Raw genomic sequence first — 144,179 nt, 5'->3', positions numbered from 1 at the left:
CTTCCGTGCTTCACGGACATACCGATGGCGCCCCCACTCCAGGAATCGCTCTTTCTTCGCCTTCAGTCTCCCCATAGGTGCCCGGTAAAAAGCGCACAGGCTCATGGGTACGTCGTCTGCTACCGTCACTTCCGGTTCGAGATCTCTCCTGCCCTCTCGTACGCCCAAGCGCGCGGGCGGCTGTCAGGTGCGTGTGTGCGTGTTGTTTATTTGTCACAGGGTGTTTACCTGTCAGATAAACCCCTAGGAGGGTCAATAGTTGTTATTTATGGAATTCCCAATGCATGAGCGTTTTTTTTTAAGGTGGAAACAGAAAAACAACAAGCACACACGCGCGTGAAAGCCGACGGCGTACGGGAGGCCAGGACAGCTCCCGAACCGGAAGTGGCGGCTCTCCGCGGGAGAAAACAATGCACCCATGAGCCTTTGCGCTTTCTACCGGTTACCTATTGGGAATTAACTCTTCAAGTCGCGCACATAATGGACTCCCCAGTCATACACTGGTTCCTTCCATTATAAGGAGCAAAAAAATTGAATAGTCTAGTGTGACGAGAGCGGCACCAGCCATTTTCAAGTTTTCGAATTCGAGTTGACGCAATGGTGAACCACAAGTGACACCCCTCTCTGTCTACCAAGGGGGCTGGTAGCCGCGGCGGGGTCAGCCTTACCCTCCCCTAAGTAACGCTACCGTAAGTGCGACCATTGGTTGGTTAGTTTTAAGTAGAACCGACACCGAATGCAACAAATACGAGATTGATTGATAAAATAATTAAAACGGAATGAAAACGCGCTTAATCTACCTCGTTTTTCGGTTGTTTTTTTTTCAAGGATGTTTTGCTCTGGGGTCCTCGGGGAGGATGGACTAAAAGCAGCAGCGTCTTGCACCGTTGGGTGAAGTGAAAACAAAGCGCTTTGGCAAAGCTTAAAGTAGTAGGGTAGTTCACATGAATGTTAAAATGAATAAAAAAGGTTGAACGGATGCAAATTAACAACGTTACTTTTTCCCATCTACTACAGAAATTGGGCTTTACGTGGCCATGCTCCGCCAGAGTTTAGCGTTCGTTTCCACACACGGCGGCGCAAGCACAAGTCTAGAACGCAATGTTTTTTTTTTATTTATTTCAAAAAAACCCTAAAGGCCCTCTCGGGAGGGTATTACCAAAGTCCTTCAATGCTTTTCATTGAAGGACTCTGGTATTACATAGGGTAGGGGGGTTACACAGGTGTCATAAACTAGAACAAGAACAAAATAAACACAAGAACTAAAAAATGGAAAAATAATTAACATTGCTAGAGTGCATTAACATTGCTAGAGTGCTATCAATCGAGTCACAAAATTACAATATTAAAGCTAAAATGTTCGAAGAATGTCTGGGACATCCCGTGACTCAAAATGTCTGGGCCAAGACGTCGTGTACCAAAATGTCCGTGCACGGAAATATCCGCACCGAAGCGTCCTGCACCTAAATATCCTACACAGAAATCTCCGGATCCCGTATTAGACAATCTTTCACCGCCAGGGATCAATTCTATCGGCCAGACGCGCGTCCTGGCCTACCCAGGCAAACGATGAAAGGTGAAAAGCATTCTCGCGGCTACGCTATTCACCCGTCGAACGCAGCGTAAGTTCAACCAGCATGAAAGCAAGCACAAGCTGCGGCCTGCTGCGTGGTTATTCCTCTGGCTTTGACCTTCGAGGAAGCACTTAGGACTGAAGGTCGGGCAAATTGACCAGCTTATAGGAGGAGAAACGCAGTAGCGACTTGTGGATTTTTGTACTCGAGCCTTGGCATCAAAAACAGCCAAATGCTAGCGATGTTCCTGCCGTTCCTTCAAAAACGTAACAAGTTACCGTTACAGTTCCACCGACCCTTAATGGAATGGTGGCGTTCCTCCGTTCCTCCAAAAAGGAACTAGTTCCAGGAACGCCGTTCCTCGTAACGCCGTTCCGTACAACACTGATCTATATCGAGGCTAAGCAAGTAGTAACACAATATATAACATGTGTTCTGTTCTCTCGAAAAGCGGGTTTTTTTGTTGCACTACCTACCTAGACCGAAAATTGAAAGCGAAAATGTTCACAATTTTGTTGGAAAAATTTTGATGACACAAGAGTTGCAGCCTTTACAGGGAAACATTCTCTTACATTTACAACTTTATTTAGAACCAATGAAGACAAGTGAGTAAAACTGGTAATAGTATAGTCGTTTTGCCTGCCAGTGGTCATATGTTTTGGGTATGGTTTTAATCAAGCAAGAGATGCAGCTGTTTTCTGTTGGTGATGATGATGATGATGATTTCTATTGGTTTTCCCTTTGTATCGGGGTGATGACAGGTCATCTTACCAAAAAGGACTAATATACATATGTTTTACACTTTTGGTTCAATACTAGCGCTGCTTAGGGCAGGCACAAAAAGCTTATTAGGCACAAAACACTTTTTTTTTCTGTTACAGGTGGTAACTGTCCTAGGCAATATTCCCCTCTCTGCTTTTCGTCCACCAGCATTCTAATCTTCTTTACGTCCCCTCGACAGCCTTGAAGGTAACTTCCTCTGTGATACCCTTAAATCCTAGGGCTTCTGAAAGCCCAATATTCCCTTCATGTAGATTTGGATGGATACCCTCACATTCTAACACGATGTGCCGCATAGTTTGTTTCTTTTCCGCAGACCACGCATACCCCATCATTTTGTGAATACTTCCTCACAAAACTCTTAGTTCACAGGCAACCTGCTCTAGCCTCAAAAAGCAAAGCACTGCCCTGGGAATTATCGTAGAAATTTTCCTTTCTGATGTTCATCTTCTCAGCCCTGTACATCTCTAACGACGTTTTAGCTTCCATTTTTCCCTCCATTTATTCGTTTCAATCTGCCTTGCCTCTTTTTTGGTTACCTTGGCTGTTTTGGATTCCCCACTGTTCTTTCCGTATTTCATCGTTAGCCTTCTAGTCTTCCTTAACCACTGCGTGTCCACACTTTTCAAGTATAGGTGCCTAAAAACCTTAGCTGCCCACCTTCGTTGATCCATTGCCCTCAACCTCATCTCAAAGCATATTTTACTCTGAGCTTCTCTAACTTCAAACGACGCCCAGCCCATATATCCCTGAACTGCTTCGTTAGTTGTTTTTCCATGCGCGCCTAAGGCCAAACGTCCTACCGCTCTCTGGTTTACTTCAAGGCCTGATAGAACGTCTGATTTTAAGCAGAGTACAGCATTCGCAAACGTGAGACCCGGAACCATTACTCCTTTCCACATTCCTCTTACTACTTCATATTTGTTATACCCCCACAGAGCTCTATGCTTCATTATAGCTGCGTTTCGCTTTCCCTTAACCTTAAGTTGCTTCTCGTGAGTACTTAAGTAGTAATCCCCTTCGTTTATCCACACTCCCAAATATTTATATTCCTTCACTCTATGTAATTCGCCTTGCTGGATAGACAGTACGTCGGTGGTAGCGTCATTGAAAACCATTATTCCTGATTTTTCTGCACTGAAATTTAATCCGAGGTCAGTGGCTTCCTGGCCGCAAATATTTATTAGCCGCTGCATATCGGTTTGGTTATCAGCTAAAAGAACAATGTCGTCTGCGTATAATATTCCCGGAATATGCTGTTGTACCACTTCGCCTTGCAGCATACGGGTTAGGCTAAACCCTACTTGACTTTCTTCCAGTTTCTTTTCTAACCCTGCCATGTAAAGCATGAACAGTATTGGGCTCAAAGGGCATCCCTGTTTCAGTCCCCGATGGAAGTTGACCTGGTGGGCGCATTTCTGTCCTTCCCAAGTAAGGTGCACTCTATTGTCTTTATAAATTGCTATAAGGAACTGTACTAACTCGTCATCTAATCCCTGGAGTCTCAGCATCCTCCACAGCCGTTCTCTATTTACGTTGTCATATGCCCCTTTAATGTCCAAGAACGTAATCCATAGTGGTCTATTCTGTGCTTTCGCAATTTCAATGCATTGCGTTATCACGAACAGATTGTCATCCAGTCGCCTGTCTTGTCTAAATCTATTCTGCAGTTCCCCAAGTATTTCATTTTCTTCCATCCATGCTTGAATTTCTGATTTTATCGCCTGCATTACGAATCTATACACCACTGACGTTACTACTGGTCACTGGCGATAAAGTTGGCTTTGCCGCACGCTTTTTGACTCGCATGACAAGTGCACGGAACCCTGGCGGCATAAAGCTTGGCTGTAAAAGCTCACCCGAGCAGAGAGCCCCGAAAGCAGCAGCGAGTAGCACGATGTCGGCAGGAAAGTGATTTCCGGGCGCAGTCTTCGCCAAGTTGTACCAGGGCTCTTTCTCGATGGAAGGCATGGCGGCGGACGCATAACCAAGCGTGGTGCCCGCCACGCACGAGCCCAGCGAGGCGACCAGCATGGCGTGCACGTGCTGTCCCTCGGCTGGTGGCCCCTCCACGTCGTTGACCGGCGATCCGCCTTTGACCCGTGGGCGCCACAGACGCAGCATGGTCATGGCGGCGTTGTTTGCGGGCGACGGAGTCACCGGGGCGGGGCTCACCTCGAAGTGTAACTTTCCGATCCCTTCAACACCTTCAGGCGTCGTACGAGCTTCCATGTTTAAGGCTGCTCTGAAGACTGGTTGCGGATTTGGGCGGGTTCAGGTGTTGTGCTTCCGTCCTACGAAACCGCGAGAGTAAAAAAAAGTGGCTCCAATCCACGCAGTGAAGGTGGTTGGAAAGCAAAGCTTTAAACGACACCAACAATAATTTCCCACGCGACATCACTTGAACTCGCACACGTGGCTCTGCAAAGAGTAAAACCAGAGATTTTGCCAGCCGTTACCCGGCATTCGCGGGGGCGGTCTCCCGAACGCAGCAGCAGCGTCGGCCACGGCCGGGCTAGATAGACGGCCTTCACCGCTGGTGCCCGGCCGGAAGTCGGGAGAGAGAAAACGGAAAGGAGCGTCTTTCGAAGGGTGAGACAGAGGAACCTAGCCATCCTGATGTGCTAGCTTGGGGCTATACCCCCGTGTGACACAAGTGCAGACACCGAAACTATTCGGCATGTTAGCTTAGTGATTCCCATTTATACCGTCTTAAACTAGTTACTTTATTAAGTTTGAGAAAGAAGATGGGGGAACTTTTATACTCGTTTTTATCAGAACAAGTTGCTACTTTCGCCTTTCGTAATGTCTGTTAAAACACAACCATACTGGTTTTCACCAATTTAGAAAACGGAGTCCCATTCGTGGCAAGCAGTGCGCAAAAGGTAGCGTTTTTAGCGGCTAGATGTCTGTATGTGGTGTGTACATTTTGTTCTCCCGTTCTGCAAACCAAACCTTAACGTATGTTTGTTGTACGACCACCTACTTCCATCGGGTGCTGGTTACCCTGAAGGTGCTGTCGAAGAAGTTAATCAAGCCGGGCGAAAACAGTGCGCAATGGACCCGAAGCTGCGCCAAAACAGGCTCAAAACAACCGTCGCTAAAGCAGACGACAAAGCCGTACCACCAACGCCACCCCTAAGGAGCAGACAATTCCGCGCGGGCAAAGCTGGGTAAATGCGCTGCGCCATCTACACTGTGCCCTGTAAGTGAAACTCTCCGACTTCCCCTCCCCCTTCCCGCAGCGTCCGCCGCGTTGGGAATATTGTTGTCCCGCACGCCACGAAAGAACGGTTGGCTGCTAGAGACAGAAAGTTTCGCTTTAAAATACGCACTAAAACGGCAAACCCTGCCATGGTAAGGTTTCGCAGGATCTGAAAGGGAAGAATGAAGTCGCACAGAATATACAGAACTGAATGCGTCCAGTGAAGTTGGCGCAGGCAACTTTGTTCTTTGAATCCAGCAAAACATTATTTAATTTTATGAAAGCGAATTCATTCATTTTTTGTTCCCGATAGAATGTGGGCATTGCGTAACCCAGTGCACCACAAAAGACGCGGGTGATACGCATCCCTTGTCTTTTGCAATTCTCGCTTGATTGGTTTACGCGTACCTAAATTTCTTCCTGATACACTGTGGAAATTGATGGAGACATTACGAGCTTACGCAGCTCACTCGTTTGGCGCTAAGCCCACGAGACTTCCAAGTCACTGAAGCGCAGCTGCAGACGCGTTTATCTACTGCTGAAAAAGTTACAGCTGCAACCTCAAAAGCTTACAACCATCGGCGTTCTCTCAACAAGAGTGAGAAGGCTTACTGGGTACTGATTTTCGAAGCCAGCTGAGAGAGGGGCGTCACGGCACCAGGAACCGTTGTCTTCTTCTTCTTTGGGCTTTCAGTTCGGCATGGCACGAGCGACGACGGTGGTCTTTTTTTACCGAATTCAGTCAGCGCATCTAGAAAATCGCTTCTACCAAAGCGGACGTACGAGCGCTAAAAAGTTCGATGCCGATGAATCACTAGTATTTTTAACATAAATGAGTGGCTATATGTCTTTCTTCTTCAAACGAAATATTTTGAACGGGCCCACATACGAGCACTTGAGCAGTGAAATGAGCCGGAAATGGAATTGCCGCTCTGTCATGTCAGCTCTCACAGACCTTGAATTCATAGTCTCCAAAGAACAACCAGACATTATTGTACTGCACGAAACTCGGCTGACTCCGCGTCGGCCATTTTATTTCCAGAATTATCGGATATTCCTCTTAGATTGACTAACTACAGGAGGTGGTTTTCATCGCAATTTTGCCATAAATCCCATAAGTCATTTGAATTCATGTCTGTAGATTGTGAAATTCTAGCAGTTACATTTAGCTTGCCTGGATGTTTTCTATTTTCTCTGATTAACTCCTATTTTCCGGAAGGCGTCATTTCCGCCTCGCCTCTCGATGGTGTTTTGTCATCGTGCGAGAAGCACGTTATTATTTGCGGTGATTTTAATTCACGCCATGTCTCTTTGGGGCTCCGCACAGATTCATGTGGTAGGCGGCTAAGTGGTTGGATGAATGATAACAATAGGCATTGTTATAGCTCTGTTTTACCAACATTTTTTCGCTGGATGAATACTCCAGTCTTAGACTTGACTTTTTCAAACTTCGGCAATATCTCTTCGTGGTCTACTTTGGATCACGCTACAAGTAGTGACCACGTTCCTATTGTATTTGAGAAAGTGTGCCTTTCTAGGTCCCCACGTGCTCGTATGATTCCGCATACCAATTTGCACAGCATGCAAAACAAAGTAAAGATAGCACTTCAATCACTTCCATCCGGAAACGAGGAGCGCAGGGCAGTTCAAGTTACGTCCATCGTTTCGGATGCTGTTAAGTCTTCTCAATTCATTATCTCTTCCCAAAAAATTGGCAATAGCCCGTGGTGGAATGAAGATTGCGCTCTGACGTATAATCAAAGGCAGGCGGCTTGGAAGGTACTTCTTAGAAACCAATGCCTGTCTAATCGGACCAATTACAAATCTGCGGCCGCCATATTCAAACGGACAGTGTCTAAAGCGAAAGAGGTTCATAACGACCAGAAGTTTGCCGCTCTCTCAAAGCCAAAAAATAGGCCATTGCTATACCAGTTTCTACGTTCGGTAAAGGGGCTACAAGAGCTCTACAATGAAAATTCAGTCGTTCAGACAACACAGGAGTCTATCGAAGCTCTCGAACAAATTGCACAAGAACTTAAATCCCGGTTTTCTTCTGTTTTAAATGCAGAGCATTTCAGTAACTCACGATGTCACCCGCGTTGGCGTCCGTAGTCCGCATCGCTCCCCGTCGGTCTGGCATTGGGTTGGATTCGGCTGGATTGGATTGGCTTGGATTGGATTGGATTGGCTTGGCTTGGCTTGGATTGGTTTGGATTGGATTGGATTAAAGTGGATTGTGTTGGATTGTGTTGCGTCATAGCCGCGCCACGTTGCGTCATAGCCGCGGCAGGGGGTTCACGGCACGTTTCACGTTTCACCATCGACTTCATCGACAATGTCTACGCGGGAAGAGAAGGCGGCGCGGCGGCGTGCTGCGGATGCTGAGCGCAAGCGCCGCAAGCGAGCCGCCGACGCCGAACTTCGCCAGCGAGAAGCCGCAGCCATTCGTGAACGTCGGGCGGCGATGCGGGAGGGAAAAGAAGCACAAAAAGAACAGAACTCCTGCTGGCGCAGTTTCAGGCAGGGGGCGCGCGAGCACTGCGAAGGCGGGAAATTTGAAATGCGTCGGGTGGTAGCAGTGAGCGGATAACGGCGCTACAGCCCATTATGGCGAATCAGTGCTCTGCATTTCCAACAGTTTTCACGTACAGTGGAACGGCTGTAACTTTTTTTCCGCTCCTTTTATCAGTCAAATTTCTAATGTTGGTTTCAACCCAGTGACAATGTCGGAATTGGCTGAAGCTATTTCGCAGCTGTCTGTGGCTGATCCGGGGCCAGTTGGCATTACTGTGCCAATGTTGCAGTTTTTATTTGAGGAATCCCCTAAAGATTTACTTAACATAGTAAACACATCGCTGAAAAGTAGCTGTATACCTCCCCAATGGAAACTCTCTAAGATAGTGCGATTGCTAAAAAACGAATGTTTAGGTTATGTCCAAGATAACATCAGGCCGATTTCCTTAACTATCAACTTGGTAAAGCTCGTCGAGAGGATACTGCATGGTCGCCTTATGCGGTTTTTCGAAAACAATAGAATGTTAAGCCTCACCCAAATTGGATTTAGACCCGGAAATTCTATTTGAAAGGCTCATGTGGACATTGAGAGCCGCGTTAAACTAGCCCGTAGGTGCACTTGTTACTCTGGATATAACAAAGGCCTATGACAGCGTAGAGTATACTACCTTAATGTCACATATAGAGAGTAGAGAAATTCCACTATACATTCAGTCCTGGATTGGGGCGTTTTTAACTGTAAGGACATTCTTCTGTTTGAAAGATGGCATATCACCTGCGCAATGTCAGCAGTTTCGTGGTGTTCCTCAGGGGTTAGCCCTTTCTCCGGTTCTTTTTAATATTCTTCTCAAATCAATTCCTACTATGGAGGGTATAACAACTTACGTTTATGCCGATCATATTGCTTTTTACTCATTGGGCAGAGACATTCATGACTTGTGTCAACGCTTACAAAGCTATCTGGTCTCCCCAGATAATTGGCTTAGCGGGTTACATTTATCGCTTAATGTGGGAAAATGTGCTGCTTTAGTATTTCCTGTACCATACCCATATCATTATGCCTATTGTACCGACAGCAATCCATCACCCAAGTAACAAAAATAAATGTCTTGGTATAACCTATGATGACAAGCTTACATGACCCCCAAGTTACAGAAATTAAATATCTTGGTATAATCTGATGACAAGCTTACATGGCGTCCTCATATTAAACATGTTGCTGCTAAAGGAGAAAGACCTGTAGGCGTGCTCCGCAGGCTATCTAACCACAAATTCAGGTTGCGTAGAGCCACGCTGTTCATGATATATCGGAGTTACATTAGCCCGGTATTAGAGTTTGGCTCCATCCTATGTTCTGGTTGTGCGGCGTACAAATTACATCCCCTATTTATCGTTGAGAGAATGACCTTGCGACTATGCTTGGGATTACCAAAATATGTCGCTAACCCTATTTTACACCTTGAGGCACGATTTCATCCACTGAAGTTGAGATTTCAATTATTGACCGTATTATCCTTTATCAAATTGTTTGACTCCCCACTGTTCATTTTCCGGTCTGATCTTTTTCAAGGCATTCAGTGGCCGCCGTTCCAGAGCCTCCAGATGGATCTAGTTCAGACGTGGCTTCAGCCACTTCACGAAGACCTTTTCCGCTCCCCCCTCCTTGTATTAGTGTGTCATCTGTGGAAATAACCTTTGATAATATCTTCCCCCCGAATGCAAAGATGTTGCCGGCCCGAATCCTCAATGGACTGTTTGAGGATCATCTGTCAACCCTTATCCCATGTTGTCATTGCTACCGATGCCTCGCAAAGTGATGAGAAGGATGGAGTCAGGATTTTCTCCCAGGCCCTCGATTGGTCCTTTTCAATTACGTTACCTAATTACACATCTATTTTCCAGGCGGAATTATTGGTAACGATTTTGGCTCTTCAAAAACTTCAGCATAGATTTTCGCATGTAGTTATTCTTTCTGACTCCCTCTGTGTGTGTTCCGCATTAACATCCGAAAAAGATTTCATCCGCAAACTCCGGTCATTTGTTCCTCATCAGCTTTCTCAGGTTAGATTAGTGTGGGTTCCAGGACATGCAGGAGTCTCGTACAATGAAGTGGCTGATCAATTAGCCAGTATGTCTCTTGGTGGCCCTGTGGTCATGCAATGTCCAAACGATAGCTTTCTATTGGGGGCGAGATTTAGACGTTTACAACTACGCCAGACCAGAGTCCTTCAAAGGACTCTGGCCAGACTTATCGGCAAGAAGCCCTTCTCTCTTCTAGAGATTATAGCCACCATCGTCATGCATGGAAGACGATGCTTTGCGAATCAAGGCTATGCGAGGTAACAATCACTAAACTTCGGTGCGAAATTCCCCCATTAAATTTTTTTGCTTCTAAAGCTGGTCTGGCCCCATCCCCGCATTGCCCTTTCTGTGACGAGCTTGAAAATATCGAACATTTCCTGTTTAATTACCGCAGCTTCTCCCCAATGTGACGCACGCATCTGGAGTCAACCTTTAGGCGCCTCCACCTTCCGCTAATTACTTCCGAAGTTTTGTCACTAGGCGCTTCCGCTCTTGGAGTCTGCCACAGGGATGCTGTGTCCGCCCTGCACTCCTATGTTGCGGCGACAGGCCGGTTTTCCTGCTAGGCAGCTAAGCGTTCCCATTTATTTCATTTTTCTTCCTTATCTCTACCTTTATATTATACATATTAAAATTTCTTTTCTGTATTTACTTTTCTAAATTTTGAGATGTAAAACTGTAATCACATCCTGTAACGTAATCACATCCTGATTAGGTACAAAGCTTCTTGGTCAATCCCCCGCGTGGGTATGTGCCATAATCTGAGGCAACCAACCAACCAACGTGAACACCTATAACCCAAAATGACATTTTGGCAAGAGGAATAGTTTCACAGGAGGCCAGTTCGGTGTCATACGCAACGCTGTATATTGAATTGAATTTCATTGAAGTTCAGTCGACATTTACACAATGTTTTTGCGCTTGCAAAAAGCCTGACTCTGGAGGATATAGTTTCGAAAGGCTATAACCCATAAAGGTGATAGCCCATAAAGCTTACAGCCATAGGCGTGCGCAGAGTTCTCGATTAGGGGGAGCAAAGTCTTACCGCTGCCCCCCCCCCACAGCAACTCCAGACCTCTTCCCACTGAAGGGCTAGCGGTCCGAACGCAGTGCAAAGAGGGATGGTTATAAAATTTTTATTTCAATGCGATGGAATTGCAACACATACAAAATATTTCTGAGCAGAAATTTTTACTTTAATGTGTTACATTGGCAAAATATGGGCCAATTTGGCGCCCACCTCCAGATGATTAGGGGCCGCTGCCCCCCCTCTGCACACGCCTATGCCTACAGCCTATAAATGCTATAAACACACGTGTTTAGTCTTTCTCCTTATTGGGCATCGCCATGCTTACGGTGAACAAAATATGGGGGTGGCGGGGGGGGGGGGGGGAGTGCTGCAAAGTCTTAAGGGAATCACTTCCCGAGAAACCCTTTCTAGCGCGAGAATGGGGAGGGAAGCCGTGATGTCTGGGCGACATGCTTTGCGGAAACTGCGGAGCATCGCCTCCAGCTGGCCACGGCAGGCGCAGGTAGCCAAAAGTCCGGGCGACATTCGACAAGTGGGTGACCGTTCTATCGCAGCTTGTCTCATATTACCGGAACTCAAGGGAGTCCGCGAACACATCGCCAAATGGTACTACTGTAACAAAACCGTTCTCAGCGGCTATCTCGGTGCAGGGCGGACTGAGAACGAAAAAAAGGGTCCATCTCCCCGCGAGGGGGACTCGAGTAAATGCGTCGCATAGGGGGTGGGTGTATTGCGTTAACGTTAAGTGTTTCGGGAGTTGGTGGTAGTGAATGCGTTGTATCAGCAGCTTCTTGACGTAGTTTGAATGAGTCAAGGATATAAGGCGCGTTCGTAGCCTTTCATTCTGTGTCGGTTTTGTGGCGCAGTGGGAAGAGCACCATGTACCTCGCGTTCCACCCACAGGTAGTGAATGCGTTGTATCAGCAGCTTCTTGACGTAGTTTGAATGAGTCAAGGATTAAGGCGCGTTCGTAGCCTTCCATTCTGTGTCGGCTTTGTGGCGCAGTGGGTAGAGCACCATGTACCTTGCGTTCCTCCCGCAGGGTCGTGGGATCGAAACCAGGCGCCCGTATTATTTTTTTATATAGTGTAGGGGGAGGGTTCAGACCTGTTGTTGAGAGCGAGGAGGGTAGCGTGATGCTGGAGAGGAGGAGTGAGGGAGAGGGAGCACCTGGAACGGCTGTTGCGGACGCCGAGGCACGCCAACGCCGACAACGCCGGGTGACATCGTGAGTTAAAGAAATGCTCTGCATTTAAAACGCAGTCTACTGATTGGTCAGCTTTGTTTCTGGCCACGTCTTCGGTGGAAGTTTACTACCAGCGCCTCGGCCCATTGTTTTGCACCCACCATAAGCACAAAGAACGGCCGCGTTGTGGCCGCACTTGCTGAGCAGGCATTGTGCCCTGTGCGTTGCAACAGGAAATTGCTTAGGTGACTGCGTGACAGCCGTCTGAGCAAAACTTTGGCTCAAATCCTATATGCAAGTAGACCAGATTGAAAGGTGTCCCCGAGGGAAAGAGACATCGAGGTTTCAAATCGCTGTTCAGCATTTAGGAAAAGGGTTCTGCTCGGAGCTTGGGGAACGTACCCGCAACCACACAGGCTACGGGGATCAAAGAGAGGGAGTGGCTTACCGATCACGTGATGGGGTACACGTTGCACCTCCGGGCGCCAAGTTTAAGTGTGCGCGTTTCGTTCGTTCGTTCAGCGTCTACTTGCTTCTTCTTCTTCGCTGCTGTGGCCGTAAAGATGGAGTAAAGGTCGTTGCCTAACCGAAGACCTGCTGCTTTTCGTTGTTTTTCTTCCTTTTCTGTTCTTTTTTGGTTACCACTGTATAATGATGTACCGCTGTCCCCGCTACTGCATTGTCAACTTTGGTTGACTTTATGTTTCCTGAAGGGGTGCGGACCCTGTCAAGCCGACCCTCTGAAGGCTTTTTGTCCGTGTTCCCAACATCACTGAGAACGATATTGAATAAACATGATTTGATTTGATTTGACAAAGCAAGTCGGCTGCATGCAATGGTGGACTTATACCGTCGTGATGGTAGTGAAGCTTGCGTACAGTTTCCTTACGTACCTTCAAGTATTACGCCAAGTGTCAGCTTGCATCATTTTTGTAACTACAAAAACAGAAAAGGAAAGCATGTTTTCGCTAAAAATAACTGTGGGAGTCTTCGTGCTCAAAATTACGTTAAGGTAAATGCGGATATAATATAGACCTTTCTCAGCTTCTGAATATGCGACATTTGTCGAACTTCTGTCCAAAACGTAAGCCAAATCGTGTCTTATGAGTCATTCTCGTTATTCGCGCTGGCGTTCTTGAGGCAAAACTACATGAAAAGATACGAATTATTGAAGGAAGTTGGATGCGTCAGATATGCACTTTATACTTTTCTATTTAAAAAAACTATACAATTCGAAAGACGAGATAAACCAGCAATCGTACCAAGTACGGCCTACATTTATACACGTCTACGAAGAAGGACGATGCGCCTATTTTTTTCTTTTATTGGATGTTTTTTTTAGATTTATTCACTGAAGTATATCTTCGTAAGTTTAAATTGTTGGGTATTTCTTAGCTAAGCTGCAGTGTTTCGAATGAAATTGCATTCACTGCAATCAATGCAGACGCCTTCAGTCGATTCCTTCTTTACGTGACAGTGCACGTATGATGAAGACCTAAAATTAAGATACGCGAAGAAACTCGTATTAAACCACAAAGCTCTCAAGCGGTAACACAACTCAGCCTGGCTTGGGTCTACACATTGTTAAGCTTATTGCCATGTAACGCAAATCGGCCGACCAATCCCTGGTGAACCTGTGCGCGACCTCTGATTTTAAGCACAGTGTAGCATTAATTACTGCGAGCACCATACCCGTCACCACTTTGAAAATATCTTCTTCTACTCCGTATTTGTGTCCCCATCTTAAAAGTTGTTCTGACACGAAATTTCTCGCTTTCAGTTTTTATGCTGTAAAGAATACCTATTGGCCCAGTAATTATGAAAATCGAACCGAAAGCCGTCAGCCGCCAACACAGAATTAATTATAGCACGTTTATTGCAACCAATTTCAAATTTGGTCGCCGCGCGGGAAAATGGCCGTTCGAAGGCCAGCCTGCAAGCGGGCAGCCTTACGTCACGGTCTCACCCGTGACGTCAGGGACGTTTTTCTTTCCTCCATGCGTTCGCCGCATCGTCTGCTTGTACATGGTCAGCGACTCGCCCGCGCAGTCGACATGTCGTCTGAATCTTCAGACTCGGATGAGTCACTGCCACCCGACAGACAGAACAACTTTATTTGGCCAGGCGATTAGGCCGGCGATGTCTTTGCCGTCGTCCGTTTTTTAATATCACTGCGGCTCGAACCGGCGCAGACCGTGATAGCAACAGCTTGTCGCCACTCTTCTAATCAATCTGATCACGAAAAAGAAGCTCTACATGCGAGAAACTAGATGTTAGTGTGTTGAAAATTGTGCTAGGAGTTGTTATCAGAGCTGAATTTAAAAGTGGCGTTCAGATATTTGCCGCGATGGGAAGCCTACGCTGACCGGAAGCGGAGGTTCGGCGCTCCGACCCAGCACTGTCGGCACCACGGTGCGGCGAGCGGCCGAAAGATGGCGCCACCTGCGCGCTAGAATCAAAACAGGCCGCGGCAGATGTCTTGGTCACCGACCGCAGAAACGGAAATTATTGCCAAAATAAAGCTTCATATGCGAAAAAGGGGATGATAGTGTGGTGAAAAGTTGTGTACGGGATGGTCATTCGCAGTTGTACAGATACCAGCGATCAAATAGTCGCCACGATACTAAGTTTCCAACACCCAAGGTGACCCGTGCAACCCCGAGCCCGCTGGCTTGGGCGACAGTTCTTGCGGCCGCCGGCGTGCACGAACTCCACGAAGTCCACATTTAGCGCTGCATGTCGTCGCGTGGAAAATAATGCATCTTGGCGTCGTCGTCGATTTGCTCGGGCAGGCTTCCACGAGCAGTACTTCGCATACCGCGAGCTTGCCATAGCACAACTTGGGCGAGCTCGGCGACGCGCACCGCCGCGTCGCCGCGGTGCCCGTCGATATCGCGCACCACGCCGTTTTCGGCACCAGTGTCGAACACCATGCGCTGGCAACGAACTGAAGAGCAAAGACCTCGAACACGCAACGTTTACAAGCACTGCTTACACAGCTACGCCCACGTCTCCTGCCCAAACGAATACCACCGACAACAGCAGCGCAGGATATCGTTTCCGGTTCTGAAAACGACTATATGACGTCACCCTGAACCGGCCAGACACGTAGGCCAATGTTTCGTCACACCGAAAGCGATTGCGCTAGTGCTGCCGATTTGTGGAAGCTCGCGGCCTGGACAATCACAATCGATTTTTGATGTGATTCCGGCCTCGGATCGCTGCAAAAATTTCTGTGATGCATCTGTACAAACTACTGAAGCCAATTCTATCATTTTTTAGGTATCAAAATTTGGTGTCAGTACTCCTTTAAAGGAGTACTGACACGAAATTTCAAAGCTGAGATAACTATGTAAAACGCTTCCTTTTTATCAGGAGATATCTCCCAGCAAGTTTCAACAGCAACCGTTCAGCTAAACATATTTAAAATCCATTTTAATCTTCGCCCGCACGAGAAAGGCCAGAGCGGCTCGACGTGACATCATCTGCTACGTGCCCCAAACTGTCGACGTCGGGGCTCCCGTGACGAAGCCGACGCGCTGGCTGTGGTTGGCGCGCGCTGCTCGGGCGTGTGTACACGTCATGGTTTTGGGACTGGCGTCATGCTGCCCGGGCCTGTGGGGACGGCGAAGACATCGGCCGGTCTGGGCGGGCGCGTGCGCTCGCTCGCGCGCGCTTCCAGAGAGGCAGCGATACGGCAAGAATGGTGACGCCATGTGATACATGCTGTCATGGCGGCCGCTCGGCGTTTTTTTGTCGAAACCGAAACTGGCACGAATAAACGACGCCGTAAATGAATGTTTACGCTCCGCTCGACCGTATAATCTGTCATTCTATTATTAGTGGGCTGGTAGGCACGCATAGCAGCGAAAAAAACGTAACATAAAAATTTCGTGTCAGTACTCCTTTAAGGGGGAATGTGGGTCTTACTATTAGAATTTTTATTTACAAGCGAATTTTAATGAAACTTGGTGTGGATGTGTATTGTTATATGCTAATAACAAGTCTTCAAACAGGTTTCAGAAATCTTGCCTAGAAAAAAGATATGGCATAATGAAAATGTTTAAATATGCAATTACTTACGGGGGTTTAATTGAACCTTTCGTGAACAACGTTAATTTTTAAAGTGTGTCATGCTTCCTAAAGATGCACTGCACAGGCTAAAGCTGAGAAAATCCTTATGTACACCCGGCGTCAAAATAAGCCGGGGCACGCGAGCGCGTGGCGATGATGATGATGATGTAGTGGCTTGACCCTTTGTAACGGGTGGACACCAAAGAGGTGTCCCAGCCGCTATTACAAAAAAAAACCGTACACACACACAGGGGGGCATGAAAACACAAGAAAGTTATCGGAAAGTTGTTTCACGGAGAGCGCACGGTGCTCCACGCGATTGCACACGCCATGGAGGAAAGAAAAGGTTAGGAGAGGCCCTGACGTCACATTTGTGAAGCCGAGTCCCGCCATGACTTGAGCCCACGGAGCGCAGCACTCTATCCCATCATCCTTTGCTGTGAAGGGGGCGCCACCTGCTGCCGCAGCGAGCAGTTGCACCTCGTATGGGCTCCGCAGTTTTCTATCTAAGTGAGCGAAATAACGGACTCCGGTTGAACTTCGGTGTTTCTATCAGATTCACCTCGATGTAGTGCACCTGTGGACACCGCTTTGGACCGTGTGGGTGTATTTTTGACAGAACTTCAACCACTTTCATCGGGCGAGCGCGCTAGGCCTAACCTCAGCAAGTAGGCCTAGTACGAGAACGACCATATGCAGACCTCGTCCGCCGCCGACGGGGAGCGTGCCCCAGCCTCCCCTAGCCTCAACGCCAGCGCGACCGAAGATACTGCGATGCAGCAAGACTCCAGAGAAGGTGAATATTCAGAATCTTCATCAGACTGTAAAGCAAGTTGGATCGACGTCGTCACCAAAGCCCAGCGGCGCCGGCAGCGCAAGGTAGACAGTGGGTCTGGTTCAGCGGCTGTTTCGCCCGCAACTCAGGCTCTCCCGCTCATGCGTAAAACCACTCCTCGACCCAACCCACTTCCTAGAGATGACTTTAAGCTAGTGCTTCGCCCACAAGATGGCCTCAAGCTCGGGAGCGTGGAAAATGCAGAAATTTCGCTATCTCTGCTCAACGCAATTAACTTCACGTGGCGCCAGGCCTACATTAGGGTGCGCCTCGACACCACGCAGAACATCGCAACGATAAGCACGCCATCGGCAGAAGCAGCCAAAGCCTTGAGCCATATCACCCAAATCAAGATTGGGAATTCCACTCATGTTGTCACTCTCTACGGACTGGCGCCAGATGATTCCGCCAAGGGTATAATTCGAGGGGTGCCGGTGCGTTTCACCGAAGCAGAGGTTCTAGCCAACATTGACCAAACTCAGTTCGAAGTCTACGCTTGTCGCCGACTTGGCCAATCTTCTATCATCGTTCTCACCTTCGCCGGAACCAGGGTCCCGTACTACGTCACACTGTACGGGGCAGAATACCCCTGCACCTTGTACAAGAAGACTTTCCCCGTTTGCACCCAATGCCACGAGTCCGGTCATCGAGCCACGGCCTGCCCACAGCCAAGTGTGAGTGTCTGCCACCAGTGCGGCCTCCGGGATCCCCAGCTGGGTCACACCTGCGAGCCCAAGTGCAACCTGTGTGGTGGCTCCCACCTCACAGCGGCCAAGGGTTGCCCCAAGCGGTTCAAGGAGCCCTACCTGCTTCGGAAGAGGGAGTTGGAGAAACGTCGAGCGGAGGAGCGGACTTCTAGGAAGGACCTGCACGAGCAGCGGGGACGGCCACGCGACCGGTCTACCACCCCGGAAAGGAGGAGGCGCGGCAGCAGCTCGGGCTCCCAGTCCAGATCCACGTCAAGGAACAGGGCAACCGGCCCGAGCGCGACGAACAAACAGGTGAGCTGGGCAGATGTAGCGTCTCCTACTTCTCTCCCTTCCCCAGAATCATTCCGTCTCGACCAAAACAAAGCTTCTCACACAGGGTGCCAGGAATGCGCACAACTTCGATCGCAACTCGAGCAGCAACGCGCACAGATTGCAGAACAGCACACACTCATAGCCACTCTCCAAGCCCGCCTAGAAGCAATCGAACAAGCTCAATCCGCCAACGCAATTGAAAAGCGCAAGAGGCCGAACAGACAGGACAAACAGCATGACGCGTCGATGGACACAAGCCTCCCACCACCTCCAAACACTGAGACATCAAGGCCGACGTCCACCCCCACAGCACCCGAAACCAGCCGGACACAGTGCGATGAACAAACGACACAACCTCCGTGGTTCCAAACAGCTATGATCAACTTTGCCAAATCACTGACCGATGGCATGGACGCCCAATTTAATGCTCTCGGACAGGACATACAAGCTATCAAACAAGGCCTCAACAATGTCGGGCAGGAAGTGCAGAACCACGTAGCTCGCATCGAATGGCTGGAAGCTGGCTTTGCACGCGCTGAACGAGTTGACAGCACTAACACCCGCGCAAATAAACGTCCCACCCCATACACAAGGGATCCGAGGCCGGAATACAAGGATATCACTGGATCTCACGATGCCACCACGAAACAATAGGCCCGACGCTACGGCAATTCTGCAATGGAATTGTCGCGGCATAAAAGACAAGACGGGTGCACTTCTACAATACGTGTTATCCTTGGACCCACAACCAGATATAATAGCCCTCCAAGAAACGAATGGAAACACCAGATTGCCTGGATATATAACATACGCCGACCCGTCCGGAAAAGCAACAGCAACCCTCGTGCGGAGCAGTATTTCGGCGACACAGCATCTTACCCCACAGAGGGACTGTGAGCATACGCTTGTGGAGATCCACTCATGCTCGACCAAGAAAAGGACGAACCTATTTATTCTCAACATTTACTGCCGTCCCTCGCGCAAGCAACCCAGGGTACAGGAAACAGTTCAGGAAGCCCTAGCGTTAGCAAGGAACCATCCCACACTTATACTGGGTGATTTTAATGCCCCACACCAGATGTGGGGGTACAAGAACAACACCAAGAAAGGACAGGCGATAGTGAATGCACTCAATCAAAACAACCTTGTCCTACTAAATGAGCCTGAGACACCAACCAGACTTGGCACAAGTACGTCAAGAGACACGAGCCCAGACCTCTCGTTGCTCGCAGGTTCACTCGACGTCTCGTGGATGACTACTGAAACTAACCTCGGATCAGACCACTATATTATCCGTCTTGTAGTTAAAGGCAGAAATTATAAAGCCCAAATCGGTACAGCCCGCATTACCGACTGGGACCGATTTCGGAAGACCAGAGAATCTCGGGAGGAATGCACAGAACTCTCGTACCAGGATTGGGTGCGGCAGATCGTCTCAGACGTGAAGGCGCATAGCCAAGTCATCGCCACCACATACAAGAATCCCTGTGTAGACCCGAAACTTAACCACCTCTGGGAGGCCCGTCACAGTCTCACCAGAAGATGGAAAAGGCAGAGGCACAACCGCAAGCTCCGCAAGAAAATAGCTGAGATAAACAAGCAAGCAGCAGAGTACGCAGCAGCCCTGTGCAAGGAAAATTGGCTGAAGTTGTGTGATGGCCTCCAGGGCACTCTATCCACGAGGAAGACCTGGCAGCTGCTGCGCCACTTAATCGACCCGCTGAAGAGCAAAGGCGAATCACAACGTAGCATGACCCGCACACTCAGCGCATACCAGGGAACTACGGACCAACTTCTGCAAGATCTGGAACGGAAATACCTTAAGACGGAACGTAACTTCACCCCTCCTTCATACACTGGGAACCCGAACGCCGAACTCGATAAAAAGATACAGCTCTACGAAGTTAAGGCAGCCATCGCAGAAAGCAGAAAAAGCAGCGCCCCAGGACTAGACCAGGTCACCTACAAAGTTCTGGCAAACTTAGACGACCAAGCCCTTGAAACTCTCACGGACCACTTCAACAATTTTTGGACTGAGGGGAAAGTTCCAGAACAATGGAAGACGGCGGAAATCCGCTTTATACCAAAACCGGGGAAGTCACCACACATCGAAAACTTGCGACCAATTTCTCTTACGTCCTGCGTAGGAAAAATTATGGAAAAGATAGTACTAAAGCGCCTCCAGAAACACCTGGACGAGACCACGCAGATGCCGGACACAATGTTCGGATTCAGAAGACACCTCGGGACCCAGGATGTGCTACTTCAGCTGAAGGAAGAGATCCTCGTCCCCGCCACTCGTCACTCCCCGCGGGCCATCCTCGCACTTGACCTGAAGGGAGCCTTCGACAACGTGGCACACGAGGCAATCCTCCGGAACCTGAACAACACAGGCTGCGGAAAGAAGACATACGACTATATTGTCGACTTCCTGTCCAACCGAAAAGCCATAATCAAGATCGGGGACGTCACCTCGAACCCCATCACCCTTGGCTGTCGGGGGACCCCTCAAGGCTCAGTCCTGTCTCCGCTATTGTTCAACATCGCGCTCTTGGGCCTCCCGGGGCGGCTGGAGACTATTCCTAACCTAAGACACGCTCTCTATGCAGACGATGTAACCCTGTGGACGGGGACCGATTCATTAGGGGGTCTGCAGCACACTCTGCAACTCGCCGCCGATACGGTCAACCAGTATGCGAAGGAATGCGGATTGGCTTGCTCACCCCAAAAGTCAGAACTTCTTGTGGTTCGACGCCGCCGCAGGAAACGAGAAGAAGATGACATCCAGGTGACCCTTGAGAAACAGATCATCAAACCCTGCAGATCACTAAAAATTCTAGGCCTTGTGATGCAATCGGACGCGAAGAACGACCAAATGATACAGCGGCTTACAAAAACATCTGAACAGGTTCTACACATGATCAGAAGAATCACCAACCGGCACAGAGGCATGAAAGAGAAAGACACACTTCGTCTCGTCCAGGCCTTCATCCTCTCCAGAATAACTTACTCAGTGCCGTATGCACTTCTAAACAAGAGAGAAACCGACAAACTTAACACCGTTATCAGGAAAGCAACAAAACAAGCTCTGGGCCTTCCAATGAGCGTGTCCACCGACAGGCTATTTAGCATTGGGCTACACAATACAGTCGATGAGCTAATTGAAGGTCACCTGTCTAACCAAAAAGCTCGCCTCGCACAAACCCAAACGGGCCGGAAGGTACTTGCCCAATTAAAATTGATGCCAGTGGCGGACGCTGCCTCAACAAAGGAAATGCCGGAGAAATGGCGGAAGCAAATCATAATCCGTCCTCTACCGAAGAATATGCATCCCGTTCACCATCAGGGTAGGCGAGAAGCAAGAGCCAAAGCTCTGGACAAAAAGTATGGATCTCTGCCCACAGTGGTCTACACAGATGCAGCCGCATACCCCAAAAGACAAGCCAAAGTAGCGGTGGTGACAACGAAGACAGACCTCATCGTCGGAGCAACCCTGCCACGAGCCTCAACAAAAGAAGCGGAAGAACTAGCTGTAGCCTTAGCTATTTCACAAACGAAGGCAACAGTCATAATTACTGACTCCCAAGAAGTATGCAGGAGTCTCACGTCGGGATGGGTAGCTCCAATGACATACCGAATATTGTCAAGCAAGCCACCAGACAGGGTAGTCGAAGTGGTGTGGGCGCCGGCCCATTCCTCCATGGAGGGCAATGATCAAGCCCACCTCAAGGCCCGAGGTTTCGTCGACCAGGCCGCGGAGGACTCAAATGAACCTATGCCACTCACGACGTACCAGGAAATTACAGAGCACTACAGACTCGGTCGCAGAACACTTCCACTGCCCCACCCACAACTAACAAAGACACAAGAAACTACGCTCAGACTTGTGCAAACAAACACGTATCCCCACCCAACACTGATGCACCTTATGTTTCCAAATCAGCACGAAGCCCAATGCAAATTCTGTACGCAACCAGGAACACTTAGGCACATTATCCTTGAATGCACCCAGAACCCTGATTTGCCACCTCCACCCCTTCCCCGTTCCCCCGAGCAGTGGGAGACGCTGCTGTCCAGCTCCCTCTTTTGCGATCAGCTCCTGCTGGTTGAGAGAGCGGTAGCATCAAGGACAGCACATGGCTACCTGTAAGAAGGCTCCACTTCCACTAAGCTCTATCTGCCAAATAAAAAATGTTTTCTCTCTCTCTCTCTCCTTTGCTGTCTCCGGTTTGATTTCACTAACATGGCGTCGCCCTGCCCTCCCGCTTCGAAGCGAAAACAGCTTCGTCGCTAATTCCTAGGTGTGATGTCATCTTCTAAGCTGTTGATTTCGCCTTCAATTTGCCCATTCTAACCCTCACCCAAAGTTTCAATCAAAAAACGGCCTTCGTTTTTGAGATAGAAGGACGATTTTTCAGCTCTTAAGCCTGGCAAAGTAGCATTTGTCGTCGTCATAGCAACAGGCTCGCGCGATGGCGAACGCAGACGCCTCCGACGGCAGAGTTTTCAAACTGGCCTAATCTAAAAACGTTTGTCGTAGCGACTGCGCTGGTTTGCAAGCGTAGCGAAGCAGCCACATACCAAGCGCCTTAAAAATTTGTCCGTTCTATTCGCCCAAATTTGGCCGCCGCAGTTGTAAACAAGTACGCAACATTGTCCATGGGCTCAAGAAAAATCACGTGACTTCCTCCACACTTGGGGTGCTAGGGGCCTCTCCTGAGTATAGGCTCCGGACAGCGAAGTTTGCCGCGCGAGCGCAGCGCCAGCCGCGACAACACGCGCAACTCTGGGTAGGTTCCACCGCGCCGACCGCCTTCAGCGCCAGTGAACGCAACTTAGCAAAAAACGTTTGTTATAACGTTATTTGCGCGTATATGTACTACATAGTGCAACAAAGTCATGCAAAGTGTTATGCAGTCGGGGGAAGCCTCCAAATAAAACGGGGCACTGATAAAATGCTGTCGCCTCCCTTTCGAGCCGTAGGCTAGCACAACTTGGAAGCATGTGCTCAAGGCTTTGCATTCTCCCGCGGATTCTTCTTCTCTATTTTTTTTTCGCAGTTACCGAGCATGGTTACTGAATCTTGAAAGGCCCACATTAAGCAAGCGGATTACATGCTGCCGTGGTGTACGATCAGCTTGTTAGTAGGCTGTTTATAGGCGGTCAATACACATAATTGCGCTCTGAATTTGGTAACAAAGAGGGCCCCCAAGCACAGCTATAGCATTGTAGCTTTATCACCGAGCGGTTCTACTCTGCTTCATATATTCCACGTGCTTATACCGCCGAATTAAATACATATAACTACATATGGGGCGCGGACACTTATAGGCGTTAAAGTTCCCAAATGTTTCGCGAGCATTTGGATAGCATAAAATCACCGCCTCTTCTTGCAAAAGAATCAATGAAATTGTTGCCTAAGCCACTGAAAAGCAAAGAAAAATAGAGCTAAGACGTGCCGCAATCAAAGTTGGAACAATATGTACACAGGAAAAAAATTTTTGCGTCCGGGGAGGAGCAGGAGGAGGACAAACTTTATTTATCATATCCGTTGTGATTGCGGTCACTCCGGACCAGTGAGGGGTGTACTCAGGGAACTAAATTTTTTCTCCCGTGACTTTTGTTGCAAAAGTGTTGATGGTAATAAAAGCGCTACTATTCCTTCCTAACGGAGTTCTCCTGCCAAACCCGTTGGCGTGGAGAGAAAAAAAAAATACCCGAATATGAATATTCCGTAATTTATTCCGATACGCCTATTAGATTTTCTGCTTACCCCTCCCCATACCATCCCTGCCCAAAGGAATTTCTTGTGATAGCCTTCTCGTGATGAGTTTCTTTTTGGGGGGCGTGTTTACTTAAATGCAACTAACGTACTGGGCTACAACTGGAAGCCCAAAAGTTTCTCGGCGAAGCGGGCACTTATTAACATCCGCACTTTCGCTATACCCCAACAAACGTGAATTTCATACTGTTATATGTATGGAGCATCACATTCGGATCAAAGACCTATATGTAACTCCCGTGTGGTCCAGTTCGTAGTTCTGCAGTCGCATTCAAGTGCACTCACATGGATGGAATACGCCCGCGCGGAAACATCGCGCAACGTCTGATATATTTGCGACCCGCCACGGTGGCTCAGTGGCTAAAGCGTTGCGCTGCTGAGCACGAGGTCGCGGGTTCGATTCCCGGCCGCGGCGGCTGCTTTTCTGATGGAGGCGAAAAGCAAAAACGCCCGTGTGTGCGAGATTTCGGCGCACGATAAAGATCCCCAGGTGGTCAAAATTAATCCGGAGCCCTCCACTACGGCGCGCCTCATCGCCTGCGTTGCGTCGGCGCGTTAAATCCCTACAATCAATCAATCTGATATATTTGCAGACAACGCCTCCTCTTTTGTGGAGTCAACAATATAAATTACGTTTTCTTTTGAAGCGAAACATGCTGATCTTGAGAAAGGTTTGGCCTGCAGGCAAGCTGTACAAGCGTTTCTCTTCTGAGAATCACGCCTATGCGGCCTTTATATGCCTTCTCATACGCGAGTTCAACCGAATAAATCCTTCTCCATTCACATGCACTATGTGGCAGGATTACTTTACAATCTCTTATTTTGTTTTAAGCGCAAAAGGGGTGACTAATATGCTTAATCCGCGCTGCAAAAAGAAGAGCGCCCCCGAGACAGCAGTGTACCGGCTTGCGGGGACCGACCCAGTGTTGCGCATACTGCCGAAGGGGGCGCTGGGTGTCGCGGGCTCCGTGTCGCCCTCTGGGCGCTGTCCGGAGCCTATTCTTTCCTCCATGGCACACGCACACATCAGTTGGCGGGGGGAGCACAGAAACAGAAGAAAGTCATCGAGAGAAGAGGTTCCACGGTGAACACACGGTGATCCACACTCGAATACACTCTCACACACACACACTGTTGTCGAAGAGTTTTTTCACGGTGAACGCATAGTGATGCGAATGCGAACTAGCACACGCACTCAGGTGACGGTCCTATGTGAGCATGTCGAGCCAACTGCCCAACACAGACTGCTGGCCTAAATCAGGCCTGGCGCACAATGGTCCACCACTGAGTCAGTCGCTGTTTGGTGGCCGTAGCCGCTGGGTTCTGTGTCGGGATGTGTCCGGCCTTCCCACCTCTCACTCGCGTCCAGCTCGTCACCACTTCAATCGGGCGTTTGGGGGAAACCGAGTGCCCGTGGTAGTGTGGCGCCATCCACCGGGGCGGGCCGTAGAGTCGCGCACTGGAGGACAAGGTGTTCTCCAGTCTCCTCTTCCGCTCCGCAGAGCCGGCACATGGTGCCCCCCATGGTGTTGTCGAAGCGGCTGGGGTAGACGAGGGTGCGAAGAGCTCCTGCCCTCGCTTCGAACAGGAGGCTGCTGCCCACGCTGTTGTCATAGAGGTCGACAGTGGAGATTTCTCGTTTGTGGCGACGGTAGAAGTCGAGGGTGGACTTATGCTCCATACCCCTGCACCACAGAGTGTTCTCCACCTCCATGACTCGCCGGTGGACCTCACGCGACCACTTGGCTGCATTGTCAGCGGTGATGGGCTCTGTGAGAAAGCCGTACTTCCCCTCCAACTTATGCACTCGTCGCGTCCAATCGGTCCTCATGCAGGTTGCCAAGAGGTACTCGAAGACTCTGCGTGCCCAGCGCGTGCGGGGTAGGAACAGGAGACGGCTACGGTATGCGATCTTGCTGGAGGCTTCCCGCGGGCTTCAAAATGCATTGCCGCGACATCTGACGTTGCACTTCTGGTGTCGAGACATCGATGTGCGCGTGCACGTCCAACCACGCTCGCTAGCCTGTCTTTTACTTCGCTTCAAACGGTAGCGCTGATCACATTCAGAGCTTGGCACCAGGGGCCAGTCTTTGCTCAAGATGTCTTGCTCGTACACGCTTCAGCGGCCGAGAGTGAGAGTTAAGATGCGTTGCTCGCCCTGCCCTACTATGACAGATAAATAATCGTGCCCGTCTCGCGGTGACAAAATTGTGTCCCACATATGCTCTCCCACTTCGGTATTTCTAACAGCGACGCTGCTCTTGGGCTGGGCTTGACTACAGCCTGTCCTTGTATCATTTTACGCTCCCTCCGGAGTTCCCAGCAAAGCGTTTGTGTTTACAAGTAAAGCCGACTTTGTGAAGATCGGCGGAAGCTTGGTCTTTGTAAGCTGGCCTTCCGACACTGCCTGTTGCGCAGCGAAGCATGGAAATCTACGGAGGGAGTATGAATAAAGAAAACGGCTTTAACTCATCTCTTATTAAATGTATCCGAGAACAAGTTCTATGAAACTATGCTGATAGAACGATTATACCACTATGCCGAGTTTCGTTTACTTGTCGCAATTAGGTAGTGAAGTTGTAAACGTTGGAGAATTAGTTTGGTGTCATTATAACGCAATCTACGGAGCGAGATTGGAGAAAACGGTAGTAACTGCGGCTCCGCGCTGTTTCAGTAGATATCAATCACAATCGGTGGAACGAGTTTTAATATATCATGCAATTGGTTGTTAACTAAGAATGAGCACACAAACAAAATACGAAATGAAGCGAGAAATAATCGATTTTATGAAGGTGTGATGAGACTTCACTTTGCACACGTTCTGAAACAATTAAAAAAGGGGAAATGGGAGAAGAGTTCGGCGTGGTCCTGGGTTTGACAAAAAATTAACAAAAAAAGCGGAAGTAAACGAATCGTGCCCCTCGCGAGGGGCACGATCAAATGCAGAGCATTTCCGCGGGGGGCGTGCCTGCAAGTCTTATGGATTACGTATTGGTTTTTGTTGTTGTAATTGTTGTCTTCCAGCGTAGACATTGTCGATGAAGTCGATGGTGAAACGTGCCGTGAACCCCCTGCCGCGGCTATTACGCAACGTGGAGAGGCTACGACGCAACGTGGCGCGGCTATGACGCAACACAATCCAACACAATCCACTTCAATCCAACCCAATCCAAATCCAATCCAAGCCAATCCAATCCAATCCAATCCAATCCAATGCCCTTCGCGAGAGAGTGTTATAGCGCCGAAATCGCGCCACCACGTGAACGCGAACCGAACGCGGTGAGAGAGGGTGTTGCGAGCGGAGAGAAGGCGAGGAGGACGCGGGGGAAAGGGCGCACCTGTGGCCGACGGTTGAATGAGTCAAGGATATAAGGTGCGTGCGTAAACTTCCATTCTGTGTCGGCTCCGTGGAGCAGTCGGTAAAGTGCCGTGTACCTTGCATTCCGCCCGCAGAGTCGTGGGATCGAAACCTGGCGCCGGAAGGTATTATTAAATGCAGAGCATTTTAGTAACTCACGATGTCACCCGCGTTGGCGTCCGTAGTCCGCATCACTACGTAGGCCGCACCCTACACTATATAAAGAAATAATACCTTCCGGCGCCAGGTTTCGATCCCACGACTCTGCGGGCGGAATGCAAGGTACACGGCACTTTACCGACTGCTCCACGGAGCCGACACAGAATGGAAGTTTACGCACGCACCTTATATCCTTGACTCATTCAACCGTCGGCCACAGGTGCGCCCTCTCCCCCGCGTCCTCCTCGCCTTCTCTCCGCTCGCAACACCCTCTCTCACCGCGTTCGGTTCGCGTTCACGTGGTGGCGCGATTTCGGCGCTATAACACTCTCTCGCGAAGGGCATTGGATTGGATTGGCTTAGCTTGGATTGGATTTGGATTGGGTTGGATTGAAGTGGATTGTGTTGGATTGTGTTGCGTCATAGCCGCGCCACGTTGCGTCGTAGCCTCTCCACGTTGCGTAATAGCCGCGGCAGGGGGTTCACGGCACGTTTCACCATCGACTTCATCGACAATGTCTACGCTGGAAGACAACAATTACAACAACAAAAACCAATACGTAATCCATAAGACTTGCAGGCACGCCCCCCGCGGAAATGCTCTGCATTTGATCGTGCCCCTCGCGAGGGGGATGTTTTTTATTCGTTTACTTCCGCTTTTTTTGTTAATTTTTTGTCAAACCCAGGACCACGCCGAACTCTTCTCCCATTTCCCCTTTTTTAATTGTTTCAGAACGTGTGCAAAGTGAAGTCTCATCACACCTTCATAAAATCGATTATTTCTCGCTTCATTTCGTATTTTGTTTGTGTGCTCATTCTTAGTTAACAACCAATTGCATGATATATTTCTTTATATAGTGTAGGGTGCGGCCTACGTAGTGATGCGGACTACGGACGCCAACGCGGGTGACATCGTGAGTTACTAAAATGCTCTGCATTTAAAATTCAGTGCCCTTCTACTCTGTGAAGAAGGATGACCATCAAAGCTGCGGTGCCGAGCCTCAACGTGAGCTTTGACTGTGTCCAAGGGGTGCACGAAGCAAAACACGTTTGTTTGTAATTTGCGATTCAGCATAGTTCCTGGCTAATTGACTGAAAGAACTTTTGATTAACTGGAGTTTTCTTCCGGTGGACAAATATGGGGCTGTTCGTATCGCTCCCGTAGAATCCCATATGTACTGACAGCGGAGACAGTATTGACAATTTCACTGTGAACCATGCAATTTTGAAAAATATAAAACCCGGCTGTGTTAGATTCGTCTCACCGGCTAATTGTCATATAATTTCTTTCGGTATAGTTTCAATGAAACAAGCGTTAGAGCCACTTTATGTGATGGCATTCACTCCGAAGATTGACTTGATTCACTGTTCAACAGTCGATGTGGGAAAGCCATCTTACAAAGATCAAGCTTACAACGATCCCCTTAAAGGGACACTGAAGTGATATGTAAACATTGCGGGATTACTAGCGCAAATTGTAGTCCGGAGTCCCCAGGCCATGTTTCGACCACTCTAGGCGCGTTTACGCGATTTTATTTAGTAGAAAAACTAATTCGAAAACGCTGGCCTCCTCTCTTTACGCTCGCCCATTTCTTATCACTGAATGAGGGCTGGCACAGAAATCTCGGACAGATCCGTGTGCCGTCCGAGTAGCAGAGCGAGCAGTACTTGGAGTCGTCTGGCATGAAGTGCGATCGCCAGCTCAACAAAGGCCGGCATTTCGCTGGACACATGTACGATTGGTACACGCGATTCGCATGCGACTGATCGTTACGACTGTCGCCACGACTAGTCGTACGCGTGAATTTGAGACGGCCCGATGCGCGCATGAGATGCGTCGTCGGCGTCGCTCCGCCCACTGTTTTTGCTCCATGGTCAACTACGATGATCGCTGAGCTGAATTTGTAGATTCTGCGCGTTTGTTCGCAAGAAATGGATAAAGCAAGCAATCGTGAAGCGTTTTCTGCCTTCGGAAACAGTCCGCGCACACGCCGGCCGCGCCTGCCAGCTCGGCACACCCAGCGGCTCGAACCGGCGCAGACCACGGTAGCAACGGTAGCAACCGCGCTTGTCGCTGCTCTTCTGAATCAATCTGATCGCTAAAAAGTTCTGCATGCGAGAAAGTAGGTGTTAGTGTGGTGAAAAATTGTGCTAGGGATTGTTGTCAGGGCTTATTTTAAAAGCGGCGATCAGATATATCTGCCGCGATGCAAGCCTATACGCTGACCGGTCGCCGCGGCGCGCGGTGCGCCGAGCGGCCGAGAGATGGCGATACCTGCGCGGAAGCATCGAAACAGGCTACGCAGATGTTTCGGTCACCGATCACTCAAACGGCAGTTATAACTTAAATAGACTTCCACATGCGAGAAAGGGGATGATAGTGTAGTGAAAAGTTGTGTTGCGGATTGTCATTCGCAGTTGCACAGATAGCAGCGATCAAATATCCGCCAGGATGCCGAGCCGACGCGAGCGACGCAAGCCGCCGTAGCCGATCGCGTGCGGCCGACGGGAAGCGATAGAAGCCGACACCGTTCCCTTTTCGGCACTCCGAGTTACAGCGGAACGCAGCACAAGTTGTGGGCATTGTTCCGCGCACAACGAGCACACACAAAAAATCAAACGATGTAAATACAACCACGACCCCTTCCCGCTTGTGCGGGAGCTGTGGGGAATGTCGTCTGCTGCCCCTACTGGACTGCTTAGGGACTTGGCCGCTAGGGGATTGCGCATGCGCAGTGGGGTTGTGAAAGAGGCGGATTGGCTCCGCCACGGCTGCGCTACTGCACGGCTCCCCGGCCGACAGAGTCAGTCGGCCCAGCGTTTCGTCAGCCGGCCGCCGGCGGGTCGTCGCAATCAAGGAGGTTAAAAAAAAATTTCTTGGTCGCAATTCGTTCGCTTAGTTGAAACGAAGCCAGGACACGTTTGTGAATGGAAGAATGTGCCTTTCTTTACTTGGTTTGTTTGTACACTGTATCTAGCTCCAAGTCAAGGTCGCTTCACACAAGCGCTGCACATGCGACGCTTCGCTGACTGGTACGCCAGTAGGAAAATATAAGGCCTCTTGAAGGCGGGAGAAGAGTCAGCGAAGTCAATATAGGTACTAAGTAAATAAAATCAACTGATATTTTTACCGTAAAGCGTAAAACTAGGGCGCGGGAAGCACTTTTTTGCGCTGGGCGAACAAGCACAGCGGTCAGCAGCACGACTACGCATCTGCGAACGCTTTTCCGTCTACGAAATTCAATTGCTAGACGTGAGCTACTGTGGAAACTCGGGCGACGCTTACTGCACGATCGCAGTACAACAAATAGTCACCTAAGCGGCTTGAAATGCCAAAACTAAATAAAAGTGTAAACCGGTTGTACAATATATACCCTATATTAGCAAGACCTTCGCGTTTCGCTCCGTGGCCTAGTAATAAAAAAAAAAAAAAAAAAAGAAAAAGCTCCGTGGCCTAGCGGTCTGGGGCGCTAGGATTTCACCGCAAATGTTTTGCGAGTCACGAGTTCGAATCCCCGCGGGTACGTGCGTTTTTTTTTTTTTTTGTAAGTTAACTTTTTTGTTTTCCGCCGATGTTTTCTATAATGAGTTCACCTTTTTTTGGGGCCGCAACGTTCATGGCTACACGAACTAGTTCACAAAACGCGCGCAGGCTGGCACTGGCGCGCTAGCGAGTTCTCGTTGGCGTGCTGTTGCCATAAGCACCGACTGCTTGCAGGCAGTGGGCACAGGCCAGAATGAACAGACCCTTGGCCTGGTGCGAACACGCTTTTTACGATACAGGCATGAGAGAGGCAAGCTCCAAATATGGGGGAAAAGCGCATGACATTTGAACGTCTGCGGGTACGCGGAGAGCGTTCATGCACTGCGTAGGTCTCGGCTAGTGAATGCTACGACTACAAGCCGTCCTGGGAGGCTTATCTTGTGCATTTTACAGCCGACATGGCAGAAGCGCGGTACGATGATTACTGAGATATTGAGAATGCCCATCCAACAAAGCCATTGGTTATGTTTTACAGAACCGAAACCGAAACCGAAACTTGTGTGATTGCTAACCTTGGGCATCGTCCAATCACGGCGCCCCTCCTCCCAACGCCACAGCCTTAGTTGGTGCGGCCGCCGCAAACCGCGCATGGTAGTTTTTTCTTCTTTCGCGCTTTGTAAAATAATTACCGATTTGTCAACCGGATAAACGATGAAAAGTGTGCTAATTTGAGCCAGTCTACGCAGTGCAAGCAAAAACGGGAGCTTGACAAATTCACTTCAGTGTCCCTTTAATGTCTGCTTCACCTCCTAGCACAAATTATTTGCTGGGAAGACATTTTAGGGAACAGCCCTTTGGCGCCTTTCTCTGGGCTCAGCCGCGTCGACGTCGTCGTAACCGAGCGAATGATGAGAAGACCGACGAGTGAAGGAAAGAAAAGGAGGAGAATGTCGCGAAATGGGGAGGGAAGTAAGTTCGCCGTGGTGGCGCGAAAGTTTGCGGTGGGGGAAGGGAAGGGGCAGTAAGCTGTGCCCGCACCACTGCCGGTGTGGACGCGCGCGTTCCCAGACCGGCCGTGGTCACCACCATCTCCATGCGCTGGGTAGCATGACGTCAGTCGCAAAACCACGACGTGTGCACACATGAGCCAACCGCAGCCAGCGCGTTGGCCACGTCACGGGAGCCCTCTATGACGTCGGCACTTTGGGGCCAGGAGTAGCTGGCGTCATGTTGATGGCGATTGCGAAAGGGTGTCCGTTCTGGCATTTCTCGCGTGCGCAAAGATTAAAATGGATTTACAATATGTTCTGCTGAACGGTTACTGCTGAAACTTGCTGGGACTCAAATATCTCCACATACAAAGGAAGCCTTTTACATAGCTATCACAACTTTAAAATTTCGTGTCAGTTAACAAGATACAACGCATAGGATTGAGTTTAGAAAAAAAATTAGAAACTAGACGCGTAGGGGCTCGAACTCAGGTTGTTAGTGCCAGTACCCAGAACTGTACCTCAAGGCCAGAGCCAGAACGGCAAGCTCTGTTTAAAGCGAAACTTTCGCGTTCTCACTGATGGCGAGTGTAACGCGAATACGCTCTGCAGGAAAGCCAACTTCCGCTATGATGATGATGGTCGTGGGTGAAGGCGCTACAAAACTTGTGTGTGGCTATAGGGTTGAGTCGGCAAAGAATTAAATGCGCTCGCTCCAGAGCTAGTGTAAAATTCTCTGTAGCTCTCAATCCAATGCAGTTGTCTTTAAAAATTATACAGAAATTGGCCACTAAGATGGCTCTATCATTATGCCAGGCTTCGTTTACGTCATAATTAATTCACACTGAAGTTGTGAACGCTACAGAATTACGGTGTGATGTAAATGTACATAACTGTCTACGGACAGACTATAGTTATGCAGACGGCTGTCATTCTTGTTTTGTCGAAACTATCCAAAAACAAATTATAAGAGAATTTAGAACTAATTCTATGGAAGTTATGCGTATGCGTCGTTATTCGATCAATATAGTGAGTCATCGTACATAACTCAATATAGTTGTCCACCAATACAACTCTGGTTTTCCATATTCACAGCAGTGGAAGGGCTCTAAATTTTTGTGAAACCCTTTATATATTGATGGTAATGCTATCCTGACAAGCCCGTAAAAGCACCACGCTGTTGTTTATCTCTTTAATTGTTTTGCACCTCTAGTAAATTTGGTTCAGTTTCGATTTGCAACACACTGTAATCACTCTCGGCCGACTTCTGCGAGGAGCGATGGGAACCAGAGGATCATAGTTCGAATTCGGCGTTCTGGATGCTGACGTGTTCGAATTATCGGGAGTTTTCCCCCATTGAAATATAGAGGGCTGTGCCGGGACCAGGGCACGAGTTCGAATTAACCGGATGTTCGAATTAACTGAGTTTGAATTTACGAGCCTTTACTGTACGACAATTATGCACTCGTGGAAACATCACGAAGTGAACATAAAGTAATAAAATTAGAGAAAATTAGAGACTGGCCAACTTCGGCACATTGCAAGCCTACTCCATCGCTGCAAGACCGCAAGACATGAGTGATCATGAAAAGGTAGATCAGTTGAAGAAAATGACTGACAGTTTGAGGCGTCATTTATGCAGACGCTTTGAAGATGAGCACTTCCAGAACTCGGAGAAGTCCTTCTGTCTTTAGATACACTGCCGTTGTTGCGTCTGGCGAGCACCAGCACACCCTTCTTGTAGGCACGCCGTTCCCTAGACTCCTAGGTTAGGGATAAACACAGCAGAACAAAACTGCCCAATCGAAGAAGTGAAGATGCCTCTCTGCAACATTGTCCTCAGAAGGAGACATGCCATACGAGGACTGTCTGATGCTATCAATGTGGGAACAGCACCCTTCCTGGTTTGAGAGAAATGAGAAAAAGAGGGCGGCACAGGGAATAGTGGCCTCCCTTGCTGCATGCTTCATTCACCAAACTTTGATGCCTTTTGCGCGCGTCCAACTGTCTTCCAGAAAAACCACACACAAGACTGGGTACGGAGGTAGACCCATCGCTTTTTTCTATCGCCTTGAATTAATTTGATTGCTGCGTTTCGTTATTTGTAATCCCAGGTGTCGGATAGGCATTGAGACGCGAATTGTTAGCCACATGTTTGAAACAATGACGCTTGTTAAAACGATATGCGGCCTTTCTTCACAGGCGATGTGCCGGGCATAACACGCCACCAATCGAAAAAAAACAACTGACACGTAATAGTGCGTTTTATAAATACAAAAAGACAGTTCAAACACAAACAATGCGAGGATAGCTTATTTATTTAGTAATGAGCGGCAGCACTTAATGCAATGACTACTCAATAACTATAACACACATTTGCAATCACAGATGCTTCAAGGACTTTTGGAATAACTAGAGATTGTCACTGCACTCACAACTAAACACATATACTGTATAACACTCAAGGAATACACACATGCACTAAAACTTCTCTTGCAGGCCTGGCCACTCTCACAACTGTCTACAGAGAGAGGAAGCAAGGATGCTTAACACTTTTCACATGCTGATACAGCCTCTTCTGGTGGCCACCTTCCCCCATTAATGACGCTAGTGAGGAATGTCCTGCATAACATACTTAAAGACACACATAGGCAGCAGCTACTTAGAATACCAATGCCTTTGTACTACACCTTCAAAAAATTTCAAAAATAAGAAATAAAACCCTCAAGTACATGCAGCTACACCTGGTGCATAAAATCGCTCGGTGTGACATCAGGTTACATTGTGTGCAATAATTAAGAGGTACTGTTTGAAGAGAAATGGGAAGCAGGGTTTTTCACATATCTAAAATCTAAAGAGAAATCTATAAGCTACAATTTCATGCATAGCAATGCTAAATGCGTCCAGCAGGTCAAGAAAAAAAAAAGTTTTCTGGAAGCACTCAAAATCGGCCCTTTTTCCGTGGTCACGAAAGAGTTAAGGACACTAAAGAACAAACAAACAAAGAGTTAAGAACAAACTGCACACGGAATCCACTTCTTGATTCACATACCTAAAATCTAAATCTAAAATCTAAAATCTAAAGAGAAATCTATAAGCTACAATTTCATGCATAGCAATGCTAAATGTGTCCAGCAGGTCAAGAGAAAAGAAAAGGTTTCTGGAAGCACTAAAAATCGGTCATTTTTCCGTGGTCACGAAAGAGTTAAGGACACTTAAGAACAAACAAACAAAGAGTTAAGAACAAACTGTACACGGAATCCACTTCTTGACTATTACAACACTTCACAGGTGAGCTTGAAACACATTGTGACGGGGCACGTGCATCGTAGAGAAGCTAACTGCCCAAGAGTGCTCTGTAGCCAACACAATGTCCAGCTAGGCTCTTAGGGTCCCAGTCCGGAGTGTACTCAGCACACTTGGAGATGAAAATCATCGTGACATTGTCGGCGTAAGGAAGGTCTGCCAGGAGCTGTGCAAAAGAAATAGGAGCATTTTTTTAGACTGTGAGCTCAGTTGTAATTGGCACTAGACTGGAAAGTACAATCGCAATCCCCATAAGATAATTTTTGTAATAACAGATCATCGCAATTTACACAGAAAGGCATCATGGAGTCCAAACACATTAAAAACCCCTCATCTAGCTTGTGTAAGATGCATGTACAGTAGGACATGCTTTTAACAATACTACGCTCAACAGCACGCTGGTCGCAACAGTTTTCCCCTAACAACTGTCTTCATGTTGATGATTGTAGGGTTTAACGCGCCGATGCAACACAGGCGATGAGGCGCGCCGTAGTGGAGGGCTTCGGGTTAATTTTGACCACCTGGAGATCTTTAACGTGCGTTAAAATCTCGTACACACGGGCGTTTTTGCTTTTCCCCTCCATCAGTGAAAGCGGCCGCCGCGGCCGGGAATCGAATCCGCTTACTCATGCTCAGCAGCACAACACCTTAGCCACTGAGCCACCGCAGCAGGTAACTGTCTTCACGTTAACGCCAATGCAAATATAACTTCCAGGTTTTGCCAGTATCATTGCAAGTAAGCAGCACTATAGATTGCCTGATTTATCGTGATTCCAAGTTGAAACACAATTCATAAGGAACAACAATGGAATTTGCTTTTTTTTCTGTTTCTTTATTTGACCGGGATAATTGGAGATTGATGGGAGAGGCCTTTGCCCTGCAGTGGGCATAGATAGGCTGGTGATGATGATGATGAATTGAGCAAGGGCTTTTCCACACACTCCCAATTAATTGTTTCCTTGCCTTTTTCAGCCCCAAAGCGCCTGGCTTGGTGCACAATCCACAACCAAATGCGCTCTCAAGTCATGTTTCTTGGCTATCAAAGTTCAGTTAGTCTGCAAAGATGTCAATAAGGTATCTGATGTAATTCTTAACAGATTAAATGTGAACAGCTACAAATTAAGTGGGAACTGAAAGACAGCACTATTTCCAGGTGAGAAAAACATGAGTTGGTACTCTGCCTCCTGGTCGGTCATCAAAAAGTTTATTTTTGCAGTTATGACGATAAAAACTGGGAGCATATGTAGTTTTTCAGTCTTATTGTAGACGTCAAATTTGTTTTTCTGTAAAACGACTACCGTAATTACTCGATTCTAACGCGCACCTTTTTTCCGGAAAAATAGGCCTAAAAATCGCATGCGCGTTAGAATCGGATACGAAACCGAAACTGCTGAAACAGTGGAAATTTCGTCCCACCCATCGCCATCGCCATCTCAAGATGGCGCCAAAGCCTTTAGCAACATGGAGGAAAACTTTCTCCATGTTTAGCAACAATTTTTCGAACGGAGGAAGCATAAGCGCCTATGGTTTTCTATCCGCGTTCACACAAATCGTCAAATCGTTCCCCTTGCGCACTTGATAACAGCAATGGCAGCAGCGGCTTTCACGAGTTCAAAACGATCGGTCCGCTGAAGCGTGCGCCACTGAAGAAGCTCGCGGGATGGGCGTGCGAGGCGTGGGCCACGATCCCATCGACCATGGTTGAACGTTCGTTCAGAAGTGTGGCATCGCGAACGCTCTTGGCGGCACCGAGGACGAGATGTTGTGGTCAGCGGAAAGCGACGAGGAGTTATATGAGTGAGATTACTTCGGGAAATAAATCGCCCATTTCTCCCGCATTCGTTTGTCTTCGTTATAAAGTTACGTGCGCGTTACAATCGGAGGGGCAAGTTTTTTTGTTTTTTTTTGCCAGGAAAATCGGGTGCGCGTTAGAATCGGGTAAGTACGGTACGTTCAAACTTATTTTGACTTTTATATTTGATTTTTAAACAGCTTTTGTAAAAAAAAACGGCTGGAGAGATGCACCTGAACAGGGTACCAGTGAACTGTGCACAAATCAAGGACTGCAATAAGACCAACATCACCATTCTATCTGGTCTATAGCAGAAGTTACAACCGTTTGAAGTCTGGGTTTGAAAGGTGGGAACCAGAAAAACCGAATTTTTGGGTGATACAAATATTTCTGACGCCCCTTGAGATTCACATCACCGACATTCCACTGTATATAAATTAAGGGGGGAGGTGGGTCTTTAGACAATTTTTTTTATTATTAGTGCCAGCTAGATGAAAATTGGCAGTCTTAAGCAGTTTTTTACACTGATTTCAAATATGTAATTAATTTTAACATAGCTTCATTTGTTCAAGAGATACAACACTTTGAAATTTATTTTTTGAGGCATTTCTTACGGGGGTTTAGAGCAATTTCGCTTTAGCAAACTCAATGATGATTTATACGGACTTAATGCCAAAGGTCTACTCTGGGGGGCTATGCTATTTTTATTCATTTCGAAGACTTTTGCAAAGCATGAAAGAGGTGAACATTTGATATCAACAAAATAAAATTGCCTCATTTTTATTAATTTTTGCAAATTGGTAAACACTGACAGAGCAATAAAAATAGCATCACCCCCTAGATCAATTCAGTACGAATACAATGGTACCAGTCTTGTCATCCTAGCCCAAGAGCAACATTACAAAAACCCCCGTAAGGCAGAGCTTGGTCTTGCAAAAAAAGAAACTGAGAAAAATGCATTTGAAGTTTTAGATCACGGTAACTTTTGCTACAGCATAGCTACAACAATATAAATAGCATCATTTTGTAGCTCTATTCTCCACGAAGAAAAGCATACCAACTATGTGACTGTAACACAAAAATACCTCTGGAAAGATTGACATAAATTTGCACGAATACCATACAAATTGCGAAGGAAAATTAAATTTTCTACTGTTACACTTCAGAAACTGTATATCCTCATTCACCTTTTCTTTCAGTATCTTTACAGAATACAGAAAGGCACAAATACCATGTGCTGCTGTTATTTTTGTGCTACCACTGAGACTAAAGCACAGCAGCCACCCAGAACTAGAGATTGTCCTGCTATGCATCTCAAACCTACAGCAAGGCTGTAGGTGAAATGCACTTTGGTGACCAATGCTTCAGTGATACAAATAGCATCAGCTGCTAGACCAATTCAATACAAATTAAATTATACCAGTCTTGTTATCCTGGCTAAAGAGTAAGATAAAGAAACACCACGCAAGGAAGAGCGTGACCTCACAAAATAAACTGTAGAGCTGCAGGTGGACATCGATTTGGCGATGGATACCAGAGTGATACAAACAGCATCATACAAACAGCATCACCTGCTAGATCTATTTATTACAAATTAAATGGTACCAGTCTTATCATCCTAGGTTAAAAGCCTGATAGTGAAACACTCAGTAAGGTAGATCATGACGTTGCAAACTAAGAAAGGAAGATCTAGTTTCTAACTCTTGCTACTGCATGGCCCAATATAAAAATCGCCATGTCACTCTGTTCCTAAAGAAAAAAAAAAAAACAAAGTATGCGACCGTACCCCAAAAATAACCAGGAAGGCTCTATGCAAGTAATGAAAAGCTTTTGTAAACAGCGCTGGAAAACTCCACTTTTTGCTGAACCTTCACGTACGGTAGTTCCTTCTTTGCACTTCCTTCAACGTCGATGCAAACTACAGAAAAGCACAAACATATTGTGCTGCGGACTTTTTTTTTCCCACAAATATAACCAAAGCACAACAGCTAACTAAATCTGGACGTTTCCACACGGCGCTTCTCGGACCAGGTTCGTACGTGACAGGCGATCTCGGCACCGCCGTCTACGGCGTCTTCCATCGTGTTTTCGTACGCTTGCAGCGCGTAGTTCTTTGAGGTAAAGGTCTCCAGGCATTGCGGCACGAGACATAAAGACGTTGTGACAGAATCGCAGTCACTAACGGCAGAGAAAACGCACCCGAATTGAAAATACTGCGGAAGCAAACGCGCGCCTGCAAAAACAAAACAAAAAAAAAATGGCGGCTCGACGGCGCCGGCCAATCAGAGACGCGGAACGGGGGGCTCGACTCGAGCGCGCGTACTCCTGCCAATCAGCGGCTCCGAAACGACCTTCAGGAAATCGGCGGTAACGCTCGTTCTCCCCATGCGACGCCATTTTAAGATGGCGCAAAATACGCACAAAGAAATCAGCTACAAAGCGAACCCAAGATGGCCGCCGCCGGCAGTCTGCTTCGAGTGTGGCGCGCGCGCGAAGTTCAAGCTTTTTTAGCCCGGTTTTCGGCGTTTTGCGGCTCCCGCTGCGTTTTCAAAGTCGTTTTTGAGATTATTCCCGATCAAATTCAGCGGTGAAACTTTTAGAGTAGGTGCTTGAAGGTATAAAGACTTCAAAAATGTGTTTTTCCCAAAATGCGTATTTTCGCGATTTTGGACCATTCTAAGACCCGCGTCCCCCCTTAAAGGAAAGAGTAGTAAGAAGGTGAACTGACACGGTTCCCATTTGCCGCCAACAGTTTTGGAGCTAGAAGCTCCTTCCTCAGGGTGTCAAACTGAAACCGAGTCAGTCAACGTATTTACTACTTTTTTTACTTCTCTATATAACAGGCTCATCAGATTTCTTCACTCCCTCTCTCTCTCTCTCTCTCTCTGCATGTGCGTGCATGCGCGTATGCGTGTTATTGGCAGGGCTTGTGAAAGGCAGCTGCGAGGTCCAGTCATCTCTGGGTCCGAAGGAGCTCTGGAGTCCACATGTAGATATCATGCATGAGCCCTGTCTATGAAGTTTCCGTGCGTACAACACTCAGAAGGTCAGCCTCTGTCTTTCATACCCATTTGGGGAGACTGGTGCTTTTACGGATGGTCATTATCTTTGTTGCAAAATGTGCGCGCCTGCACGCACGCACACGCACGCACACACACACACACACACACATGCACTGGGCATCAGCACAGCCTGCCTGCCTAACAGAGTCCCCGTGGCTGTCGACACGGCACAGTACTCACCTTGGGAGTGAGCAGAAAGTACTGGGCAGAGTTTTTCCGCGCTGTGTTCATGATCATCTCGAAGACCCTGCGCTCGTTCTGCGAGTCCATGCCCTGTGAAGCAACCACGAGGGGAAACGGGGAGGTGTTAGCAAGAGGAAACACAAATAAAAACCGGTCTTTCATCACGTGGCAACAGCTAACGGTGAGAATGATCTCTAGTGGAATGAAAAGTCATGCACAGGGGTGAGACAGCTGAATCAGATTTGGGAGCAGTTTTTGGAGCAGCGAAATCTTGATTTTGGAGCAGAAGAACCTTGATTTGGAACACACATTTATTACGTCACCTTAGGAGCCTGAAAATCAAATTTTTGGCAACTCGAGGGGGGGGAGAAGGGGGGGGGGCACTTTTTAATGGGTTTTGAACGTACATAACACTGAAACAGCCTTTCAATGAAGTTTTTTCTACTAGAGTATCACAAGGCACGAACTGCACTACCTTTTTACAAGCCATTAATAAATTCTTAGGCTCTATGCATAGATAGCATGGAGTGCCGTTGAAAACATCGAATCGAAAAACTAAGCAATCGTAAGGCATTTTCATTATCATGTGAACACTGAAATTATTATTTTTGTAATCCCAGACTCGGCTTTACACACAATTGTAGAGGCATGGCAAAAGTTGCGCAAAGCGATGTGACAATCTTCGCACCACATCAGCCCTCCCATTTCAATCCCCAAGGTGCGCATTCACTACGATCGCAATTTGAATAACGTTGGTATGTTTAGCCACCTCCCTCTTGGCATTAAATTTCACTTCAGATAGATAAACCATTATTACTAGCGTGCAATAATAGCCCATCCCGCTATCGGCCACTGCTTGAACATTTCGCGGCGATGTAGCCTGCGCCGCCACTTCTGCAGTGTCGATCGTCCCATTTCCGCCACTCGCAAGCTCGCTGTCAAAGGCAGCAATAACTCAGCGTTTTATTATAACACCGCAATGAGTCCGAAATTTCACTTCAAGCATGCACCGCGGCTCTCACTCGAGGCCGAAACACGGCGAATTCACGTTGCTGAACTCCCGTTATTCGAGTCACGCAACTTCCCTCAACCGATCGAACGACTAAATGAAAAGCCAGCCACCCCTATAACCAAAACCACAGTAGAAATCGGCGAAGAGCACTCTGTCTGAACCACGAGCAACTGCTTCGGCCGACGGCCATGTTTTCCAATATTCACCACACCAAGATGGCGGCGCCCAGTAATGTCGTTCTGGAGATATGCGGCGCTCCAAAAATTGCCGTCTTTTCATCAATGTTCACCAGCAGTTTGTCGCCTGAGTACACATACGTATTTTTTCTACAGGACTTTGCAATTGTTTTCCATGGGAAAACTTTAAAAAACTCACAGAATATAACATGTGCAACCTGACATGGTGACCTTCGAAAAAACTATCTTGGGGACAATTTTATGCAGGTGTTTTATTGTATGACCAATCAATTCAACCTTTACAAACAGGATCCCCTTGGGGGTGCCGGAAAATTATGCCGTCAGTAAGCATTTTCCCCCACTGAAACTGGCGGTAGCGTTAAAATTCTGGGCTCTCAGACTGTTTTGGAGCAGTTTGGCGCAATTTTTGCAATTTCCAAGCTTTTCGAGCAGCCCGACGCAGGATAGCAGATTTGTATCAAAAGTGCGCAATATGCGCAGCTGTCTCACCCCTGCATGCAGGATGTAAAAAACTTGGCCGCACATCTGCTCCCTTCGCTGCAGCTGTAGTTCAAAGACGATAACATTCTGCCGCCCCCTGCCGCATGAACGCCTCTATTATCTGCCCTGTCTTGCTCTCCCTCCTGTCTCACTACCCCCATGATAAACAGAGTGGAGGTACGCTCAAGTCAATTCAATGATCCCACGCTCTAGCGCTCACGCACCAGCTACGGGGAACCATTTGTTACTGTTGGACTTGGAGTGCCGCCATGAGGTCTAGGCTTAGGCGTGAGCGCTTCTTGCATTTTTGGGTCAAAACAAAGGTTTAAATGCCTATTCATTAATCTGCAATTGTAAAATTCAACCGGCCGTGTATTTTCAATTAACTCTTTCACGACGGCGCCATAGGCAATCGGAAGCCGGCGTCCGATGATTTTAAATCTCCCGCAAAATCTGAAACCCTCGCTCCACAGACAACTATCCCCATCTGGTGTGTTCATTGCCAACTTCTCTTTCAATTTCGGTTTCGTTTGTTTATGTGTCTCGTGTGGTGGCAGCGTAGCAAGAGAAATTTGAACCGAGGGGGGAGGGGAGGAGGAGAAAAAATGGTGTCGGGTTCACGCCGCGCTCCGCACAGTCGGACTGCTGTAGCAAGCACTTCGGCAGCTCCTGCTGTCGATTTTTCTCATTTCAGCAGCAGTGAGGGGTCAAGCAATGATGTGGGATCTTCAGATTTCAGTTAGGACGACAAAGCTCCGGTTCAGGTGCCTCGCACTTCAACAAGCGCTGGCAGGTAATTTCGTTGTGACTCCACGCTGTATTTATAAACAAAACGTGCTTCTTATCTGACGACTGCGGTTTTGATTTTGTGTTTAGGGTCTCGAGAAGGTACGGCCGGGATATTTTGCGAAATGCACAGCGCTATATCACGCTATCACCTTCAAGATAACCTGGCGCTCGTGTCAGATTAGCGCTGCAGGGTTCAGGTGCGGCGCTTGTCGAGAGCGCTCGATTTTTTTTTCTTGTTTTTTACCACCGAACTGATAAGAATTTTGTGCGAGGACACAAAAGAGTATACCGTAATTACCCGATTCTAACGCGCACCCGATTTTCCTGACAAAAAAAAAAAAAAAAAAACTTGCACCTCCAATTGTAACGCGAATGAAACTGTGTGAGCAAGAAAATAGAATGCGAGAGAAACGGGTGATTTATTTCCCGAAGTAATCTCACTCATCTCACTCCTCGTAGCTCTCCACTGACCACAACATCTCGTGCTCGGTGCCGCCAAGCACGTTCGCGATGCCACACTTCTGAACGAACGTTCAACCATGGTCGATGGGATCGTGGCCCACGCCTCGCACGCCCATCCCGCGAGCTTCTTCAGTGGCGCACGCTTCAGCGGACCGATCGTTTTGAACTCGTGAAAGCCGCTGCTGCCATTGCTGTTATCAAGTGCGCAAGTGGAACGATTTGACGATTTGTGTGAACGCCGATCGAAAAGCCTAGGCGCCTATGCTTTCTGCGTCCGAAAAATCGTTGCTAAAAGCTTTGGTGCCGTCTTGACATGGCGATGGCGATGGGTGGGACGAAATTTCCGCTGTTTCGGTTTCGGTTTCGTATCCGATGCATGCGATTTTTCGATCTATTTTTCCAGAAAAAAAGTGCGCGTTAGAATCGGGTAAGTACGGTACTTGGATGCACGTTTTACAGAGACTCACTCACCCTTGAGTGCCCTCGCGGCGTGGCACAGCCGTCAGTTGCGCTAGGTTGACGGGCCCTCAAAAAGCAAAAACTTGGTGTACACTGTTGAGTTATATATTGAATCATAGCCAAGGAACGTAGGAACAATTTGTATATCTTAAAATACCTGAAATAATTTTTAGTCTCAGTAAAAGTGCCGATTTGTGTTTTTTGTATACTTTTCTTGGGGGCTTTTTTCTGATTACCTGACGAATAAACTGTAAGTTATTGTACCTTTAACAAAACTGCTGCTTTGTGTTTGGAAGAGCAATCTATAAGCTACAATTTCATGCATAGCAAGGCTACGTGTGTTCAGTAGCTCAAGAGAAAAAAAATGTTTTGTCGAAGCACTTAAAATCGGCCGTTTTTCTGCCGTAACGAAAGAGTTAAAAGAACACTGCGAGTACCAGTTGTGTATTAATGTGCCTAGTTATACAGTTAAACCTCGATATAACGAAGTCGTACTTGGGGCCGCAAATTTCATTAAATCGAGAATTTCGTAAAATCGAGGTTTCGATTTTACAGTTCATTTAACCAGTTATTGGGGTTTTAACACTTTGGCCCTCGCCAGGCAACAACTGCAATGTAGTTACCTCTCCAATTAAAGCGAAATCCGTACTAAAACTGGCCGCGAAAATTGTGTGAATTAAGAGTTTCAACACTTGGGCAATGGAATTCGGATAGCCGACGGTAGTTCGTGTGTCATCGTAAAACCGGTGCTTTTTTCGCAACGCCTCATTAAATATGATAGCAGACTAGGTTTCCACTTTTTCTTTTTTCATTTCGGTCACTACTAAATGCCGCTGTTAGTCAATTGAACCCGCATCCATGTCCCGTGAACTCCACCCCGCCGAGGTGCTCGTTCGAAGTTACGCCTCTTTTCGTCCATTCAGTGGTAGGCTTAGGCGCGGCGGGCCAACAGCGGAAGGCTGCTATGAAACTTTCGAAAGACTTTTTTCATGTACAAAGGCTCTGCAGTATGGACGCGTGATGCAACCACAACACTCGAGATAAAGCCATGATTGCGAGTTGAGCGGAGTACACGCGGACCGCTTCACTGTGTGGAGCAGCGCTTACGTGCTCCGGAAAGCGGAAAGCTTACATTAAAAATCTTCCGGCCAAATTCGATTAAGCAATTACTTTTATGCCCACTGAGCCCTTACGAAACTGATTTCTCCGCACCGCAGCTGTCTAATGAACGCGGGTGAAACGAAGATGACCACGTTCAAAGAGAGCAATTTATTGCCACAAGCACTCGATGTTCAAGCCGTAGTGAAGAAGTCCGTAAGCAGTGCTTGGCGTTTCTTGACCAGGGCGGGCTTTACGTGACGCTCGTATGCTGACAGCGCTAACAAGGTCTTAAACATTCGTGTGCACCTGCGTGCCTCCGCAGAACATCGATGGCATCCATCACACTTCGGTGGCTGTCAGTTTCACCGAACTTCCTCAGGCTCCTGTTTGGAACACTTTTCTTTCTCTTGGAGTGTGTGGAAAGGGTAGTGGCGGGAACCCGCTCTCACCGGCGCGGGTCAGGTAGGGGCGATCGCTCCTCGCCCGGAGGCGACGTCGTCTCCGCCACGTCACGCACCACGTGAGTCCAGCCGGCCCAATGGGGCGCGGGGAGAACGCGGTGACGTCATGAGCCGTACGGCCGGGCGGGAAGAAGGACGGCGCGCGCACCGGAGACAGGCTAGCCCGGGACAGCGACACGATCGCCGGCCAGGTAATTTCCTGTTCCCTTTTCGCAGGCGAAGCAGCAAGCGGGCGCGGCCATCTCGAGCCGAACGGCTCCGGCCGCCGCCATCGGAGCAAGAAGCAGGGCGACCGGGGGTTCGAGGAATAAACCCCGCCATTGCTTGTGTTGGACGGTTGCATTTGTGTTGTCTGCCCCTCACGCCGGCCCGTATACACGGTCGCCGCGTGCGGTGGACCGTCCAAGTCACACCCACGCCACAAGTGCTCATGCTGCTTACAAGACTCACCTAACGAGGCACGAACAAAATATTAATTTGGTTATCAGCGAGCACAACCTAGGGCAGCAGCACCGTGAGCAATGACGCGTGCGTAGAAAAAACAAGCTTGAAGGCTTGAAGTAGGCTTCGGGGCTTCGGCAGGCTTCGGTAGCCTAAGCATAGAGGGCGCTGGCGTAGGCAACGATGGAGACGTCAAAATAGTGGCCGCACTATTAAACCGTCTATGACCGCTAGCGGTTTTTGCAGCTTCGTTCTCGCTTTTAATTGTTGTTAACCGTAGATTTCACCGCTTTTCTTTCATTTTAGCCTTAAGGGGGGACGTGGCTTTCGACGCAAACTTTTTTAATTCTTGAAGGATTTTGATAAAACTTTGTGGACATGTTGCCAATATACATCACATTATGCCATGAAAATATCAGCCAGCTACATTCAAAACTACTTTATTAATAATTTTTTTCTTTTGTAAAACTCGTGGAGAGCATGCAGAATTTATAAATTATGATAGAACGCTGGTTTAATTTTCTATGCACTCTCAGATGTCTACCACAGGTGAAGACATTCTTCAATTATTTTTTTTTAGCATATACAGTGATGCTACCGGCTTAGGCCGCTTTGGAGCAGCTTTTGGAGCAGGCAAAAATGCGTTTCGGAGCAGCAAAGCCAGCTTTCGGAGCAGGTGTTGATAGAAGCAATTTTAAGACACGTATTGCATTCATGAGATAAATAATCGCTAAAAGCACGCCCTTCAAGGATAATAAAAAATTAAAAGAACCCAGAACATAGACATTTTGTCCCCATTTTCATCAGTCTCCTGAAGAATGTCTGCATTGAACTTTGTGCAGCGGACTGCACAACAAAAATTTAAAAAAAAAACAAGCTCTCATTTTTACACAATAGAAGATTTACTATGAACAAACTAAAAATTGCTCGTCACAACGAACATGCTGTGTAAAATCGAGCACTATTGGAAGGCTATCGTGGGAGCACTGACCAATAACAACAGTAGCGCCACGGCTTTGACTGCATACTTGAACATCACGCTCCTCCCCGTGTTGCACATGAATCACTATTTAGCAGCGTCAGCGCTGCCACCGTAAGGGTCTAAGACGACAAGCCACCGATAGCAGCGCTACTGTTAACAAAGGCAGCGGGCAGCCATTTCTGGCAACCAACATGCAGCACCAGGCTGAATCTTACCCCTTCATGGCAAGTTTGCCGCAAGCAACAAAACGCCTCCGTTAATGACAAGGTAGCCCATTAGTCCCCCCCCCCCCCCCCCATAACCCCGGGATTATGTTAATTCCCTGCGAGGCCACATGCGCGCATTTCACCTTCAATTTCCACGTATATGAATTCTATGCCTCTATGAACTCTACGTGAAATCTAAGACTGGCGTCGTCATATGCGTGCCGTACTCGTTAAGCTCGGAAACAACGTCAAGCGTCGTGAAATTGCCATACTCGCTCGCCGGTGCGCGACCCGAACCATGTCACCGTTTCCTGCCCTTGCATACTATTTTCTCCCCCCTGCACTTTGTAAATTCTCATCTGTTTACAGTAAAATCTCGATGATATGAATTTCGCGGCACCGAGAAAAATATTCGTATCATCCGAAATTCGTGTGAACAACACAGACCAAAAAATTAAGCATTAAAACAAGTTTTCGATTATTTCTTTTCTTACTTTCGCGTGACAAAATCCGTGACGTTTTTCTGCTTTTTTTTTTTTACCTCCATGTCGCCGAACGGTCCATTCTGGACTTACATCGCACTCGCGCTGCCCAAGCTCACTCACTACAGGAGCGTTTTTGCGCGCGATTCGTGCGCGTCGGCGCGCCCGCATCGGCAACTCGGCGCCCGCGGTCAGAAAATTGCGCGCGACGCGCGTGGCAGTGGGAGGAGCCTGACGAATTGCGCCAATGGGAAGGCGTGCGCCTCATGGCGGCAGTTACGAAGCGCTGGAAAGAGCTGGCTGGCTCCGCCGGAGATGTTTAGGCTTAGCAGCCCGACAGATATTTCATAGGCGCTTTCACTAGCGGCGCGGATGATGTTTTATAGCACCGTTTTCGCTCACATTATTAGCTCATTTAGCGCACAAGAAACTTCGCATGTGCTTTGAGCGGCATTTTAAAGAGCGGTTAGAAGCGGTCTCTTGAGCGTCCCCCACCACTTCGCGAGCGAAACCGCCGCCATGTTGCCGCGGCCGGCCGCACCCCGCGCAGCTTGCCTGTGGAGTGCGCGGCGTGTTTTCGCGAGCAGAAAACAGCTTGACCGTTCCTGGAGAAAGAGCGACAAAGAGGGCAGAGAGCCCGTACGTCGCCGTAGCTTGCTCGATCGGCAGTCGGGCGCCTCGCCGACTCGTTCTTATCATCCGCCGGGCACTGCAGGTTCGTTCGTAAGAGCCGAAATTTTCCCCATTTCAAACAGTGCAATTTCGCCGGGACTAATCAAAAATTCGTATCATCCCAAAATTCGTATCATCCAGATTCCACTGTAACTACAACTCCTGCGTCCTCATCTCTTGCCTACTTTTCTACCAGCACAACTCCGCAGGCACCCGGTCGACGCGTACGCTGTCGGGGCGCGTTGGCGAGCGAGTACGGCAATTTCACAAAGCCTGATGTTGTTGCCGAGCTTCACGGGTGCGGCACGCACATCACGACGCATATCGCGGCCCGAAGACCGCGAGGCGGACGGTCGCGACGGCGGCAGCCGGTCTCGCGAGCCCAATAGGTGCGAAGCGCACTGCACGGAATTAACAGTCTAAGGTAGAGGGGCAGGTTTCACAACGTCTACGAGGCGCCAGCCGCAAAACGCATCATCGTCGTTATCGCAACAACGGCCAGTTTGCCTTGGCTTGGCTCGGATTGCGTCCTGAAAACAGGTGCACCGCGATGTCGCTTTCAATGGGGAACCGCAAGTAGTTATTTTCGTTTCTGGACGTCGGCGTACACCCTTTTGCGCAGGTTGGGCGCAGAATCGCCAAATTTAGAGGAAATGTAGCAGGATGTAGCATCCAGAGCACTTGGGCGCAGTTTGGCGCAATTGGCGCAGCGGTAGCATCACTGCATATATCTTCTTGGTTTTTCATTTTTTCACAAGTCTGCCAAATAGACGTTGAGTATAGAGATGATTAACACTCAAATCACATATTCAGAAATGAGAAACTTGAAAAAATAAGAATGTCATCACCTGCGCTATAGTACAAGGTTTATTACAAAACAAACAGAACGAAAATATACATAGCGGTTGCCGAGCAATCAGCTCCACGAGATGGACAGGACGCTTGAAAAACTGTGCTGAGAAAAATGAGTTCAAAGTTTCACGTCGTTTTGAGTGCACTAAAAGGCGCCTGGGCTGTAGCTCTTGGTGTCCTTTTGGATGTGGCGTCGCTTGGCCATCTGGCCTTGTGTTTGGAGAGCCTTTGTCGCTTTTTTTTTGCGGATTATATCCTTTTCCTCGGCCCTCTGAAGCGCGTGCTGTCCAGGCTTCACACCGAGGGATGTGCACAACTCTGTGTATGCCCGAAGGGTGCCCGCGTTGTACTTCAGTACTGCCTCGTTGACAGCCGTCTCTGCTGCTATCAAGGAAGCATTTTCGTCCTTGGGAAGAATCGACCATATCACAGAATGAAGACTTTCTGCAGCATTTTGCGTTTTCTTCCCCCTGCACCGTTCAAGCAGCTGAGGCTCGGACAGTCGTCTGTACAAGGGCAGAAGCGCCTCCGCAACATGCCTTGCCAGGTTGTATTTGTGAGGTGGCTGAGGCTCACCTTTGGCTTCTGCCACTCTGTGCTTGCACCAGCTTGTGGGTCCTGGCGGACAGAGCTCATGATGGGGTTCTGTGTCGGTTGACGTCACATGATAGAACGTCGCCATCACAGCCTTCTGCATGCCTTCAACGTCTGGGTGGGCTCGCAGGGCCATACCATAGTAATTGGTAAGCTTTTTAATCAAGCCCTGCGTCAGACCCCCTCTGCCGCCAAGGGGTTGGCCCTTTTTGCCCTTCGTTATGGCGCCACGAAGTCCTGAATCCATCCTTTTCTTTACATGGTTTATGCAGTCCTCTTTTGTAAGAGGTATGAAACCATACGTCCTGTCCTCGCAAAGAGTCAGATATGTGCGGCAGTCACCGTCACACACGATGTTGGTGTAGCGCAAGTCATTTTTTGCGAGTGAGCGTCTGAAGAGCACCAAAGCCGCTTCAACTTCCATCCTACCCGAGGGAGCATCAGTGTTCTTCTGACACACGTGGGATTTTTCCCAGTCGTCGTAGCCAGGGTCACCTTGCTTGGGACCTAGGGCACACCCATGGCAACGGTTAGACAGCACAACGGCGTCTAGAACTAAACCAGTGTAAAATTCTATCACCGTTCCCACACCAATGTGGGATGTATGGCCCCGAGTCATCCAGGTGCCGTCGTACACAACCGTCACATTTTTGGTGAATGACACCTCCATCTCCGTGTACACATCGCGTACTGCCGTAACAGCATCAGAAAACACGTTTGCTGCGGCTGCATCACCAGCGGGCCTAAACACTCTCTTCAGATGCTTTTGAAAAGTTTTCTGGTCTAAGCCTCGGTGAGATACGTTCATCACCGACCAGAAATCATTCAGTGCAGTTGCACCTTTTCCAATGCTCTTCACAGCTTGCATTGATCTCAAATTGACATCAAAAATCTTGCTGCCTTCTTGCCGCGGCGACGTCCACTCGTTAGCGACAGCCCCGCAAGTCGCGCAAGTCAGAAACATCCTGACCGCTAACCCGTGCCTCGTTCCCGGCACGACTGTAAGTCCCGGCTGCAAGCACTGCTGACATAGTGCTTTACTCAGCAATGCATTTATTGCCGCAACCTGAATCACTAAAAACTCGTCAGTGTCTTCCGCGGCGGTCGAGTTCTCACCTTCATCGCCAAGCAGCTTCATTTTGCGCTCCGTCGCCGACATCGAACTTAGCGACGCTTGCACTGACGCGGCACGCTCACGGCACTCGTTCGTCGACACGAATTGTGGTTCCAGATGTACCTGAACTGTACGGGCCGTACTTGAAGACGGCATCTCTTCATCGCTCTGAACGGTCCCCGAAGTGCTGGGCAGCGCGTCGATGTCGCCCGGACCGCGCTCGCGGCACTCGTTAGTCGGCACAAACTGCGGTTCAAAATGCACCTGACCTGTATGGCCCGTGCTCTCAGACGGCATCTCTTCAGCGCTGCGAACGGCCCCCAAAATGCTGGGCACTGCGTCGATGTCGTCCGTACCGCGCTCACTTCCAACAAAGAGCTCACATTCCGATGCGGCCGGTGGGGTCTTCTTTCTTTTTTTGTGCATCGGAGACTTCCGCTTGCGGCTGCCGAAGCTGTGGACGGTGTTGTGCTTTTTCTTGAATGTCCTCCGATTCATGATTGCCGAAAAAAAAAAAACGCAAACGACAAGTTGCCGATATCACGAGCGCGAAAACAACGAATATAGCGAGCGGGTGAACCGCGAAGATGCCGCGGAGACCGGGCACGCCGGGCGCGGAGCTACGGAGCGGACCAATAGCGAAGCGCGCTCGGATCACGGGGCCCGGGAAACCAATCGGAGGCGCTCATTCTTGTTGCTGCGGCCTTTGCGCTTTTGCTTTTTGTGCAGTTATTTTGCGTCGGAGGCTTCGGCCGACGCGGTAATTTTGAACGCGAGGAAAGGAGCGTTTCGCCACTACCAAGATGGCGGCGCTCGGTCCAGCCGTTCGGGAGCTACGGCGCTTCAAAAAATGCCGTTTTTTTTGTGAACTCGCGCAGATATTTAGCCACCTCATCTCATAAAAGTATTTTTTTTGGGCACTTCGCGATGGTTTTCGGTAGAATAACTTTACACACAAATAGAATATGAAATGAAGAAGCCGAATTTCTCACTTTCAAAAAAACGATTTTTTGGTCATTTTTAGCGAGTTGAAAGCCGCGTCCCCCCTTAAAGAGTCAATTTGAGTACTGAATTTTTTCAATGTAGGGCCTGAGAGGCAAAATAAAACGTGCATCGACCGGAATTTCGTTCTTCCTTTCTTGCCGTGACTTCGTTAAATCGAAAGCGCCGCACAAAATTACTTCGTAAAATCGAGACAAAAATACATGCATTTAGCAAAATTTTGTTGGAAACTTGAAAACATTCGTTATATCGCGAATTTCGTTAAATCGAGGTTCGTTATATCGAGGTTCAACTGTAGTTATTTCTTTTTGCGGAGAAATGTTGACAAGTATGAACACTGCTACCAGATTTAATAGTCTGAAAGGTTTTTGCCTACTTAAACTTCTCGTTGAATGAAGTCTTCATCTTAACTTTCGGCCAAGTAACTAAATTGAAGGACAGGCAGACAGACAGGCTAAAATTTTCAGGTTTAAGTAGCCCAAGAAAAACCATCGTGCTACAAACAGATCTTTCACGATGCGGTGAGGGCTGAACGTGTCAGTGATGTGTGGCGGAATGTAAAAGTTGCACACGATGTAAAAAAGGGCCTCCTTCCTCGTCCTACCTGGTTGATCTCGTCGACGCAGCGGAAGGGCACGCTGGTGAGCTCCTGCAGGGCCATCATGTAGAGCACGGTGGCCACCGAGCGCTCCCCTCCGCTCTGGTGGGCCGCCGACAGCTCGGCCAGGGGCTCGTCGTCCCGGAACCGGACCCGGATGTTCACCCCGTACTTGTCGTATTCGTGCTTCCGCTCGCCCACGTACAGGCTCACCTGCAGCAGGGACAGGTCGTTCAGCTCTCACCCCGTCCATACGCGATTCCTCGCCTCTGGGTGAAGCAGCATGGCCCCCTCCTGCTGCTCCTGAAGGGGCCACACCAAGTCCAGGGTGCGCATTTGTAATTTGTGGCTGAGCATACTTCCTAGCCAATTAACTGAATTAAGGGGGCAGTTGGGTCTTTGGGGCCAAAAAACGGTCAAAAAAAGCGTTTTCTGAAAAATGGCATTTTCGGCCTTCACGGCCATTTTTCTATCAGTCTGTAAATTTCCTCATCAAAAGGAACCATATTTTGTTGTTATTATATTATAATAGCATTTTGAAGTGCACTCTACAGCTCAGTTAGCGCAGAATTCGATGGTGAAACGGCACTTCTCTTGCAATGCAAAGCTAGCATTTTGTCCTCAGATATCTCGGCACCCAGAGCAGGTACAACTGTAATTCTTTTTGCTTCTGATACATAAATGTGCGGAGAATACAATGTTGGAAACCAATTTTTCAAATGGAGGCTTTGGAAAATTATTATTGTGTTCAATTGGAACCACCTGCGAGCCATTTCTGGCAGAGCGTGGGAGAAGCGAAGTTCACTGTGTTGTGACACGACCAAAAATAGCTGAATCAAAAAAGGTCTTCCAATGTTGTATTCTTTAGTAATTTGTCTGCCTAGCCACGCGGTAATTGCCATTCTGTATGGAGTGGTTATTTTGTAACTGTGACCCAAAATAATGGCAATCAATCATTAATTAACTTAAAATATAATCAACTTACAAAAAATCTAATGGCAGATTTGAAATCAGCACAAAAAACTCTATAATGCAGTGCAGTTTTATTAAAATTGGTTGGTAAATAAAAAAAAATAGCTCTAAGACCAGTCTGCCCCCTTAAACTTGGAATGACCCAAGCTTTATTCTAGCGGATAAACACGGAGCTTTCTGTTTCCCTTCCGCGTCAATTGTGCGCTCGACGACTGGGGAACAGGTAGTATTCCCACGCATGGTGACACACATGCAGCTCTCTCTCACCTCCCACCCCTCCACACATTACAGAGCAGCAGACAACTAAGGAAAAGGATGCCGCCACCATGGAGGGGGAAACCTCACGTCGTCACACGTTTGCTGGCACGTCACCCGCCCCTTTCTCCTCATGCAACACTTGGGGCACCATCCCTTGTGCGCAGCAGGATCGCGCTCACCACAATGTGAACAGATTTGATTGACTGATTGATTGATTGCGGGGTTTAACGCGCCGAGGCTGCACCTGGGCTACGGAGGCATGCCGCAGTGGAGGGCTCTGCATTAATCCACCACATAGGATCTTTAAAATGTTCTGTTGGGCTGGTTGGTGCATAGCTGCCCGCAAAACATAGTGCTCACATGGAACACACACAGGAAGGAAGACACACAAAGGCTCTTCGCTTGCCTCCCTTACTGCGTGTGTGCAGTCTAAGTGCTATTTTTTGCAGGGATGTTTAACGTCTGCCAAAAATCTCCACCAAAACAGCGGCCTCCACAGCTTAGATCGAATTCACGTCCTTGGGCTCAGCAGCGCAACGCCTCACCCACTGCGCCACTTCGGCAGGTAGGAGGAGGGGGGACAAGCGCGAAAGTTACCACACTGTTCGCTCTCTCGCTCTTCTGCTTGTTTCGTGGGCCAGTACGTTTCAGCATGGCTGGGACACTGCCCCGGTGCTAACTGCGCAGCAGAGAGAGAGAAAGGGAGGAGAGGGGGATGAAAGCGATCACAAGGCGGCACTCACGTCGCCGGCGCATCCCAGGGAGGAGAAGAAGCGGCCGAAGCCCTGGTTGATGCGCTGCAGCAGGTGCTCGATCTGGGGCAGCCAGCGGCCCCGCGTCTCCTCGATCTCCGTCTCAGTCTCGGCCATCTGCACCTCGCTTCCCTTCACCTCCTTTTCCAGCTGGCCTGCATCCCGTTTGTGCTGCTGGTACTCTTGCTCCACCTGGGGTCAAAGAAAAGGACAGGGGTAAAGAAAGAACAACAGGGGATACCTCGTTCAAACACATGCTTAGCATCTGGGGACCAGGAACTTGCACACCCAACACTAAACCTCAAATTTTCAGCAATGAAGCTACCCTCCCCTTTGTGAAACTGCCCAACACTGAAAATAAAGGCTTAAAAAAGGGAAGGAGGATGTTAATAAGAACCTTCACAGAACGTGAAGGCGAAAGCCCAGTTGGGCCTTCTGTTGATCTGCTGTTGAAGTTTGTGGCTGTGCCCGTCACCACTGGACCAGCCCTCTAGTCCGCCCCCTCCAAAGTTCGTTTCCCTCACTCACCAGCACCGGAAGCCTGCAGTTCACCCCAGACAGGCGGCTTGTGCTGCACGTGCAACAGCCGCCCGCCCTTTTCCGGCACCATCGTTTCCCATTTTCAGCGCACGCTCTATTTTTTGCACCTCACAATGACTTCCTGTACTTCGCAATGCGTTCAACAAAACGAAGCCTTTCAACTTGAAAAAAAAATTGCACTCAGATGTCCAATTTTTAGCAGTGACTGCAAGCATTTATCTTCTGTACGGTCACCATGTGTTGATTTGAAACAGCTCTCAGCTAATTTCCCGGCTGAGAAAATTTTGAATCTTTTCTGTCTTGCTTGCGCCGCACTACTTTTTGCAATCAGGTCAATTCCTGGCTGCCAGCACAACCTGACAGCAGCGAATATGCCTATCCTCACAGATCTCTGCATTCCTCATATCACCTTTGTTACTCAGTCGGTTAATACTTCTTTAAAATGCCCATTTACCTCACCCTAAAGCCCCTCCTGGCTTTTGAAACAGCTCACACAAAACAAGAATCCAAGGTGACATCATGATAGGGAGCACCTAAATAGAAAGCGAGATTGGGCTCTCAGTCCTTCCTTATAATTATGACAAAAAATGGTCACCATTGTTGCCAACAACATATGTACGCAAGCCATAGCCAGCTTTTTGAACAAAAACATTCAAACTTTCACATGCTATTCTGCTAGAATAACGCAAAATGTCTCATGGTCTCCCACACGAAAACTCAGAGTGCTCAAATCCTGCACTCCACTAGAACAATTACTACGCTGATTAACGAGTTAACTTCTCTGCGCGATTTCTTGCTCCACGTTCCCCGAGTGAAATAAGGCAGCGACCAAGCTTTATCCCGCTACGGACAACAACACAGCTGCCACCACATTCTGCAATAAAGTGGTGAACTTTGACAGGTTGCAAGACTGCGGTTGCCTCAGGCAGGAAGCTGCAAAACTGTACGTCACACAAGCGCTGTATGCTGACTTTTAAAGTGACAGCCACATGAGTTACAGTTACACTCGCAAGCTGTTGAAGGCATAATTGCTGACTAAAACTTCAAGCAGACGACAGGTTAAAGATGAGACTTTATAAAAGTATTCAGACATACATCCATACACACATAAGCACAAATATATCTACAGTAAAACTTCGTAAGAGACAGTCAAGGAACCTGGAAAACACACCTCTTGAAACCAAGGTACCATCTTTCAACCAAATTTCTAAAACATTGTGGAGTTGGCCTAGACCACTGCGTCAAGGCATATTCACAACAAGCATGCTCACTACGGCTTAAAACGAGGTTAATAGTATTTTTAGGGACGGCAGGTTGTATTAGCGTCGTTGCAGACTTTTGTAGGCAAAAACGCATTTTCTGTCCAGCAATATCCCTGTCGTTGTCTTCCTCTGGCTCATCCTTGTGCGAGGATCACAAGATCTGCAAGCTCCTCGATGCACCCGAGGCTCACATTTGCAGGCACAAACCCCTCAAAACGTTCTGGAACACCTGCAGTCTCTCGGATGAAGGCCCAACCTTCATCTTCAAGACAGTTTTCACCAAGCTCTTCCATATCAGGCCCCTCCTTCATCATGTAGCTCAATAGTGATCCAAAAAAGCAGCCCTTTGTTCAGAGCGTCTCTCTTGTGACCATGTTCCTTGTATGAGAAGTTGCCAACATGGGGGGAACATAGGAAAACCAACCAAACCATTTTGAAGTGCCTCTTATAACCACACGTCTCCTGCCTCCTGTAACGAGGCTTTACTGTAGACATGTACGCACAGAGGAAAGAAAAGCATGCCCATGTACCCACCGTGGCATCCACCGGGTGCATGCACTTCAACCGGACTTCTTCCATGTGAATCTTCTGGACAATTTCGTCGGCAGTTGCGGGAAGTCCGTCAAACTCCTGCACAGTGTAAGCGTAGCAATGATTAGTTTTACCAGAGTCTTTCAATGTTTTTGTGGTCACAAGAATTCTGCGCAATGCTATGGAAGTGCTTCAAATGTGGACCAAAGCTCTCATGCAGCGGCGCTGCGAGTCCGGTGACGGCCGCTTGGCCGGCTGTGGCCGCATTGTCAGTGCGTCGAGTCGTGATCTTGCTGTGGTAAAGTACGATGCCTCAGATGTGCTGTGTGCCTGGTTGTCGCTCTGGCTATCGAAGTACATAAAGAAAAGTTCTGCTTCCCTAGCAACCCTGAACAGCACGACAGGTGGAAGAGAGCCATTCCACGACACGGACGCTTTCAGTTTCGGGTTGAAGCACGTGTGCGAGAAGCACTGCAACTCCACAGACGTTATTCAACCCGATGGGTTCGTGATAAGCAACCAACCTCTGTCTCTACAGCGTGAGAAGCCTAAGCTTCGCATCGGCACCATTTCCCGGATACTGGACTGGACAAAAAAATGTAGAGGTAAGTGCACTATCAAGTTTTTTTTCAAATTAAGTTGTATTTTTGTCTTCACGACAACTTTAACAATATTACACCACTGGCATATAACATGCCTTTTGAAGTTGTCAGGGAAGCCCGCAGACCATTAGCATACAATATAAAGAGAAGTAGGCCAGGCATATGCAACATTCTGCCATAAAAAATAAAAAAGAAAGAGTGGGGGTGAGAGGGGCGTGGAGGTGGCCACAATCAATCACCTTGGCGATCTCGGGCGGTATGGTGTACACGGAGGAGGGGCACTTGGTGGCCTCCTGTGCTTCGCGCAGCTTCTTCTGCGCCTCCCGCTTGGACTCCAGCAAGCGCGCCCGCTTCTCCTGCACCGCAACCTGCAGGGGGGAAGGTGAAGACGAAGATGAATGGGGACTCTTTACAGAGGTGTGCGAGAGAACGTGACGACATCCATGGCACAACGGGGGTTGTTGCTATGGGCAGTGGATCATAGTCGCGATCAGAGCAGCAGCATAAACAAGTGAACACCAAAGCTGCAGGCTACCCCAAAAAATTGCTCACTGCAGACGAAAAGGCAGCCTGCACACCTGCTGTGAATGATCTCATGATGCCATGTCACAAGCGCAGATACGTGCGCACAGAATATTAAGAGTAATACGAGAACAAAGCAGCAGACATGAAGAAAGAATCGGGAGCCTTATTTCGGAAAGTCTGGGCTATGCCGCCGGCAACTGCCTGGTACACCACAGCATAGAAAAACACAGCCTGCTCTTATGCAAGGAAAACGCAGCCCATGAGACGCACTGGCATGAAGGAGAGGTTCTCCAGGCGGCACCAGAACAACACGTCTGGAGACTACAGCCCTGGACAGCTGTGAGGGACCCATCCGGAGACTCACAAACTAAAGGCCCTTCTTAGGGCCATAAAAATTCTGCTTGCGGAGCTGGCGCATGCATCTCCCGTTCAGTTGCAGGGCCAGTTTCATCAAGGCAGCGATGTTGTAGCTTTATCTGATCTGATTTGTACCTTGCGAGCCCGCTCTTTGCCGACATGTTGAGCAGACGAGGGGGAACTGTGATTGGCCGCTTAGCAAGATGTCACTTCACGATTCATGAGTTGCGGAGGAAAGCCTCGGTGAAACCATAACTGCATTTTTTTTCCTATCTGCCGATATCGGGCAACGAAATGGGTATGCATTGTTTGATTATCAAGGTTCCACAGTTATAAGTACCCACATAACACAATTTTTTGAAAATCTCTTCATGACCCCTTTAAAGGTACCCTGCAACACTTTTTTAAACATTTTTTAAAATGCTCTTAGAATGTAGCCAACCAATACATTCAATACTTTGAACGAAATAGGGGGTCACAAAGTACTTCAGCCAAAACTTACCACTCTATGTCCCACTGGTAACTTCGAAACTTTCTCCAAAGATTTTTCTTTTTCCCCTTTTTGGTGTTCTTTGAGCGCTCAAATTACATCATTACAGCGATGCAGTGGCTATTGGCAGGCTTCCTTTAGAGTCACAGAAATAAACAGATTTGCTAGCCACTTTATAAAAAAAAGCCACAAAAGCAAATTAGAAGAAACGGAAGGCATGTCTACGACAAGCAAATCACGCAGCACCGGTCTGTGCTGGCGATAACAACCGATTTTACAATGCTTCCAGGCATGAAGGCAAGAGTGGAAGCGTTTATCGGACGTGTTGCAGGCTTCCTTTAACTCCCTCGTCACTACCCAGCCGAAACTGCTGGGACTAGAGACCTGGAGAGTCGATTCCTCCAAACATTACCGCCTCACTAAGGCAGACCATTCTGACAGAGACTGATCGTGCAAGAGTTGCTAGAAAGAGGCCCAGGGCTGAGCTCACCTCCAGTGCCTTGAACGTGGTGTGGAACTTGTTGAAGTCTTCCTCAACAACCTTCTCCTCTGACAAAATTTCAAGGATGTCCAAGCTGTGATCAACACACCGTTCGTGCTTTTCATAGGCGGCCTGCAATGAGAAGACGTCGGTTACGCGCGCTATCGGGTTGCCTTACGAGAAGACAAAAAACTGAGGCATGACAGAGATGCGCTGTGAATTCCAGCATCAGCTGAGTTTTTTAGTAATAGAAATTATTGCTCGAATGAAATGTCTCAAAATCTACAAGAGTTAGCTACTATTCCCCAGTTGCAAAACTCCTGATAGGCCCCATGTATGCAAAACCAATCCACCGTTGGCCCCCCCTGCACTGGGGGAAAACAGGGGCAAGCATGGTGGGCAAGTAGACTAGACTGCCACCTGTCAGCACAAAGTTGAATAGTACTCGAGTGCTTGCGACAGCTGTCACAACTTATTTTTAAAAAAAGAATATGAAAACATAAGTAAACATTACCGAATTTATTATTTCCTAATTGGAAAAGCCAGTCTTATTTTATCACGTTGCATTATTAAGTAAATATTTAGTAAAGTTCAGCTTTAACAAAGCAGGGGTACTTGTGCGGCCCGAATTCTCAAGCGGAGTTTCCCAACTGGAATACATTGAAGAACTCTGATAATCTACTGATTCATTGTAATTGCTGGCTCGCTATAATTTACATGACAAGCTGTTTCATTAAGCCATGGGCAAACTTCCTTTTCAAGCACGTGCTCTTTATGCAGACATCGAGGTGTACACTTATGACGTTCTGCGAAACACCAAGCCTCACAAATGTAGTGGTTTTAGAGTTGACAGTTAAGGGGGCCGACGGGTCTTTGGGCTGAAAAAATGCCAAAAAATCACTTTTTTGAAAATGGCATTTTTCGTATCTACAACTATCATTTTCTGCGTGTGCAAAGTTTCGCGTGCCGAAAATGAGTAAATATACGGTAATTTCACATTTTATAACGCGTGCAGGGTGAATTTGCGCAGGAAAATATGCAAAAATTGGGTGTTTTCTGCAGCGTGCAGCTGCCGTTCCTCTGCTCTGATTGCAGCCATCTTGGGCTCATTTCAAAGAGCACTTTTCCGGCTTCAAATTGCCGCCACTGCCATTTGCGTTTGCTCATTGGTCACGAAAAAAACAACCCCCGAACAGAACCCGAAATACACGATGATATTGGCCGCAGCACGCACGTGACTAGAAGGAGCCACCCCATTGGCGGAACTGGCCTCGCGTCGTCTGCTTGGCACGGCGGCGGCCGGGGAGACGCGCCCGAAACGACGAGGTCGCCATTGTGGTCAAATGCGCGACAATGCCAGGCTCGGCCAAAAAGTTTCATTCACGCCACAAATTCGGCCAAAAGAAGAAGAATTGGCGGCATAACAACCTCAAGAGGAAGCCGGCACCAAATGAATGCACCAACGACGAGCGGGAGCCAGCGGCAAGCGACAAAGCCGACGGCGGCAGAATAGGCCTAACCAGCTTGGCGACGGAGTCGACGGCGTCGTGCAGTGGATGCATCCGCTGTGACATGAGGATGCTGCAGCCCTCGGAGTTGCTCACGAACAAAAAACGTGCAGAAGAAAAGATCCGGGAGCTCGAGACTACTGCAGCAACGAAAAGAAAGAGTGACTTTTTAGGCGGAAGTGAGGATGCAGCTCGCCCGCCTGCTGACACTACCTTCACTGTTGTGAGTTTGGAGTCCGTGAACGAACTACAGTTGAACCTCGATATAACGAACCTCGATTTAACGAAATTCACGATATAACAAATTTTTTCCAGTTTTCTACCAAAATTTTGCTAAATCCATGTATTTTTATCTCGATTTTACGAAGTAATTTTGTGCGGCGCTTTCGATTTAACGAAGTCACGGTGAGAAAGGAAGTCACGGTGAGAAAGGAAGAACGAAATTCCGGTCGAGGCACGTTTTATTTTGCCTCTCAGAGCCTACATTGAAAACATTAAGTACTCACATTTACTGATAAAAGGCTAAAATGAAAGAAAAGCGGTGAATTATGCGGTTGACAACAATTAAAAGCGATAAAAGCTGCTGCTCAAAAACCGCTAGCGTCATGGACGGTTTAATAGTGCCGCCACCATTTTGACGTCTCCATCGTTGCCTACGCCAGCGCCCTCTATGCTTAGGCTGCCGAAGCCTAGTTCAAGTGGTTTTTTTTTTTTTTTTTCTACGCGTCTTTGCTCACGGTGCTGCTGCTCTAGGTTGTGCTCGCTGATAACCACATTAATATTTTGTTCGTCCATCATTAGATGAGTCTTATAAGCAGCATGAGCACTCCAAGGGAAAGAAAAGTGTTCCGAACAAGAGCCTGTAGAAGTGTCAGTGAAACCGACGGTAGACCGACGGCCACCGAAGTGATGGATGCCATCGACGTTCTGCGGAGGCACGCAGGCGCACGCGAATGTTTAAGAGCAAGCCTTGTTAGCGCTGTCAGCATACGAGCGTCACGTAAAGCCCACCCTGGTCAAGAAATGCCAAGCACTGCTTACGGACTTCTTCACTACGGCTTGAACATCGAGTGCCGGTGGCAATAAATTGCTCTCCGAACGTGTTCATTAGACAGCTGCGATGCGGAGAAATCGGTTTCTTTAGGGCTCAGCGGGCATACAAGTAATTGGTTAATCAAATTTGGCCAGAAGATATTTAATGTAAGCTTTCCACTTTAGCGGGAGCACGTAAGCGCTGCTCCACAAAGTGAAGCGGTCCGTGTGTACTCCGCTCAATTCTCAATCATGGCTTTATCTCGAGTGTCGTGGTTGCATCACGCGCCCATACTGCAGAGCCTTTGTGCATGAAAAAAGTCTTTAGAAAGCTTTATAGCACCCTTCCGCTGTTGGCCCGCCGCACCCCTCAACGCCGCGGCTAAGCCTACTACTGAACGGACGAAAAGAGGCGTAACTTTGAACCAGCACCTCGCCGGGGTGAAGTTCACGGGGCACGGACGCGGGTTCAATGGACTAACAGCGGCGTTTAGTAGTGACCGAAATGAAAAAAAGAAAAAGTGAAAACCTAGTCTGCTATCATATTTAATGAGGCGTTGCGGAAAAAGCGCCGGTTTTACGACGACACGAACTACGGTCGGCTATCCGAATTCCATTGCCTAAGTGTTGAGGCTCTTAATTCACACAATTTTCGCGGCCAGTTTTAGTACAAATTTCGCTTTAAGTGGAGAGGTAACTACATAGCAGTTGTTTCTGAGCGATGGGCAAGGTTTTGAAACCTCAATAACTGGTTAAATTAACTGTAAAATCGAAACCTCGATTTTACGAAATTCTCGATTTAACGAAATTTTCGCCCGCAAGTACGACTTCGTTATATCGAGGTTTAACTGTATTGCTTAAAACGTGCGGAGGCAACGTTCAGATTGCCAAAGGCGATCGAGAATATGGCCTTGCCGTCAAACTGATGATCGAGTGCGCGAACTGCGGTGACATCGCGTCAACGTGGAGCTCGCCGTGCGCGAGCGGCTGCCAGAAGATCAACCCTTTCGCCGTGAACGTCCTTGCCGCGCGCACGATGCAGAGCACAGGGAACCGTCAAGCCGCGTTGAACGACATCTTCGCGGCGATGAATATATCTTATCGAGGTATGCACAAGAAAACGTGGCAGTGCTACGTGAAAGAAAAGCTGACGCCCGCGGCGACTCGCGCAGCCGAAAAAGTGTTGAAACGGAGTGCGGATTCGGTTCGGCAGTTGTACCGCGAACTGAACATCGATAACCCCAACAACATTGCTGTTTCTTTCGACGGATCGTCGATGACAAGCGGTCATCGTTCGCACTTCGGCGTGGGCGCCGTAACTGAGCTTTTTTTCGGGGCTCATCCTTGATTATGTTGTGTACAGCAACTTCTGCGCTGGATGCGAGAGAGGGCGAAAGGATGACGATCCGTCGTATCCGTCATGGAAAGAGAGCCACCGCTGCCAGAAGAACACGGACAAGAAGGCTGGCGAGATGGAAGTGCTGGCTGGACTAACTTTCTTCCAAAGGTCCCTCGAGAAGCACAGCCTTCGGTACACAACCGTGCTTTCGGATGGCGACAGCCGCATGTACCTTGCACTGCTGGAGTCCAATGTGTATGGCTACATAAAGATTCAAAAGGAGGACTGTGTAAACCATGTTGAGAAACGCATGGGCACATCTTTGCGCATTGCGATTGGGAATCACAGAGGCAGCAGATCAGAGAGCCTTGGCGGCAAAGGTAAACTCTAGGGGTGTGCGAATATCAATTTTTTAATTTCGAAGCGAATTCGAATAATAAAAACGAAGTTCGAATCGAATCGAATATTTTTCGAATATTTTTCGAATACAAATACTTATTTTTTTTTTTGTAAAATTAATGTTTTCACCATCGAGAGACACAAAAACTGCAACTTTATTGCACAACAAATCACACAAAGTAAAATTAGGAATTACGTATACACAATACCATTGCACTCAACAGGTTAAGGTCTGCACTCACTTAAATGTTAACATGGAGAAAGGTTAACTGCTTGACATGTTCGGGGAGCAGTGACAACCTCCTGCTCGTCACCACTTTACCAGATACCGAAAACAGCCGCTCACTTGAGACAGTAGTAGCTGGCATGCCCGAGCCCGTGCACATTGCCGCGCGCTGATACAGTAAAATCTTGATGATACTAATCTCGCGGGACTGCGAAAAATATTCGTATCATCCGAAATTCGTATGAACCAACGCAGACCAAAAAATTTAGCGCTGAAAAAAGTTTTCGTTTATTTCTTTTCCTACTTTCGCGTGAAGAAATTCGTGATTTTTTCTGCTTTTTTTTTTATTTTTTAACCCCCGTGTCGCAAAGCAGTCCTTTCTTGAGCACGTAAAGCTTCGCGCTCGTCTCCTCACTCGCTGTACCAAGCTCGCTACACGCCGCAACAGCCAAGCGTGAACCGCATGGTGCGTTTTTGCACGCGGTTCGCTCGCCTCGGCTCTGCGAGCGCTGTATTTTCACGCCCACATCGACGATTTCGCTCCCGCGGTAGCGCCTACCTCGGTCAGAAAATGACGCACGACACGCGCGGCAGAATGGAGGAGCCCGACTATTTGCGATGAGATCGAGACAGCCGGCTTGGCTCCGCCGGAGATGGTTAGGCTTAGCACCCCGACAAATATTTTATGGGCGCTTTCACTAGCGGCGCGGATGATGTTTTATAGTACCGTTTTCGCAAGCATTATCAGCTCCTTTACCGCACAAGCCACTTCGTGTCTCCCTTGAGCCGCATTTGAAAGAGTGGTTAGAAGCGGTCGCTCGAGCGCCCGCGCCACTTCGCGGCTGGAGCCGACGCCATGTTGACGCCGCCGGCCGCGTCGCGCGCAGCGTGGGGGTGGTTTCGCGGCAGTGTCAGCGCGTTGGGCGTGCGCAGAGCGTTTTCGCGAGCAGAAAACAACAGCCCGGCCGTTTCTGGAGAAAGAGTGACAAACAGGGGAGTGAGAGCCGTCACTTGCTCGTTCGGCAGTCGGGTGCCTCGCCGGCTCGTTCGTATCTTCCGCCGGCCCCGGGCCGCGCAGGTCCGTTCGTAACAGCCAAAACTTTTCCCATTGCAAACGATGCAATTTCGCCGGGACTTCTCGGAAATTCGTATCATCCCGAAATTCGCACCCCCAGAATCGTGTCATCAAGAGTCCACTGTAAATAAACACCGATACAGACACGCTCTGAATTTTTTTTTTTTTTAGTTTTGGGTGGTTCGAATATTTCGAACAATAAAAGTGTCGTTCGAATCGAATCGAATACCAAAAAATTCGAATCGAATATTCGAAGTTTCGAATATTCGCACACCCCTAGTAAACTCACAGGTGACCTTGTGACAAAGCTGACGTCCTACTATGGGTGGGCGCTGAAGTCACACAAAGGGGATGTTGAGGCAACACACAATGCTGTGATGGCAACGTACCACCACATAACATCAAATGACAGTGAGGCCAATCACAGCCTGTGTCCCACGGGCCCCGACTCCTGGTGCCGCCAGAATGCCGCCGCAGCCAAAGGAGAGCCTGCCCTCAAGCATAGGCACCATTTGCTGCCACACATCTGCGAAGCCTTGCTTCCCATCTATGAGCGCTTGGCAGACAGATAGCTTCTGCAGCGTTGCCAACGTGGGAAAACACAGAATAGCAATGAGAGCCTGCATTCTGTGATATGGTCCCTTGCGCCAAAACACCGCCACGCATCACTGTTTGCCATTGAAGCAGCCGTAGCGGAAGCAGTCATGAGGTTCAATGCCGGGAACTTGCGAACTTCGTCACGCATTCTGAGCGAGTTGACCCTGAATCCTGGCCTCTGCAATGCCAAGCGAATGGCCGAGAAGGACCGGCACCAAGCAGCAGAATCTGCCCGCAAGCGGGCCTCTAACGACAGCGTGCAACGAGCACTGCGGAAACGCCACATGCACAAAAGGCAATCGGACTACATGCCTGGAGCCTACTAGCACTTGTACAGTGCAAATATGTGTATCCCCACTTCAAGTTTTCAGTAAATAGCACCGTGTTTGTTTTTGTTGTTTCTCGAAACACACATTTCTGACTGTTGGTTATTTGGGGCCTCGATATCTTTTCCTCTGGGACAGATAAAAATTTAATTCTTTTGGCAACAGGAACCTGAATGTTATGAGAACGCAACCTTCAATTTGGATTTGTTTATTTAGCCTTCAAAACTTAATTATATTGCTAAGTTCATCAATGCTCTTTTTCTCGAAGTACAAAATTTTGGCTATTGGTTATTTGAGGCCTCGATATTTTTGCCTCTGGTACAGATACAAATGTAATTCTTTTGACAACAGGAACCGGAATGTTAAGAGAATGCAACCTTCTGTGTAGATTTGTTTATTTAGCTTTCAAAAATTAATTATATTGCCAAGTTCATCAATGCTTGATGACCATACTTTCAATGTGAAATTCAATGCACTATAAAATCATTACTGAGGCGAGAATTACAAAATGCTTCTCACATTTCATACTTCATTTACTGGACTATATAGCCCTGCATTCAGAATTGTTTTTTATCAAGTCAATTTTTTGCATTAGGGCCTTAAACAATGAACAATTATCATTAATTATCTCAAGAACTAATTGCCGGAGCTGAAAAATAATTGCATATTTGAAATCAGCTCAGAAAACTCAGTAAGACCACCTTGTTTTATTAAGATTGTTTAAGAAATAAACGAAATGGGTCTAAGACCAGTCCCCCCCCTTAACTTTCGAATCTTAGGGGGCACACGATGACCAGGTTGAGAAAATAAAGAAGGGCCCATTCCAAGCAAAAACCTGATGTACGCAATATAACCATTCACCTTGCTGCACAACAAATACCTTATCCAGTGTTGCATCGCTACTTTACTAATAAGTATGGTGCTTCCCGTAAAAGCAGGCAGGCAAAAAAAAAAAAAAAAAAAAACAGAAAGAAAGAAAGAAACAAGAATTACTTCCTCTATTAGTTGATACACCAAATATTTTGCTCTCAAAATTCATTTGGCCACATCAGAAAACACCATCAGCATTTTTTCTTTTTTTAATAAGAACTCTTACTTCCTGGCAGCAAATTACGGAACGCTGAACTTTCCGCAGCAACTAAAAGCTCCCCGCTAAACTCTGTTGGATCCCACTTTTGAGAGTACAACAGCTGCGAACCACTGGATGTGAACGCACCTTGAGTTTGACGACGTAGCTGTCAATTTCGTCAATCTTGGCCGTGCACAGCTCCTCCTGCTGCTTGGCCGCCTTTTTGAGCTCCTCTTCCACATTCAGGGCCTCGCTCTCCAGCCTCTGGAAGGCAAGTGCATGTTTGACTCTTATACGGAACAACAGCGTGCATTGGGTGAGAGGAGGCCTCTTTTCTATGGACGTCAAGAGCACACGGGCCTCCTCCAGACCGAACATTTTTTTCCCCGTCCAGTTCTCTCGCTTGCATTGTTTTGGTGCAATTCACCGTTCCCGGTGCCTATTTTAACACCACAGGTTCTTTCCCGAGACCAAATCATGGCCCCAAACACAACGACGACACTTAAAACAAAAGGCTAGCCAACAAAAAACAAGCTCCTTCATGCCATGATACAATAAAACCTCGCTACAAGAGACACTCACGGGATGTGGGAAACATGTCTCTTGCAACCAAAAATTCCAAAAACAGAGCGGAGTCGAACATGACCACTTTATGCTAAATCAGTATCAAAGGCGTATTCAGACAGGTCGACAGGTCAGAAAATTCTCACTATGGCTCAAGAAAGTCATTCATCGTAGTTTTAGGGACTGCAGATTGTACAGCTGAACCTCGTTATAAGAGACACTGATGTAAGAGACAAATGGGTATAAGAGACACTATTGACCCACATGGTTGGCTGCCCTATCTTTCCCATTAAATCGACCTCTTTTATAACAGACATCGGATGTAGAAGATTGGTTATAAGAGACAAGTCATCCTTGAACTTTAATCAATAATCTCACTTGTAATAGCCATTTTAACTTCAGACGCAGTGCCACCAGTCACTAATTGCAGTTGCTTCCATCCTGGAAGCACAGGTGGACGACAGACGCCTGCAGTCGCTATTTATTATAACTTCAGCAAACACACAGTGGTTCAGTCAGCTATGAAATGACGATGAGAAGCCCTGCCAATGGAAATGCAACTTACAGAAGTGGGTGAAGCTTACTGCCATCCATTGGATGGAGCGCGATCGCACATGCGGGTTCTCCCACTGGCATAGCTCCCAATCAAAAAGCATCGCAGATGTTGAGTCCTGCAAGCATAATGAATAGCCTGAGCACACAGCGGAAGAAGCTGTGCGCTCCGCCTATTCATCAGGCTTGTGAACTCAACATGTACGATTCATCTTCCACAAACGAGGAAAGAAAAAAAAGCTTGCAGAATCGGTTGTAAAATATACAGTGTAAATACAGTCATGAAGCAAACAAAGATTCAGAACTGTTTCATAAATTCTGGGGGCCAAACATAAATTAGAATGAATCTTTTGAAACATGCTGTAGCATTCTTTTGAGCTTGTTTTAGTCATAGGGTGCCCACATTGAACTAGGGTCTTATTAGTAAGTGAAAACATGGTACCCTGCTTATAAGAGACATCTCGTATAAGAGACAGAAACTGCTCCCCGGTACGTGTCTCTTACAAAGGGGTTCAACTGTATTAGCTTCCTTCCCAACTTTTGCGGGTAAAGCACTTTTGTAAATGAACTCCGCACATTTTCTGTCCTCCAACACCCCCTCGTCATCCTACTCCTCTGGTTCATCCTCTAGGGCCCCATTCACTTGAGCGAGGAGGATCACATGATCTGTAGGCTCCTCGAACACTCAAGGTCCACATCTGCAGACGCAAACTGCTCAAAATTTTCTGGAACCTCTGCGGGCTCTTGGATGCTGGCCCAAGCTTCATCTTCAGGGCAGTTTTCCACAAGGTCCTTCATATAAGGGCCCCTTTCATCGTGTCTCTTCTAAATAGTGAAAAATTCACTCTACGGGCCCAAAAAAGTTGCCCTTAGTCACAGAGTGTCTCTTGTATGCAATGTTGCTAACATGGTGAACATAGGATAACCAACCAAACCATTTTCAAATGTCTCTTATAACCAAGTGTCTCTTGTAACGAGGTTATACTGCACCTGCAATGTAAGTGCAAGTGTGCATTATTTCACCAATTTCTGCCCAGGAAGAAATTGCCAGGCTGTACACTAACCACACAAAGTGACTAAACTTTGCGAAGACCTGAGTCAGACCGTCACCCAGAATGAGCACTGTTCAATGGCTTATGCGTTAATCTGCCGCTATCAGGGGTGAGACAGCCCAAACTGATTTGGGAGCAGTTTTCGGAGCAGCAAAATTTCGATTTTGGAGCAGAAGAATCTTGATTTGGAGCAGTTAAGGACATTTAATACATCGTCTTGTGAGCTTAAAAAATCATTATTTCAGCAATTTTCAGGGTCAAGTGCACATTTCAATCAGTTTTGAATATACAGAACACTCGGACAAGAGTATCACAAAGTACTTACTACACTACCTTTTTCCTAACTGGTGATATTGTGTTGCGCCTGCATGCAAAACTGACAACAAAACTGCCGTTAACATTAGAGAGTTTTTGCAGTCCATCTGTTCTGTTGGTTACTTTGTTACCGGGTTGACCGGACCGGTCTGCGCCTGTGCGCGCGGAAGGGCGAGGAGGCGCGGACAAGGCGAAGGCAGGTCCGCGGAACTAATCCCCCAATGGCTACGAATGCCCAAGTGCCCAGACGAGTCCCGGTGAGCACGGTAACTACGTATACACGATGGAACAGACAGACTGCTAAAACTCTTATCAAATTTAAGGGCTCCGCAATTGTGGCATTTTTTTTGCTGTTTTAATGTTAAAATTATTATTTTTGTAATCCCAGGCTGCGTTGTACGAACGACTGTAGTCACGGCAACAGTTGAGCAGCTTCGAGCTAACGGTTGCATAGCCCAACCAGCCTACCCGTTTCAGTCCCCGGGGCGCAGGTTCACCCTATGGTCATTTGAGTAGCGGGCACATTCCCACTGGCGATTTGTCTCGTCGCGCGACGGCGCGCGTCGCGCGATGAGGCGTTGAGGTGGTGTTCACACTTGCGATGAGCGATGATGCGACTGCGTTCAGCGCAGCTGCTTCCCGACTTGTACATACGACCTCGTTGGTGCGTCAACCATTCGAAGTCAAAGAATACGCGACAAAAGTAGGTAGAAATCAAACTAAAACACATGCTACTAACCTGGAGCAATGCCGAAAGCATTTGCGGGTTGCGGGAGGAGCAGAAAATAACAAACTCACGAAGGCTCTTTTCAACATATTATTGCACGAAGAAATACACACGCTTGCTTTCACGCCACAACACCGCATCACGGCCCACAAATGTCGCTTCTTTTCACATGCGCAACGTTCTGACGCCTCCGAACTCTACGCGTGTTTACCAGTCACCGATAGACTAAGAGGCTGCAAGTCAACCTACCGTCTCGCTGTCCACCTAGCTCCATTTACAATCCATACACGCTTCTCCACACTGATGAGTTCCACGCTATTCGTTGATTAGTGCACGCGCACGCTGAAGCCACTGACCAAAGAACCGATGCACACGGGAAGTTGCTTGCCGGCCCGACCCGGCGGGTACAGCGATAGCGGGCCAAGCGCCTGGCCGCCTGGCCGAGCCAGCCGAGCGAGCCAGCGGCGGTGGCGGCGGCGGCTCGTCCTCGCCCGCCCGCAGCGTTTGCATACCGGATGTAAAGAAACGTTTCGTTTCCGGCTACGTCAGCCTACTCCGCGGCCATGATTGGCTTACCGGTTTTGCGGGGCCGTCGCGCGACGAGGGAATTCGGACCGAGAGCGATCGGCTCCGCCGTCGCAAAACGCCAAAAAGCGACGGCCGGCTCGTCGCTTTTAGTCGCGCGACGAGGCGCATCGCCAGTGGGAATGTGCCTTTAATGTTTAGCCACGTAGATTTTGGCATTAAATTTCCCTTTGCATACATCAAGTGTTATAGTCGCGTTCTATGGCAACCGTGTAGTCCTGCAGCTATTGGGCGCTGCCTGAACAGGTCGCGGCGCCGCAGCACAGCCCGCAACTTTCGTGTCGACCGTTCCATCTTCCGAGGCTCGCGATCGCGCTTCGAAGCACAGCAACACCTCAGTATTTTACAACAGCACAAGCCAAAAAATTCACTTCACGAACCCGATTATAGACGCGCGCACCGCATTTCGCACTTAAGGACAAACCACGCCGAAGTCATAGGCCCCACATATCAATGAACTTTTTTTCGAGGCGCCCAACTTCCCGTAATCTGGCACCAACCTCAAACTATATCCCCGCGTTAACGTCACTGTTCAGAGCCAAGAACAGATAGAATGAATAGACTGGAACCCAGCTGATAGCGTAAAATAAACCAGGGAAAATATCGGCGATACGCACTGAGCACGTTGGTAGCAGCCAGATCAGGCGGCGGCCATGTTTGTTGCCACAGCGATGCCTAATCGAGAAGGCCGTTTCAGCGAACCCGAATGGAAAGCGAATCGAGCTTTAGAAGCTATCGCATGCTTCGTTTCAGTCTTTCTATTTGTGCCATTTCTGTGTTTGCGATTGACCGACGATAAAAGCGGTGACCGGGATGCGGGAGGCTTTCGTTCCCGCCGAAACTGACATGAGCATCAAAATCCGTGCCGTTGAGGCTCTTCTGGAGCAGTTTGGCGCAATTTTCGCCACTTTCGTGCTTTTGGAGCAGCTTGGCGCAGGAAAATGGAATTGTATCAGAAAGGCGCAATATGCGCAGCTGTCTCCGTGCTGGCATCGCTGCACCGCGCCGCAGGCGCGGTGCAGCGATGCCAGCACGGTGTGGGGACCAGGGTTCTAACGGTGGCGTAGCTCGATCCTCGAGATCCGGCCGCAAGGCTAGCTCCACTGAACACCGCCGCGGATCACCAACTTGGCGTATCGGCAGCGAACAGCAAGGAACACAGGACACAGAATTCGCCCACTCCGACGTTTATTGCAATGCAATAAAGGAGACGTCGGGCGCGTCGTTCTACACCGCCGACCACCTTAGCCGGGCGGGAGAGACAGGCGCGAGGGCGGACAAAGGAAGGCCAAAAAGGAGCGAGTCGTACTTACGGCCGCTCCCGACGATGGTTCGTGTCCAAAGAGGCCCTCTCCTTGTCGCCCGTCGCGGACCAGGCCGCCGGAGCTTCCGGGCAAAACCTGTCACGTGAGGGGTTCGGCAGCGCCCCCCGCTCTCACGGGGATCCTCCCGGAGGGGAAAGCGCGCGACCGCGGAGAGAGAGGTACCACCCCTCTCGCCTCCGCGGCGGGCCGAGGGGATAGGAAAGATGGCGGAGCTCCGCAATTCCCACAACGGATACATCTGGCGTGGTGTGTGCAGTGTGGTAAGAGGTGGCAACATGGCATCATCACTGGCCACGAAGTGGTGCAGGCAGCTCCAGCGACCGCTTCTAACCACTAGCTGAAATGCCGCACAAAGCACAAGCAAAGATGCTCACGCAAGAAAGGAGCTGATAATCTGGGTGAAAAGTGGAATATAAAATGCCCTACACATTGCTTGTGGAAGCACCCATCAAAAAATACCATGGTGGTAAGCCTAAACATCTCTGGCGTGGCCAGCCGGCTGCTCGGAGCACTTTAAATCTCCCGCCATTAGGTGTGCGTCTCCACATTGGTGCAAGTCGTCGGGCTTTCCCACTGCCACGCGAAGAAGCCGTTACGAGCGCGGAATCGTCGACACGAGCGTGAAAAAAACGCACACGCAACGCCGACGTGCACGAATCGTGTGCGGAGACAGGCCATGCGGTAGCCACGCGCAGACGGGGAGGGGGGTCGCTATCTTCCGAGGTGCGTCAGGCAAGGACAGTTGTGGTTATCACGTACGCGGAGACTAAAGGGTGCCTATTTTTTTGTGTGTGTCAAAGTTAGTGGAGCACAACGGGTGCAGGCTGTGCCAGATGACTGATTTCATGCTTTCTTTTTGTTTTGCTACACTAAAACGATGCCCCAGCTGCGCTGGTCGATCAGCAGACCCACGGAAAAACTGCACTATAAATGGTATTGGGCTTTGGCCACCCACATTTTATGCGGTGTGCTATGGGAGGCAGACCGGTAGTCACAAAAACCCGAATTATATCCGGTCCCGGTTACATTATAAATGGTCTACACTGTACAGTCGAGCCCACTTTCAATTAACATATCGAAAACAGAAATCAGTTCGTAATACAGTGTAGACCATTTATAACGTAACCGCTTATAGTGCGGGACCGGATATAACGCGGGTTTTTGTGACCACCGGTTTGCCTCCCATAGAACTCAATGCATAAGCATACCGCTTAAGATGCGGTTGGCTGAAGCACAATACCGTTTATAATGCGGTTTTTCGGCGGATCTGCTCATCGACCGGCGCAGCTGGGGCATCGTTTTAGAGTAGCAAAAGAAAAAAAGAAATGATGAAATTGGCCATCTGACGCAGCGCGCAACAGAAGCAAAAAATAGGCACCCTTTAGTTCGCGCGTACGTGATAACCACAACTGACTTTGCTTGATGCACCTCGGAAGATAGCGGCCGGCTCCCCGTCCGCGCGTGGCAAGTTGTTTCTATTAATCGTGAACCGCATGGCCCGTTTTCACACACGAATTTTGCACATCGGCGTTGCGCGTGCGTTTTTTTCATGCTCGCGTCTACGATTCCGCGCTCGCGGTGGCTTCTTCGCGTGGCAATGGGAGGAGCCTGACGACTTACACCAACGGAAAGACGCGCACCTAATGGCGGGAAATTCGAAGCGCTCCGAGCCGGCTAGCCGCGCCAGAGGTGTTTAGGCTGAAGTCCCTCGATCAGATGAAGGGACTTTAGTTTAGGCTTACCACCGCGGTATTTTTTGATGGGCGCTTTCACAAGCAGCGTGGATGGCAGTTTATATTCCACTTTGCGGTCACATTATCAGCTCTTTTCCTGCATGAGCATCTTCGCTTGCGCCTCGTGCGGCATTTCAGCGAGCGGTTAGAAGTGGTCGCTGGAGCTGCCTGCACCGCTTCACGGCCGGTGCCGACGCCATCTTGCCGCCGCTTACCGCGCCGCGCCTGCGGCGTGCGCTGCACGTTTTCGCGAGAAATCGCTCCATGCGGTTCACGCTTTAGAACGTTGTGCAGATAAGCCACCGCTCTTCCCGAACAAGCGAGCCGCGCGAAGATTTCCACCACCAGTTCGTTGCGCTGATAAGCAGCCGCCTTCGGCATCGTGAACACAGAGTGGGGTAAAAAAAAAAAAAATCCCGCTGGCCTTTTTTATCATGTCCTGCGGCATCTTCATAGACGCAAAAAACGCAGCCATGGTCTTTCAAAATACAAATACAGCGGAAGTTAAAGCCGCACTCGCCGTTTGTAAGACCGCGCTTTTGCAATGTGTGAGACCCGGCAGCAGCGGCTGATGTTAAAAATAATACGAAATAAAGACCCTTCCTTCGTTTTTAGGCGCTGTGCGTTTGGGTGATAAAAAATTTAGGATGACTTGAGAGATAGGTCGCGATTTGGTTGAATTCGCGCACGTTTTGGTTATAATGCGGTACCGCTTATAGTGCGGATTTTTGCGGCTCCCGCGACATACGTTATACGCGGTCTACACTGTATCTGTTTTTCACTATATCTGAACACAAAATGTAAGTATACAAATGGTAACGGGAAACATAAATTTCTTCGTTATAGCTAGGATTTCGTTAAAACCGGGTTCACTAAGTTTTAATAACACTCACCCAGTAATGCCTCCTTGAATAACACGAGCAAATACATAAATAAATAAACCCTGCATGATGGTACACCATGTCCCCAATCAGAGGTGCACAAGCATCAATTAACAATGAGTACCCCGAACCTAAACTTAAGACAAAACAGATGCAAACGGTTCAACAGCCGAAAAATACGCTGAAAACACTAAAGGGTCCTTCGCAATGATGAATTTTGTGCCAAGGCTTTTGAAAAGGTAAACAACAAAGACGAGACTGGGGCAGGCATTGTCGACACTGCACTAACCTGGAGTGTAGCCCGCTTCTGCTCCAAGACCATCTTGAGCTGCTTCAAGTGTGACAGCTCCCCTATGAAGCCTTTCTGCAACGAAAGGTGAAGGCGGCACAGTGGGCGAAGGTTCCGTGCAGTGGTCACGTGAGGCTTGCACGAGCACTTTTGACAACAGGTCTTCAAAAACTCCCCTCGCAAGCGCATTACTGCATGAACAACTCCGAAGACGGGGGGTCTGCGATTCCCCGAGGGCATACAAAAATACTTCATTCACAGTAATGAGCGGGAAATGATCATGTGATCAGGAAATGATCAGGGGCCGAGAAAGCTACATGTCAGTTAGTATCAAAATTACTAGTGTAAAAATCGCACGTTTTTTTCCACAATCACCAGTGATACCTTTTATACAACATCACAACTTGGAAATGCAATCCGCCTCTTCCATTGCGGTGTGCTGCCACCTAGCGTGCCTAGCGGAAGTTGAAGCTGTAGGGTTTGCCGGCGTTTCCTCCGGCTGCGTTCTCGTTGTATGCACGGCAATCCCACATTACGGCGAGGAGCAGCCGGAGTTTTTCTTCTGTGTTGGTGTTATAACACCTTAGGATGACAGCCCCTGGTCATCACATAATACCAGGCGGCTTCTTATCACTGAATGAGGGCTGGCAGAGAAATCTCGGACAGATCCGTGTGCCGTCCGAGTAGCAGAGCGAGCAGTACTTGGAGTCGTCTGGCATGAAGTGCGATCGCCAGCTCATCAAATGCCGGCAGTTCGCAAAATGCCTTTAAGCGCTGGACACATGTACGATTGGTACACGCGATTCGCATGCGACTGATCGTTACGACTGTCGCCACGACTAGTCGTACGCGTGAATTTGAGACGGCCCGATACGCGCATGAGATGCGTCGTCGGCGTCGCTCCGCCCACTGTTTTTGCTCCATGGTCAACTACGATGATCGCTGAGCTGAATTTGTAGATTCTGCGCGTTTGTTCGCAAGAAATGGATAAAGCAAGCAATCGTGAAGCGTTTTCTGCCTTCGGAAACAGTCCGCGCACACGCCGGCCGCGCCTGCCAGCTCGGCACACTCAGCGGCTCGAACCGGCGCAGACCACGGTAGCAACCGCGCTTGTCGCTGCTCTTCTGAATCAATCTGATCGCTGAAAAGTTCCACATGCGAGAAAGTAGGTGTTAGTGTGGTGAAAAATTGTGCTAGGGATTGTTGTCAGGGCTTATTTTAAAAGCGGCGATCAGATATATTAACCGTGATGCAAGCCTATGCTGACCGGTCGCCGCGGCGCTCGGTGCGCCGAGCGGCCGAGAGATGGCGATACCTGCGCGGAAGCATCGAAACAGGCTACGCAGATGTCTTGGTCACCGATCGCTCAAACGGCAGTTATAACTTAAATAGAGTACATGCGAGAAAGGGGATGATAGTGTAGTGAAAAGTTGTGTTGCGGATTGTCATTCGCAGTTGCACAGATAGCAGCGATCAAATATCCGCCAGGATGCTAAGCCTGGCATCCCATCACCCGAGCCGACGCGAGCGACGCAAGCCGCCGTAGCCGATCGCGTGCGGCCGATGGGATGCGATAGAAGCCGACACCGTTCCATTTTCGGCACTCCGAGTTACAGCGGAACGCAGCACAAGTTGTGGGCATTGTTCCGCGCACAACGGGCACACTCAAAAAATCAAACGATGTAAATACAGCCACGACCCCTTCCCGCTTGTGCGGGAGCTGTGGGGAATGTCGTCTGCTGCCCCTACTGGACTGCTTAGGGACTTGGCCGCTAGGGGATTGCGCATGCGCAGTGGGGTTGTGAAAGAGGCGGATTTTTGAGGCGTCACCACAGCTGACAGGATAGAGGGCACAAAATGTGACCACATCTTTACCTTGCCTCAACACCCCACAAAGATGCCGTGCTTCTGGGGAAGGAAGCTGTGAAGTGCGTTTGAAATGGGGGTGTCGCTGTATGCAGTGGTGGACATTACAAAGAAAAAGTTGAGGAAAAAGGCCAATGCATACGTGTAGAACTTATGGCCCATTTTCACTGCACCCACAATAAGAAACCTGTGCCTCAAAGAGGTGTGACTCGGAGAAGTTTTCAGGAAAGGGAAGCAGTTTGTGGTTGGTGAAGGGTGCGGGTTATGCACCTGTGCAACATATAGGCTGGAAATTACCGCCCCAAGCATGGAAGAGAAAAATCTGAGGACTGAGACTCGCCTCCCCCCCCCCCCCAAAAAAAACACAGCACGCACGCATAAAAATGTAGACAGCATTACACCGTCGATACACATAAAAATTGCACACAGCCCGAGGTTGGACTCGTGCCTGCCTGAACCAGCCAGACAAGATAAATAAACAGTGATTATGCAGTTATGCAGACACACCTGCTAACCAAATGTGGTAAGCCACTCTCTTCTTCTTTTACTCCTTTTTTTTTGCCGTTTGTAATGTACAACAATTACCCTTTTTTAATTAAACACCATAAATCAAATTCACAATAAATTTATTCACTAATCCTGTGACCTTCGGCGTCTTTCAGACTTGCATAACCAGGAACTTCAACCTTTTTGCTGCTACGTTGTATGCATTGCTTCATTTTTTTCCCCAAGCATTTTGCTAGCTTACTTCACGCAACAGCAGTGGGGCCACCACAAAAGAAAACCAATTCCCACATTCCAGCACTCTGCATAATGACGTGCAGTGCAAACAAAGCCCATGGCACAAGCCAAGCCCTAAAAGGCTACACCAAATCAGATCGGAAGTGGCCACACCGCTTGGCACCTTACTTGGAGAGCAGTTCGTGTAGAACCGATAGAACTGAATGCATCCAAGTTGTGAGCAATGCCTCACAATGACGTTGTCAGCATGGCACAGCACCTATGTATGAAGGAGTTATGAACCAGGTTATCAATGAGGCAAGCGAGTGCTCACCTTGGTTGTACGGTGTTCCTCCAGCTGCTGCTGCAAGACCCTCTCTTCCGAGAAGAGCTTCTTCAATTCCACCAACCGGCTGGAGATCTCGTCGGCCAGCATCTGCGCAAGGCAACGTGGAAGTCGAAGGGCTCAGTTACAACTTCACTGCTTCGCTATTTTTTGGTGATGTTTTGCCATTGTAGCTTCGCTCTTACTTTTGGTCAAGCCTAGGAACACCTGCCATTGCACTGTTAGCGGAAATTGCGCGTTCCAGCGCGGTTCTGAGCCCAACTTAAGTCCCAGATCAATTCTTGGTGCACAGAACCGCAGAAAAAAATGGCGAATTATTTCAGTTCCTGTTCATTAGATACTGTCCCCTCAGTCTTCTTAAGGCATGAAAAATGAAACAGCACACAATGGAATTCTTCCCGAATTTTGACCACACTAAAATGCAAAAGTGCATTAACTCTTTCACTACCGCCGGAAAATTGACTAATTTTAGGGGTCCAAGAAAACATTTTTTTTCCTGCTAAACAATTGGTTAGGCACTAAATGCAGGAGCACAAAATGCAGATTATTTAACGGCATTTCCAATAATACTGGTTTTTTAAAGGTTTTTATATATCATAGTTGTAAAAAAAATATCAAAACCAAAATTTTTGTCAAGTTGTCGAAAAAAAAGATAAAAAAGGAGTTGTGTATATGAAACCACCGGTAGTAGAAAAAAATTAGAATATACATTTTGTAGGAAAACATTTCAAAAACACACCCTAGAAAAAATGTCGACTTGCGCAGAACATTTTGTCAGATATAAAAAAAAATGTTAGCACGCACGGTGCTTGTGTCATGCGGTGAAGCCCAACCTCTAATTAAAATTGTGCAATTTCGGGTGGTTCCCTGGAATAAATCTGGCGGTTTGACGTTATCGGAGGCACCAATTTGCCCCCACATAACGTAAAAACATCTTGTCAATGGCTGACTTTGCATTTACAGCGAGCACAATATTTGGGACAAGGACGCGATCCGGAAAAAAACATGCATGAAGTTGAAAACGGAACGCCGCGGCTGACGCTTGTTGTCGTTCACGGTCATTTAGCTCTCAAAACATAAAGCTGAGCTTTATTATCATCTTCTTACTCGCAGTTGTAGCCTTGCTCGCAAAAATGAGGTACGATGAGCTAGAATCGTGCCCTGCAATCTTTGGCCGAGTAGCAGTTGCGCGATGAAAATGACCAGCACCACGAGCCTTCTCTATTGCAGCGCCACCTAACAGTTTTCAAATGAAACAGTACAAAACCTTATCGGAGACTCCGTCTGAATAGACAGTTCAACTAAGCAGCAACATTAGACACCCGGATATACCCTCGCATGGAAACGAAACTGGAAGGCGAACAGCTGGCAGTGTAAGGCCGGTTTGAAGCGCTGTCCTCGGCGGAACAGATATCTGGCGACTGGGTGTGACCTTTTGACTTGCATCTGAAGTTCTTATCGCAGAAATCGGTTTAGGGTGGGGGAAATCAGGAGCGCCGTGCTTTGTTTGAGGATCAGTCGCGGACGCTTCAGGCGCCATGGCTGGTAGCCTTGAAGTTGGGTAACTGCGTAGTAGCGCTAAATATGAATTTCGCGATGCAGAAACGAAACCGAAACTGTTGTAAACTGTTTTCAAATGGTCCTGGGGTAAGTAGAACTACCACAGTACTTACAACAACGTGTGCAAAGGCAATAAAACTGCCTAAAATCATAAAGTAGCTTTGCAACCAGGCACTGCTTGACATTTTCATCCGATTTCTGGGAGCGCAGAGCGCAAACCTGACGATTGAAAATTGTTTGCTAGTTCCCCATTCACGCCCTGATAGCAAAAAACAAGCGCTGGTGCAGAGTAATTACGAGTTGCACGCATTCTTCGTTGGTAGCCGTGACGCGCGATGACCACGCCCCTTTTCCGCACCCAGGTGATTCAAAAGCGTGTCAAAAATCATGTTTCCGTTGCAAAAATGAATACGAAACTGATTTTGAAAGGCCATTTTCTGATCTAACTCCGAACAGCTTTACTTGTTCGAGCAACGCCTAGAACGCTATGAAAAGGCGCTCCCAAAAGTATCGATCAAATTGATCGATTTTGATAGGCGCGGTAGCGAAAGAGTTAACACATCGCTGCGTAAGCTCAGTATGCGATACACACAGATGCCATGACTTACATTTTGAATGGTGCATTGGGTTAAAGATAGTTGCCCCAAAAGCTACATACAGTAAGTCACTGGTGATTTACTTTGCGCCCTGCAGTACTGTTGGACAAGTGCCAAGTATCCCGATGTTTTACTTTTAGACAGTGATGACAGTTCCAGTGTTTCCCTTATTACCGTTTCGCTTCTCGAATACAGCATAAGACTCTCACAGCAACATGCTTCGGAAAGCCACTTTAGTACGAAAGATTTTAGTTAGAACTCCTTCACAACCCTTTTCTTATAAAAAAAAAAAAGGAAAAGGAAAAGAAATAAAAGGAAGGAAATTGTTTTGTCCTGGCAACCTTTCTTGATTTCACTTCTATGATTGCTGAATAAAAGTACTGATACACACATGCCTATCCATTTCATGAATCACAGTGAACAAGTGCCTGTCCTTGCCCATTTTGCTCCTGTCCCGTTCCTTGTAGCTTTATCCATGGATAAATGAATCATCACGCCAAGATGCGACTATACTCGCAACAAGATGAAACCTAATTCATCGCTGTATTGGCACCCGGCCGATCATCATGGGAGAACTTGGGTGTGGCCCCACTCCAACAGTAGATGTTACCGCATTCTAGCTTTCAAAAGGTAGGACAGCCGTAACAGCACGGCCGTTTTCCAAACCTCCTGATTCCGAGACAATTGACCAGTCCATGCTCCCATCCGATACAGCGGAAGTGCTCTCCAATGGGTTCTCAGAGCAATGCCAACAATTCCCGAGCCAAACGTCGTTTGTGGTTGCAGCCACTGAAAAGCGCTGCAGCGTACTGGCAGGTAGACTTGCATCTCTGTGCACAGGTATTGCAGTCTGTCGAACGTTAGCGCAAATGCACATTCCTCTACTTTCCTAAGGACACAAAGCCAGACCACGTGATGCGCGCTACAGTAAAACTTCATTACAAGAGACATTTGAATTAAAGCAGTTTGGTTGGTTTTCCCATGTCCACCGTGTCAGCAACATTACACGGGATACATTTCCAGGGTCCCTTGAGTGTCTCTTGCAACGAGGCTTCACTGTGCCAGTGACCCAGTATGCAGTGAACTGTGTACAGTTAACGGTCAACGTGCACTCACCTGTTTCTGTTCTTCCAGCTTGTCCAAGCTGCTCAGGTCCACAGACAGGATCAGTAGCTTGGGGTCTCTAGGGAGAAAAAAGGACAGCGCAGGGAAACGTGATGCCGAAACATGTCATAGGCATCACTGCCTGCAGCCTCGAATCGAAATTCCTGCACGCAACCACATTTCAGGACAACCCCAAAGCGTGCTTGAGTAAGACTTGTCTGAAAGAGTGATGACTGTGCATGCACTCAACATTATTAATAAAGTCTAAAGCCTCCCCCACAGCTTTGGCTACATGCCTATGCTTTAATAATCGTGTGGAGCTGAAAATCTGCTCAGGTTTGCAACAGTGTCATGAAACATAGAAGGTTCCTCCAACAAACAATGAACCTCAAAGACTAAAGAGCTCACAAGCACTCTTTCTCTGATAAGTTTGATAAGTGAATCGTTTGATAAGTGAATCTCATGGTAGCTTGACACAATGCAAGAAAGTGAACAGGAAACAACAGGGAAAAAAGAACACAGATGAAAGGGAGGAAGAAGAGCACTTACGACAGCTCTGAAGACATGGTGATGGTCCGTGATGGATCGTAGCGCGACCCTGTGACGTTGTACTGGAACGCAACACAAAACGCGAGTGAGCGAAACTGTGAACTGCAAACATCTGCTCGGCATGGGTTCCGCCTTGCCGAGCATTTCAACGGGCAGATGACACGCCATCCCCACAAGCGGGCCTACTTTACTCTCAAAGCTCAGAGCATTCACAACACTAATTAACATGAGCGACTGTGTAAGTCCCTCTTTGCAAGTCCTTATTAACCGGCCCCCCAAGTCGACCAAACTCCCAAAGCCATCAGCTGAAAGGACATGCGTAGGTGGAAACGGCAGACAAACACACGGGTCACAGTAAAGCTGTTCTCGCTGCACCATTTATCTGACCTGTAGCTTGCCAGGGTCATGCATGCTTCCTTCGTGTTTCATTCTCGGCATCAATTTGTTGTATCACAGTAACCGCTCTTTCCTAGACGATGATCTCAGCTACGTGCCAGTACTTTGCGCTGATATATTGACTGACCGATCCTGTGATGTCTTGATTTGTTGACTAGCAGCCGCCTTGTTTGAATGCTACTTTGCCGTTTCCTTTAAGGGGGGACACTGGTCTTAAAACAGCCTCTCTTAATTTTCTAGTGAACTTTGTAAAACTTGTCAGTCTTGCTGCTTTTATCTCACTGATTTCAGATATGCCATTATTTTCTCAGTAGGTCAATTAGTTCCCAAGTTAATTAGCACTAATTAGCCATTTTTAGTCAAGCAATAGACTAAACAGTGTTGGTCATAAAACTGTAATCTTTATATTTTCCAATACTATGAACCCTGGTGAGTGCAATAATCGAAGCAGTTTTTTGATGCATCGCTTGGAACTAATTTTACAGCTCATTAAACTTTGGTAGCACCAGTGGCAAGGAGCCATTTTGAGTGCCCATTTCAAACACCAAAGTTTAACGAGCTGTAAAATTAGTTCCAAGCGATGCATCAAAAAACTGCTTCGATTATTGCACTCACCAGGGTTCATAGTATTGGAAAATATAAAGATTACAGTTTTATGACCAACACTGTTTTGTCTATTGCTTGACTAAAAATGACTAATTAGTGCTAATTATCTTGGGAACTAATTGACCTACTGAGAAAATAATGGCATATCTGAAATCAGCGGGAGAAAAGCAGCAAGACTGACAAGTTTCACTAGGGTTGCTTGAAAATTAAAAGAAATTGTTTTAAGACCAGTGTCCCCCCTTAATTTTATCAGGCGCAGAGAACTTTAGGGGCTCGCCTTGCTGTTGTAGCTCATTGCAACACTCGATGTCAAGCGACTGCTGGAATCAGGCGGCACAGCGAGATAACGGACTCAAGTAGAGCCCCACGGCGTACCGTCCTGATGCATCCCGCAGGGGTTTCGAAAACCGAGCGGTTTATACAGTCCTAACCGTTCGAAATTCATGAAACGCTGGCGCTCGTCATACACTTTCCCGTTGTATAGCACAAAGATAACTGCAAGTACATTTGAGGCAAAATATACGTAACTAACCGCCACCACCCGCATTCGTTTAGTTAGGAATGCTCTTTGGGTTGGTTTTTACGAAAGTAAGCGAAAAAAAAGTGGCAGTGCAACGCCGGCACCTGCGGGAAGGAAGCAAGCACGAAAAGAACAACTCTCGCTGGCACTGTTTCAGGCAGGGGGCGTGCAAGCACTGTGAAGGCGGGAAATTTGAATTGCATTGGGTGGTAGCAGTGAGCGGATAACGGCGCTACAGCCTATTATGGCGAATCACTGCTCTGCACTTCCAAAAGCTTTCAGATTGAGTGGAAGGGCTTTAATTTTTTTTTTCAGAGCACAGGTTCACTGTGTTGAACATAGTTAAATATTACAATCTTGTGTCGTCATTTTTTTTTTCAGAACAATACCGAAAAACGGAGCCATCAGAGCAGTTTTAATTCCCCGAGTAACAGAACTCTGTCTTATCGCGAGATGGGCTGACATAATACTACCTGGTGCTGGCACTCTTTCCAGCAAGTACGCTGAATAAAAACAACTTGACAGGAGAGATGAGCGAATGATGTAATTTTGTATGCAATTCAAATACGTACGGTAAGCAGAAATTTCTACTTCATTGTAACAGGATGCAAGCGGAATAAACACATGATATGCAATTCGGTGCAGCCGCACTGTAAATGGTCTGACTTCGCATTGCCAAATAAGCTGCGCTTCAGAGTAGCAAAACCGCCTCCCATTTGGTGCTGAGAGATTTTGGTGTCTAACGATGGCAACCAGCCATTTCTGGCTGGCTCCGATGCTACACAGAAAACTTTCGAGTCTTCCAAAGTTTACCCCACTTGCTCACGGTTTGCGGAGTGAGCTGTATGCGTCCACGAAGTCATTTCCCATTTGATAACTTACAAACGGTCGGGAACACTTGGGAGCAACTCTGGCGAAATGCTCAATGCACCAAAAAGATTGGGAGCATCGTAACTCTAATGCAGCTCACTCATTGAACGCTATGTTTGCCTGTACCAGAAAAATAAATGAAGGAAGCTCACACTAACGCGCAAGACTTGAAGGTAGCAAAGCTGTATGCAACCTTCACAACCATCACGAAGGTTTAAGTCCACAAGTGCACCCGTTTTGCTTCTTCTTCGCTGCCACAACGACCTTTATTCCGTCATTGTTGCTATAAGTGTGAGCTTCTTTCATTTCTTTTTTTTTTTCGAAGTAATAATCATTGAACATCGCCTTGAAGGGGCGTACGCTATGATGTGTCTTTCTCGTTCCGAGCAAGGGTCGTCACGATTGTAGTGAACATTGGAATCTTTCTTGATCCGAGCAAACGTTTTCACGATTACAACAAACGCTAGTGTGTTTTTTTTTTTTTTTTGCAATCTGGGCCAATTTCCCTAAGTGGGTACGCCTGGCTTGACGAACGTGCACAGGGGACGCTGGACGGTCGACGGGAGGCATGGACACACGAGTGCTAGACATTTTCTTGGTTTTGTTAACTGCCGGGCAGTCGCCGCAAGGCCCGCGCTCACGTGCTCAGCGATTTCTTGGTATTTTTAACTGCGGACACGAAAAATTACGATTTGCTAAACAAGCCTGGCTGTTAAAAAGATGCCTGGCACCCCTTTGCTGTCTGCACGGGCCAGACAATGCCCTTCCCAGAAGCCCCCTGACCCACCAGATTGTCCCTGGTGTAGAAGCGGCGGATGTCCAGCTGCCGCACTTGCTGCAGGCACTCCTCGGTGCGGGCGGTGCCCACGGGGACGTCGTGCACCCTGAAGCGCTTGCACAGGTAGCGCATCACCGCGTCGGGAGCCGTGAAGAGCGACTGCATGTAGCCCCGGAAACCGTACTGGCTGCATGGGCCACCGGGTGAGGGGAGGGATAACACGGGAAGGTGATGAGTCACTTTCCAGACACGAAGGGAAATAACACAAATCTCGAGAGAAAGACAGAGTAAACAGAGGGTAAGCATACAGAGAGTAAACAGACAAAGTAAAGAAACAGAGTGAACAGCCAGAGAGTAAACTTTATTGTCTGCAGGACCTAGGTCCAGGTCCTAACTGCAGTCTTTAATTCCCCAAGCCCGCATAGTGTTGGAGAATGTTCATGTGGACCTGGTGTGTATGTTCACAGAGAGCTTCCTGGGCAGCCCAGATGCTCACTGTCGGCGGGGGAGACAGCCAAAGCACCCAGGAAGGGGTGGAAGCCAGGGATGGGGAAAGGAAATGTGTGGTGCACTCCCAATAAGAATGAGGGGTGGATGGGCAGGAAGAGCAGGTGAGCCAGTGGGGGTGGCCGGGGTGCTAATAGATACAGAGCTGTGCTGCAGTGGTGCCATATGACAAAGCGCACGAAGGCAGCCCTCCATCTGGTTGGAATGGCGGGTGGCAGTAACTTTCATACTTTTGCCCCTGGCTGCCATAGATGTTGCTAGTGGTGGTGGGCAACAGCAGCTCGTGCATTTGACAACAAAGACACCTTAAGGGAAAGAACAGGCTCCCAACAACTGGTGCACCCAATACGCCTGCACAACGGAAATGCAATTGGCAAACTATTTTTCAAACCCCGATAGTACCCCTTGCACCTGCCACAATGATGTCAAAATGCTGAAACTGGGCATTGGGATGTCAGCCGAGAAGATTTTCGGTAAAACAAAGGTGACTAATGACTGGAACGTGCCACTCCTTTACAAGCTGTTCACTGCTGCCACCATCATAGGAATGATTATACCAAGAAATCTGCAATAAAACTTCCTGCCAGACAAGTATATTCACCTGGGCAAGAACAAATGCAAAACTGTTGCTAGCACAACGTTTTGGCCTAATGTGGTCCAAATTAACCTTCAGCCCTACACTGCAATGTGCCTCATAGTTCCAATAAAACTGTGGCATGTGGACAGAATACCTTGCAAAGAACATCAATTGACCTGTGGCACCACCTGGGGCAAAATGCTCCATGGCAGTTCCAAGGTAGTCATCCTGTCCAAGATGGTTGCCAGCTCTCCCATAAGGAAACATCCCTTTTATTCGTTGTACAGTTAAACCTCGATGTAACAAAGTCGGTAAAATTCGCAATTTACTTCGTTACATTGAAATTTCGCTACATTGAAATTCGCGGTTTTAATGAAGTGTTCATCCCCTGAAGCATTTCCTGCAAAAGAAAACGTGGCGCGCATACACGGCTGGCGCACTCTTTCTGTTTTTATTGGAGCTTAATCGTCTACGCGGGCATCAGAGTGAACCGCATGGAGCGTTTTCTCCCCGCAAAAGCGCACCCCGCAAGCCACAGGCGTGCTGACGCAGCCGCGGAGACAACCCGCGCGATGTGAGATAGCTCCAGCGACCGCTTCCGCTCGCTGAAACGGAACTCGAGGGGCAAACGAGAGGGGCATGCAAGAAAAAAAGCGGATAACGTGGGCGAAATTTTCACTATAAAGCGTCATACGCGCCGCTTACGAAAGCGCCCATCAAATATCCTCGGCATGCCCGAGCGCTTTGAAGCTCCCGCCGTAGGGTGCGCGCCTCCCCATTGGCGAAACTGGTCAGGCTCCTCTCACTGCCGCGTGCAGCGCGAGTCACATCCTGGCGCAGAAGCCGCCGCCGGCGCGCAAACGCGGACGCGGGTGTGAAAAAAACGCGCGCACAAGGCTCATAAAGATTCACAAATGCTTGCTGTAACGATGAAACCCAACAAGCATGAGCGAACTCGAACGAAGGGCAAAACGGCGGCATGCGGCGGCGGCGGCGGCCCCGCAAGAGGCGATTAGGCTTAGCACCGCGGAGGATGTTTAATGGGCGCTTTCGTAAGCGGCGCGCATGACGTTTTACTGTGAAAATTTCGCCAACGTTATCCGCTTTTTTTTCTCGCGGGCCCCTCTCATTTGCCCCTCGAGTTGCGTTTCAGCGAGCGGTTGGAAGCGGTCGCTGGAGCTACCCACATAGCGCGGGTGGTCTCCGTGGCTGTGTCAGCGCGCCTGCGGCTTGCGGGGCGCGTTTTGAGTTTTTGCGGGGAGAAAACGCTCCATGCGGTTCACGCTGATGCCTGCGTAGACGATTAAGCTCCGACAGAAACAGAAACAGTGCGCCAGCCGTGTATGCACGCCACACAGTTTGTAGGCAAGGGGCTCGCTGCATCCGCGGCATTGGGCGGCCAGTGTTGCCGTTCGCGTTTTATTGAGACCCCATTTCGGCGCTTGCGTCTCCCAAAATATACCTCTACAATTTAAATTTCGTGCCTAGTTCTCCATGAAACTTCGTTACATTGAAATTCCGGCAATCGGGACTTCGTTACAGAGAGGGTGAAAATACATGGTGTGCATACACTTGAAGTTACGAAAAATTCCGTGGTTCGTTACATCGAGGGTTTCGTTACATTGAAGTTCGTTACATCGAGGTTTAACTGTATAAATCAGCACGCGAGTGCTGCCGCTGCTCCTGGTGTAAAACGAAATTAACCCCAAAATGCAACCTTCGGGTAAGATTTGCGCGCAAACGGTCAAGCAGTGTTTGCAGGGGTGAGACAACTGAATCTGATTTGGGAGCAGTTTTTGGAGCAGCGAAATCTCGATTTTGGAGCAGAAGAACCTTGATTTGGAGCAGAAAAACGACATTTATTATGTCCCCTTAGGAGCCTAAAAACTCAAATTTTTGGCAACTCACGGGCGAAAAGTGCACTTTTTAGTCGGTTTTGAATTTACATAACACTGAAACAGCCTTTCATTAAAGTTTTTTTCTCTACCAGAGTATCACAAGGTGCAAACTACCTTTTTAAAAAACTATACTATTATATCCATTTTTTTAATTCTTAGGCTCTATGCATAGATAGCGTGGAATGCCGTTGAAAATATCGAATTGACAAACTAAGCAATCGTAAGGCATTTTTATTACCATGTGAATGCCGAAATCGTTATTTTTGTAATCCGAGACTCGTCTTTACGCACAACTGTGGAGTCACGGCAAAAGTTGCGCAAAGCGAGGTAACAGTCGTCGCACCCCACCAGCCCTCCCATTTCAATCCCCAAGGTGCACGTTCATCCTCATCATCATCATCATCATCACCAGCCTATCTACGCCCACTGCAGGGCAAAGGCCTCTCCCATTATTCTCCAATTGCCTCAGTCCTGTGCCAACTGTGACCAATTTATCCCCGCAAAACTTCTTGATCTCATCTGCCCATTTAAAGGGGCACTGACACAAAATTTTGAAGGCGAGATAACGTCGGAGATAGATTGGTGGGAACACACATACATCATCTGCAAAATATCAGCGGCGAATACAGCCTAGAACATATTTAAAATCAATTTTGAAGTGTGCGAAACGCAACCGAGCAGCCAGCAGAGGACCACGCGCAATTGTAAATAAACAACATCCAAACACGTCACGAGTTTGTGTTTGCCGCTTCCGCACTACCGGCGTTTTACGCGGGCTCGCCCGGCTCGCCGCTCCAATCGGAGGGCCGGAGGGCGGAGCTTCTGCTCTCGAGAACGAACGACCCGATCGTTGGCGGCAGAGGCGCCGTGATTTCGTCAGCTAATCGGGCAGCTGGCCGTGACCAAAGTTCTACAGCGATTCCAGGCACTCTGTTTCTATTACTGTTTATTACCATTGGATGCGAAAACGCGCCAGAGGCACGAAAAGCCCACTGAGCTAGCCGCACGGTCGCTGTGCAGGCGGCGGCCACGGCCGCGAAGTGGCCCAGGCCGGCGCAGGTAGCTCGAGTGATAGCTTGTTACCGCTGCACGAAATTGTCCCCAAGTCCCGACCATAGTGGCTTAAATGAGAAAGGAGTTAATGATGCGATGGCTGGTTGCATTAAAAATTGTCATCTGCACCGCTTACGAGAGCGGCACTCGAATATCCGCCGCAGTGCTGAGCCGAACACATCTGTAGGCGGACCTGTAGGCAAACCGGCCGGCTGCTCCCAGCGCGCGTCTTGCCACCCACCGTCTCGAGCGTCGCGCGTCGTTCTTTAGCCGCGGTAGCATTTGCACTCGCAGCGCCTGCGTCACATCCACGGTCGCTTTTTAATTAAGCGCCTCACGCGCCTCAAGAGATCAGTACGTGGGGGCATTCGCAGAAACTGCCGTCGATGCGGATTCGACAGTGCTACGGCGGCTCTGCTCTGTGATATCCCTCCGACGGTCACGTGGTCAGCTTTGTTCACACAAAATCCACAAAATCCATCGTTTCGCGGCACTCGCTGATCCGAAACTGCGACTGGCCGCATTTAAAATCCCTCTAATTAAACAACCGTCGCACGCTGAAGCAAATGAGGTTTCTACAGGTTATAAGTAGGTCACTAGCTACTTATCGCAACGAAAAAAACAAGATGCTAAATTTTTGTGTCAGTGCCCCTTTAACTTTCTGCCGCCCCCTGCAACGCTTGCCTTCTCTAGGGATCCACTCTGTTACCCTTAATGACCAGCAGTTATCTTGCCTTCGCATTACATGCCCTGCCCACGTCCATTTCTTGTTAATTTCTACTAATATGTCTTTAACACCAGTTTGCTCCCTGACCCACTCCGCTCTCTTCCTGTCCCTTAATGTTACACCTATCATTTTCCGCTCCATTGCCCGCTGAGTCGTTCTCAATTTAAGTTGAACCCTCTTAGTGAGCCTCCAAGTTTCTGCCCCGTAGGTGAGTACCGGTAAGATGCAGCTGTCATACACTTTCTTCTTCAGCGACAATGGTAGGCTGCTATTCATTATCTGAGAATGTCTGCCATATGCACCCCACCCCATTCTGATCCTTCTAATTATCTCTGCCTCATGGTTGGGATCTGGGGTCACAACTTGGCCTAAGTAGATATATTCGCTTACCACTTCCACTGCTTCGCCACCTATCTCTAACCGCTGTGCTGTCCCGAGGTTATTGATCATTACTTTAGTTTTCTGCATATTAATTTTCAGGCCCACGGTTCTACTCTGTTCGCCCAGTGCGGAAAGCATGCTTTGCAATTCGTCCCCCGAGTTACTCAGCAAGGCAACGTCATCAGCAAATCTGAGGTTACTGAGGTATTCTCCATTAACCCTTACTCCCACCTGTTCCCAATCCAACGTTCTGAATACTTCTTGTAAACATGCTGTGAATAGCATTGGAGAGATTGTGTCTCCTTGTCTGACACCCTTTCTTATAGGTATTTTACTGCTCTCCCTATGGAGGATGATCGTAGCTGTAGACCCATTGTAGATATCCTCTAGTATTCTTACATAATGCTCATCTACCCCCTGGTTCCGTAATGCCTGAATGACTGCTAGGGTTTCGACCGAGTCAAATGCTTTCTCATAATCTATGAAGGCTATATATAGGGGTTCAGTATACTCAGCGCACTTCTCTATCACCTGATTGATCGTGTGAATATGGTCCATTGTTGAATAACCTTTACGGAACCCTGCTTGCTCTTTAGGTTGACTGAAATCTAAGGTTGCAGAAATTCGGTTAGCGATTACCTTGGTAAATACCTTGTAGACGACTGACAGTAAGCTGATCGGCCTGTAATTTTTCAAGTCCTTCATGTCGCCTTTCTTATGAATTAGGATGATGTTCGCGTTCTTCCAATATTCCGGTACCATTGCGGTCATTAGGAATTGCGTATACAGATTTGCCTGTTTTTCAAGGACAATTTCTCCGCCATTCTTCAAGAGGTCTGCTGTTATCTGATCCTCACCAGGTGCTTTGCCCCCTTTCATTTCTTTCAAAGCCTTCCTTACTTCTTCGGTCGTTACTGGTGGGATGTCTATCTCCTGTGAACTACTGTCTCGTTCAGCATTATCCTGTATGTCCCGGCTACTGTACAGATCCCTATAGAACTCCTCGGCCACTGTGACTATTTTATCCCTATTTGTGATGACATTGCCTTGCTTATCCTTAAGTGCATACATCTGATTTTTCCCCACGCCTAGACGTCTCTTCACTGCTTTCAGGCTACCCCCGTTCTTTACAGCGTATTCGATCCTCTCCATATTATACTTCCGTATGTCAGCTGTCTTACGCTTATTGATTAACTTCGAGAGCTCCGCTAGTTCTATCCTGTCAGCTGCGGTGGAGATTCTCATGGTTTGCCGTTTCCTGATTAGATCTTTCGTCTCCTGTGAAAGTTTACCGGTATCCTGTCTAGCCATAGTGCCCCCGACTTCTACTGCACACTCCGTGATAATGCGTGTAAGGTTGTCACTGGCTTCCTGTGTCGTAAGCTCGGCTTCCTCGTTAAGAGCGGAATATCGGTTCTGCAGCGCGATCCTGAATTCTTCTACTTTACGTCTTACTGTTAGCTCATTTAACAGTAAGACGTAAAGTAGAAGAATTCAGGATCGCGCTGCAGAACCGATATTCCACTCTTATCGTTCACTACGTTCATAGGTGCACGTTCACTACGATCATAATCTGAGTAACATTGCTATGTTAGCCACCTCCCTTTTGGCATCAGGTTTCACTTCAGATAGAAGAACCATTATTACTAGCGTGCAATAATAGCCCATCCCGCTATCGGGCCGCTCCTTCTACAGCGTCGATCGTCCCATTCCCGCTGCTGGCAAGTTCGCTGTGAAAGGCAGCAATAACTCAGTGTTTACTAATACCGCAATGAGTCCGAAATTTCCCTTCAAGCACGCACTGGCCTCACACTCAAGGCCAAAACACGGCGAATTCACGGGCGCCATATTGTTTTCGATTTTTGAGCCGCGCAACTTCGCGCAACAGATCAAACGACTAAATGTGAACCCAGCCGCCCCCATAACTAAAACCGACGTAGAAATCAACGAAGAGCGCTCTGCCTGAACCACAAGGAACTGCTTCGCCCGGCGGCCATGTTTTCACATCTTCACAACAAGATGGCGGCGCCCAGTAATGTCATTCCGGAGATACGGTGCTCCAAAAATATGTTTTTTTTTTCATCAACTTGCACAAGCGGTTTGACGCCTCAGTACACAAAAGTATTTTTTCTACAGGACCTTGCAGTGGCTTTCGATGGGAAAATTTTAGAAGCGCACGGAATATAACATGTGGAACCCGACATTGTGACTTTCGAAAAAGCTATCTCGGGGACAATTTTATGCGGGTTTTTCATGGAATGATCAACCAATTAAACCTTTACAAACAGCATCACCTTGGCGGTGTTGGAAAGTTATGCTGTCAGTAAGCATTTTTCCCCACTGAAACTGACGGGAGCATTATATTCCTTGGCTCTCAGACTGTTTCGGAGCAGTTTGGCGCAATTTGTGCAATTTTCAAGCTTTGGGAGCAGCCTGGCGCAGGAAAACATATTTGTATCAAATCTCCGCAATATGCGCAGCTGTCTCACCCCTGTGTTTGCCCAGGAAAAAATTTCAAAGATGCTCATTTATGGCCGTAACAACCTTAGCGTGAGCAATTACGGCCCTCTCCCAGATACCATGGAGCTTTGGGCAAATCTTACTGGGTACCGGAAAACTTCAGTGGGGTTCACTTCTACCGCCAACTCCAGTGATTGGCCTCCTCAACCGGTGGGATTCACCCCCTGTAACACTCGGTCTCCAGCCCCCCTCACTAGATCCACTCACCATGGCGGCTCAGATTAATCCCGGCTGGGGCGGCCGCTTTTCAGATGGAGGCGAAAAGTGAAAATGCCCGTGTGATGATATTCCGGCACACGATAAAGATCCCCAGGCGCTCAAAATTAGTCCAGAGCCCTCCACAGTGGCGTGCTTCATATTCATAGCACAGGTGCAGCTTCAAGACGTGAAACCCCCCGCAATCAAATCAAATGAACCCTGACCGGATGTCGGAGAGGGGCCGCCGGGGCTGGAAGGAGTCGAGGCTCTCGGGGGGTGCCACGGCTCCGTTGATGCGCAGGTTGCGGGTGTCCCGCACCACAGCCAGAAAGGCGTTCAGGTCCTCCGTGTACTCGGCCACAAACAGCAGCAGGTCACGCGCGGGGATCTGCGACTCCACGTACTTGGCGTCCGCCGGCTGCAGCACGTCCACCTGCAACCGATCGTGGACCAAGACGATCGGGCAAGGAGCACCACCGCAGCCATGAAAAGAAGACACAATTAAAGCGGAAAGTTGGGCGAGTTGGTTGCTAACTAAAGCATTCGTCGTACTAGCAAACACAGCAACAAAGCTATTTGTGTTTTGTCTCTTCTGTAGCTTTGCCCCTGTTTGCTAGTACAATGAAGTCCCTAGTGATAAATTACAACTTCGTCTAATTTGAAAGAACAAGCTATTGGTAACTCACTCAGCTCCATTACAGCCCCAAAGCACATTTCTTGAACTCTTTCGTTACCACGGGAAATTGACCAATTTTGAGGGGTTTAGCAAAACATTTTTTCCCTGCTATACACATTGGTTAGGCACACATTGCTGCGACATGAAATGCAGATGATTCCACGCGCTTTCCAATGACACCAGTTTCAATAATGTTTTCATAAATAATGATTGCGAAAAAAAATTATTATTGAATTCGAAATTTTTGTCGAGGCATCAAGAAAATAAAAAATAGGAAGTTGTTTAATAAATCACCAGTAGTAGAAAAATTTAGAATATGCATTTTGGAGGTACACATTTCAAAAACCCATCCCAGAAAAAAAAATTGAATTGCACGGTACAATTTGTCAAAGAAAATGTTAGCACACGTGGTGCCCATGCCTTGTGGTGAAGCCCAACTTCTATTGCAAATTTTGCTATTTTGGATGGTTCTGTAGAAGAAACCTGGTGGTTTAACATTATTAAATGTTCCAGTTAGTCCCCACGTGATGTAAAAACACCTTTTCAGTGATTATGACCAGCACGATATTGAAGGCAAGCAAACGATGCGAAAAAATCTGCTGGAATTTGAAAACCATACTCTATAGTGGATGCTTGTTGATGCTCCAACCATCACTTATCAGTCAGAACTTTAATTTGCAGTTTATTATGTTCTGACTTGCTATGGTAGCCCTGCTTGCAGGAATACAGTACGATGCACTAGAACTGTGCCCAGAAAGCTTTCACCAAGCCGCCGTTGTGCTATAAAGTGAGTTCAGCACTACAAGCCTTCTAAATTGCAGCGCCACCTAAAAATTTCGAGAAGAAACAATTACAAGGCTGTTGGAGACATTGTCAGAACAGACAGTTCTACTAAGAAGTGACACTAGACCTCCGGAAATACCCTCGGACAAAAACAAAACTGGCCGGTGAGCAGCTGGCGGTGTTCAAGGATGACTGGAAGTGTTCTCCTCGTCTGAACTGATATCCAACAACTCGGTGTTATCTTTCAACTTTCGGCGGAAGCTGCTATATAGCAGAAGTAAGGAGTGGGTAAAGTGGAAGCACGAGTGGCATGCTTGTTTCGAGGAACAGTAGCGGGCAACGGAGGCGCTATGGCAAATGAGCTTGTAGTTCGGTAACCGCGTAGTAGCACCAAATATGAATTTCGCAATGCAAAAACGAAGCCGAAACTGCTGGAAACTGGCTGAAAATGCCAGGCACACTTGCCAGACATGCGGGGGACCACCAGAAATAAGCTTTGGGAGAATAAAGCTGCCCTTTCTGCGAACCAAAGATCACTAGTGAATAGCTGGTGTCATTTTCAAGTAATTATCACCTCTCAGCGCTGTCGGATAACAAAGCTGACAGCATTATTTGGTACTTGACTTGCCAGGAGCCTTTTGATAAAAAAAAATATGGTAATGCAGCCTAAGCATGAGCGGCATGCTGTTTTGTCAAGTGCAGCAGCCACGCCCCCTTCCTCAAAAACACACGCACCTCATCTCGCAAAAACGCCGTCAAAAATCTCAATGCCGCCCGAGCGGTAAAATTTAAACCGATTCTAAAAGTACAGTGCCTAGACTAACCACTGGCCACAGTAGGTGCACGAGAAACGACTACAGCATGTCGAAATAGGCAATATAAGTTATCGATCGCCGGTGATTGATTTGAATAGGCGTGGTAACGAGAGTTAAACGAAAAAGCAAAAATAAAACAAGAAATGCTGCAAGACACTTAATATTCACACTACAGCGTTGTAAAATGGAACAGGGAAGAGACATCATTTGGGCTAGCACTAAGATCCCAGATACTTAGTTTTTGTCTTTCATATTTTTTTTATTAAGAAGCCACGAAGACAACCCTTTCAGCCCTGATTTCTTTATTTCAATCAAAACTGTTTTTTGTGTTTTCGTAAATATTAGAGTCCCGTAAGCCCCCAAACAAAAAATAGAGCTGGAAGTGCAATAACAACATATTTATTAATGGGACAATTAATTCGGACATCTGGCAATGAAAAATTTCATGTTAAGCATGTTGCTTATGCTGCTTATTTTCCTACACTTCATGACCACATGAACACACAAGCAAAAAATGAGCTTCGTATTGCGCGTATTTACAAGCTTGGGAATAAAACTTGGACCGCCATTTTTCCGCCCTAAATGTCGTAATTTCATCTCCAATGGAACTTCTTTGTAGCGTGCAGCTCCACTAAAATAAAGCGCTAACCACATGGAGCGATTTTTCCAGCAACGCGACGAGCGACGCGACGAGCGACGCGACTAGGATCCGCAGTCGCCGAACCGAAGTCGCTCGCCGAGGCAACCACATGACAGCGACGGCTCGAGCGACTGAGCATGCGACTGAGGATGGCGATTTCCATGGTGCCGCACTGCGCATAGTAACGCGCTTGGTACGCTGGATGTTTGCAAACATTTTTTTTTGTTCATTTGTCATAAAAAGCATGACTAAAAAGTATTAAGCCTTTCTACCTTGCTTTTTGCACTTCATTGCATCTCTAAAACTGGTTTGGGTTAGCGATAGCGCACGCTTTTCCTTGTGCGCCTCGTTTCTCGGCTCCAACATGAACGCCGTGAAGAATTCGCTTTCTTGACGTCGTTTTTCCCACACGGGTCTCACCCAGTGTGAGCGGGAGCCTTCTTGCTTCAGCTTCAGCGTGTACACAAGCTTTGCCACGCAAAGCTTTCTTTGCCGCTGCACCGCAAACGTCGTCTGCGTGGATTTGCAAAATCTTCCCCCCGTTCTCTTTCAAAACCGGAGGTTGCGTGCTTACGTAGGGGCTCTCCTATTGGCTAGTCGCTGAGGCCACTTCCGGGAGGCGAGCGACTGTTTCTGGCGACCTAGAACCGAGCGATTCGATGAGCGACTTGGTGCGCGGCGAAAAGTAGTTCGTCGCTAGTCGCGTCGCACCCCAAGTCGCTTGCAAAATCGCTCCATGTGGTTGGGGCTTTAAGCAACAGTGATATATATCGCAACAGGCGTCATTAAAGAACAATTCTCCCCAGAACTAGCAGTTTTGGTTTCGGTCTCTGAGCGCCAAAAAAAACTTTTATGTGATGGCGTCAATTGACACCCCGAGGGCTGTACTAAGGGTTTTAAGAAGACCAATTGGTCCCAATGACTATGACACCAATCTTACTGCAAGCTTCGAGCAAATAACCGAGATATTAGAAAAACGCATCGAGCAGTTGCAGCACCTGGCCACTCTCTGGCGATGTCTCTTGATGTCACAGAGTCTTCTGTCGGCGGTTTGCAGCTGCCTCTAGTCCTGTTTGATCGCATCACTTAAATGCTAAATGCAGTTAAATGCTAACGTGCCAGGAGTAAAACGCAGTTTTTACTCTTGGCCCATATTTCATCACCATAGCATGAAATTTGAATTTAGCCAAATTTCTCTTATTTTTTGGTCAGAAAATGTCTTCTGTGGCTGGAATGAAGCGGATTGAGTTACCGAAGGCTAGTTCTGTCAACTGAACACGGTTGTAGTTTGTCTTCATGGCTGCTTCATGATCCTGCTTCATATAAATGCCAACATGCAAGGAGCAGGATGAAATGCCTCCGTCCCTGCCCTCCAAGAGAACTGTGTGAGGCTTCCAGCTCTGCGTGGCCGTGTAGTTCAGGAACAAAGGCCTGCCAAAATATTGACGTTTTCTTTCTTCCGAAAAATATGCCACCGTGGACGGTTTGTTCTTTGTTTTCTGCTACACCACAAAGGCACACTGTTCGCGCTAATTTGTGAAGACACGAAACCATCCCACGTGTCAGCTGCAACGGGCATGTCAATTTCCCGTGCCAATGTCACACCCTCAGCACGGAATTCTCTTTTCCCTTCCCCTAGCTTCATCGTGCTCCAAATGTTCCCTAGTACTCTTTCACCCAACAATAAAAGACCACTCTTTAGCCGTTTCTCATTTTGCACTTGGCTGCAACGCCGACTCAGAACTGTAAAGGCAACCGCAATGCCTTCCGCTGCCTGAAGGCCAACGCGTGTTTTGCCACTCATATCACAACGTTGCATAACGGGAGCGAGACACCGTTGAGAATTGCACGAAAACGACACGCTGACTTTTTGAAAACATGCTGGCCTGGTGTTGGAAGACCTTGTTCATGCTTCTCAACCGCACCAATTGCGTGGCTGTCTGTGCTGCCAGCGTAGTGTTCTCAGCCCCTTTCTCACGCTATTCATCTGCCCCAAACCACCAAAACAAACCAACCCGATATTTGGATAGCGAAGTGCTGTTATTTGCCACACTCTTTTTTCCTCAGTTTACGCTGCTCTGGGCAGTGCGGTGTACAAAATGTGTCACATTCACTCAAGCTCGTTTCTAAGAAAAAAAATACGAGAAAAGGAGGAAGTGGAACCTCGATCATGATGGGGGCGTGGATCTTCCCTCGGAAGCGGTCCTGGTTCTGCTGCAGCCAGATGGTCGCCTCGTAGGCATCCCTGCTACGCCGCCTCAGCAGCTCCATGCGCTGCTCCGACTGGCTCTTGACCCGCTTGATCTCCTGCACCACGGCTGCAGGGGCAGGCCGGGAAACGGAATGTGGTGGGACGGCAAAAGTCAAAAGCAGAAGTGGCGTGCGCCTTACCAAGAAGGAAATCGGCATTATTATCATAACCAGAACGAGGTGGAAGTACGGAAGAAAAATTAGAGCCGTTCCACTCAATGTGAAAGCTGTCGGAAGTGCAGAGCAGTGATTCGCCATAATGGGCTGTGGTGCCGTTATCCGCTCACTGCTACCACCCAATGCAATTCCAATTTCCCGCCTTGGCAGTGCTCGCGCGCCCCCTGCCTGAACCTGCGCCGGCAGGAGTTCCGTTCTTTTCGTGCTCGCTTTTCCTCCCGCACGTGCCAGCATTGCACTGCCAATTTTTTTCGCTTACTATCGTAAAAAAAATTCCCCGCATTTCCCCAAGGGGAAGAATGTGAAAGTGCGAATGCACGAGTTGAATTTGCACGGTTCGGTAATGTTCGCGAAAGAGAGATCACACACACACACACAACTACAAAGAAAGAAAGATGCATTTATTCACAGACACCTATTTGTGTTGTCGTTGTACTTGATTGCTAGAGCGGATCTCAGCTTTGAAATTTCGTGTCAGTACTCCTTTAAGCCCTTCTCACGCCCGATTCTTGGCCAATCCCCCACGTGGGTATGTGCCATGTCAGCGGCCAGGCAGCGCGCGCCCATCTCCCCCCATTGCCAAGGAAGACGAGGAGATTCCTGGCCAATCCCCCACATGGGTATGTGCCATGTCAGCGGCCAGGCTGCGCGCGCCCACCTCCACGTGCGCGGACATCGCCGGATGACGCAGGTTCAGGGTCGCATAAGAAGTGCATTGCACTTAAAACGACCTAACCAGCGTTCCCGACTAAATGAACGTGAGCACTGGCGGGTAATTACGTATATTTTGCCTCAAATGTACCTGCAGTTTTCTTTGCGCTAAACAATGGGGAGATGTACGACAAGCGCCAGCGGTTCACGAGTTTCAAACGCTTATGACCACATAAACCGCTTGGCGTTCGAAGCCTCTGGGTTACGCCACGACGACAACCACTATGACAGAGCACCGTGTGGCTCTACGTGGGTCTACGAGCTACGACAACAAGGCAAGCCCCTAAAGTGCTCTGCACTTAAAAAGTGATGCTTGGCTCGGAATCGAACTGCCCAGCAGACTCTTGATGGGTAAGTCTTGTGTCTCTGAGGCCTGTTGTAGGACTTCCAGGCACAGAGTCCTGTCCATCTACAGCGTGCCGTCCAGAGCGTGAAGTCTGGCCAACTTGTCACCACTCCCTGCATCCGCTGCTTGCCTGCATCTTGGCCCTTACGTGCCTCCAACACCCCGCCCTCATTTGCCTCTCCAAGCGCAGCCACATCGTCAACTTGTAAGGCAAGGCCAACTTTCATTTGCACTGTTAGATTTACCTTGCACTGTACAAACTTAGGACATTTCCAACCAAGTAATTTCCATCACCCAAACGTTTTAACTGTCTTCTACATCCACGTTTGCATGTCCTCCACCGTCTACATCTCCTTGCATAAGTGTTCTTTCCATTCAGTTACAAAACCCCCTGTTGCAGTCTTCAACTTGTGTCTCCCACTACCTCGTCCTAGGTCTCCGTAACCTCATAACATCAAAGAGGGTTGGTTGGTCAAAGAAAAATGGGGCTGTACTAAAATGTGAACACTGGATGGGCCAATGCAACAACACTGACAAAAGATGCTACATACAGAGTAGTCACCCTTTTTTCCAACCTCACTCTGACTCCTAATGTACTACTGAGTAGTGTTTATTCATCACCTCCATTAAACTCCAACCCTGCCCATCACAAACTGCACTTGGAACATCAAACTGGCATGCAGACAATATCGCGAAGGAAACGTGATCTTCATACGCTTAAGGGACATTAGGAGATTAACAATTTTTGACAGTGGTGATGACTATGTGGTTGAACATGCCGCAGCTATGCCTGGGATATGAGGCAAGCCATAGCGGAGGACTACAGGTCAGCAGGGGTGGAACAGGGTCCATGGGTTTAGGAGCAGTCCTGGGAGCAGGAAAAAGTGCCTTCTGGAGCAGCCAGAAAGGCATTTTTGGAGCAGGTTTGGAGCAGCCAGAATTGCCATTTGGAGGAGATGGAACACCATTTCGCAGCATTATGGTGCCTCCCTAATCTCCGTACAGGCCGCTGTGCAAGTCCCCTGCCAAGCACCTAATCTATCTACTATTCTCGGGCGTTCTACCATGCACTAGACTAACCTACTCTAAACCAGGAACACAGTTCTTGTACTATATCTGGAGGTTTGCAAAATGCGGAGCGAGTGCGTTGCATTATAACCGTTCGAAGGCCAAACCTTACGCGGAGAGTCGAAAGGGATCAGATAACAGGCCTTGCTTCGTGTCCGGCAAATGGCAGTGTTTATGCGACCACACGGCGGCATTCCATAAAACAAGGTATGTGCTTGCATTTTTTTTCCATCGAACAGCGGTTTCAGTGCGTGCAAAGCTGAACATAGCTTTTTCTTCACCCGTCAGAGGGATGCAAGAGTCTACGAACTGACGCCACAGACAACGTACCTAACTAGAGAGTGTGTCAGAAGGCCCTATTAATATTAGACCATCCTCCACTAAGCAAAGCTAACCACAAAGTTGAATTGAATTGAATTTAATTTAAGCTTATTTGTTCTTTTCTGAATATAGAAAAACAGGGGGGAAGAGGGAGGCAAAAGGCAACCAGCATCCCTCTGTTTAGCAGGGAGTTCATTTCAAGTTTCCAATCCATTTCCGTTTCAAGTTTGCGGGCGAAAACGAGTACAGATGCCTCAAACAAAAGTGCACGAAATTAACAACCGAGGACAAAGCGTCCAAGACCCTGTTTGTTCAATACATGCAGCAAGGCAAAGTCGCAGGCCGCAAAGCTAGGATCGCCAAAAATGGGTGACTAAATTGATGTCAACCTCCAGTAAACTAACATTCCATGCGGATATTATTCTATTTGTGATGAGACACAAAAACATTTTACTTTTGGACATTTTTCATTGATTGCAGCGCAGCAGCCGACACCGGCAAACACAACCTTGCAAATGCCACACACAAAATTTCAAACAGATGGTGCATAGTGCCTGCTGCTTATGGCTACGCCAAAGCCAGGTTCGATAGCTGCTCATAGTTTTGATGAAACCGAAACCATTAACGCATTGAGGAAACCGAAAACACGATGTTTCAGCCAAGTTTTCGGGCGCTGGGCATCATGGCGGTCGTATCACGCGGATGTGGGTCTATAGACATATAGATGAAAATTAGCAGCCTTGATGAGCTACTACGCTGATTTCCAATATGTAATTGGTTTTTAACAAAGCTTTATTTGTTTATGAAATACAATGTCTTAAAATTTATTTATTGAGGCAGTCCTTACAGGGTGGTTTAGAGCAATTCCGCTTAACTCTTTCGTTACGGCGGAAAAACGGCCGATTTTAAGTGCTTCAACAAAACTTTTTTTTCTCTTGAGCTACTGGTTACACGTAGCCTTGATATGCATGAAATTGTAGCTTAGAGATTGCTCTTCCAAACACAAAGCAGCAGTTTTGTTAAAGGTACAATTACTTACAGTTTATTCGTCAGGTAATCAGAAAAAAGCCCCCCAAAAAAGTATACGAAAAACCCAAATTGGCACTTTTACCGAGACTAAAAATTATTTCAGGTATTTTAAGATATACAAATTGTTCCCACGTTCCTTGGCTATGATTCAATATATAAATCAACAGTGTACACCAAGTTTTGGATTTTTGAGGGCCCGTCAACCTAGCGCAATTGACATCTGTGCCACACCGCGAGGGCACTCAAGGGTGAGTGAGTCTCTGTAAACGTGCATCCAAGCACCGTACTTACCCGGTTGTAACGCGCACTTTTTTTTCTGTAAAAATAGGTCGAAAAATCGCATGCGCGTTGGAATCGGATACGAAACCGAAACCGAAACAGCGGAAATTTCGTCCCACCCATCGCCCTCCCCATGTCAAGATGGCGCTAAAGATTTTCGCAACGATTTTTCGGACGCAGGAAGCATAGGCGCCTAGGCTTTTCTATCGGCGTTCACACAAATCGTCAAATCGTTCCACTTGCGAGCTCGATAACAGCAATGGCAGCAGCGGCTCTCACGCGTTCAAAACGAGCGGTTGGCTGAAGCGTGCGCCTCTGGAGAAGCTCGCGGTATGGGCGTGTGAGGTGTGGGACATGATCCCATCCACCATGGTTGAACGTTCGTTCAGAAGTGTGGCATCGCGAACGTGCTTGACGGCACCGATGACGAGATGTTGTGGTCAGCGGAGAGCGACGAGGAGTGAGATGAGTGAGATTACTTAGGGAAATAAATCACCCGTTTCTCTCGCATTCGTTTTTCTTGTTCACACAGTTCCGTGCACGTTACAATCGGAGGTGCAAGTTTTTTAGTTTTTTTGTCAGGAAAATCGGGTGCGCGTTCGACTCGGGTAATTACGGTATACTCTTTTGTGTCCTCGCACAAAATTCTTATCAGTTCGGTGGTAAAAAACAAGAAAAAAAAATCGAGCGCTCTCGACAAGCGTCGCACCTGAACCCTGCAGCGCTAATCTGACACGAGCGCCACGTTATCTTGAAGGTGATAGCGCGATACGGCGCGGTGCATTTGGCAAAATATCCCGGCCGTACGTTCTCGAGACCCTAAACACAAAATCAAAACCGCAGTCGCCAGATAAGAAGCACGTTTTGTTTATAAATACAGCACGGAGTCACAACGAAATTACCTGCCAGTGCTTGTTGAAGTGCGAGGCCCCTGAACCGGAGCTTTGTCGTCCTAACTGAAATCTGAATATCCCAAATCATTGCTTGTCCCCTCACTGCTGCTGGAATCACAAAAATCGACAGCAGGAGCTGCCGAAGTGCTTGCTACAGCAGTCCGACTTTGCGGAGCGCGTCACGAACCTGACGCCATTTTTCCTCCTCCTCCCCTCCCCCTTCGGTTCAAATTTCTCTAGCCACGCCGCCACCACACGAGACACATAAACAAACGAAACCAAAATTGTAAGAGAAGTTGCCAATGAACACACCAGATGGTGATAGTTGTCTGTGGAGCGCGGGTTTCAGATTTTGCGGGAGATTTAAAATCATCGGACGCCGGCTTCCGATTGCCTATGGCGCCGTCGTGAAAGAGTTAATCAAACCCAATAACGATTTGTATGGACATAATAAAAAGGGTCTGCTCTGCCAGACTATGCATTTTTTAGTCATTTTGAAGACTTTTGCAATGCATGCAGGAGGTGAACACTTAATATCAACAATTTGTATAAAATTGTCTACCCTTTACTCATTTTCGCAAAGAGGTCCGCATAACAGAGTAATAAGTAATCTAGCATCACCTGCTAGATCAATTCAGTACGAATTCCATGGTACCATTCTTGTCATCCTAGCCCAAGAGCAACATTACAAAACCCCCCGTAAGGCAGAGCATGGTCTTGCAAAAAAAGAAACTGAGAAAAATGCATCTGAAGTTTCAGATCATGGTAACTTTTGCTACGGCATAGCTCCAACAATATAATTATCACCATTTTGAAGCTCTGTTCTTCACTAAAAAAAGCACATTAAGTATGTGACAAGGATAATTCTGGAAAGACTGACGTAAATTTACACGAATACCGTACAAATTTTGAAGGAAAATAAATTTTCTAATGTTAAACTTCAGAAACTGTATATCCTCTTTCACTTTTTCTCTCGGTGTCTTTTCATGTGTTGTTCGAGCCACGTGTTGTTATTTTTGTTCTGTCAATGAGACTAAAGCACAGCAGCCACCCAGAACTAGAAATTATCCTGCAATGCATCACAGCAGCCACCCAGAACTAGACATTATCCTGCAATGCATCTCAAACCTACAGCAAGGCTGTAGGTGATATGCACTTTGGTGATCAACGCTTCAGCGATACAAACAGCATCACCTGTTAGATAAATTCAATACAAATGAAATTATACCAGTCTTGTTATCCTAGCTCAAGAGTAAGATGAGGAAACATCCCGTAAGAAAGAGCGTGATCTCACAAAATAAGAAACTGCAGAGCTGCAGGTGGACTTGAATTTGGCGATCAATGCCAGAGTGGTACAAACAGCCTCACCTGCTAGATAATGAAACACTCCGTAAGGCAGAGCATGATGTTGCAAAATAAGAGAGAAAAAAACATCTCTAGTTTCGAACTCTTGCTACAGCATAGCCACAATATAAAAAGCACCGTGTCACTCTGTTCCTCAAGGGAAAAAAAAAACAAGAATGCGACCGTGCCATAAAAATAACCGAAAAACCTCTATGCAAGTAATGAAAACCTTTGCAAACAGCGCCGGAAACACTTTTTGCTGAACTTCACAAACGGTACTTGCTACCTCCCACTTCCTTCAACGTCATGCAAACTAAAGAAAAGCACAAACATATTGTGCTGCCAACTTTTTTTTCACGGACGTTTCTGGACGTTTCCACGTGGCGCTTTACGGACCAAATTTGTACGTAACAGGAGATTCTGGCACCGTGGTTTACGGCGTGTTTCGTCATTTTTTTGTGCACTTGCGGCACGTAAATCATTGAGGTAAAGATCTCCAAGCATTGCGGCACGAGACAAGAGACATTGTGACAGAATCGCAGTCACTAGCGGCAGAGAAAATGCACCCGAATTGAAAAAACTGCGGCGGCGGAAGCGCGCCGGCAAAAACACAACGAAAAAAAATGGGGGCTTAACCTCACCGGCCAATCAGAGACACAGAACGGGGGGCTTGCCTCGAGCGCGCCTGCTCCTGCCAATCAGTGGCTCGTAAACGATCTTCGCGAAATCAGCGGTAACGCTCGTTCTCCTCATGGGGCGTCATTTTGAGGTAGCGCAAAATAAGCTCAAACAAAGCATGTACAAGGCTAGCCCAAGATGGCCGCCACCAGCAGTCTGCTTCGAGTGTGGCGCGCACGAAGTTCAAGTGTTTTTAGCCTGATTCTCAGCGTTTTGCGGCTGAGCCCCTTAGCCACTGAGCTACCGCAACAGGTATGAACGACATTTAAGTTTAACTAAAAGTTGCCCACCTTTCGTTGTTCTTGTGGCTTTTGTTCTTTGCTTTAAAAATAAATACGCAAGGCTGGCCCTATTCCTTTCCCCCGTTTCCCTCTAATTGTTTGTGACACTGCGGTGTTGTCAACTCAGGGAACGTCTACGACACAGTCGTGATCAGTAAATTAGACCAGCTGGCTGGCAGCGCAATCAATTGAGCTTATACCTCCATCAAACCCTCGACTTCAGCTTATACCTCCGACTTTTGCCAGGGAATGTCCTATGTGCTTATGTGACTAAACAGGTGCCGTTTTTCTTTCATCCATGCAGGTGATTGCTTGAAGGTCAAAAAGCTGCAACGTTTAAATCTCAAGAAAACTTCGTTGTACGCGAACTGTTTTCTTTTGTATCAAACCACCGGTGCTTCCTACGGATTCACTGTTTAGGTTATGTGATTCCGGCCTGGCTATGCAAAGCCATCCAAACGATGCGAAAGATCTACCTATATAATAAACACCTGAACATCACTCCAAGCCCTGAAGTCCAGCCCAACTTTAAGGGGGCAGACTGGTCTTAGAGCTATGTTTTTTATTTACCAACCAATTTTAATGAAACTGCACTGCATTATAGAGTTTTTTGTGCTGATTTCAAATCTCCTATTAGATTTTTTGTAAGCTGATTATATTTTGAGTTAATTAATGATTAATTGCCATTATTTTGGGACACAGTTACAAAATAACCACTCCATTCAGAATGGCAATTACCACGTTTCTAGGCAGACAAATGACTAAAGAATACAACATAGGAAGAACTTTTTTGATTTAACTATTTTTGGTCGTTTTACAACACAGGGAACTTCGCTTCTCCCGCACTCTGCCAGAAATGGCTCGCAGGTGGTGCCAATTGAACACAATAATAATTTTCCAAAGCCTCCATTTAAAAAATTTGTTGCCTATATTGTATTCTCCACACATTTTGGTATCAGAAGCAAAAAGAATTAAAGTTGTACCTGCTCTGGGTGCCAAGATACCTGGGGATGAAATGCTAGCTTTGCATTGCAAGAAAAGTGCCGTTTCACCATCGAATTCTGCGCTAACTGAGCTGTAGAGTGCACTTTAAAATGCTATTATAATATAATAACAACAAAATATGATGACTTTTGATGAGGAAATTTACAGACTGTTAGAAAAATGGCCGTGGAGGCCAAAAATTCCATTTTTGAGAAAACGCTTTTTTTGACCGTTTTTCGGCCCCAAAGACCCAACTGCCCCCTTAAGGGGGGACGCGGGGATCAGATTTCGAAAAGTGACCAAAAAATCGTTTTTTCGGAACCCACATTTTCGGATTGCACGTTTTATATTCTATGCGTTCACAAAGTTTCCCCGCCGGAAACGATCGCGAAGTGCCAAAGAAAAATATTTATATCAACTGAGGTGGCAAAATATTTCCTCAAAATGACGAAAACACGGCAATTTTCGCAGCGCTGTATCTCCGGAACGACGCTACCGGGCGCCGCCATCTTGGTCGCGTTAGATCGGCCGACTCTTTAATTTTCGTTTTCCGGTCGCTCCTTTTTTTATCGCTCGCTCACAAACGCACGAACGGCAGAAAGAGAAAGATAGTGAAACGAAGCAACCGATAGATGGTAACACGCGATTGGCTGTCCGGCCGCGTTTTTAGATACGGCTCTCCTGATTGGGCGCCGCCATGCCAGCAAAAACATGGCCGCCAGGCTGCTGCGCATTTTATGCGCACTGCGCTCCCGGTGTTTTCAAGGTTTGTCGGTCGACTCGGTAGCAGTTTACTCGTTTTATCTGTTGCGGTACTGAACAGTGACATTACTGTTATCGCGGCGATAATGTTGAGATCGTGCGCCAGATAGGGAAGTGCGCGGCTCGAAAGACGCATCGAAAACGTGCCCGCGACATCGCCGTGGTCTGTCCTTGAGTGGGAAGCGCGGTTCGTGCGCCTACAAATGCGGTTCGTGAAGCGAACTTTCGGACGCTAGCATTGCGATGTTATAAAACGCTGAGTTATTGCTGTGTTACACAGCGTGCTTGCGAGCTTCGGGAATGGAATGACCGACTCGCCAGAAGTTGCGGCGCGCGCTGCATTGGGGCGACGTGTTTGGGCAGCGACCGATAGCGGGATCGGTTGCTATTGCACGCGAGTAATAATTGATGTACGCGAAGTGAAATTTAATGGGAAAAGCTAAGTGACCAACCATATCAATGTTACCTAAATTACGATCGTGGGGAACGTGCGCGTAGGGGATTGTAGGGCGGGGGGGGTGCAATGGACCGTCACCTAGCTTATTTGAGAAACTTTTTCCGTGGCTCTAAACTAGTTCGTACAACGAAGTCTGGGATTACAAAATAATATTTTCAGTGTTAAATAAATTATAAAAGACGCCGTAAGGGTGCAGCGTTCACAATGCGATATTTTTATTGGGTTTTCTATTTTCGCAATGTTTGCAATTCTGTTGTCTATTTTGCAATGATTGATTCTCCTGAAGGTGAAGTGCATGGCATGCTAATAATATTCAATGTTGTAATTGTGTAAAAATACTATACTCTGCTTTCAAATAGCTCATCTTATGCTTGTGATGCCCAGATATAACTTTTTGACACCAAACAGCTCCATGTACTAAGCTGTAGCTTTGGCAATGTTATGATGCCCAGAAATCTGCTGAAAGTCTGCTGGCACATTCATATAAAACGAAACCATGCCTTACTCTTCATTTTGGAGACAGCTATGCATTAGGCATACATCAAGTAAAGTATAGGTACCCTAGTAGCCCATAGCGAACTTTGTGGTACACTAGGGGTGCGTTCCAATTTACCGTTTAGACAGCTTCGTTGCCGTCTTCGCGGACAGTACGCCATGTTAAGCCCCGTTCCAATTCGAACGAAGCAGTCAACGAAGACTGCTTCGAGGAGACAGCATCGAAGTCAGCAACGATGCAGGCTACCTTCCTGTCTAAACTAAAAAGCGACGCCAGCGCCACCTTTTTGCGTTTTTATGTTGAACCAAAAGCACTTGTTCCTTTATTTAAATATTTAGTAAAATTTACTAGTGATGAAGGTGACTTCGCTTAGTTTTTAAATCACGTAACGTTTGTAATAACAACGGTAATGTTAGTTACGAAACTTGCGGCTTGCTCAACTCAACATGTCTGCTACGACGCTGTCGTCTGCGCTGGTGCTGCGTTTGAGACCGCGGCGCCGTTCCAATTTCATTCCTTTAGACGTCTAGTTAGACAACTTCGTAGACTGTCTACCAAGCTGTCTGCGAATTGGAACGCAGCATAGGTGTAAAACTGGTGCTTCTGCCATCTGAAGGCCTGTACATGAAAACCTTTAACTCTTTCGCTACCGCGCCTATCAAAATCGATCAATTTGATCGATACTTTTGGGAGCGCCTTTTCATAGCGTTCCAGGCGTTTCTCGAACAAGTAAAGCTGTTCGGAGTTAGATCAGAAAATGGCCTTTCAAAATCAGTTTTGTTTTCATTTTTGCAACGGAAACGTGATTTTTGACACGCTTTTGAATCACCTGGTTGTGGAAAAGGGGCGTGGTCATCGCGCCTCAAGGCTACCAACGAAGAATGCGTGCAACTCGTAATTACTCTGCACCAGCGCTTGTTTTTTGCTATCAGGGCCTGAATGGGGAACTAGCAAACGATTTTCAATCGTCAGGTTCACGCTCTGACAGTAATAATCCCAGAAATCGGCTGAAAATGTCAAGCAGTGCCTGGTTGCAAAGCTACTTTATGATTTTAGGCAGTTTTATTGCCTTTGCGCAAGTTGTCCTAAGTACTCTGGTAGTTCTACTTACCCCAGGACCATTCCCAAACAGTTTACAACAGTTTCGGTTTCGTTTCTGCATCGCGAAATTCATATTTAGCGCAACTACGCAGTTACCCAACTTCAAGGCTAACTGCCATGGCGCCTGAAGCGTCCGCGACTGATCCTCGAACAAAGCACGCCGCTCCTCATTTCCCCCCACCCTAACCCGATTTCTGCGATAAGAACTTCAGATGCAAGTCAAAAGGTCACACCCAGTCGCCAGATATCTGTTCCGCCGAGGACAGCGCTTCAAACCGGCCTTACACTGCCAGCTGTTCGCCTTCCAGTTTCGTTTTCATGCGAGGGTATATCCGGGTGTCTAATGTTGCTGCTTAGTTGAACTGTCTATTCGGACGGAGTCTCTGATAAGTTTTTGTACTGTTTCATTTGAAAAATGTTAGATGGCGCTGCAATAGAGGAGGCTCGTTGTGCTGATCTTTTTTAGCGCGCGACTGCTACTCGGCCAAAGATCGCAGGGGACGATTCTAGCTCATCGTACCTCATTTTTGCGAGCAAGGCTACAATTGCGAGTAAGAAGATGATAATAAAGCTCAGCTTTATGTTTTTAGAGATAACTGACCGTGAACGACAACAAACATCAGCCACGGCGTTCCGTTTTCAACTTCATGCATGTTTTTTTCTGCATCGCGTGCTTGTCCCAAATATTGTGCTCGCTGTAAATTCAAAGTCAGCCATTGACAAGATGTTTTTACGTTATGTGGGGGCAAATTGGTGCCTCTGATAACGTCAAACCGCCAGATTTATTCCAAGGAACCACCCAAAATTGCACAGTTTGAATTAGAGGTTGGGCTTCACCGCATGACACGAGCACCGTGCATGCTAACATTTTTTTTTATATCTGAAAAACTGTTTTGCGCAAGTCGACATTTTTTTTCGGGTGTGTTTTTGAAATGTTTCCCTGCAAAATGTATATTCTCATTTTTTTCTACTACCGGTGGTTTGATATACACAACTCCTTTTTTATCATTTTTTTCGACAACTTGACAAAACTTTTGATTTTGATATTTTTTTTCACAACTATGATATATGAAAACCTTTAAAAAACTGGTGTTATTGGAAAGGTCATTAAATAATCTGCATTTTGTGCTCCTGCAATTAGTGCCTAAATAATTTTTTAGCAGAAAAAAAATGTTTTCTTGGACCCCCCAAAATTGGTCAATTTTCTGCGGTAGCGAAAGAGTTAATTGGCCAGGAAGGCCTCCCAGATTCACCAAATCAAAGGGCAAAGGTCTTTGAGGTTGTCTTCAAGCAAGGACAGCAAGGACTATGCTGCTGGTGCAGTTTGAAAAATCGTGAAGTCTTCGTAAACTTCAAGAGCCGTTTTCTCAACAGTGCGTTTTACGAGTTCTTCATTGCTCGTGGAAAGGATAGCATGGCAACCACTAGGCGGATTTTGACACTGTTTGTTTTATTTCAATCCTTGAAGAGTTCTGCAGGGTATGACATTCTCGGATTTTCATTTTAGGGCCTAGATATTTTTTTAAGTGACATTCACGGCCAAGTCAGCTGTATACTACTGGGTACAATGGAAAATAATGTTCTCTGTAAAAAAAATGAAGGGTGTAAAAAAAATTCGAAGAATGTCATACCCTGTAGTGTTCTTTTGACTACAATTCAAAAGTATTCTGAACTTCCTACCATATGCCAATACCTTGCTAGGCTTTCCACGAGCGGGCAACATGTACATCTCTGTAACACAAAAACTACTGAAGGTATCATTCTTAAATTTCAAAATTCACCATTTGGAGTGTTTTCCAATGCGCCTACCAAATTTCATTACTCTATGTTAAAAAATAAAAAAGTTTGCTCCGATCCCCACCTCCCCCCTTAATGGTTAGCACTTTAACCTAAACCCAGGGCACCCACCCATGCATATGAGAGAAGGCAAGGAGAAAATGAATCCAGCAGGTCCATCCACCTACTTCTGCAACGCACTGCCGATTGATTAATTGATTGATTGAGTTAGAAAAAAAACAGCCACCACTTCTACCCCTCGTTTGGCTGCTACAAGCGATGGGAAGTTTGAATAGCGCTAGAAAGTTGAGTGCAAATGAACCTAACAACCGTACCGTGGACTACAGTAGCTACGTTGGTAACTCGAATGCACAAAACCAGCATTGCCAGAATTCTCCCCCCTCCCAAAGGATGAAAACCACAAACAAGCACCCGTGCCCCCCAAATTTACCGCTGCTTTCGGCCTGCTTCTCCCGGATAAAGTTCTCTGCCCCGGACTTGTCCTGGTTAAGGCTGGCGATGGCTTGGTTGCACTTCTGGATCTCCTCTTGCACTTTCTTGATCTTGGCCTGCCAATGAACAAGGGCGGACAACAGGAAAATTGCACAGGGAACGCCCCAAAAATAGAACGAAGGTGGGCAAAGTAAGGGAAATTGGCAAATTAAACGGGAGCACATGGCAGACTGCAGGGAATACACACTTAGAGGTGTCATAAAGGCAGAATACATCTTTGTTCAGTTTAAAAGAACTCGCCTTTGGTAACTCTTTCAGTCCCATTCAAACCACAAAAGACTTTTTTTTTTTACAAAATAAGTGCAAGAAATAGTGAACAACTCAAATTTCGCACTAAAGGACGGAATATGGGCAGGAGTGACCTGATATCAGCCAGCACCAAAAACATAGTAATCAGCGTGTAAACTGCACGTTAGCATTCAAGTGACTTGGCCAACGAAACTACAGGCTCCAATACAATCGTCCAGTCATGTGTCTTCGTGATTGGTCAGTTTTACGGCCACCAATCGCACAAACAGGATACCATGATGTCATAGAAAAGCTGCTGGAAACTGGCCCGGAGGTCGGCACGGTTTCACATGTCTTCTTTAATATTTCCATCATTTGTTCGAAGTTTGCGATAAAATTGGCATCATTGTTATCATTGTCCTTTGAATGAACCAAACCCCTATGTCATCATTACGGCCCCTTTAAAGGTAACAGGCAGCAAGTCAAAGGGAACTGTCCAAGGGGGATGCTTTGAAGATGTACGGGGGAATAGGCATGCATGTGCCATCAGGTGCAGGCCAAAGAATTTCGAAAGGAGGACAGCAACTCACCTCAACGGCCTCAAACGAAGACTGGGCAGTATCCCTTTCAATACCGGCAATGTCGTCTTTGTACTTCTGAATGCTGCACCAAGCCACACGCACAGAAATCAACTGCATCAGCGCTTCTGCCCCTCCCAATGGCTCTGGCGTGCAGACTTGTGCAAAACGAGAAAGCAACGCTCAATAAAACGCCTCAGTGCATTTGAGCAGCCAGCTCCAAAATTCCAGCATTGCTAACAGGTAATAACTAGGGGTGTGCGAATATCAATTTTTTAATTTCGAAGCGAATTCGAATAATAAAAACAAAGTTCGAATCGAATCGAATATTTTTCGAATACGAATACTTATTGTTTTTTGTAAAATTAAAGTTTTCACCATCTAGAGACACAAAAACTGCAACTTTATTGCAGAACAAATCACACAAAGTAAAATTAGGCATTACACAATACCATTGCACTCAACAGGTTAAGGTCTGCACTCACTTAAATGTTAACATGGAGAAAGGTTAACTGCTCGACATGTTCAGGGAGCAGTGACAATCTCCTGCTCGTCACGACTCCACCACATACCGAAAACAGCCGCTCACTTGAGACACTAGTGGCTGGCATGCCCGAGCCCGTGCACATTTCTGCGCGCTGATACAGTAAAATCTCAATGATACTAATCTCGGAGGACCGCGAAAAATATTCGTATCATCCTAAATTCGTATGAACCAACACAGACCAAAAAAATTGAGCGCTGAAAAACGTTTTCGTTTATTTATTTTCTTACTTTCGCGTGAAGAAATTTGCGATTTGTCTGCTTTTTTTAACCCCCATGTCGCAAAGCAGTCCTTTCTGGAGCACGTAAAGCTTCGCTCTCGTCTCCTCACTCGCTGTGCCCAAGTTCGCTACACGCCGCAACAGTCAAGCGTGAACCGCATGGTGCGTTTTTGCACGCGATTCGCTCGCCTCGGCTCTGCGAGCGCCGTATTTTCAAGCCCGCATCGACGATTTCGTGTCCGCGGTAGCGCCTACCTCGGTCAGAAAATGACGCACGACACGCGCGACAGAATGGAGGAGCCTGACTACTTGCGATGAGATCGAGACAGCCGGCTTCGCTCCGCCGGAGATGGTTAGTCTTAGCACCCCGGCAAATATTTTATGGGCGCTTTCACTAGCGGCGCGGATGATGTTTTATAGTACCGTTTTCGCATGCATTATCAGCTCCTTTACCGCACAAGCAACTTCGTGTCTCCCTTGAGCCGCATTTTAAAGAGCGGTTAGAAGCGGTCGCTAGAGCGCGAGCCGACGCCATGTTGACGGCGCCAGCCGTGCTGCGTGCAGCGTAGGGGCGGTTTCGCGGCGGTGTCAGCGCGCGTTGGGTGTGCGCAGAGCGTTTTCGCGAGCAGAAAACAACAGCCCGGCTGTTTCTGGAGAAACAGTGACAAACAGGGGAGCGAGAGCCGTCACTTGCTCGTTCGGCAGTCGGGTGCCTCGCCGGCTCGTTCGTATTTTCCGCCGGGCCGCGCAGGTCCGTTCGTAACAGCCGAAATTTTTCCCATTGCAAACGATGCAATTCCGCCGGGACTTTTTGGAAATTCGTATCATCCCGAAATTTTCACCCCCACAATCGTATCGTCGAGAGTCCACTGTAACTACGAATAAACACCGATGCAGTCGGCGAAAGCACGTACCGTTCGCCGTGTATATGTTTCGCGACTTTGCTGCTGCGACACGCTCTGAATTTATTTTTTTTTTTTTTAGTTTTGGGTAGTTCGAATATTTCAAACTACCCAATCGAATCGAATCGAATCGAATCGAATACCATAAACTTCGAATCGAATATTCGAAGTTTCGAATATTCGCACACCCCTAGTAATAACCCTTGATTCCTTACTCGTGCCGCTTATGTTGACAGGAAGCTTCTTTTCAGCTTCTAAATTTCACACGTGTAGCATTCCACTACAGCTGGCATGTGCTGGTAGTGTTAGCACACACTCATTTAGCACAAGGCTTGCTTGTGTTAGCCTTCATGCACAGCTTTAGCGCAAAGTGAAAAAGCCAACCCAAAAGGGCCTGCCCTGAGGTGAAGTTGAAAAGTTTGCAGCAGAGCGAACTTTAAAGCTTAGTTTTTTTTCCTATGTTCGGTATGTTAGCAACACACACAAGAGACCTTGGTTACAAGAGACATGCTTCTCGGGTCCCTTGACTGTCTCTTGTAACGAGGTTTTAATGTGTATTTGAAATATAATGCACTGTTTTAGTGCGTACCCCGACAGTCATGGTTGTTCATTAGCATTCATTAGAACTGCGGCCGTTATAAATAGGCTCAACTGTACTTCAAATGGTAAAACTTCACTGCAAATCAAACAGCAAACACTCTTTGCAAAGCGTTCAGAGTTTCAAATAGCCAAACATTTCCTTGTTCGTACAATCAGTACAGGCACCACAGCGCAGCCCTGTGGGGCTCCTCACCTTTCACTTCTTCCTCCCTCCTCTTCGATCCTCCTGTGGAGATTGCGCTTGTGCGAGCGCGCCTAGAACAGGACGAGATGCAAGATCACAATTTGGCTTCAGACGTGAGACAAGTGAGATCACCATTATGTTTCTGGTGAGAAACTATCACAAGCAAGAATTAGAAGCACAGATAAAGCTAGTACAGTCAAACCCGGTTATATCGAACTCGCAAAAAAAGAAAACCTATCAGTTCAATATAGGTGATAATTCGATATAAGCAAGCTAAGGAATTGGACGTCATAAAAGCACATAGCATTCATAAAAACACTTTATTGGCGAAACTGCCTTACTTTCGCACAGAATAGCCCTGCATCTTCTGCTAGAACAACCTCGCAGCCGGAGACCATACGCAAATGTACCGTGTCCAGAAATAGTTCGATATAAAGGATAATTCGATGTAAACGGTTTCAATATAGTCGGGTTTGACTGTAAGTACTAAAAAGCACTGCCTGAGCTTCGTTACTAACGTTCCAATACGTATGAAACTGCAGTTATACCACAATTTTAGGAAGTGCAAACATACCACGATTTTAGGAAGTGCAAACTGAAATACCAAGATAGCCTGGTATGTTCAGCAATAACTTCAAAAATAACAAAATGCAGCACGGTGAAAAATCACTGGGCGGCGGCAGATAACTAGACGGCGAAAGAATAACGAGACGACGGTTTTTCGTGGAGTGGGGCACTTGAGGCTTTCACCTTAAAACGTTATACCAAAGCTATCATCCTCGTTCTTGCATAGCTTGCCGCAAAAGCTGAGCATTGAGCATACACTTGGCCAGCGAACTCCAACTAGAGGTGTCTGCTCTGGCTACGCACCTTTTCTGTGAGTTCATTGATCTTCTGCAAGGATGTCTCCACCTTCTTTGTGGCTGCTCCTGCTTCTTCTTTCTGCAACAAAGTGGCAAGTGGTGATGAGGACACACACCCCGGGGTGCTGCTGCAGAAGCAACAAGGCTCCTCAAATTTACGACTCACAAGTAACACCTAGCATGTGAAGTGCGTCATAAGATTCCACTTACGCCACTATGAACTCCCTGTGATGCAGCAAATATCATTTGCATAGAAGTCTCCATGCCTCATCTCCAACACAGCAATACATCAAATCAATATTTTCTAGGCAGACAGTTACGACTACCAGCCCAACAAGAACTGTCGCAGTACGTCTTATGTTGCCTTTGTGCTCCTATACTTAAAGGAGCCATGCAGACAAAATACAAGTTTGTTTTATTCGAAAGATTTCGTGTTTTGTGGTGCCCCCAGCGCTTGTCCGGACGCAAATGATGCTTTTTTCACTGACAAACTAATCAATTTAAGTTGATTTGATTCTCCCGCCAAATCGTGTGTTTTCGTGACGTCTGCAATAATGTCATATGTGCTGGAGAGCCTTGTTTGCCGTAAATCAACCTAGATGGCGCCACCATACCGCGGCAGGCCGTTTTCTGCCTTTGTTTTTGACTCTGTTTGTACCTGACTTGTTTATGTTAAGGTAGAAAACTACCATTTCGTAAAACATAGCATTCACTTGACAAATATAATCACGTAGGACACCAGCGCTTACGCCAATTGGCCAGTGTCATCTGAGACAACTCCAAAGCGCTGCAGTGCTGTGCAGCTAAAATGGCATAGTACACACAGGACCAACAGCAGTACACATCAATACTTTTATGTTTACGTGTACTTTAGTAACTTCCATTGTTTACCCCAACATTCTCACTACAATAAAAAGAATGTGCCCTAAATGTAAGCGTGACTAGCTCGTTCGGCAAGCTTGTACACATTTTTTTTCTAATTTGCGTTTGCTTTTGCCGGCCTCAACCAATCTCAGAGCTGGTGCGTATGATATCATAGGTTCTGTTGCGGGAAATGAGCTAGCGGGTCGCATGGCTGTTCCCTTTTTTCCTAATTATGTAGCTTATTTGAGCGAGGTGTGCGTTAAAGGTAGTGTCAGTATGACCTTAACGAGGCAATTTTTCGGACGAACCAAACTTGTGTTTCGTCTCCATGATCCCTTTAATACTTAAAAGTCAGCGTAAATTTACTTTCTCAGACACCTCGTGTTGAAAAATCAGCGAGGTTCCAGGTTTTCGCAATGCCGAACTCCAATGGCCCACAGAAAGCGGTAACAATTTCAGCAACGCTGCCGTTGTGATCACAATGCCTATAACTAATGAGCTAGTCAAGCAGTTTTGTGGGTACAGCAAAGCCCAAACTTGAACTGATTGATTGATTGTAGTGTTTTAACGCGTCAACGCAACGCAGGCGATAGGCTCATTGTAGTGGAGGGCTCCGGATTAACTTTGACCGCCTGGGGATCTTTAACGCGCGCCGAAATCTCGAACACACGGGCGTTTTTGCTTTTCCCGTCCATTAGAAAAGCGGCCGCAGCGGCCGGGAACCAAACCCGCAACCTCGTGCTCAGCAGCGCAGCGCCTTAGCCACTGAGCCACCGCGGCGGGTCCCAAACTTAAACTGGGATAAGTCGAAAATTTTTAAAGTCCGAACCGAGCTCGCATGGATAAAGTAAAGTTACATTCGGTGCAGTGGGGTGGTGCTGCCATGGAGGATCGCAGAGTTAACGATACGATGCACAGAGATGATTGATGAAGAAATAGTCAGTCTACAGGCATTTACAAGGTGAACAATGAACACGAAGAGTACACGACAAAAGACAACCGAGTTGAAATAAAGCCGCAGCACACAGAAGGGTATCACTGCACAATTTTTAGAAGATGCCCACACTGTCAACCAAACCGACGCATGGTTGGCTGTGCAAATGTGTGGGTCTCCTGCAACTAGAGGCTGCTATGGCAGCAACTTCTACTAGCGACCATACACCACTCCTGTTCCAAACCAACTCGTCAGATTTTCGCATACAATCGCCAGCCTGGCTCTTTCAACCAGGCTGCCACCCCAAATAAGCATGCTAACTACTTTGGACTTCGACATCACCCCCTTTTATACTCAGCGGTCATTTACAAAAGAAAATCAGTCGCACCGATGGCGGAAGGTGATGACCAAACACTGGTCTGCGGTGGCAACCACACTAGACCCGGCCAACAGGGAAAAACGCACCCCTGCACACAACCACATAAGATCACAAGTGCCTCCACCCCTGCAGATTCCGTGTATTTGTCACTGCTAGCTCAAAAGGTATTTGGCGGGTTCGCCAGAAAAGTCAAAATCTCACCGCAGAAAGCACAGAGGAGCCACAAAATAACTCACACAAGCCACGACAAAAAGGTTGCTGCACTTGCTACATAAAAAGGAGGGCCAACCAAGCACAAACAACGTCCTATTTTAGCGTGACCCGACTAGACAAGAATAAATTAACACAAACCTCCCACTTTTTCTTTCTGTTACATGTTGTCGGAATGCAGTTCCTTTGTGCGCCAGCTGCGAGCATAGATAACTTTATTTTAACCTGACTCAATTAGCTATGCACAGGTCTGCTGTCTTAGCCAGGGACAGAAAAAGAAAAAAAATAGTTGAACGGCAAGGCAGCACGTTCTGTTATCCTTGATCTCAGTTCCACTTAACTCAAAAACCCATTCAAATCGAACTACTTTCGGTTTCTGCCACTAAGGAGGAAACCCGACACTACTACCCACAAAAAAAAATGAAGTCTCCCACTCAAGCTGCAGCCCTGCCTGAAAATGCCCTGAACACACACAGAAACCTCCAACAACAGTGCAACAAACCTGCACAAACTTACATCAGTTGTAATTGTCAAAAAGAGGTGCGGCTCGCACTTTTTCTCAAAGCTCACGACTTCCAGTTTGACACCGTGGGGTATTGAAGCCCACTTGCCGTTTAATCAGCCATTGAAAGAAAGCCTCCCTTTTTTCCTTAACTCCTTAAGCAGAGAATGCAAGCGGCCGCACCAGTTTCTTGTCGACGACGTTGATGGCAGCCATGCGCTTGCGCACTCCTTCCTTCTTCTCCTTGTGCTCGGCCAGCGTCTTCTCCTCCTTCTTCATCTTCAGCTCCTCCGCTCGCAGCTGCTCCTTCTCCTTCAGGTAAGCTTTGCGCGACTCGTCGTAGCTCTGGAGTAGGAGAGAGAGGGAGAGGACTTTGCTTCAGATCAAGGCAATTTAACACGCTGAAGCTGCACTAGGGCTACGAAGCACGCCATAGCGGAGGGCTCCGGATTAACATTGACCGCATGGAGACCTTTAACGTCCACTGAAACCTCGACACGGGGGTTTAAGTGCAGAGCACTTTAGGGGCTCGCCTTGTCGTCGTAGCTCGCTGTAGCGCTCAATGTCAAGCAACTTCCAGAATCAGGCGGCGCAGCGGGATAACGGACCCAAGTAGAGACTGGCGTTCCATTGTAGGGCGTCCCGCAGAGGCTTCGAAAACCAAGCGGTTTAAGTAGTCCTAACCGTTCGAAACTTGTTAAACGCTGGCGCTTGTCATACATCCCCCCGTTGTTTAGCGCAAAAAAAAAAACTACAAGTACATTTGACGCAAAATATGCGTAATTAACTGGCAGCACCCGCGTTCATTTAGTTAGGAATGCTGCTTGGGTTGGTTTCTACAATAGTAAGCGAAGAAAGGTGGCAGTGCAATGCCGGCACGTGTGGGAGGAAAAGCAAGCACAAAAACAATAGAACTCCCGCTGGAGCTGTTTCAGGCAGGGGGTGCGCGAGCACTGCGGAGGCAGGAAATTCAAAATGCATTGAGTGGTAGCAGTGAGCGGATAACGGCACTACAGCTCATTATGCAGAATCACTGCTCTGCACTTCCAACAGCTTTCACATTGAGTGGAACGGCTTTAATTATTGCTTTTTGCCTTCAATTAACAAGGCACACTGGTCTCAGAACCTTTTTTTGCTTTCCAACCAGTTTTGATGAAACTCCATGGCCTTGTTCCGTTTTTTAGCTGATGTCAAATATCTAATATCAAACATACTTTGTGAAAACTTTCAAGCTGTCGCGTATTCAGGTAGTGCATGTTGTTTCGGTGCATTACTCTGCATTCATTGCGAAATGACTTGTACTGATCGCTGTATATTCTATTCCCCCCACCCCCCTACTGACACATGACGCAGGGGGCCCTGCAATAAATAAATATACAAACAGGGCATGGTTCCCCAAATCTCGTAGCCCTTGTTGAAAAAATTAAAGCTGTTCCACTCAAAGTTAAAGCAGCCAAAAGTGCTGAGCAGTGATTCGCCATAATGGGCTGTAGTGTTCTGCACTTTGAAGCATTGGGCGGAGGACTCCCCTCCCCACCCACCAGCCAGGCGAGCTTCTGCCGCATGCGCTCGATGCGGTGCTGGATATCCTTGTGCTCCTGGAACTTTTTGACCTCGGCGTCCAGGTTGGACATCTTCTGGCACGCCTGCTCCAGCCGCGACTGCTGGCTGCTCAGCGAACGCTCCAGGCTGCACCGCTGCGCCTGCACCACGACAGATCATTGTCTCACAAGGCTTTGGCTTCGCTGGACCGCCCAGTGGAACTGAAATCGAGGGCCTACCACAATGAGGCGCTGCAGATTCAAAAGAAGGGTACTTTTCCAACGACCCTTCGACGAGGCGTAGGAAGGGCTGGCATTGGACGATGCCAAAGCCCCCTCTTGAACATATAGGATTTGTTTTTCAACACCTTTGTGGACACAGGGGCAAGCTTTCGCTTGCTCCACGCAACATCAAAAATGTGCCCAATGTTCGGCAGAAGGTTAAAATGAAGAACTCACAAAGGTGTGACTAACTGTCTCGTTACGGTGCAAATTCAAAGTTGATCATCTTGGTCACCCATTTCAATTGCTAATTCTTTCTACTGTTACAAACTTTGCCAACTTTGCCACATTTCAAAGAAAACCAAGGACTGAGGGGGCTTTAGGAATGCAATATGTCACCTGCCAACATTGCTGACACCTTCCAGTGACGCATCCATGGTTAAGGACAACAACAGCAGCAGAGGATCTCACAGATCAGCCCCGTCGTTGGCACAAAGCAATGCTGAAACTTAGTTAAGGGGGCAGTTGGGTCTTTGGGGCCGAAAAACGGTCAAAAAAATCGTTTTCTCGAAACTGGCATTTCTGGCCTCCATGGCCATTTTTCTATCAGTATGTAAATTTCTCCTCATCAAAAGGCACCATATTTTGTTATTATATTATAATAGCATTTTAAACTGCACTCTACAGCTCAGTAAGCGCAGAATTCGATGGTGAAATGGCACTTTTCTAGCAATACAAACCTAGCATTTCATCCTCAGATATCTTGGCATCCAGAACAGGTACAACTTTAATTCTTTTTGCTTCTGATACCGAAATGTGTGGGGAATACAATGTTGGAAACAAATTTTTCAAATGGAGGCCTTGGAAAATTAGTATTGTGTTCGATTAGCACCACCTGCGAGCGATTTCTGGCAGAGCACAAGAGAAGTGAAGTTCCCTGTGTTGTAAAACGACCAAAAATAGCTGAATCAAAAAAGTGCTTCCTATGTTGTATTCTTTCGTCATTTGTCTGCCTAGCCACGTGGTAATTGCCATTCTGTATGGAGTGGTTATTTTGTAATTGTGAGCCAAAATAATGGCAATTAATCATTAATTAACTCAAAATATAATCAACTTACAAAAAATCTAATGGTAGATTTGAAATCAGCACAAAAAACTCTATAACACAGTGCAGTTTCATTAAAATTGGTTGGTAAAGAAAAAAAATAGCTCTAAGACCAGTCTGCCCCCTTAAAGGTGTTGTGCCACCAAATTTTCACTCTGCAAAAAGCCTGCTGTCAGCTTCCTCTGCATGCAACGACCCTCAACACGAAGTGCTGGGTACAGCAAGCACTTAATATATATTTTAATTCGCTTCTAAAAATTACCTAAATGCTCTTCTCGAAATCGGGACCCATCACTAGCGCCACTAACCATGACGTCAGTGAATTGCCAGCATAACAAAGTTTGTGACGTCATACAACGTTAGCGACTCGAGCGACATCAACGTGAACTCCAGTTACCACAGTTTGTTTGGTCGCTTGGTCGTATCAGACACACTATGCCCACACGACTGCGACGACGACGCGACACCGACGAGTCGCCAAACCATCAGCCAACTGCCGAATTGCCAGACCGCGTTGTCACACTACGCCGACGGCGACAAAAACACGTCGGCCGATGGAAATTCGCCGTAGTGTGACTGACTCGCCGACCGAAGACGCCAACGAAACCGGTCGCTTGACTGGTCGCCCGACACGTCGTCGGGAATCGACCGAGAAGCGAAAACTGCGCACCAACAACATTTGTGCCGCAATGAACGCGGCTCTATTTTGTTAGTTTCTGGAGTGTAATAAACTCAGTAAGTTCCATGAAGCCCATACAACTCAACACTAGCACTAATGCGATCCGTATTTTGGCGTTCGACGCTTCGGCCGTGCTTTTCGGCGACGCCGCTACCCCGGAATGCGTGTGCGATCGGCTCGCGTGTAGAAAATATAAGGTCAGTTTTGTGCAGAAGAAGAGTTACGTAGGGTAATTTGAATAATAAGAGATCAGTATCGGCAAAGGTTTTTAACGTAAAACGTAAAACCGAAGTACGGCAAGCACTATCCCTTCAGTGCAAAATCGCAGTGACAGCCGGGCACACTTATTTTAGCGAGCGCTTTTGCAAAAGAGCAGAGTTGATGGCGATAAGCTGTTGCGGGGGCTTCGCGGAACCTTGCTGCGCAAGCGCTATTTAAGAAATTTGAGTTTACAAGTCAGGAATTCTGTAAACTAGCTAGTAAACACCGACGTACAACACCAAGGATGGGCCTCCATCTAGTACACCGGCTATATCGCAGTGTAAAAGCGTTTGTTTGGTGGCTCAGTGGTCTCGCGCGTTACGCCTGCCCGGTCAACGTTGCTGGTTCGATTCGCGGCGGGGGCAACTTTTTTTTTTTGGCGGTTTTTTTTTTTTAGCATTTTTATGGTTTGCATATCCATGGTTTTCATTTGTCTGCATCCGAGGATGCAGACAAAGAATCCGTGTCGGAGCTGTCGCGGCTTGACGTGACGAGTCGGCGTGTTTACTTCCGTGGTGAAGCACGTATGTGGTAAAGCAGACGCCGCAGTAGAGTCGCAACGTACCGCAGCGCCGCATGGTAGACACACGTGGCAGAGCGCCGTCGTAACACTGTGACGTCACTGCTTGAATCGGCGTCCAGAAACCGAAACCGAATCCTGTCCCCATGAATCGTGCGATAATTTTTTTACTCAGAATATGTGCATGTGAGAGCATGTATCATGCTTTCTAAAGAAATATAGAACGTTTGCAACAAAGAATGCACAAGCAACAAATTTGGTGACACAACACCTTTAACAATAAAGCAGAGGGCTTGCACGTTGCCCCAGTTTACTAACAGCCAAGCTGTTTAGCAAATCGTAATTTTTTGTGCCTGCAATTAAAATTACCGAGAAATTGCCGAGCGCTCGTGTGCATGCCCCGCATCGACCGCCCAGCGTCATCAGCGCACGTTTGCCAAGCCAAGCATACCCACTTGGGAAGTTAAGGGGGGACGCGGCTTTCAACTTCGGAAAAATGACCAAAACATCGTTTTTTTGAAACCCACATATTCGGCTTCTATGTTTCCTATTCTATGCGTCTGCAAAGTTTTTAGGCTGAAAAGCGTCGCAAAGTGGCATAAAAAAAATACTTTTGTCAGGCGCGGTGACAAACTATCAGCGCAAAAGGGCGAAAAAACGGCAATTTTCGGAGCGCTCTATCTCCGCACCGGTGCCACCGGGCGCGGCCATTTTGAAATGGTTAGATCGGCCGAGCGATCGTCTTTCCGGTTCAGCTCGTCTCTTTTATCTTCGTTCATTCACAAACGCACAAACGGCAGAAAAGAAACGATGCACAAACGAAGCTAGAAATAGATGCTGAAGCGCTATTGGTCCTCGGTCGGGGCGCGGAACACCGACCCTCCTGATTGGATGTCACGGGCGCAATGCAAGATGGCGGCCGCCTGAGCTGCGTAGCGAGCGGTTTGAGTTCATTTTCGCCGCTTCGCTCGGCCGAGTTTCTGTTCAATCTATGGCATTCAACACGGACGTTATCGCGGTGGGAATGCCGGAGATAACGAGCCAGATTACGGGAAGTTGTGTGGCTCGAAAGGAGGAGGTCATCGAACGCTTCGTGGTGCGCGTGACTCTACCGTCGCCAGACCCCGGAGGGTGACGCGGTGTGCGCGCTTGCAATAGCGGTTCGTGAAGTGAACTTTTGGTCGGGTTTGCGATGTTTACACGCTTAGTTATTGCTGTGTTTTGACTGTGGGCTCGCTAGCCTTGAGAAAGAAACGGTCGACGCGTCAAACGCTGCGGCGCGCACGGCATAGCCGACGCGCATTGGGGCAGCACATGACTGTGCAACCGGTTACGATTGAACGCCAGTAGTTGTAATTAATGCCTGCGTCGTTAGATTTAATCCTAAAAGCGACCTGACCAGCCATATCAGCTGTAATCAAAGTTCGATATGTCGCGGTAAGCGTGCGCTAAGATGCGCGCGAGCCATATCGCCTTTCTTGCGCAACATTTCCCGTGCACTTGTAATTTTCATGCAAACAGGTTTGAGTTAGTAATATAGGAATAAAAATATCTTCTCTGCATTAAAAATGTACGTTTGTCGCAGCATTTAACAGTGATTTTTTAGTGAAATTATTGATTCCATTGCTCAGGGCATACTGGCTTTGCTGCGAGAAATATTGGATGCCTTGAATGTCAAAAGTAGTAAAAAAATATGCTCTTGCATTGAAGTTGGGAGTTATGCAGAATACTCTACCAAGCTTCAAAGTAGCTCATTTTCATCCTTGTGGTATGCAAACTTTTGGCAATGAACACCTGCACGTATGAGTACTAAGTTGCTGTGCCAGGCAAGATGATAAAACATAAAAAAAAGCCAAAAATGTTCAAATTTAAGTAAAAAAAATGCTTAACTTGTTGCCAAGGTGACAACACTGCAAAAGGAGGCTGTTCAGTGCGATACAGCCAACCAGCTAACCTACTTTGCATTGAAAGCCCATTGAAACCCATCTCCCCCTTCATTTGATCTGCAAAGTGGGGTATGTACTCTTCACAGAGGAGCTGAAAATGATATTTTCTGGAAAGAGAAAGGCTGTGAAAGGCACTCCAATTTCAAGGCAAGGCATTCCAGAAGCCCCATGTTCAAAAGGACATGAAAGGCTACAACCGTGACGACTTTTGATAAGTGAAACCTATGTTGCAACTTTGAAAGCCGTTTTCTCAAAACAGTTTTTTTCCACCTGTGTCGCTTGTACCAGGGATTTCTTTGTGACCGCTGGGTCTATTTTGATTCCGTTTCTTGCATTACATTCCTTGATGAACAGTTGAGGTCGTGACACTCTTGGTTTTCCAGATTTGTTTTTTGTGATTTTTTTATTCACATAATCGTTCACAGTCAACATGCCTATTGCACATTAACCTCTAAAAAAATGAAAACTAAAAACATTGTGTTGTAAAAAAAAAAATTCTAAAACTGTCACGACCTCGTCCATTCATTTGGGAATGCAAAGCACTTCGAACAAATTTTCTATCATGTTTTATAAGCCGCTCAAGCTCGGTACAAGCGGAACAGAAAAAAAATTTAATACATAAAAAATTTTTCAGAATATTAGCTTGAAATTTTTATGGTGTTATCACGGAAGCATTTCCAGTTGCTGTGCCAATTTTCATCAAAATCCACAAAGAAATAAAAAAGTTGATTTTGAAAGCCACGTCCCCCCTTAACCAAGATTGGCAAAACTAAAAAAAGAAAAAAAAAAAACTCCACCGTTCGCCGTAACCTAGGCAACTCTTGCTCAGAACGAGAAAAATGCGTCACAGCGTACGCCCCCCTCCAAGGTGATGTCCAACGATTATCACAAAAAAAAAAAATTAAGGAAGCTCACACTTCAACCAATAATGACAAAGTAAAGGTCATTGCGACAGCGAAGAAGAAGCAAAACGGGTGCAATTGTGGACCTAAACCTCTGTGATGGTCGTGAAGGTTGCGTACAGCCTCGCTACCTTCAACTCTTGTGCATTAGTGGGGGCTTCGTACATTTTCTTCTCCCTCCCCGTTGCCGTGGCAGGACACAGGCGAGCCGTACCTGCAGCTCCTTGAGCTTGGAGTGGAGCTGGAAGAGGTCGGAGGTTCCCACGGCCCGCTCGGTGCCTTCCAGCAGCTCCTGGCGCGACATGCGCACAAAGTCGGCCACCCGGTCCTGGGGCAGGAACTGGCACAGGTTGTTTACCTGGATGTTCAGGCTGGACACCAGCGCCTCCACCTGGGGAAACCGCAGCACTTTCTTCAAAGGGGGGCACCACGAGAATGGTCTCGAGGACGGAAACTCAATTTCCTGCATTTATTTTATTTGCAGTCTGCAGGTCGCAAAGAATGTACCTGCATACCTGCCAACCTGGTGACATAGAAATTCGTAATATCTGCGGACTGGGAGAAGTGGTGGGCAGCACACTTTAATTTTTAAGTCTAAAATGATTCACGTTTTCTTCACGCGTTCTCATGTTTTCACAACCATACATGAAAACCGTCAGTGTTGAACAGTAATGAGCAGCAACCGCATTGGGAAGGGCAGCAAATTCGGATATCTACGATTTCGAGAACACTTGGTAGTGCTTCGCGGCTTCGAGCCCGCCTTTGCACTGCGAAGCAACTACCGCAGTCATACCACGCACAGGACGCGGCAGTCATACAAAGAGCGCCACAAACACGGAAGTCGTAACCAGTCCGTGAACAACATGCTATAAGCAGGCTTGCCGAGGTACCAGCGAGTTCACCCCGCTGCGTAGCCCACCCCGAGAAGACGACAGAAATCGCAGCTTCGCAGATGGTGATAACAAGACTACGTATTGCTTTCTCGTGGCGGCGCACGTTCCACAGTGTCGTTTAAATAGATGGTCCCAGTTTTTTCGAAAATTCGTAAAATTTCAGGCAGGATTCGTAAAATCATAAGACGAATCAAAATTCGTACATTTTACGGAAAATTCAGAAGAGTTGGCAGGTATGTACCTGCAAAATATTATAGCTGTGCCATGAATATTTACAAAGCTGTCACCCTTTGACCGTTTTCACCCATGTTTCAAAACTTTGTGCCTTGTTTTCTCAGGACCAATTTTTTTCCCCGCGAGGTCAATCATCAGGGTACAATATCTTTATTTCATAGGTAGATTATGTAAACATTGCCCAAAACAGAATGAAATAAGTTGTGCAACTCTGAATTTACACCACTCAGATGAAAACTGACTGCATAGTATTTGTGCCCAGGATGTTAATCTACACTTGATGTGTAAATACCAAGCACATAGGTTAAAAAATAACAAAAATGTCCTCAAGACCGAGGTCCCCCCTCAAACAGGTCACTGGGGGGCAGCAACTTCATTCTGACTGGAAATAGACTGCAGGCAGTTCACACTACACTCCACCATAACCCACTCGTGTAACAAAAACGGGCATATGCCGGGGAAAAATAAAATAACTCCGGGAAATTGATACCCCGGTCATACAGAAAATCTTGACATTAGCTGTTAATGCTGTTATACCCCTGTCACACGGCAAATGTAATGTCATTCAAAGTGAATGACATTCACTGTTAATGACATTCGGCTCGGCCATGCGGGTCTACACGGCGAAACAAATGTCATTTGGTTGTGATAGCGGTGACGATTAGCGAGCTCGCAAATCCACAAAAATTACATTTCAAGCACATCTAGAATGTTTTCACACGCAATATATTTTTAAAAAACGTAACAAAGGATTATTTTTTATAATAAATAACAAGAAAACCACCGATTTAAGTGACATCAGTCGACCTTACTAGCCGAGACAAGTCTGCAAAAAATCCGAATTAGGCTAGCGCGCGCACTGGGTACGAGATTTTCTTTTTTGTTAGTACCTGTTTATCTTTCTTTCTTTGAACAACAACACAAAAAAGAAAATATGAGTTTACTGAAAGTTTTTAGAAACAATATTCTTTGGTTTATTGCTGAATTTTTCTGTCGAGGCTACTCATTTGGCCACTAACTGAGGTCCGGGACCTCAGTTAGCCGCTAAATGTCATTCCCCTCAAATTTCATTCAGTATTCTCGTGTAACGCCGAATTAATGTCATTTTGAGCGAATGACATTTGCTCTAAATGTCATTAGATCTGCCGTGTGACAGGGGTATTACAAGTATACCAAATGACATTCAACACAAACGGCATTCAGCGTGTAAACAGGTTAGGGGAACACATTTGCATTAGCTTCCGAACCACATGAGTAGCCTCGACAGCAGTGGCCTTACACTGAACAAGGAAGTTCAATAATAAGCTGAAGATCACTTTGTCTGAGAACTATCAGCAAATTAATACTCCTACCTGAATGTTTTACAAAAAATAAAAACAAGGCAAACATAATCTTCACAAACCTTCGCCATACTACTGCTACCTAACAACACATTCGTGACTGACTTGTCTTGGCTTGCGATGTCTACTTATGCCTCCGAGAACAGTGGTACACACTTTTTTATTTAAAAAATAATAAAAAACGTCAATTTGTTTTGTTTTTGTAGTATTAAAGAATATTAAAAACAATATGCAAGTGTTCACAGTATTATCTTGCACTTCCGCAACTTTGCCAGTCATCACTGCTGTAATACAGAGACTTGTCGCCTGCTTGGCAGTGTCGCGCAGGGGCAGGTTCCATAACCCACTGCAAGAGGGTGCCCCAGTCTCTCGTGGGGATGGCAGTGGACCAATCAGAGCGTACGACGCAGGAGGAGAGGGTATATCACCGGCGCACATCATTTCACTTCATGCACTAGGCACAGCAGGAGCGGCAGTGGGAGCTCGCCAGAGAACAGCAGCGACGGCAACGCACAAACGCAGAGTTTCAAGAGCAGGAAGCTGAAGCTAATACCTCTGTCACACGGCAGATCTAACAACATTTAGAGCAAATGTCATTCGCTCTAAATGTCATTAATTCGATGCTACACGAGAATACCGAATGAAATTTGAGCTGAATGACATTTAGCGGCTAACTGAGGTTCGGGAGCTCATTCAGAAGCCAAATGAGTAGCCTCGACAGCAGTGGCATGTCACTAGACAAGAAAGTTCACTAATAAACCGATGAATACTGTTTCTAAAACCTGTCGCTAAACTTATACATTCCCCTTCATATTGTTTTTCAAATGAAGAGAAACAAACAAACACTTACAAAAAAAAATCTCGTCCCCAATGCGCGCACTACCCTAATACAGATTTCTTACGGACTTGTATCGGCTTGTGAGGTCTACTTAGGTTGCCTAAAACAGCGATTTTCTTCTTTTTAATTAAAAAAATAATGATGTGTTTTGTTTTAAAAAACTATTATACATGAAAACATTTTAGACACACTTGAATCATAATTTTGCGGTTTTGCCAGCTCGCCAATCGTCACCGCTATCCCTATCAAATGACATTTGTTTTGCCGTGTTGACCCGCATAGCCAAACTGAATGTCATTACCATCTAATGTCATTCACTTTGAATGACATTAGATTTGCCGTGTGACAGGGGCCCTGTAGAAGTGTCATAAATGAGTTGCATCGACAAAATTTAATCTTGCTGCAAAGCTAGCTTTCTGCTAAATGCTCTGTACATCTTAATCTAATGAAGGTACAGTAGAATCTCGATGATACGATTCTGGGTGATACGAATTTCGGGATGATACGAATTTCTGAAAAGTCCCGGCAAAATTGCATTGTTTGCAATGGGAAAAATTTCGGCTGTTACGAACGAACCTGCGTGGGCCGGCGGATGATACGAACGAGCCGGCGAGGCGCCCGACTGCCGAACAAGCAAGTGACGGCTCTCTCTCTTCATTTGTCACTCTTCTTTCTCCAGAAACGGCCGCGAAAACGCGCCCCGCTCGCGAAAACGCGCCCTGCTCGCGAAAACGCGCCCCGCATGCCCCATGCGCGCCGCGAAACCTCCCGCAAGCTGCGCGCGCCGCAGCCACGGGGCGGCGGCAACATGGCGGCGGCTTCGGCCGCGAAGTGGCACGGCCGCTCGAGCGACCGCTTCTAGCCGCTCTTTAAAATGCCGCTCAAGGCAGACACGAAGTTGCTTGTGCAGTAAAGGAGCTGATAACGTTGGCGAAAACGGTACTATAAAACATCATCCGCGCCGCTAGTGAAAGCGCCCATAAAATATCTGCCGGAGTGCTAAGCCTAAACATCTCGGGCGGAGCCAGCCGGCTGTCTCTAGCGTTTCGCAAGTCGTCAGCGTCATTTTCTGACCGAGGTAGGAGATACCGCGGGCGCGAAATCGTCAATGCGGCTGTGAAAATACAGCGCGCGCAAAGCCGAGGCGTGCGAATCGCGTGCAAAAACGCACCATGCTGTTCACGCTTGACTGTTGCGGCGTGTAGCGAGCTTGGACACCGTGAGTGAGGAGACAAGCGCGAAGCTAGGCGAAGCGTTACGCGCTTCAGAAAGGACTGCTTTGTGACATGGGGGTTTAAAAGAAACAGAAAAAATCACGGATTTGTTCACGCGAAAGTAAGAAAAGAAATAAACGAAAACTTTTTTCAGCGCTCAATTTTTTGGTCTGTGTTGGTTCATACGAATTTCGGATGATACGAATATTTTTCGCGGTCCCGCGAGATTCGTATCATCGAGATTCTACTGTATTTTGAAAAAAAATGCTGAAATCAGCCACTACGACGATTCTATAAGCACACGTAGTTTCTACAATGGGTTTGTTTTGTGCCCTTTGTGGCCACACAGCTCCGCGGGTCATCCTTCTTCGAAGAGGGGGGCAGGGCACTAAATTTTATCACACGACATTCGTTTTGCCGTGCAGACCTGCACAGCCAAACGCAATGTCATTCGCTTTCAATTACATTAGATTTGCCCTGTGACAGGTGGATAAGCCTACTTACATGCTTTGAAGGCAAAAACCCCTACCGATACTTCACAACTTCCCAACTGCTACATCCTGTTTGCGTCTCTGTCTTTGCTTTCGTTTTTCCCGTCTTTTGGTGCACATCCACTCGCCTGTTTCTGTGGCACCAGGGATCTGTTCAGGGTCCAGGTGGACTTGCCCGGAGTGATGGTCCGCTGGATCACGTGGTTACTGCCCTCGGCATTGAACCTGCAAAGCACGGCACAAAGCAGGCACCCAGTCACTAAACGGCTCAAGCAGAACGGAGAAAATGTTGGGACGGGGGCCAGCATTGCTGCACACCATAACTCTTTCGTTACGGTGCCATAGGCCATCGGACACGGAGTTCCGATGACTTCAAACCTCCCGCGAAAACTCAAAACGGTGCCTTACAGGCAACTATCGCCATCTGGCACATTTATGTGTAACTCCTTTTTAATTTCGGTTTTGTTTGTTTACATTTCAAAACGGAGGCCACGATGTGAGTGAAACTGGAATGCAAGGGGTGAAAGAGGTGTCCACTTTACGCCGCGCTCCGCAACGGCTGTCTACCGTCGCTGGACTTCGGCAGCTGCTGCTGCCAATTTTTCTGACACCAGCAGCAGTGATGACCTTAGCAACAATGTGGGATCGTGAGATTTTAGTTCCGGTAAAGCAGATATTTGAGTACAAGGAAATGTCACAAGGTCACGCCCCCTTTTCGTCCCTGGATACTGTACAACACCAGCCAAGAAGGATGGAGAAGAGAAGGAATTGCAAGATCTGCTACAAAAAACAAAGGCACAAACCAGACATGTCATCTGCTCCGTTTGCAATGTTTAGGTTTGCTTTCTGCTGGCACGCGACTGCTTCGCTAAGTGGCACAGCCGTCAAGGTCACTAGATTGACGGGTCTTCAAAAATCCAGAAGGTGGTGTACAAGATTGATATACGTATTGAATGTCATTAGGAACATAGGAGCAACTTGTAGTAAATTTCAGATTACCTAAAATGATTTTCTGGCTTAGTATAATTCCGTATTTCTATTGCGTTCACACTTTTTGCGCTTTTTTCTTTTCCTTATTTGAAAACTAATAAAAGAATAGTTGTACCTCTCGCAAAACTGCTGCTATGCATTTGAAAGAGCACACTATAAGATAAAATTTTATGTCTAACAACGCTAAATGTGTCCACTTGATCAAGAGAAAAAGATTTTTTTGTGGAAGCACGCACTGTTTAAACTGCGCCTCCGTATTCTCCTGCCCAAAAGCTGCAAGCACCCAACACATCATCATCATCGTCTCATTTGTGCCCATTGCCGGACGAAGGCCTCTCCAATGTTCCTTCAGCGATTTCGTGCCTTGCAATGATCTAGCCCATTTTCTGCCTCCGAATTTTCTAATTTCTTAACCCCCCCCCCCTACCGAGTTAATGGTCTTCCTTCATTTCTCGTCCCGCCTCTCAGCAGCCACCCTGTGACCACTAGTTTTCAGGTCCTTGCATTACATGCCCAGCGCTAGCCCCTTCCTCTTAACTTGAGCTACAGACACACTAGCTTAATACCTTATCAGCCATTAAGGGGGCACACTGATCTTAAAACAACTTCTTTTAATTTTCAAGTAAACCCTGTGCAACTTGTCAGTCTTGCTGCATTTTTCCCACTGATTTCGAATATGCCATTATTTTTTCAGTCGGTCAATTAGTTCCCGGGGTAATTAGAGATAATTAGCCATTTTTGGAGGAACAATACACAAAACAGTGTTGGTCATAAAACTGTAATCTTCTTATTTTCCAATACTATGAACCCTGGTGAATGCAATATTCGAAGCAGTTTTTTGATGCATCGCTTGAAACTAATTTTACAGCTCGTTAAACTTTGTTGGCACCAGTGGCAAGGAACCCATTTCAAACTGAAGTTTAATGAGCTGTAAAATTAGTTCCAAGCGATGCATCAAAAAACTGCTTCGAATATTGCATTCACCAGGGTTCATAGTATCGGAAAATAAGAAGATTACAGTTTTATGACCAACACTGTTCTGTCTATTGTTCCTCCAAAAATGGCTAATTATCTCTAATTACCTCGGGAACTAATTGACCGACTGAAAAAATAATGGCATATTCGAAATCAGTGGGAAAAATGCAGCAAGACTGACAAGCTTCACAAAGTTGTTTTTTTTTTTAATTAAAAGAAGTTTCAAGACCAGCGTCCCCCCTTAAAGGCCAACTGCACTCAAAATTTTTTTTTGTCCAAATAAGTAGTTTATGCTCTTAAAATCACCATGGCGAAATCCTTAGCTTCGTAATCACAGAGAGCGCTAGGTACCGCCGTTCAAAGTACCTCCGAGCAGACGACGTTTGCACCTGGCGGAGAGTCGCCGTAACAAGTTCCGAGCGGCCGGTGACGGAGGTTGGGGAACCTGTCCCGTGAAGTTCGCGCTTCTCCGGCGACTTGCAGGGCGCTCCGCCGGGCGCAGGGATGCGTTCGCCTGGGGTTTCTCTGCTACACCAGCGCGCTGTACCGGCGCCACCATCAAGTGTTTAAACTAACCGCATAAGCAGTAATATCCCCAATTTTTCTCAATGCAAAAAAAATGATTAGAAGCCTAAACCTATTCAGGCGCTTGCAAACGTGTTGGAGTTAGCAAAACTATTGGAGCAAAACTATTGTTGGAGTTAGCAAAAGAAAAAAATAGCGCGAAAGGAGCACTTGCCTTACATTTGTCATTCCTATTGCATTTACCACAGAAAAAAAAGATATATTATAAATTATTGACCACTTGCACTTTCGGGTCCAATATTGGCCTCATTTGGGCTGGCCCAACGACACCTCTATCCTTTAGACATTTCCAAAAGTTTTACGTCCCAAATAGAGTTCTTGTACACGCGGCTATAAACATTTGTGCGACTTTTGTCTACCTAGCTAAGTGAACCAAAATCAGCCTTTCTCGTAGTAACAAATACACCCGCACAAATATTGGCCGTCGTACTTCGGAAGTGCGAAAACTAAACTGCTCCTCTCCTAAACAATAGATTATATTTTTGTTCGATTCCCAAGTGAAGTATTTACTTTGAGCGTTAGATTTAGTTTATTTGAAAGTAAAACGTTTTCAACAGTACCTGTCTCTGGTTAAAGTAGAAAGCAGCGGTAGATAGGAAGTGTTTTCGTGCGTCAAGCTCTGGAGGCGGGCTTATAGTTTCAGATCCCTTTTATAATTTGATTCTCGATGTGCACACGGGAAAAAATACTGGGCCGATATTCACGAGGCTGTTTGCATGTAATGTATAGTAGAAATAGTGATTTATCTACGCCAGCGTGCGATTTATTCCCTTCAGAGAGGGCGACGTGATAGCCGAGGGGTCGGCTATAATAAAAGCTGCTTTTCTATATCGTATACGAGCAAATAGATTTGTAAATCAGGGTCCGTTTTTTACTTGCAATACCGAAAATTGCTATCCGGCAGTTATTATGATGGAAAAAATTACTGTCGGGCGGTCTACTTCATCTCGATTGATAGCAACGGGATGCCGGAATTGCGCCCAACTCCATTATCATGGACAAACGTTAGTGGAAGTTCTTCTGTGGAAATAAATAAGCGAAACGCGGCGCTACCACGCGCATTTGAAGGCAGCTCTGAGCGGCCGCCGGCTCTGGCGCGGTCGCTTCCGTTCCCTCACGTACGTCACGTCCGGCCGCCGCTATGGCCGCCTTTTCTATTCAGTTTCGGTTCCGAAAATGCGAATGTCGCGAGCCGTTTGCGTCGCGCGCGTTGATGTTTGAAGCGCAGTATTCTGCATTTCGCACCTTTTTTATATGAACTGTTAGGTGACATTATTTTTACGTTGTCGAAAATTTGAGTGCAGTTGGCCTTTAAAGGGACCCAGAAAAGCTTTGTGAAGGTGGCAATCAAATGCATTCAGGTGGTAGAATACATAACGGGGGATTTTTGAGCCAAGTGTGAGCCCCATACGTTGTACGGATAATTTGTAAACAATTTCTAAAGATCTCCTTTCTCAGCCGATGAGCACGCCGCCGCAGCGAGCCGACCACGGCTGACGCAACGGCGAGGCGCCCCCCTGATTCGGCCGATCGTCGGTCGCCGGCAACGTCACTGCCATTGGCTTCCGGTTGCTCTTCCTCCTTCCTGCGCGATCACGAGGCAAAGGCGGGTCTGCAGCGATTGACGCGTGCCTAGGCGCAGGAATGTAGCTAGCGGAGAACGGAAGTCAAGCGTCACGATGTCACATGGCTATCCCCAGTGTTTCCAGCTGCTTTGAAAGAAGCAGAGAGGGAGGAGGAATCGATTGGCAAGGGGGAGAGGTGCACTTAATTGCTTCTGGCGCAGCTAATACTGAATGTAGATCAATAATTTTAACGGCATTGCATCGCTATATTGGTACTACGCGACAATAAAGGCCTTTTGTAACTTCTACAAAAGGCTTTTCTGGGTCCCTTTAAAGCAAGGATTCCCCCCCCCCCCCCCCCTTCCCAGCTGTAGGGGGGGGTTGACTCACAGCTCGATCTCGACGAGGGCGCTGGTGGCGCCGTGCTTGATGTAGTGGGAGACGTGCGAGGCCCGCCCCACCGTGCTGGGGGTGCCGCACAGGCCCAGGCAGATGGCGCACACCAGGGAGGACTTGCCCGACCCGTTGGTGCCCACAATGACGTTCAGGTTGGGCCCCGGCTGCACCTCCACAAACGTGTACGTCCTGCAACAACCACGACAATGGGGCCACGCGTCACACGCCTCCTTTATTTATCCTTCGAGTCTCAGCACGTCAAAGCCAGGCCTGAGAACACATTCAAGCTGTTTGAAGGACCAAGGGGAAGGGGGGGTTAAAAGAAGGGTTAGTACACGCCTTTCAAAGGAACGGGCCAGTACTTATTTTACAATGACCAGGATTCTAATACGGCAGCTTGAGGGTGTAGAAGCTGTGTAGGGGGATTCTTTCAGAACACGGTTACACTGGAAAGTGACAATCGCAGGGTATGATCAGCTGACATCCTCGAAGCAATTCCACATGCAGCATCAAAGAAATGTAGTCTTGTATGCTTGATTGATTCATTGATTATGAGGTTTAATGCACCAATGCTACACAAGCAATGAGGCGCGCCGTAGTGGAGGGCTCCGGATTAACTTTGACCACCTGGGGATGTTTAACAACGTGCCCCAAAATCTCGAACACACGGGTGTTTGCGCCTTTCGCCTCCATCATAAAAGCGGCCACCGCAGTCGGGAATCACGCCTGTATTCTAGGGCTCAGCACCACAACACCTTAACCTCTGAGGCACTGCGATTCGGTACACTTTTCTCTGCAAGCAGCGAGGCTCAACGATCGAGGAGAGAAAGAGTGAAGAGGACATAGCCCAGCCAGCAAGAGGAGAGATACAAGGCGACTGTGGAAGGCAGATCAACGTCACATGACAATATGAGCCTGATCCCAGCAAAAATCAGACTACTGATATAACATTCAGCCTCACTCCTCGCTTCAAGGTGCAAAACTCAGCGGGGGACTGAGATGCCACGGCAGGCTGGACCTAGCTCTATCTTCTCCAGGAACTTGGATCCTTTTTAGGTACAGCCAGCTGGAGAAGGCTTCCCTTATGTGGAGGCCTGGCTTTGCACTGTCTTCTGCCAACAAACTTACGTTGCCTGATCAGGAAGCAGGATTGGGGCGTAGTCAGGAGCATCTTTCCTTTCTGAAGGTGTGGAAGAAAACGGGATGCACCTGTGCATGTGTGCGTGCAGTTATCCCGTGCGGCCTTTTCCTTACATTTCTCTTTGCTTGTCTGTATTTGACGATGTAGTAATGAATGAAAAAAAAAAACAAAGCAAAAGGAGTGCTGAGGCGAGATAAAACCAGCTGGCTTGACAACGCTAAGGGATTTCACATTTTAACTTCTGGCTGGTGTCAGATGCCTCTGAATGTTTCTTCTGGCCATTGAAACAATGTGGGTAACATGCACACAGACATGAATAAAATGTACAACTGCCGAAGTAATGTTTCCCGAAAGGAAAAAGGAGGACAAGGCAGCATTACTTTGTTGTGGTTGGTTGAGGTCAGACAAAAGAACAAATTATGACTGAGGCTATTTGTCAAACTATTTTAGGGGGAAAGCTGCGTGAGCAACACTTCCTGGGCCCAACATTGCAAAATTGCCAGCACTCTCAATGACGACCCTAATAGCCACACCATGCCACGCACTTGCCCCCGTATCGAAGTAAAAGACCAACAAAATGGGGCAACGGTCTAATTAGTGTCGCATTATGGCGGCAATGGGAGCAGTATGTCTTGATTTTTACCCAACCGGCCAAACCGCTTCCGCTCACTGACTAGCCAGAGTCATTATTGATAATTACCAGTGACTCTGGTTAGTCAGTGAGCGGAAGCAGTTGGGCCGGTTGGGTAAAAAACAGACTGCTCCCATCCAGTACAGCAATCCGCGCTGGTGTCGTTCTACAACTGCAAATGGATCAGTCTGTCTTGATTTTACCCAACCGGCTGAACCGCTCACTGACTAACCAGAGTCACTGGTAATTATCAATAATGACTCTGGCTAGTCCGTGAGCGGAAGCGGTTTGGCCGGTTGGGTAAAAATCAAGACATACTGCTCCCATCGCCGCCATTATGCGACACTAATTAGACCGTTGCCCAAAATTGATGGTGTCTTCTAGCATTCTGAATGGGATCACATGCCAACCACGCAATACGGAATGCATGTCAGCATGGTCTATCAGAGGAGTTCACGTGGACTGCCCCAAAGTCTAGCAACCACACAGGACCATTTATAGTGTTTCAAATATCACTATTTTCAATACCAATATGTCGCTTTGTATCACCTCTGAGTGTCCTGCACGGTTTGCTTTTTTCCGCTTCCACCGTCTCTTACCCAACGATTGTGAAAGTGTAATTAGTTTCTCTGTTCTTTTTATTTTTTTTTTTTTGAATGAGGTGTTAGAGTCAATGGCAAACTATATGATCCATTCAGCATAATCACCTAAATGTACAGCATGCAAAAAGAACTACGCATATAAAAGAAGCAAACAAGGAACCCTCCCAAAATAAGACTTCCAACTCTTGCTCTTGCATTCTAGTTACCATTTCTCATTCTATAACACATATTGTGTTTTTGTTGAATTTGGTTCACCGATACATAACGACATAAAAACAAGTGATGGCTTAGTTGTTGTAAGCAGTGAACACTAAAAATGGGCGATTACCCTACTCAGAAAGTCTGGAAACTTCACACGCTTGAATTTTTCCCCCATCTGTCAGAAAGCATTGTGAAACATGACATCGGGAAGCCGCTGCAATTCAATGCGACTGCATCTCGAATTCCGGGCGCTGGCAAGCCCGTGGTCAAAATGACATTTTGTCAAACTTTTTACTTTTTTTTTGCGGCCCTTCCCATTTTTGCAATTGTTTTCCAATCCAGTACGTATTGCATGATACCACTATCCGGATTCAATCAAAAAGACCGTTGAAACTTTTGTATTTCGAGCTCAAGCTATGTTTTCCACGCTCTGCTTTCAAGCTGCGTTTGAACAGTAATGTTTCAAGCTGCATATGAACCACTGAAGCCAGAATGTTAGCAGGGACACTTCACGTTTTTAAACAGCAGCTTTGTATCTGACAACCGGTCTACAGCTGCTTGACTTGAACGAAAGCTCTTCATCAAGCTTCGAAACCCTGACAATCACTAACCACGCGTAGAGGTGCCACATTTAGCATATTCCGTCAACTCGAAACGTATGACCGCACTGTCACACGAGACCATACAACCACTTCGACGTGGTAAAAAGCGCACTAGACGGGGACACAAGAAAAAGACAGTGACACGGGACAAGCACTAATGTCTTGTGTCCCCGTCTAGTGCGCTTTTAAACCATGTCGAAGTCGTATCACCAACTAGCCCAAATTTCTGCGTAGAACATACAACCACATAACAAGCATTCGTTTAAGAAGTTGATGATTGCCGTAACATCGGAGCAGGTGGAAACCGCGTGCCCTGCCGTTCTCGAGCTCTCTGAGGCCACAAAATGAAGAATGCGTCCAAGATATCAAACGCGCGCTGACAAACAAACACCGCCGCTATGCAAAGCCGCTGATGCAGTGGCAGTGAACAGGCGGCACTTACATGAAATTTTCCAGCTTGATTCTGACGATCGCTCCAGTCGCGTACTGCATCTTGGAGGCCGCTTGTGGTGTCATCGTGTCAATCAGCCACAAACGTCGCGCGTAGCGCACATGTCCAGGGTTGCCACTGAGTTTTGGGTCAATATCGCCAGACGGCCAGCAAAAAGTCGCCGAAAGTCGCCATTTTTGCTTTAGAATTCGCCAACAGTGTCGCCACACTAGATGTCTACGGCAACGCCTAAAAATAAAAGCTCCCAATTTTGTATAGCCCCATAAAAATCAGCAACGTTCAAAACACTTATATTGTATTGATGTTTTTCAATGCCAGTCGTATGGTACGCTTCATAATGCCTGGTTCTTCGACTAGCCGTTAGCCGGAGCCGCAGGAAAAGCCCACTCTGGAGTAAGCAGCGGCTGTAGTATTGGTGGAAAAAAAGCAGATAAGTCGATAAAGTGTCATCCCAAGCAGGGGTAGCGGCAGGGCAGAATTAAAAAGAAATCTGAGTTGAGGGTTAACTAAATTTAAGTAAGGCTAGATGGCGCATGCCGTTACGCCGATTCAAAGGGGAGGCCTTTGATCATCATCATCATCATCACTTTGGCGGGAAAAGCCCACTTTGGCGGCGGTTTGCACGCAGCCGGCCGCGGCCGCGGTTGCAGCAATCCTCCCTGTTCTGTGAGACTGTAGCACAACCAGCACAACCACAGCTTGGGGAGCGCGCTGCTCTTCGAGGCTCGAGCGGGAGCTCTCCGTACTCATGTGCGCTCCGTACTCGCCACTCTCGGGGCGCGCGGTGGCCCCCGCGCCGTTTCACACCGGCTACGTCACCGCTGAAGGCCTGGGTCCCTGGGTCGCACTAGAGTCGCACAGGCCACCCGTTTTCGGGAGCAACGCGGCAGTAGACCATGTACGCTGTCGTAGCATACGCGGGGGCAGCGGAGGCTCGGTAAGCGCCACTCGCCAACACCAGCGGGCTGGGCGCACGAAATCTCCGGACAATCCGGCCGCCGAGCCACCGAACGACCAGCGAGAATTTTCTCGCCCCGCCGCGGACCCCTCGCCGCGCACGCAGTCGTTCCTAACGGAGATGCTCCCCTAGATGCAACCTCGTTGTTGCAGCAAGCCAGTAGCTTGATCGAGTCCCTTTCAGGCGCTCTAAAGTTTTCCCTGGAGGAACCGAAGCTGTCAAGTCTACTGGTGAGGCTGGAAATACCAGTTTACCGCGGTTACGAGGATACCATCAGCGTGACCAACTTCACTGAGGCTCTCACGCACTACCAGACAGCCATGGGACTCAGCGACAGCAATATGCTCGCTCGTGTCGTGCCAGTCGTGCTTACGAAGCGAGCAGCGCAGTGGTACGTACCAGCTTGCCGGTCACCGAACCGCCACGTTCACTGAACTCAAGGCGGCAATCCGTCGCTAATTTCTTCCAGTGGACTGCCATCGGAGGACGCGGCGTGAACTGGAGCTGCGCACACAAGCTCTAGGAATCCCTCCTAGTGTTTGTGCGGAGTATGGAGTCGGTTCAAATCGCCGAACCGACAGCCCCGAACGATGAACGCGTCGAGAGGGTTATCAGGCAGGCCAACCCACTTTTGCGGCGTACCTGCGCGGCGCTCGGTTCCGCGACCTGGAGGAGCGAGCCGCTGAGGCGAAGCGGATACAGGGCCACATACTCGCTTCCCGAGCGTATCGCCCTCTTCCTCCGGCAAGCGAGGCTCTTGAGCCCCGCTGCGCGTGGAAGGGAGCTTCCTCTTTTTCTTGCCACCCGTTTGGACCAACAACAACAACCCGCCGGACGCCGCCCACGCAGTCGGAGCAGAAGACAAAGGTCTGTTGGAAATTAGCGAACGAGATTTGGACCCATACACTTACGGACGCCACACGGCCAATGCCAGGAAAAAGCCTGCAACAACCGCCCTGAACTCCCAGGTCCGGCGGCAGGCGGAGACACTCCAAGGGATGCCAATCGCGGGAATACCCGTGGTGGGCTGCGCTGTTTTCGTTGCAGAAAAGAGGGCCACATCAAGCGCAACTGCTCCCAGCCGCCGGCGCAGTTGGGAAACGCAGGTGCCGGCCGAGCGGGAAAGCCCGTTCGGCCCTCCCTAGGCCGCCCGGGTTACCCCGTCGGAGGGCCTGCTCCGTTCATCAGTGTCGTCATTGCGGGCCGAGAATCCCGGCTTTATTGGACACGAGAGATAGCGCTTTGTTCAGAGACGAAATGTTGTACGTCTTGCATCAGCGTTCTGTTCGCCTCAGGGAGTGCCGAGCTGTGTTCAGCCTTGCCAGCGGTGTGGCGCGTGCCGGCGCCGCCGCAAGGTTGACAGTTCGATGGTACGGGCGGAGGAGTCGATGTCGTTTTATCCGCCTGCCAAGCCAGAGTGTCCCCGTGATTTTGGGCCGCGACTTTCTTCGGAAGTCCAGAATTACGATCGACATTATGATCCCGCTCGAAATAAGACACTGAACAGAGACGACTGAAACTTTCGAACACCGCATGACCGCATCACGCGTAGAGGTATTTCGGCCGTGTCAAAGCAACACCACGGCCAGGTCAGCTGGTATACCCCCCAGGTAACCGATAATTGCGCCACTGGCGCCAATTTGTCCCCTGGTGCTTGGTAGGCCACACTGTCTAACTAAAAGACAACAAAAAAATTACTGATGCTGCAGTGCCGCTTATCGTCTGCTATGGTCTGAGCGAGCGCGCCTGTCTTTGTGTGCCGCAAGCGTGAACAAACACCGCTTGCATTTTGCTTTTCAGATAGGGTTGCTGCTGCACATCTTGTTTTCGACAGCTTTCAGTTGCTAATTTGCTTGGACTCTCAGCACGTGCAGAAAACATTTGTTTGGATATATTTCTTAGCTGAATACGCGTGAGGCAGCACGCCCTGAAGCGTGGAATTTTGTTTGGGGCAGAAAAAGTAGTAGGCGGGAAATGTGCTTTATTCACTGATTTTATTAGCAACGTATGACAAGTGAAGTTCAATACATGCCACAAAAGCACATATATGTGTGTCTAGTATAGTAAGTACAAATGTCCGCATTCTCTGTCGGTTACACAAACATAACAGAAATCTTCGTACAATTCGTCGTATACAGAAAATTGCTGCAGAGGTCCCCGCGTTCATTTGCTGTACACAATAGAATTCTACAGAAACGATGTTTCATAAAAACACGCGTTTGTGAATAATAAAATTATTATTACGTGAGATGACCAGCTCATTTCGCCACCATTAACAACCGCTCCATATTCTTATTCTCGCAAACTTGCTAGCCCAAAAAACCCTTTATTGCTCGCGAATTTTCTGCGCAATTTCGCCATACGTCACACTTGGTAAATGGAACAAATACCACCATGGATATCAATAAACACGTAAAAGCGAAACAAATATTGAGAGTGCAAACAAGGTACAAAAAATGTGTCCTAGCACAGGTTGAAAAGCGAAGCGCCGCTCGGCCGTCGCGCAGGTAACTCGAACTTCTCGTAACACGGAATGCCAGCGGTCAGCTGCCACGTAAATAATTTTTGGGCTTCTTTCGTGCTAATAAGCATTCAGAGAAACTGATCGTCGGAACGCTCTAAAGCCAAACCAGTTCGTCGAAGAAGCATTTAGGCACATTAGGCGAACATAATTTGCAAGCTTTTCTCTGTTGGAAAGAAAATGAAGAGCAACCACTCACCAAACCGATACCGAAGCGAAATTTCCGTCTGCGTGTCCGCTGGCATCAATCGGCTCATGAGAAACTGTCGACAAGTAGCTTCACATGCTTACAACAGTACGGACAAAAGCGTTGTACCAAACAAAAAGAAATTTACTGTAAAGCAACAGCAGAAGATGTTTCGGTCCGCACGGCAGCTTTTTTGATAAGGATAGCGCTTGCTTCTTCATAACTTTCTGCTGACCTGCATGCCGTCCGCTGGGAAGCCGAAAATTTTCGCTGTATTATTCCTTCCTGAGTTGTCGCACCGCACAGCATCGAAGCACGCGTTGTGTCCTTTTCTCAGTTTCTCTGACATTTTGAGCCCGTTCGCACTCGCAGACAACAAAATTTTCATCTTCAAGGCATACTACAAAACATCTACACGTGTACAGTCAGGCTCAATTTGAAGGTTATCGCCGGAGCACCGAGCAAGCAAGACCAGAGCGTCGTTCCGTGGCACTTTTTTTCAATCGCGAAGATGAGATTATGCTGCCCTCCCTCACCTCTTGGCTGTTGCATATAATTCGCTCACCCCCTTCTAGAAAGGCCGACTGCCGCAGTTTTTTTCTTCATTCGTTTTTGGGTGACGTATCCGCGTTTCGTTCCTCGGCAACCTGATAACACCGAAGATACCTCGGCAGGCGGCTTTGCCTCGGCATTGCGGAAGCAAATTACAATTTTTTAGACAACAACGCCCTGGCATGCCGGCATAGTTACCCTGAGAAGGTTGCGTATCAGTGTGAAGTATGTCGATGAAAGGATAAAGAAAAAAAGAAACGAGCGTGGCCTTTATCGTTTTTGACGGCAGTGCGCGCACTGCCTGAAACAGCCATGGGAGAACATAATCTCGTTGTGGCTGATGCTAAAAAGTGTCACGCTAAGGCGCTGTAGTCGCTGTCGGTCGGTGCTCCCGCGATCACCTTCAAATTGATCCCGACTGTACACAGTGAAAGCGGTAGGAGCAGACGGACAGGATGGCAGCAGAAGAGATAAGAGCGAAAGCGCCGCCCGTCGGCGAAACGAATGAAGCGACTAAATAAATAAATAGGGTGCCAAAAAACTAAACAGCCAAGTACACATTTTATTTCCACACACAATGGAATCACTTTACTTTATTGCTGGGTATGTTGAAAAAATAAAGCCACATATGCAAAGTTGCTGAATTTTCGCTTGGCTACCAGCGTCATGGCGGCACTTAATTTTGCGATACCGAAACTAGCCGAAGTTTCCGGCCCCTGGCAACACCGACTAGGCAGAGCAACGCCACCTAGACTGGAAAGAATTTCCTCTAGGCGGCGTTGGGCAGAGCCGTCGGGACGGACGGAGAAAGAGAAGTGGGGGAGCGAGAGTCCCAAGCCGAAATTCGCCATAAAATCGCCATGTCGCCATTTGTGATTTTCGGTCGCCACGGGCCTCTCAAAGTCGCCAATTTGGCGAAAAGTCGCCACCAGTGGCAACCCTGCACATGTCCAAACAAAAGGTGCGAGCAAAATTATGGCGCGCAAAATGCGGCCATTCGATTTTCCGGCGCTTCCGGTCTTCCGGCACATCCGGCCTGTGAAAGCTTGTGCAACACAAAATGTAGCTGATTAAAAAGTTAAAGTGATAAGTGTATATTTTCTTTTTCAAAAATTGTAATTGCCTGAACACTTTTATTAAGTACATCATTTCTCCAGTTTCAGTTTCGATTTCCTTAGGTCTGCCTGATGCCGGCGAGCGCACGCCGTCCATAGAGAAAGAAATACTTCTTTCTTTCTCTATGCGCCGTCTCTCTCAACTAGCACATCTGCACGTCAGAGCTCACGTCATAACAAGGCGCCTTGACGACCGTAGTGATGACGTGCATCTGCGCCTTGACGCGCACTCTCCACACCTGCTCGCCGGCTCCTTGCCTCCTCGCCACTTCCCCTCATACTTTTAATCCTAGCATTTCCCTCCTCTCCACTTTGCTGTGACGATTTTTCAGCGAAGCCCGGCACGGCTGGATCTCTAGCTCGGAAGGAAGGAAGGAATAGTCCAGGAAAGGCAGGGAGGTTAACCAGAATACTGTCCGGTTGGCTACCCTACTCAGGGGGGAGGGGATACGGGAAATGAAAGGGAAAGAAGGGACAGCGGTACATACTGAAGGAGAAAATGAAAAAAAGAAAAGTAGAAAAAACACAAGGCGTGACCAGGCAAGGCGGTACAAACAACGCACACAACCAGAAAATGCAGAGCCGACGTCACTGCTCGGGCGAAGATGGCAGCTAGCCGCAGCTAGAGTGCCGCCGCCAGCGTCCAGTACTTCTCGCATTGGGCCCAGCCTTTGTT

General features: G+C 47.6%; 3 protein-coding genes across 3 annotated transcripts in view; all 3 read right to left on the bottom strand.

Moving 5' to 3' along the window:
• Positions 1-4,586, bottom strand: part of LOC144172365 (solute carrier family 2, facilitated glucose transporter member 8-like) — an 18,838-nt gene extending 14,252 nt beyond the window's left edge. Inside the window, exon 1 of the mRNA XM_077701119.1 lies at positions 4,214-4,586. Coding sequence (XP_077557245.1) covers positions 4,214-4,586 — 373 coding nt within the window. The remainder of the gene's footprint in view (positions 1-4,213) is intronic.
• A 29,788-nt stretch (positions 4,587-34,374) lies between these two features.
• Positions 34,375-143,443, bottom strand: Smc5 (structural maintenance of chromosomes 5). The gene is made up of 26 exons (XM_077701060.1): positions 143,342-143,443; positions 138,162-138,278; positions 134,537-134,731; positions 130,160-130,256; positions 125,236-125,412; positions 119,387-119,548; positions 118,029-118,190; positions 114,964-115,035; positions 114,103-114,164; positions 111,656-111,728; positions 110,776-110,893; positions 97,535-97,689; positions 92,682-92,890; positions 84,606-84,783; positions 81,427-81,488; positions 80,890-80,956; positions 77,606-77,707; positions 74,686-74,760; positions 66,810-66,926; positions 59,101-59,223; positions 57,478-57,606; positions 56,640-56,735; positions 54,295-54,495; positions 52,328-52,534; positions 40,415-40,507; positions 34,375-35,546 (listed from the first exon to the last, which is right to left on the bottom strand). The coding sequence occupies exons 2-26, from the start codon at positions 138,233-138,235 to the stop codon at positions 35,412-35,414; spliced, it is 3,141 nt and encodes a 1,046-aa protein (XP_077557186.1). The 5' UTR covers positions 138,236-138,278; positions 143,342-143,443; the 3' UTR covers positions 34,375-35,411.
• On the bottom strand, positions 48,927-51,771 carry LOC144172264 (uncharacterized). The gene has a single exon (XM_077701021.1). The coding sequence runs from the start codon at positions 51,217-51,219 to the stop codon at positions 49,159-49,161; it is 2,061 nt and encodes a 686-aa protein (XP_077557147.1). The 5' UTR covers positions 51,220-51,771; the 3' UTR covers positions 48,927-49,158.
• Positions 143,444-144,179: the final 736 nt, after the last annotated feature.

Source organism: Haemaphysalis longicornis, unplaced genomic scaffold, assembly GCF_048455015.1.
Source record: "Haemaphysalis longicornis isolate Haplotype H1 unplaced genomic scaffold, Haemaphysalis longicornis Haplotype H1 scaffold_20, whole genome shotgun sequence".
Classification (NCBI taxonomy): domain Eukaryota; kingdom Metazoa; phylum Arthropoda; class Arachnida; order Ixodida; family Ixodidae; genus Haemaphysalis; species Haemaphysalis longicornis.
This window is presented reverse-complemented; position numbering and strand designations above follow the sequence as displayed.

Excerpts from the sequence above, each read along its gene's own strand:
- Smc5 (XM_077701060.1), bottom strand. The coding sequence starts at position 138,235 with ATGACACCACAAGCGGCCTCCAAGATGCAGTACGCGACTGGAGCGATC. Across the intron at positions 74,761-77,605 it reads AGGAACACCGTACAACCAAG|AAAGGCTTCATAGGGGAGCT; the intron begins GTGAGCACTCGC and ends CTTTCGTTGCAG. Across the intron at positions 35,547-40,414 it reads ACTTTCTGCTCACTCCCAAG|CTCCTGGCAGACCTTCCTTA; the intron begins GTGAGTACTGTG and ends TCTTTTGCACAG.
- LOC144172264 (XM_077701021.1), bottom strand. The coding sequence starts at position 51,219 with ATGAATCGGAGGACATTCAAGAAAAAGCACAACACCGTCCACAGCTTC.